The sequence below is a fragment of the Adiantum capillus-veneris genome, chromosome 13 (assembly GCF_014529385.1).
Source record: "Adiantum capillus-veneris isolate H3 chromosome 13, ASM1452938v2, whole genome shotgun sequence".
Classification (NCBI taxonomy): domain Eukaryota; kingdom Viridiplantae; phylum Streptophyta; class Polypodiopsida; order Polypodiales; family Pteridaceae; genus Adiantum; species Adiantum capillus-veneris.
Genome location: NC_140943.1, coordinates 74874214 through 75007859, shown reverse-complemented (window position 1 = coordinate 75007859; position 133646 = coordinate 74874214). Strand labels below are relative to the sequence as shown.

Sequence of the window (133646 nt, the reverse complement as noted above, 5' to 3'; positions counted from 1 at the left end):
ATGCCAATGCCTCACCGTACAACAACTTACAAACAGATGCTCCTGTCATTCTAGCAGCAACACACCTAGTCGCAATTGCAACCATGTGCCGAAGCATGAATGACTGGGAGCAACATAAAACATAGTCACCCTACGCTTTTGCAATGACACGCCTAGCCGCAATTGCAACCATGTGCCAGTGCATCCACGCACGGTGACTTCTTTCAAACAGATGCTCCTGTCATTCTAGCAGCAACACACCTAGTTGCAATTGCAACCATGTGCCGAAGCATGAATGACTGGGAGAAACATAAAACATAGTCACCCTACGCTTTTGCAATGACACACCTAACCGTAATTGCAACCATGTGCCAGTGCATCCCCGCACGGTGACTTCTTTCAAACAGATGCTCCTGTCATTCTAGCAGCAACACACCTAGTCACAATTGCAACCATGTGCCGAAGCATGAATGATTGGGAGCAACATAAAACATAGTCATCCTACGCTTTTGCAATGATACACCTAGTCGCAATTGCAACCATGTGCCAGTGCATCCACGCACGATGTCTTCTTTCAAGATTCAAGCATATGAAGCATTATGAAATTATTTGAGCACACATTCATGCATTAGATGCTACAGTCAATCTAGCAGCAACACACCTAGTCGCAATTGCAACCGTGTGCCGAAGCATGAATGACGGGAAGCAACATAAAACATAGTCATCTTGCGTTTTTGCAATGACACACCTAGCCGCAATTGCAACCATGTATCAGTGCATCCACGCACGGTGACTTCTTTCAAACAGATGCTCCTGTCATTCTAGCAGCAACACACCTAGTCGCATTTGCAACCATGTGCCGAAGCATGAATGATTGGGAGCAACATAAAACATAATCACCCTACGCTTTTGCAATGACACACCTAGCCACAATTGCAACCATGTGCCAGTGCATCCATACACGGTTACTTCTTTCAAACAAATGCTCCTGTCATTCTCGCAGCAACACACCTAGTCGCAATTGCAACCATGTGTCGAAGCATGAATGACTGGGAGCAATATAAAACATAATCATCGTACGCTTTTGCAATAACACACCTAGCCGCAATTGCAACCATATGCCAGTGCATCCACGTACGATGATTTGATAAAAGAAATTTTATACCTTTAAGTTTTAATGCAAAAAACTCAAAAAAACATCAATAAAATAAGGAAGGGATTAAAAAATTACTGCTACACTGCTTTGAGAATGTGGAAACCTGCCAGAAAGTTTGGTGAAGAATACTTTTCAATGTACCTCTTTTGTGAAAAAGACAAGCACCGGCGTCGCCTTTATATAGCCACGGCGGGCCCGGCGGGGAAACAGCTTTACCCAGCGGGCCTCGAGCCGGTCTCCAGGTCTCCTTGGAGGTCAAAAAAGATGAATGTCAATTAACATAATATTTGTTATTTTGCATTTCCATTGTTATTAACCTGAAATTATAGTGTGATCACGTCATTTTGAAATCCCTGCCCTTCATCAGCAGCTGTGCAATGTGATACGGATCTGCCATCGACTCAAACTTCAAACTGGCATAACTTCCTATCTATAGCTCCAATTGGCGAACCGCAAAGACAGGCATGTAGAGCACTTTAAATACTGCAATTCTAATCAATAAATTTTTAACTATAACCATTTCAATAATACTCTCTTTTAGCATCAGCAGTCAACTTTTAGCCCTTTAAAGCGCATTTAGCATTCTTTTAACTTAAAATTAGCTTGTTATCAAGCCCTGACCACTGATTACTAAATACATAGCCTTCAATGAAGCTTAATCTGCATCCCTCTACTCACTCTCTCTCCATGGAAGCGGAGCTGCACGACAGCGTCTCCTCGTGTTGACAACCATGCACGCACCTATTAATCTGCATTCAATTCCAAAGCCACAGTAATTGAAATTTTCACAGGCTGCAGTGCAAGACTTTGAGATGGAGAGACACAGAAAGAGATTTATATAGCCAAATTGCCCACCTTGTCCATGCTTGACTTGTGATTTCGATTGATGCTTGACTTGTCGTTTTTCTACTCCAGTGTCATCAACGACACAGCTGCATTTTTCTGCCTCCATGGAAAACACAGAGAGAAAGGGAAAGGAAAGAGCGTCCCTCTCTTGATGCCTAGGCACCTCCTGCCTAAGGTCTCTCTCTCTCTTCCACATCAGCCCCCTACTTCCTTACAATCTTGACACAATGTAATTGATCGCCACCAAAGAAAAATATCTCCTTTCCCCTCTCTCCTCTCCTCCACGTCCCCACCCCCCTTTTCCTTCTAAAAAAGAATCTAGATAAATTGCCAAAATGCCCTTCAAATTTTCCAGAACTCCCAAAATACCCCTCGTTGTGAGATTAAATTTCTCCAAAGATGAAAAAATTTGTAGCCTTTCGGAAGAAGACTGCTTGTCTATCAATAGAAGATGCTAAATCTAGAAATTGAGTTGGTTATGTAGGCTTTGGAGATGAACTGCTTGATTATCTTTAGACATAATTGCCTTTTTTGCGAGGTAATTTGTGACAAGTTACATGCTAAGCACACAAAAACGGATCTCAATTGTCGAAAAGGAATAAAAATGAGAAAATATTGAACAAATCCAACCAAAAATAGATACAATGATATTTTGGGAATTTTTGAAATTAGAGGGGTATTTTGGGAATTTCCACATATTAGAGGTTTTCTTTTGTCTAATCTTAGTTATGATCCAAACTTTTTCTTTTTCTTTTCCCAAAGAAAAATATCTTGTGAGATACCAATTAATGAAAACGGCGTGCTCCCTTAATTGCAAAGTCATCATGTACTAAGTTTATCTTGCTATTAACAATTTTCCACACTTATCTGAACAACCACCAAACCCCCCCCCTCCCGCGGGGTGAGAGAAAGAACTTAGGTTGGATACACACCAAATCACTGCCTGCCCATCGTTTTTTAGGATCATAGGGCAAGTATTTCACACAAAAAAGATCATAATTTTTTAAAAGCTATGTATTTTTCAGAAATTCTTCATAGCCTATTAGTTCAATGCCTATTTTGGCAAGTGTTGTCAACAGCTCAACCCCCAGTCGAGCTTGGGCAAAGGGGTCTCGATAGTTGGAGAGCTCGTTTGCTACCCATCTCACAGGACCATCCATTTTTTCCACACCCAATCTTGGGTAGTGATGTAAGCAGTGTTATTTCACGTGAAACACGTAATAAAGATGAAACCTATTTCTTTTCAAGGTAGACATAGACTACTAAAGAGACATCCATGGCAACCTTACAGGATTTTTGTGACATTGTATCCAATTTTGTATTGCCTTGAGGACAACCATGTTAATGTATCCTAAGTGTGTGCGTTTTTTTGGAGAAGGGGGGGGGGGGGGGGGGGGGGGGGGGGGGGGGGGGGATGGTAGTACATTGTAGGCACAATCCCAAGAGACCTCAAAGACTATTCAACAAGTTCCTAAGAGACCTTGAAGATCCATCCGACAATCTTGAATTCAAGACTTGATACTTCAAAGAGAGAGAGAGAGAGAGAGAGAGAGAGAGAGAGAGAGAGAGAGAGAGAGAGAGCCTTAGATTCATCTTTGCACATTACAGTCAGAATGACGCATCATTCTAGTATTTTTATACAAGGAATAGTAAAGTTCACAAAGTCTCATGGGTAAGGGCAACTAAGATCTTCGGTGTCAGACAACAACTAAGCCAAAATGCTCTTAAGTAAAGATAGAATTCTCACCTGCATCCATATAAACAAGAGAACACACTCGCTAGCCTTGAATATGTATTACAGGTGTCGAACATATCAGTTGATACCCTTGTCCTAATTAAAATTATTTTAACTTAAATTACCATCTAAAAAATATGTTTTATTGTTATGTGGATCAAAAGACCATCATATTTAAGTGGTATAACCAAAGTTATCTACAGTTTTCTTATAACTTTCAAATTTAATCATCTTGGTCACCTTTTAAAGTGTTATTTTTTTATAAACTTTTCATTATATTCTTAGAATATCTAGATAAGCTATGCACTTGTCTTAATGCTTTGTACAATACCAACTTTTGAATAATATGTAATGATTGAGAAGAAAAATTTGTGAGTCTAGGGTTAATTTACATCATCCTCTTAAAGCAGTATCTTACTTTGTCATGAAAAGAAACCATACTCCAAAAGTCGGTGTATAATAATCCGGATTTGGGTTATTTCAAAGCATAACATCGACTAAGGTTTACAAGATCTTTATCAAAGGATCAACCAAGTATTTATATGCCTTCAAAAAATATCATCAGTGCCTCACCAACATCAAAATCAAAGGTAAAAGCTTGATCCTAAAGACATATTTAAGAAAAAATTGAGAAAATTATCAAAAGTTAAAAAGCCAGCTTCCTTAGAAATGACTTCTAGAGTCCCTTGGTAAAGACAATGTACAACAATTTCCACATCACCGAGAACCCTCCTGCTTACAGTAAGTTTTATGACGGTATTTAGAATCATAGCCCAAATCACCAAGACAAATATCATCATTGCCTCGGCCATAATGATATCAGAAGTAAAAATGACCTTAAATCCCATTAACAATCTTTTTTTAATAAAAAATTTAGATATGAGTAATGTTGATAGGCCAGCCTCTACGAAATAAATTTCTGGTATTCCTTGGTAAAAACGCCATGTTTAAACCACATTCCAGATTACAAAAGCTTTCTGTTTACAGTAGGTTAAGCTTATGAAAAAAAATCAAGTTAGTAGAAGGCCTTTTCTTCTTTAATATATCACAACCCGGATTTATTTTTGGTGCTCTCACGTAAGCAACCAAGACCCATTTCTGAAAAAATATAGAGTTCAAACCAATTATGAGACCATTAGGTATTACAGAGTTTATCAAAAGTAAACGGGCAGCGGTTAAGCTTCAACAAAATTCACCTACACACGGCCAAAGAATTCCCTAACATTTATACAATGAATACTTCAATCATACCATTAAGTATTGATCAACGATCGCTGCCAATAAAAGCATCAACAGACTAAGCAACTTAATGAAAAAGGAGTTGGTTGCTCAATGATATCCATAGTGCACAACACATAGATCAGCGACATCACTCCACGACCCTTACTCTCTTTTTCAAGCAGCACACACCCACGTAAATGCAAGGCTAAGTGAGGGAGGTGAGAATCCCTCACCTCTAAATAAGCAAGGAGGCTCCACGGTGTAGCAATATTGGGTCCAATCCTAGCACATCTGCAATATCTCCACCAAATCTTGGCGTTTAGGAATCGGGGGTACAGAGCCAGCAATAGGATAGTCAGTAAGACATCTTGTCAGCACAAGGGAAAGAGAGAGGGGAGAGTATGTAGAAGGTAGTGAACACAACCCATGAGTGTTCCAATCAATGCCGCAGCAAAAGGATGGAGCCAAAAAACCAACGTGGGGAGAAGAGACCATCATAAAGGAGGGGTGCAGTAAAAATGTATGTTAACCCTCACGCACATTCCTATCACCTACGACGGATGCCATATTATTTATTTGGTAGAGTCAAGTACCGGGCTTGTCGGTCCAATAGGAAAAGGGTAAGAGTGATCGCCGATGAGAGGCGCACTCTAACTGGAACATTCAAGGAATTAGTTGGCTAAGCATAGGCGCCCAAGTGTGAATGGGGCGAGCTCATATAAAAGTCAACTAAACCTAAAATTCACTCATTCTCTCATGAAGAGTGCTCTTGCTCCATCTCCATCTTCTTCTTCATCATCTCCTTGTGTATGTGTATATGCGTGAGAGAGAGAGAGAGAGTGCGATCGAGCATTGTGACGATGGCACTTCGGCGGCGAAGCGATTGAGCGCGGCACAACGATAGCTCCTTCTTCTTCGCGACGAGGAATCCTCCACGACAGCAAGCGTAGAGCGATGAGTGACACACCATCGCCATCTTTGAGCTTACTAGTTTAGGCTAGTTGCATGCTTGGAGCCATTTGTGGCTCGCACATAGTGTATCGACAAGTTCCTTACATTGACACGTGCGACAGATGCGCACATTTTTGGCGCCGCTGTCGAGGAATGCCATACACTAAGCTTGAATGGCACTCTGTGCTTCTTTGTGGTGTAATTTCAATTGTAGGAAAGGAAGAGAAGGAAGGTGTGTGTGTTGAGAAGGAGTTTGTTTTGCTGCTGTGTATTATTTTTTTAATAAGGAATTGAAAGATACTGCATTTTCTTTGTTAATAAGGGTTTGAAAGGTACTGTGTTTTCTCTGTGATAAGGTGTTAGTATTAAGGTTGTAGATCCATAATGTTAGTTCTATGTAAAGTACAGTAAGTAGTTATGTTAGCTAGTGAGTTGTTGTAGTAGTGTGTTAGTGTGTAAGAGTAGCTGTATTAGTGGTAAATAGGTAGGTTAGGTGTGTGTGTGTGTGCTCGCGTGCACATCGTGACAGCGGCGACCTTATCCAAAAAAAAAAAAACATTAAAAATTTTAAAGGTAGGACCGGGATCGGGAATATCCCCCAGACCCAAGTCCAAGCTCACGCTCAGGCTCAGGCCTCAATCCTTAAAAATTACGTACCTCACACGTAGCTAAAAATCGACCTTTTTGAGGACCAACGGAGCTTCAGGTGACCGAACGTTGTGTTGTGAAGCACACCACAACCCTCTGAGTGATACGCTTGTTTCGAGCTATCACACACTTTAATAAAAAAACCGATCATTAAAAAGCATTAAAAACATCAAAAAACGAGTGAAAACGGACGTCTAAAAAAGTTAACGGTTAACCTTCGAGGTTATTCGCCGACGCTTGTAGGGTGCCAAAGGCACATGCATTTGCACTCTGGTCGTGTGCTAGAGACGGAGCAACTAGAAAGAATTTCAACTTACGTAAGTTCTCATTATCCACCTACCTTAGGTTCCGGGCCCTCGGCGGGGACCCAAGGTAGTACAAATCAAGACCCAAACATAGCGGCTAGTGACTCTTCCTCTGACTACGACGTCATGGAGAGTTTCTTAATGCCTAATCCCGATAGCTCAAGCCAAAACATGCATGCATGGGTCCGGGCCGAGCGTGCTTAGCCGCTTGAAGGAAACGTTTAGTAGAGCCACTCGCTCCGAACATGGAGCTAACGATGTAAATGAGGGAGGTGGGGAAGTAAATTCGCCATTCATGACCAACGTAGACCCTATGCCCTTAGAGAATGTGCATGTGAATACTCCATTCACTGCACCTCCTGACTCTTCAGAGCTAGTCCCCTCTGAGGTCATATTACCTGATGGTAGAAGCCTTGCCGAAGTGCAAGAGGTTGAGCGATATATCATTGCGGCTAGGGAAAAGGAAATCGAGAGCTTACGCAAGGCGGAGCAATGAAGAGAGTTAAAAGCGAAAGCTCCTATGCCAATATCTTTGCTAGGAGAGCAATCAAGTGCTCCAGAATTAGCGACCACTAAGGGTCAACCCATAGAGAGCCACATTGCATTTAGTTCAAAGGACACCCCTAGCACCTCAAGCTTAGATGGAGTGTTCCTAAATGAGAACTGGGAGTACGAACTACTAACGGAAACTCTAACTGACCTATACACAGGTCGCACCTATCACGTGGGTTGGTTAGATATCCTACAATCCACAATGGGTGCTACTAGTGTGGAGGATCAACAACAAAGAGTTTGTGAGGTCATCCATAAGGTCATTGAGTTAGAGAGACATAACAAGGGGATCACCATGCCTTCAACGGGTCTCATGAGATTTTTGGATACAGGAAAGGCTAAACAACTGACCTTATTGCAAATGGAGACTCCCTTGGTAAGTCCGATGGATCCTCCATATGTTGTTTCGCCAAGGGTCTCAGTGCAATCTAAGCCCACAAGTGATAGCTTTACCTTTCCAAGTCTAGCTCATCTTTCCCTTGATGACACCACGGCTACCATGCCTACCCCAATGATGGGCATGCCAAGAAACACGCCATGGACCTCATTTGTTAGTAAAGCACCGCTACATGGTAGCTCAATGCTTGCAACAGTACCTAAAAGTGTGTATCAATCGCATACACCCATGGGTCCTCGTACTCATGTAGTCCCTACCCCTCCCATTGTTTCAACAACCTATACTCCACAACCACAACACCCAAGTTCTTATTTCCATGGGAGTATACCGGCTAGCATTAGCATGTCACATTCGACGTCTACTATGCCTAGGGCCACACATATGAACTTTGGGCCACCACATGGCACAACGTCATACCCTACGTGGAACCCAAGGGCTTCCTATGCGCCAATCTCAATGCAAATACCTACTCCACATGTAGTCTCTGGAGCACCTTCACCCACGGTGCCTGCTCACTTAGGTGACTTGGCAACATTTGCTCAAGCTATTGGTCGATCTATTGCTGAGAATATGCGTAAGACGCCTGATAGAGAGCGTAGAAGTAAGGCAGTACAAATAGCCAAGCTCACACAAAAATTTAGTGGAGATGGGGATGTGAGAAAGCATATCGAAGTGTTTGAACAAATATGGGATTCTCTAGGAGAACACAATGACCTGCATAATAGTAATGCTTTAAGCCTAACCTTAAGTGGGAAGGCAGGGGATTGGTATAGAACCCTAAGGGTGGATGAAAAAACGATTTACCCTACTCTTAGGAGACTGTTCTTGAAAGAATACATACGAGATGGAGTGCTTTGGGGTGTAGCCTCTCAGCTCCAAAAAGCCCAACGAGAGAAAGGAGAGTCGGTGAGAGACTTTATTAATCGCTTGAAGCATTTGAATTCTTGTTGTAATCCAAATGAGCGCTTCAATAATAATCAATTGCTTGATGGATTCATTAGGAGATTACGACACGAGGATATCTACAATGGCCTAGTCATTAGAGGTATCATCACTTGGGAAGCAGTCACCAACAATGCGATCCAATTGGAGGATAATTTAATGATTCAAGGAGAAAGAGTGTCTGTGGAGCCTAAATCTATTAGCTCGCAAGCATCGGGGCACCAGCCAATGACCCTAAAGCCTATTGCTAAGGATCCAAACATATATGAGATGACGTTAGCAAATCTCACCAAGGCTATTCAAGAGAGTCTTAGAGACAATCGTACTCCGCAAAACAATCAAATGTATCCAAGAAGGGAGCAACAATGGTGCTGAGTATGCTATGGACCGCATAGTACCAGTGAATGCCCTACTTTTAGAGTAAAATTCAATGGAAACTGCAATGCATGTGGGAGGTATGGTCACCAAGCTAAGGATTGCATAGTATTTAAGCACGCGGGGGCCAATAGACCAACCTCAGCATGGACAAACACGCCTCAAGTGCCTGCATTGATGCCGGCCCCACCTCTTGAACAAACAACACAACACATGGTCCCTAGGGCCCAAAATATTGTTCAAACAACACCCTTACCACATCCAGTGCTAGGACCGCAACCACCACATGCGAGAATCACTTCTGTGAATCAAGTGGGTTGTGAGTCATCCATTGCTTGTTTGGAAGGCTGTGAGGAAGATATAGACGCTAATATTGTCTATGGGATGGATGTGCTTGAAGAAAGTCCACAATACTACATGGAGGACTATTGGGGACAAGTCAAACATGTCTATCAAGTAGCTACTCTTGCTGCAAGAGGCCAAAATATCAATTACACTGCTAAGAGACCACCTCTTCAAAGATATGTGTGGAGGTCCGCATCGTGTGGCCGAGTGTCCTATTAGGCTACAAAAGAACGCCACACTAATGTAAACCAATTAAACAATCACGTCTACAATGCCGATACTCATGTGTAATGGATGTGGCATAGATCATTTGATTGCCCAATGTCCAAATAACCCAAATGCACCGAAGATCACGCCATCAAACTTGATTGAGGTTACCGAGGAGCCATCACAAGGTACGCATGTGGTACCAATAAATATACTCACACGATCGATGCTCCAAAAACAAAATTATATTCTTGAGGAAAGAGACACGGCATCAATTGCCCAATCTCAGAAAAAGAAGAAAACTCGAAGGAAGAGATCGCAAAAAGCAGCGCAGACAGACCCCAGTTCAAAGACCAACATAGGGATTGGTGACCACCCTGTATATATGAACGACACTGAAGAGTATTTTGATTCAGGTGAAACCATGGAGACCAAAATGACCACTAAGATAGAAACCAAGAAGGAAAATCTTCATGAGCCACAATGGCCAGGATCCAAGAAGAAGATAGGAACTTATCCAAACCCTACAGAGGAGATTGAGCGAGTCAAGCAATTAAGTAGTTTGGTAGAAGATACCCAAAGGGATCTAGAACCAGCACCTAGGCAGATCCAGATTACAGACACAGTGTTCTCTGCGTAGCAGCAACCTCGCCAAGTCCATAGACCCTTAGGTATACCTAGTGTCATCCAAGAAGAAAGTGACTTAAAGTCATGGAAAAGTGGACGTACTCACTTCTTGATGGAAAGAATGTTTACAGAGGGACTACCTGATCCTATCGAAAAAATGGAGATCCCATCTTCCCCACGTCAAGGGACTGAAGCCCAAAAGGTGCCGTTAAACATTGCCAAATTGATGGATTTCATGTCTTCAAGAGTTAGAACCACATATAAAGGCCCTGAGCTAGTCTCAGCTCTTCGAGCCTTCCTCAATGGAGAACTGAAGTTTGGGCTACCACAATTTGCACAGATAGATGGAGTTGGGGAGATGCCAATAGAGGAGGAACACTTAGATCCACAACCTAACATAGATGAGAACCTTGTTATAGAAATACCTCTTAATAAGTTGGGACAATACTTTGAGGGTGATGAATCCAATGCGACCATACCAATTGCTACCAAGGGATTAACTGTGAAGGGAATCCTTGATCGTGGCGCTGAGGTTAGCATTGTGACTAATTGTTAGGAAACTATAGGAAGACCTCACCTTGCGACCACAACCATAGTAGTGAAGATGGCCAATGGGTCTATTGTTAAACCTATTGGGATGCTAGAAGATCTTAAGATCAAGGTCTTTGGACATAAAATAAGAATTACCTTCATTGTTTTGGATTTATCCAAGCACACTATGGCATCGGAGATGATCTTAGGACGTCCTTTCATGAGGGAAGCAAAAATGGTGCATGACTGGTCTAAAAACCATGTCTACTTGTAGCTCCAAGATTCTGTCATTCGAGTGGATCTTGTAACTGGTCGAGCACATCCTCTAGGAAACAAGTTTATAATTGATCATAGATCTGACACCACAGTTCACTCGGCCCTATTGCAGTATTGTTACACGTGTAAAGCGGACACCGATGTTGGGGAAGATTCTCCTTATATGGATGTACTACTTGGGATGGCTGAGTCAGACAATGTGGATTGGGTCCACCTAGCAGCAACCATAGACACTTGGGAAAACAGGGGGACGACCTGGGTAACACCTGAGGGGGATGAAATACCACCACTTGTACCCTTAAATATGCTAAAAGCAATGCATATATCTTCTGACAAGACTCATCCTAATATAACGAAGAAAACATACAAGTGGGTCCCTAAAGCTTCTTTAGCGACCATAGCCAGTGCTAAAAGACAGGAGCCTGATAAGAGATGTCCATTCGTCCCAAGAAATGTAAAGAAACGTTGCGTTGGATTCCTAAACGACTATTGGAAGCCCAAGACTACTATCAAAGAAATGATCAAATCTGGATGTCAAAACGTAGATTGTGTTCTTACTTGTCACCTGACCCATGTGAGCCCAATCATGTAGCTCCAAAATGAATCAACGATCGTGGAAAGAAAAAAATCATAGAATGCTACACACCCGCTCCAACGCTAGTTTTGGTATCGAAGAAAGAACAATTTGTTCCACCTAGCTCAGGAAGGGGGGAGTCCCATGAAGCTTCTAGCTCCTCATATAATGCATCCATAGAGATAAAAGCTTCTTCACAGCCTCCACCTACAATAGTGGACCTTCATAAAGCTACAAAGGAATCCACACCTCCTAGTGTTCAAGAATCACCTAATGAACCACTTCAAGCTCGATCCTGGGAGAGTACCTTACCACCCTTGCAACTCGACGAGGCACCTAAGGTAACAGAAAACTACTGGCAAAAATCCTCACCTATTACCAACTGGAACAATTGGTTTCAAAGGGTGACGAGCACATTTCAAACGGTATGATCTACCCAAGGAAGGGGGGAAGTCTTCATTCACGTCAGCCTATTGAATTATTTCCCTCTTACCCTTCTTTCCCTGACCTCTCAATCACCAATCTTAAGGAATATATATATAAAGCCTTATACTCACAAAAAAGAAAAAAAGTAAAGAGCAAGAGCAATTATCAAAAGAGCTGCACAATAAAAGTCAAAACATTGACCCATACCTACACATTCACATCCGGTACACTGAAACAAAAACCTGTGTCATCAAACACCTTTGATCATCATCACTCGTGATAGAGGGTAGGTAGGATTACTACGATAGGAATGTTTCAGTTTTAGAGCTTAGTGATTAACAAAATTCTTTCTTCCCGCTAATGTGCCTCCTAGAGGTATTCTTTGTGTTTCCTAGTGTGTACAGGAACGTGTTGCTGCTGTTAGGATTTGGACCTTCATGAAATCTTTCTCTCGTTCACACTTCAAATCAAGCGCGACCATCAACACTTCTTTAATTGTGATTGGTAGCATAATATTCAGCGCATTTTCTTAGTATCAAACATTAAATTCGATGTAGTTTTTTATCATAATCACTTGTTTATGTTTAAAAATCAAGCAGTCCGACTAAGTTAGTTTGACCAAGCTATGTGTTAGAGATCTTCTCTTAATACCATGGGGAATGCCTTCCTAATAATCAATGGTTCTTTAAGTTCTCAATCCGATTTAGGCAGCATTGTGTGAAATGTACTATGGCTTTCTAGTGAGCTTAGTCCCTATTGACCTTTAGCTTAAGTATTATAAAAGAAGTTTACTAATGTGATGAGCTTGGGAAGGGTATCAATGTTATATGACCCCCTAAAGTTATAAAATTAAAATGCTAAAAACGTACCAAAAAAAAAACAAAGTGCCACAATGTAAAATCTTAAGTTGAAAGAGAAATCTGAGCTTGATTTGGTACTTCACTCACATGTATCGCCTATGGCACTAGCCCTAGAGGTTCCCAGTGTGAGCGCTTTTCCTTGAAAAGCAAAAAACCCAAGGCATACAAAATAAACACACACATCAAAATTGAAACAATGTGAAAAGACTTTGTGGGATCAAAGAAAAGGAAATAAGTCAGGTGATGATTTCATGAGCAATTCCTTTTATCGTAGCTTAACTACAAAGTCTTCTAGGTATAGCCTCTAGTCAAACCTCGGACATGTGACTCTCGCGATAAACAACTTAATTGACCAGAGAAAATTGAAAAGCTTGCATATGGTATTAATAGTCAATCTTTAGTGTCTTTCGATCGTTAAATTAGCAACCCCAGACTTCTTTAATTTTTTACCTTTACAATTGTTTATGCGTTTGATTATATTGCAATTTAATGTTTATTGCTGACAAATGGTTTAAGATTCTATTACCAATCAAATTGTTTGTCTACTACTACATATATATTTTAACTATATATAGGAATGCAATTATTGTGCCAATTTTGTTTGATTTTGCAGTAAATGAAGAAAGCTAAGGACACTCGTTTCAAAGACTCTTCCACATCGACAAACGAGCTTCAACTCAACAACTTCCGAGGACGGAATCTACATCAGGAAGGGGGGCATGTTAACCCTCACGCACGCACCTACGACGGATACCGTATTATTTATTTGGTAGTGTCAGGTACCGGGGTTGTCAGTCCAATAGGAAAAGGGTAAGAGTGATCGCCGATGAGAGGTGCACTCTAACTAGAACATTCAAGGGATTAAGCATCGACGCACAAGTGTGAATGGGACAAGCTCATATAAAAGTCAATTAAACCTAAAATTTACTCATTCTCTCATTTGTGCAATTGAAGAGTGCTCATGCTCCATCTCCATCTTCTTTTTCTTCATCTCTTTGTGTATGTGTGTGTGTGTGTGTGAGAGAGAGAGAGAGAGAGAGAGAGCAATCGAGCATTGCAACGACGGCACGACGATGGCGAAGCGGTTGAGCGTAGCACAACGACGGCTCCTTTGCGGCGAGGAATCCTCCACGACAGCAAGCGTAAAGCGGTGAGTGACACACCATCGCCATCTTTGAGCTTACTAGTTTAAGCTAGTTACGTGCTCAGAGTCATTTGTGATTCGCACACAGTGTATCGACAAGTTCCTTGCATTGACATGTGCGACAGACGCACACAATGTACCCCTATTATAACTACATTGGGTAGTGAGGATGTTCCCACCCCACCTTAACAAATACCAAAAACACAATAACTTAGTAACTCAAATGGTTAATAAGAGCTAGGCGATTGACGAGTTTATTTATCCAAAGTAATTAACATTTTTAGTGTCTGCTTTTGGTTTCCAAGCCATTCCATTCAGGGAGTCATTGATAGGCAAGTGAGGGAGTTCACTTTTAGAGGGTCAAGGCTAAGAGGCAGCAAATGCAATAGGAGGAAATATCACAAGTGAGGTCCAAATTCCCACCGAGCGCTTCGGAGCAAAAAGGAAAGAATACCCAAAGTATAGATACTAGCATACTATTCAGATCTACTGGGAAATGCTCAAGTATTTTGAGATTTCAAAAGAGAATCAATAATAGATTATTAAGGGGGATCAGTGAGGGGTGTGTGTGTGTGTGTGTGTGTGAGAAAGAGAGAGAGAGAGAGAGAGAGAGAGATTCAGCTATAAGCCAGATAACATACACAACCCATACATGCTCTTGTATACGATGGGCAAAGTTTGAAATGGCTGAGCTGATTTGGAACCAACATAACTAATCTATATTCTTTGAATCAGAGAGATATCGCTCATCAGGGTCAGCAAATACAGCATTGCATAATCCAGCTCTTACATTACACAATCCTATCGTCTTGAATGTACCAATCGACTCACACAAAGCAAGTTCAAGCTCACCCAGTTTCTAAGGGCCAAAGAGCTCTTGAATGTGTTTACAACCATGTTTCAAGATAACCTGGCCTGCAATGTTGGGGTGTGGTCACAAAAAGAGCAATCACACTTAAAAAGAAGGAACATGAGGCTATGCTAGAGTTCTCAATCACAACACAAAAAGGATGCACTTGAGGGAGGCTATCAAACCTGCATATCATCAAGAGGCTGAAGAACCTTCACAACAATCCACTCATATATGTATGGTCAAGGATGTACGTCTCCAACAGGTCAGTTTTCCAAGCTAGAAATGTAAAACCCAGCTAAATATGTGCAGTAGCTTCTTAATGTGTCACTAAGCAGCTATAACACACCCTTACAAATGGACTTCTTTTACCTTGTGCCGATGCACATGCGGCAACATACTTTCTATTTTAATCTTTCACATCCCCTTGCTCATTGTCATGTGTTCCACTGTCCTCTGCAGCCGCATTCTTTCTTTGAATTTCCACCGCCTCTTCTTCTGCTTGCAGCGAGAGGTGCAACTTCTTCTTGTGACGTGCCGATGTGAAATGCTGGCGTTGTATGTTATGAATTGCTTTCCCTGATTTGTCTGGCCGTAAGAGCTTCTTGCAGACTCCGCACCAAACTCTCCAATTTCCATCCACTTGTTGAAGCTCAAGGTGCGATTCAGGATGCTGCTTCTGCACCACCTCAAAGAAGCCCCTGAGCTTTAAGAATGTTGCAATGCCATTCTCCATTATTTTAACCCGCTTTTCGCCGTCTGTAGAGCGATATTTATTTTCCTGCAAGACTTTCTCTCCAGGAACTATCACGGCATACTCATTCTCGTCTGTCATGCTTGACGAAGGCTTTGCTGGATCTTTAACATTCGTGGAAAAATCATCCTTCACGTCTTTAATTCCTGTTAGTAAGTCGTCCTTCTCTTTTTTAATCTTATTGTGGTCCAGATTTTCCATGATTATAGGTGCTATCACGCCTCTTAATCTTCTTCAGCAATTCCGCCTTATGCTTGAACAATTGTTGTGATACTTATGATACAAGCTTTTACCTCAACAAGCACAAGAGCTGGACATCAGTTCAATAATAGCACAGAGTATCTTGCACTTCAAAAAATTAAGCATGAAGCACGCACACAAGCAATCACATCTAGCAATTTCACCCTCAATCTGTGGCCATTGACACAAGATCATGTAAGAGCAAATGCAACAGGTCCTACTGTCAAAATCCGGTAGGAGGCTTGATAACAAGTTGCATATAGAAGAGCCAGCATGTTAATAGAAGATCCTGAAAGTGAAATTGAGAAGATGGGGAAGAGGTGGTTTTTTTTTTTTTTTTTTTGGGGGTGGGGGAGAAGGGGGGGTTTTGCATTTTTTACCGTCCTTTGCTCGTGCTCCAGCGTGCATAACACAGGCGTGCCCGCACACGATAGGAAAATTCCATGACTATTGTTAAAGAGCTTTTTGTCAGTAATTAAAGAAAAAGAAAAGGCACACAGATTTCAATATACATCAAGTTGGTGAGCTACCCGATGAATGGTAAAAAGGAGGCGGGAAGAAAACATAGCAAGCTGCTGCAAATTCGATCACTTATGCATCATAAGAGTATCTGGGAGTTCACTGTAATATGCCTTTGTGGCATGATGGCGGAGGCTTCTAAAATGGGGTCGAGGAACATTCCCAAGCAAAGAACCAAAGAGCGGAGTAGGAGCACAGCTAGGCAACAAGGGGTTATTTGGACTTGCGTGATATATGATCTCTATGTGAGGTTTATCCCCCATTAGTTTAGGTAAAAGATTATCCTCATTAATTATCTCACACAAAAAACATTGTCCAACACGATTAACTGGCATGCACACCTCAAATTTCAATGTATGCCAATTGGGCCAAACCCAAGCCATGCACAAAATCCATTGGCCTTGGCCCATTTCACACTCGCCATGTGTAACCAGCAAGCCACTCGCGAGGCGGTGAATCAGCAGCAAACACACAACTCAACTTGAAACTAATAACACTAGAGCGGAAGCAGCGGGCCCGCCGGATGAGCCAGAGTGTCAAGCCGCTGATGAGCTCCCAACACTCCTCTCTCTCACTGCACCACTCCTGTGGAGTAAGCTCTGTAGCAGGCTGGAGTGTAGGCCGACCCCCCTGCATCACTATCATCCTACTGGTGGAGGATAGCTCAAACTGAAGTGCCGGGCCTATGAGAGTAGACCAAGCAGCTGCCCCCCAAGTGTACCTGCTGAGCTGTGGAAAGAGTTGGCATCAGACAGAGAACACAAAGCCACACCTGCTGTGCCAGAGGACAGTCCCAAAGACAGTGACGCTGACTTTCCACAAGATGGTCACAAGCTGCACATGCGGCCGAGAGACCACTATGTACAAGCCAGCTCCCAACTGCTGTAGCTCGGTGTGCAACCAGCCATTGGAACAAAGTGACTCGCCTCGGCTGTCTGGAGTCCCACAATCTCCCAAAAAGCTGCCAAGAACTCAGCTGTGAGACCCTCCTCCTGCCAATGAGGTGCTGCAGCAGGACGAGCCTCTCTCTGCGCTGCCAGTATGTGACGTCCCAGTCGAACAGTGTACTGAAAGAAAGGGACACTTGGATGGTCTGCTGAGGAGAAAGGGTCCCTCCAAAGCCACTCTCCAAGATCCCATTGTACTCGTGCCAGTGGACAGCTCTCCCAAGCCCACAGTCTCCAGTGTCCAGTCTCAAGAGCTGCTGGGTCGGGATCGATGACACAAGTCCTCCCACAGATGCCCACCACTCAGATCCTCTGAAAACAACACTCTACCACCTGTGGGGCCTCTACTACAACTCGGTGTAAGCGTCCCTCACCCTGTAGCTCGAAAAACAGGGAGGGTATAGTCTCTGAGCAAGCCCGAACTGAGATGATAACCTCCAATCGCGTGAAAGCTCCCACCCATCTGGGCGTTGCTGACTCGAGAGGTGTGAGCCACTCAGCTGGTACTACCTCTGAGATGTCCTAACACATGCTCTGCACCCATCTCATGCCTTGTAGCTGAGTGCCCTGAAGCTCCTCTGACAAGCCTGAAAACTGTAGCCAGTCACCTAAAGAGCGTGCTGGACCCTCGGGACCCTAGGAAACATGAGGCCGACTACCAACCAAGTGGCCTCTCTGAGTGCTAACCATGGGGTTCCAAACAAGGGGCTGTCTCAGGCCCCCCCGTTGCAAGTAGGCTGACGCTGCTCCAGGCCTCTCCGCAGTTGCTCCCAAGATCGGAGCAGACTCACAGCGAAGCGGTCCTCCAGTCTCCTGCTCAAGCCAACTCTGCGCATCTCTGTGAAAATCCATCTAGTCAAGGGTCACCAGGGGCCTCCAGCCTGAGGCACCCTAGCACTAAGCCGCTGAAGCAAGAACTCCTTCCAGGGCTCCTCTCCTGGAAGAAGTCCTCTGACGATAAACTTCCCAATAACGGCTCTGCTCTGCTGTGCTGGATCTATGATCCCCAATCCTCCCTGAGAACAAGGAAGAGTAATGACCTGCCATGCCACTTTGGCCCGGGCTATCTGAGTGTCATGCCTTGACCAAAGGAAGTTCCTGATCACCCTCTCAACCTGGCTGATACAAGAACTCGAAAAGACCCAACAAAAAGTGATGTACCACATAGTAGCCAACAACACGTGGTTGGCCACTACAACTCTGCCTGCCAAAGAAAGTCGTGCAGAGCTCCAATGTAACAACTTCCTCCTAATAGACAGGAGGAGGGGAGCAATCTGCTGCTCGGGAGACAAGTCCAAACCAACCTGACAGCCCAAGTATCGAACTGCAGTCCCTGAGGGAATCCACCTGAAACCCTCAAGTGGCGTCCAATCAGGCGTAGAAGTACTACCAACCAAGAAAGCCACTGTATTTCTCCAGTTGATCAGTGCGCTTGATGCACAACAAAAAGTCTCCAAAGCTTGCTCACCCCTGTGAAGGTTGGCCTCCTGGCCATCCAAGTACAAGGCTGAGTCGTCTGCAAACTCAGCGTCCAGTAGCTCATCTCCCCGAATAGGGAGCGCTAAGCCACGTAAACCAACCTGCTGTGAAACCAAAAACCTACTCATCGCCTCAACATAGAACAGAAAGAGGAAGGGGGCAAGAGGGCAGCCTTGTCTGACCGAATGTGTGAGCATGAAACGATCACCTCTACCTCCTAACAAAAGTACCTAACTGTGTGCCCGTCAGTACAAAGCTGACACCCCTCTGATCCAAGCATCTGAGAAGCCCATCCTGCGTAGAGTGCCCTCCAAAAAGTCACAGTCAACTCTGTCATAGGCCTTCTCAAAATCGAGAAGAAGAATCACCAGATTCTAACCACGGAGCCACACGAGGGCAGAAGCCTCCCAAAAAGTAAAGATGTTGTCAAGGATACTACGCTCCTTGACAAAACATGTCTGTGTCCCATGTATAATGCTCTCTAGAAGTGGCTGAATCCCCAAACTCAGAGCCTGGCAAGAATTTTGTAGACTGAGTTGAGGATGGTGATGGGGCGCCACTATCGAATCTCATCCAAGGAGCCACCCTCCTTGGGAATGAGGTAAATCAGGCCCTCACTCATGCTATCACGCATCTCTCCGTGTGCAAGATGAACTGAAAAGCACTGCAGAGATCTGAGCCAAGCAAGTCCCAGTACTCCAAGAAAAAGTTGGGAGTCAAGCCATCCTCACCTACACAACTACCACGGGCGAGTGCTCTAAGAGCCGTGTGTAGCTCCTCTAGCTGAAGAGGCAGCTCAAGCCTCTGGCGCATCTCCTCAGTTACAACACAAGGCATCTGTGCCCACACCTGCTCTCTACATGTATCCTGACGCTCTGATTGAGGCTCTGCAGATAGTAGATCACGGTAGAAGTCAGTAGCAACTGCACGCGTGTCCTCTGGCTCTAAAGCAACTGACCCGTCGAGCCTCCTCAACTGGCTAACCTTGGCATACGTATGTCGGGGTCCCACTGCCGCAAAGAAAGCGCCTGTCACTCTGTCACCCACCTAGGTCCACTGAGATGCCTGTCAATGGAAAGCAAACTCATGGCGCCTCTCCTCTGTGTTGACGAGCTCCTGACGAGCCTACTGTAACTGCTCCTCCAACCAAGGACTGTCTGGATGCTGCTCCTGCATCCTCTGCAAGGAAGCAACACCCCGTTGGAGACACTGCTCCTCTCTCGCTGCAGCCAGGCGATCCGAAGACTCTTGAAGAAAGAGTCGACTAAGCTGAGCAAGTCCTGAGGCCACTCTGTCAGCAGGAGAATCCTGCATGTCTAAGCTCTCTGTCCAAAGAGCCTCCACTCGCTCTCTAAGCGCTGAGTCCAGCAAGACCCTCTCTGGGATACGTGGCATCGTGCTCCCCCTCCTCTCCCTATCAGTCACTGTAAGGATCACTAGTGCATGGTCCGAAAAGGAAGTCCCTGCCAAAATTCCAATTGTCCCATCCAAGTCACAGAAGTGGTCACTAGTGTAGAAGCGATCTATCCAAGACAGATTCACGCCTTCCACTCTGCGGTCTGAACGAGAGAAGGCCAGGCTGTCTGGGGGCCTCACAAAGCTAGAATGCTGCCACAAATCTGAAACCCGCAGTCATACAAACCTCTCCCAAGCTGCCAGCTCAACTCCATGAACAATAGTATGGCTACTACCAATCCTGTTAGAGGGTTCCTCCAACATGTTGAAGTCACCCCCTATGCACCATTGCTCTGCCTGCAGGGCAGAGACTCAACAATCTGAGACCAAAACTCTCCACGTGCACTCGCCACATTGGGTGCGTAGATGTTCAGGAAGCCCACGAGACAACCCTTAACCAACATAGTGATCCACTAAGCCCTGCCTGGCACAATAATTCCTCTGCCCACAATGGCCTGTTGCAAAGAATCCGCAATTGTTGCTAAATTGGCTTTATCTAACATAAAAATAATTCTAAATGAATTATTGGATTTATGCAACTATAACCTGCCAGGACATGCATGTCTTGCTAGAGGCTCTCAAGGGTGCCACGCTACGTCCTAAGCTATGCCTAACGCAAGACTGTAGCAGAAGCTTGTCCACGTGGCACATGCGCACGTGACATCCCCCCTTGTTAAAGGTGATGCACAACTACCCCACTTCTATCAATACCTATGATGCTGAATGCTTCTGATGCTTATGTATATATAAACCGATGTAAACTCCTCCAAACGGGTGGGTACTGCGGATGTAGGTACTGTTGCGATGTAAATAGAGACCAGCCGAGTTACTAAGTAGCCTTACTACTGTCACAGAATACCAACCTTCATGTTGACTCTGCTTTGCGAGCAAGTACTACCACTCAAATAGTCTTGTCGTGAAAACATTGCGGTAAAGTCGAAAGGTAAGGGTGCTCAGAGGTATTTCCAAGGGTTGCTTGTTGACGGAAGTGGATGCACGCTACATACAAATGCAAATGCAAAAGAGGGTGAGGGATCCTATCTCCAACTCCTTCAATATCCGCATAGGGTTGAACCGAGTTTCTGCTGCCTCTTCTGCCAAAAAGTGCTAGAGCTAGGGTTTCTTATATACTTGCCAAGTCAAATTGCCCTACCCAGTTCCCAACAAAAGTCACTTAAAAATAATAAGTGGAAAATGTTAAAAATAGGGAAAATAGGTCTATGCACTATAAAAATGCTCCTGATGGGTTCTGATGGAAATCTGATGATCATGATGTGTGCAACCAAAGGATATGCATCTAATCTAAGTGTCTGGACATGCACCGTCTGCGAACAGACTCACAAAAGTGTCAGCTCACTACCTAATCTAGGCTGATTGAACTGAACTGAACCCAACCCTTGCCATGAAGTAGCTTGTCCACGTACACAAAGGGTTAGATGTGCACGTGACATCCCCTCCTTTTCAAAGTGAGGTACTCGTATCGAACTGTATGGCGTCGAGGGAGTTCGCCAACAACATCCGGAATCCTCGAAAGGACTCTTCGCCGGTGCACTCTGATCTATGGGTCGTGCGATACTTGAACTTCATAAAGGTCTGCAACGCTTGCTTCTTTGGGCCGCGCCGAAAGCGACACAAAGTTTTTTGAGTCTCCTTCAATGCTTCTACTTCTTCTATGGACGTAGGTCCACCTTCTTCAACAATCTCCGAGGATGAAAATTCCTGAAATCACTTCCAACACAAAAACCCATTCCATGTAAAGTGACTGGAAAAATTCTAGTCTTCCTTAAAGACTGTGCATGCAATGTAGATAAACATAGAGACGGAGTACCAAACCGTTCATCAAACACACACAAACAATGGAGTCGAAACTTGTCTTTCTGATCTAAATCAATCAACTGTGACAAAACACGATGGAAAGGCCAATGCTTGATGCTCAATCCTTCTTGTGCTCTTTCTGAGATTGTGTCATACCAAGGAAGAGACATGGAATGTGAATTCCTTGGGTGCAAACATTTCATCTTTTCATGAATCATCCGCATACATCCGTGCTCATTCATGAGTGAATCATGCTCATTGTACAATATGTCATGCCTATGAAAAGGGATCACATAAGGACGGTGACTAAAATAAAGGAAAGCATCACAATGAAATACTCGAACAATGCCTATTGACTAATCATTCGAACACATAATACTTCCTGTGGGGGTTCTTTGGACCTCGACTCAAGAGCCAAGATCGGTTCTTCGTGATCGATCGAATCTTCCTGTGGGGGTTCTGTGGACCTCGATCCAAGAGCCAAGATCGGTTCTTCGTGATTGATCGAATCTGCAATGAGGTTAGCTTCACTAGAAAAAGTGTCAACTAAACTATCATCCTTGTGAACAATCACATCATCTTCCTACAAATCATCATACTTATGAGAAATCACATCTTGATCATGCAAATCATCATGCTCACCATTATGCTTATCATTATCATTCAAATCATCATGCAATTCTTCATGTGTGTCATGCTTTGAAGAAGAAGATACGGAGAGAGTCTCCTTCTCCTAATTCTGTTCAAACTGCGCCTGCACAATAGAAAAGAGTTACAAGAACTCTTTCATGTGTTGGTCGCTCTTTTCTTTTCTTGCTTTGTTCTCGTGATCAAATTCCGCTTGTCTTGCTTTGTTCTCGCGATCAAATTTGGCTTGTCTTTCTTTGGCTTCCAAGCGTGCTTGCTCATGCTCACGCTGTCGGGGGATTTTTATGTTCACGAGTTGAGCCGGGTCAGCACCGGGCTGTTCGCTGTGGGAAATGGTGAGAGAAAGAGCTCGCTGTGGGAAATGGTGAGAGAAAGATGCATATCTCAAGAGAATATAGCACAAAAGAACACCTTGAATTGAATTACTTAAATGAACTAAAATCTGAATACAAAGAAAATAACTTGATCGCAATAGGCAACAAGTGCTCTTGAACTCGCCGAGACTATGAGCAAAAGTACAAATGACAAATCTGTATGGCCTCCATGCCCTTCCCTTGCTCTTCCCGACCACCTTCACGTACACTCACTTTGCCGTCGCTTGCTTCGGTCTTCTTTTCACTCAAACAAACCTCTGAAAACTGCTAAAAACTACTTTTCCTTTGACATAGCTTTGTGAACTTCAACACCCCGTCTTTGCATTATGTTTGTAAATTGCCCTGTAACTCAGTTGACTTCACATCCCTTGCAGACTGCCTTGCGAGCTCCTTGCTAGCCTCGTTCTCGTTCTCCTTGCTCGACGGCTTTTTCTCATGCTCGTCAAACAGAGCCTTAGCAACCACAAGGCCTACAAATTTGAAGTAGGAACAGAAATCTGGATCTACAGCCTCAATATCATGATAAGTCACTTTCACTCCCAGTATGTGCTTATAGAAAGATCGAGTAAAATACACATCAAGAAGTTGCCCGACAAACAGAGCAGCTGAGGTAACCTTCTTCCTTCTTCACTGCACCGCGGCCATGCTTATCTTTGTTAGAAGCTCTATATTCTGCTGCTCGACAGCCAGGTGCTCGTAGCGCTCTTCTACAGTTGATGCTCCTTTTCTTGCTCGTAGCGCTCCTTGATGAGACGACCCCCGTACTGCAGCTCTCCCCTCGCTCTGATATGCTCGTCAACCTTCAAGGCTGCAATCGATGGCGGCTCTCCTCCCCTCAGGCCCGCCTCTGGTCGTCCTTGCCCGCTGTCTCTTCGCGTGCTTTTAGCCGCCCTCGTCCTCGTCGACTCCTACCTGCGGCTCCTCTCTTCGTCGCCTTCGCCAAAAGCGGCCCACCTTGGAACTGTTTGCAGCTTCAAAGCCCTTGCTCATCACCGTTAACTGCCGCTCGTCGGCTTCTCAGCATCGATCTGCAGCTTTCATGGGACGGAAAGAGGCCTGCTATTCTCCTCCTTGTCGCCCTCGCCACAAAAGCCACCTTCTCTCGCTACTCTCGGTCCTCTCTGTCTCATAAACCTGCACGGCTTTTTCTTCCCCTGTGCTGTCTGCTTTTAACCGCCAGTCTCTATTTTTGCTAGTCAATGATTCTCTTTAAAAAAAGCTTTCTTTTAAGCGGCCATTCACATTGGTCATGCACTCTTCCACTTCGAAGTCGAATGACACGCACGGCGAATCATTGCCAAGCTCTCCTTGTAAGCTTTCTCACTCCAAAGCCAAAAATTGTCCCAAAGTGCGTCTCGGGGAACCCTCACGGACGGCGTCATTGCCCCAAGCGTAAGGCCTTTTATGACAAACACTATGGTAGGTATACTGCGCACTACCATCACCTTTGTAGCCTCCTTGACTTCGTCGATGTCTAGTTTGCAAAGCACCACCATAGCCTTGATCTAGCTTAGCTCTTTAAGCACACGTTATTCGGCACAAATATCAACCAAAACTTCGCCAAGCACAACCTTATCGTTCATGAGTGCTTAAACTGCTCTTACATCGGCATGAGTGATACCGTCAGTCGAGGTCAAAGCCCATAGCATAATCTTCACTCCAGAAACTTCTGACGTTGACGACTTCAGATTCCAAGTTATGATATAAAAAACCATTCCGACACCACATGACGGCCATTGCAAGCTTTCCATCGTGCGGAAATGCTAGGCTCCTAACCATATTCCGAGCATTCATAAAAAACATTGAATATGTGACTCCTATATGAAATTCTCCATTTAGACGTACGACAACACGACAACGATCTATGGCTGCCACTCTTTCTTCGTATTCACGATCTATGGTTGCCCTTCTTTCTTCGGCTGCCAAGTGCGCTTACTCACGCTCACGCTCAATAGCTGCCTTTCTTTCTTTGCGTTCTAACTTCCTGTCCATAACCAACTGCTTCAACTCCTCCATAGGAATTAGTGCAATCCTTGTGGTAGATCGGGAAGGGGGAGGGTCGGAAAAACCTCCTAGTGGGGAAAACCCTTCTTCGCCACTCCCATGCTCACCACCTCCATGCGAAGTATCCATTCCGCTTCGGGTGATGACCATCCACTGAAGTCTTGGGTTCTTAAGTTCACGAGGAACTTGGGTTCTTGTGGCTCTTGGGTTCTTGAGGGACTTGAGGGTCTTGAGGTTCTTGAGGTTCTTCTTTAGCTTGCAATCTGTGTTAGAGAAGGATCTTCTCTTCACCCGAGTTCTGCTCTTTTTCGTGGGCGCACCCCTTGGCGGCCTTGCGCTCACACCAAGGTTGCTTTTTCCCACCTCACGTCGATTGGCCGGCCGCTAAGTGCACGGTACGCTCTCAATGAGTAAAAAGAGGCACAAGGGGAGGCCGGACAAGCCCTTCTTTCTTGGATTTCCTGTTACTCTTCAAAAACACGATTAGAAATCAGCACGTCCAAGAGGACTTAAAAAAAAATTATGTGGTTCTTGTGGTTCTTTCCTTGAGTGATACAGAACACTGCCAAAGCTCTGATACCAATGTAAGGTGCAGCGGATGTGAATGTTGAACTTTGCTCAAGATGAGTGCTCCGAACTGTGCTCAAGGTTCCTTTTACTTACAGAAGGGAGAGTCTTCCGTTCCTTTAGTGAGAGAGTGCAATGGACACAAACAAAGTGAATGACACTGTGAATGAAGGTGCATGAGACTGAGAGATAGAGAGAAGAATACAACATTAGAATGTTGTCAAACCCTCCTCAGAAGGCCCCACTCTCTATGGCGAGAGCAGTCTACTATTGATTGCACAAATCGAGGGGCCTAAACCCTAAGAAGAACAAGTAACAAAAGAAGAAGTCCTACCAACTTATGGGGACCCCATCCGATGGGGCCCCAAGTGACATAAAGATTAAAATAAAGCAGGACCCGCAACTGATACGTGGCAGTTTTTGAAAATTGCGCTGACATGATGACGTGGCAGGCTGTACGGATTTCGTAAATTACGCTGGCAGCTTTTTGGCATTGCTTTTGGACCAGGAGCTTTTGAGTTTGAAGGCTTTTCATGTAAACTGTTTTTCGTAGGCCAAGGGCCTTTAAATATGTGCTAAGGGCTCATTCTCTGGAATGCTTCCTGGCGAAGGTGCAGAGTCTGGAGTACCGGCTTGTACTGCGTTGATACAATAAAAAGAAATACCGAAAGGGGCACCAAGGTTTGGGGCCAATACTCTCTGGGGTGGAATTCCGCCACTCCGTGTCGCGTGTCGTCTCTCTCTCTCAGTACTATATTTGTTGAAGTGCTAAAAGTCTGTTCAATCTCCTCTTTTCTTTTGGCACGTGGTGCCTGTCTTGTGACAGACTATATCTGCACACTGCGTTGGATCTGACCGTGCGACGAGGATTTGCTGCGGGAAGGTGAGATCTGCGAGGTTCGGGAGTTCTACTGCGATGTCTGACTGCTGAAAACTGAAAACGCTGGTGCTTAATGAGGTTCCGTCGTGATACATCTGCAAAACGCTAGGCTTCCTTGCTAATCCAAAAACGCTAGGGCTGGTTTGTGTTCTGTTGCAAAAACGCTAGGCCTTTGCTGTGGTCTTGCTGTCGCCGGCTGAACTTCAATGCCAAAACGCCAGGGGGCTGATCTTGCTGAAGAAAAACGCTAGGTCTTCCTGCTCCAAAAAAGCTAGGCCTGCTGGGGGTCCTGCTGAGAAGGTGCCTGTTAAACCGAGTTCCTGCTGCCTCTTCTGCCAGAAAGTGCTAGCGCTAGGGTTTCTTATACACTTGCTAAGTCAAATTGCCCTACCCAATTCCCAACAAAAGTCACTTAAAAATAATAAGTGAAAAATGTCAAAAATAGGGAAAATAGGTCTATGCACTGTAAAAATGCTCCTGATGGGTTCTTATGGAAATCTGATGATCATGCTGTGTGCAACCAGAGGATATGCATCTAATCTAAGTGTCTGGACATACACGGTCTACGAACAGACTCACAAAAGTGCCAGATCACTTCCTAATCTAGGCTGACTGAACTGAATTGAACCCTTGCCATGAAGTAGCTTGTCCACGTACACATAGGGTAGATGTGCACGTGACACACACACACACACACACACACACACACACACAGAGTAGACAACACAAAAAGCTGTGTGTGGAAGAGGGGGCGATCAGCTCCTCATGACTACCAAAACAGAAGACCCTGACTATACGAAGTTTATGGACTAGAACTATAGTACTCAAGGAGCTCTACAGACCTGTCTTTATGGCTCGTCAATTGGAGCTACGGTGAGGAAGTTACGACAGTTTGAAGTTTGAGCAGTTTGCAAATCTGTACTGGATTGGGTAACTGCAGATAAGGGATCAAGGATGAAGTAAGTGCATGAGCCTGAAGTGCTCATCTTGTGAGTGTGTCGGTCTTTTCAGATTGGCAATCGCAACTCTGGTTGCCAAGATATTGCTAGTTGAAGTTTCACTGGGGACCAGTTCCGTACCAATTTGGTCGCCTCGGTCAGTGTGCCGTCTGGGAGTTTTTGGGCTTCAACTAGAAATTGGAATATGGTGCACTTAATAGAGCAATAAGTGCTCGAGGAGCATCTTGTACGGAATGTCATCTCATGCAGTGCATTGATAGCGGGGTATGCTGCCAGAGTTGTGCTCAGCACTACCATGGTCGAGATATAAACCTAATGTGGTGATTGGCAATGTTGATTGATATGCATACCAAGTATTGTACTTATCAGTGCTTTGGTAGATATTTATGATGAACGAGACATTTCAAGGAGCACAATAAGTGCTTGAGGAGGAGTGCGAGATATGTCCAAAATGGCAGTGGCAAGGCAGTTCAGGACCGACCTTGTGGTAGGCAATGCTTCGGTTGAAATGATGTGATAGGCAATGCTTTGGTTGATAAGCCACGCCTAGCAGTGCTTTGGTCGAGTATGTAAGCCAGGCTTCGGAGAAACATGATGTGGTTGGCGAGGCGATGCTTTAGTCGACATGTAAACCGAATGTGGTGTCCATTGAGGGCATGGCCGCCCATAAGCATCAAGGGCCGCATGTGCTTAAAGCCCAATGGCCGCCCAAAAAGGGAGTTGGCTGCCCATTGAGTTAAATAGGCATATGGGTGTGAAGGGAAGGAAGAAAAGAATGGAGGAGGGCATCGACCAACGAGCAGAGGGCACAAGGGAGAGAAAGCGTTCGTGGCGGCCGTTGCAGGGCTCGAATGCCATCGCCCATGAAGTGAAAATGCCTCAGCATTGCATGGCGCCCCTATTCGGTACTAATCTCGCCCGTTTTCGCACAGTTGTCATGCCAGCCTGCCACATCAGCAACCCTTGTTCCCACAATGACGGCGCCGTCGTCGTTAAATTAGGGAGGGATGCTATAAATAAAAAAAGGAGGGTTTTTCTTTAGAAAGGCATGAACGATGAAGGAAGAGAAGGAACGAAGAAAAGGCATGAGGAGGGGAAGAGAGCTCGTGGTGGAGAGAGTAGGGCAAGAAGAAGGCATGGGGGAACTCTCTTGATCTCTCTCTCTCGACTAAGCTCGCTCTCTCTCTCTCTCTCTCTCTCTCTCTCTCTCTCTCTCTCTCTCTCTCTCTCTCTCTCTCTCTCTCTCTCTCTCTCAACTCTCCTCGTCGGCTAGATCTTTAAGGTCTCTTGGGATAGTTTCCTACGACGTTAAAACTCTCTTCTTCTCGGGTGTGTGTGTGGGTGTGTGTGCGCTAATAAAAAGAGGAAAATGGTATAACCTTTCTATCACCCAAGTGTGGTAGACTGGTTATGCCATTTCCCTCTTGAATAACAGGTCTTGAGTTCAACTCTCCTCATCGGCTAGATCTTTAAGGTCTCTTGGGATAGTTTCCTGCGACTTTGAAACTCTCTTCTTCTTGGGTGTGTGTGTGGGTGTGTGTGTGCGCTAATAAAAAGAGGAAATTGGTATAACCTCTCTATCACCCAAGCGTGGTAGATTGGTTATGCCATTTCCCTCTTGAATAACAGGTCTTAAGTTCAACTCTCCTCGTCGGCTAGATCTTTAAGGTCTCTTGGGATAGTTTCCTATGACGTTAAAACTCTCTTCTTCTTCTTCTTCTTCTTCTTCTTCTTCTCTCTCTCTCTCTCTCTCTCTCTCTCTCTCTCTCTCTCTCTCTCTCTCTCTCTCTCTCTCTCTCTCTCTCTCTCTCTCTCTCTCTCCGTCGACTCAGTGAAAGCAAGAGAAGAGGAGGAAGGGAAACGTCAAGGGTATGAGAAGAAGAGTTTGAAGCTTCTTGTTGGAAATTGAGGCAGAAGAAAAGAGAGCATCTACGAAGGAGGAGAGCGACATGGAGGAGATCTCCATCACCGTTGTCACAAACTGGTGACGTGTCAAGCCACTGAAGAACGGAGCCACTCTGCAAATCACCGGCCGAAGGGCCTAAACCCTAAGAAGAACAAGCAACAGCAGAAGAAGAAGTCCTACCAACTTATGGGACCCCATCCGATGGGGCCCAGAGACATAAATAAAGCAGGACCCACACACACACACACACACACAAAGGCTTACGCAACCAGCTGATGACGTGGCAAAACTGTACGGATCTCCGCAATTTGCACTGACATGATGACGTGGCAGACTATACGGATTTCCATGTTTTGTGCTGACTACTGACGTGACAGCTGTGCGGATTTCTGTGATTTACATTGGCAGCTTTTGGGCCAATTGCTTTTGAGTTTGAAGCCTCACTGTAATTGCTTTTCAAGCCAAGGGCCTTTAAATATGAGGCTAGGGCTCATTCTTGGGCATGCTTCCTGAAGAAGGTGCAGAGTCTGGAGTACCGGGCTTGTATTGTGTTAATGCAATATAAAGAAATACCGAAAGGGGCGCCAAGGTTTGGGGCCAATACTCTCTGGGGTGGAATTCCGCCACTCCGTGTTGCGTGTGCTCTCTCTCTCTTTCAGTTCAGTTGTTATTAAAGTGCTAAAAGTATGTTCAGTCTGTTCTTTTCCATTGGCACCTGGTGCCCGTCTTGTTACAACCGTCATCAGCTTAAGCTTTGTTAATCATATTAATAAGTCATGGAGCCGTTCACAGCCCGCTTAATCTTTGTATAAGGAGCTTAAGCTCCTTAGTTTTCAGTTAATCCAGTGATGGTGTCGTTAACGGCCCGCCTTGGCTATTGATTAAGCTGTACTCCAGATTTATTTATGATTACGGTGATTGCAAGTGCTTTCTGTGTCTATTGTGCTCTCTCTCACACCTCTCATAGCCAGAGGGCCCGTGCCTTCCCGACCTTTCAAACACATATACCCCGACAACATGGTGCCCATCCCCGTTACAATAATTCCAAGTTCCTGTGCTTTGTGCTTTGTGCTTTGTGTCTTTGTGCCCGTAGGGCGGAAGACTTTAGCTTTCACCCGATCTTTACACTGTTAAACTTTACTTGAACTTCACAACACTAAGGAACTTCACGAACCATAAAACCGGCCCGTAGGGCAGAAGACTTTAGCTTTCACCCGATCTTTACACTGCTTGGCAGCTAGAGCACTTCCAACCAAACAGCGACACCCAATCGGCCCCAAAAACTGGCGCCCCTTTCGGTATTTCTTTATTCTTATAGCACTTGAGAAAAACCTGTAAACTTCTACAAGCTGTCCCACTTTTATCAGGCTGAAATTCCCCTACTCTAGCCCAATTTTGGTAACATAACCGCAGTAGATGTAACAAACTGTTGACGTGTCAAAGCCCTGAAGAATGGAGTCAACTTGCAGATGTCGGCCGAGGGGCCTAAACCCTAAGAAGAACAAGTAACAGAAGAAGAAGTCCTACCAACTTATAGAGGCCCCGTTCGATGGGGCCCCAAGTGACAAAGGATTAAAATAAAGCAAGACCTGCACACACACACAAACTAATGATGTGGCAGAATTCCAAAAATTGCACTGACATGATGATGTGGCAGGTTATACGGATTTCTGCGTTTTGCGTTGGCTGATGACGTGGCAGGCTATACGGATTTCCATGATTTACGCTGGCAGCTTTTTGACTTTGCTTTTGGGACCAGAAGCTTTTGAGTTTTGAACGCTTTTCACAGTAACTGCTTTTCAGGCCAAGGGCCTTTAAATATGAGGTTAGGGTTTATTCTCTAGCATGCTTCCTGGAGAAGGTGCAGAGTTTGGAGTACCGGCTTGTACTGTGTTGATGCAATATAAAGAAATACCGAAAGGGGCGCCAAGGTTTGGGGCCAATACTCTCTCGGGTGGAATTCCGCCACTCCGTGTCACGTGTCTTCTCTCTTTTAGTTCAGTTGTTATTGAAGTGCTAAAAGCCTGTTCGGTCTGTTCTTTTCTATTGGCACGTGGTGCCCGTCTTGTGACAATAGAAGTCTCCACGGACAAAATCCCAAGTAAACCAATGACTTTCCACGCACTTTAGAGCACTTTACAAAACCTGGCGAGAAATTACAGCACGTTGAAATCTCTGTTTTTGGCCTGCAATTTGCACCAAAACACCTGTTCGGTGATTCCCTAGCTTCCCCAAAGCTCCTGGGACTTGTAGGCATCAGAACTAGCCAAAACCCTAGACCTGTAAAAAATTACAGCAAGCTGTAATTCTTTATTTTGCACTCCAATTCGTGTGCCGATCACTCGAGTGGGTAGCCCTCGAGCTCCCGCACCTGTAGGGTCACTTGCCCTTCGAATTAGACGAGATAGCTCGCGGGAAATCTCTCTAAATTATCTTGTACAAGCACCCAAGGCTTTCCCAAGGCTCCCTTGGCATTACCTTGCAATTTAGGTGCAAAACCCTAAACCTCCAGAAAAACACAGCAGGCTGTAATTTTCTGTTTCGCATCATTTTGAGTGGAGCAAACCCATCTACGCGTGTCTCAGAAGCTCCCGCAGGCAATGGAACAGTTCCCTTTTGAATCAGATGAGTTTACTTGTGAGAAAACTCTCTGTTTTCTCATTCCTTCGCGATGGACCTGTGCGTACTTGTAGGGGATTAACAATTAGCTAATCCGGTTCCTGTACAAAAGGCTCTTGCCTTGGCAAACATGCATAAAACCCCCATAACTGTACATGGTCATCTGAGAAGCCCAACTAGTGGGGCATTACCATATGTGCAAAGGGGAGAGAGAGATGCGCGAGAGCAAATCATTGCGCTGCATGAGACAAGAGAGAAGGCAAGATATCCATTAAAGCTATGATCACCTGCACCCACTACTTACACACACACACACACACACACACACACACAATGTTCACTTAGCTAGCCCCTCTTCATTTTGGGCGCCCCCAACTGGGATGAGATATTTTGATGTGCGTTGACCTGTAGGTTTCCTACTGCCATGTGTCCAGTTGGTTTAATTCCTAATATCCACCAACTTATAAAGTCCTGCCGAGGGGCCTAAATGACTTTAATTGAGCCTAGCCACTTCTTTAACAGTCGGATTCCAGCGCCGATCGGCCCAACCATCTCGTGGCTGGTTAGCCTTAGCTCCTGCGGGTGAAACTCTCGGTTAACGGCCATTTCACACTGCCAAGCAATGTTCGGGCATTTATGATTTCAACAAGAGGGTCCCAAAAATTAAAAGAAAATCAAGGAAAAGAAACCAGCAAATATATATAATGATTGTCATAGTCTCGTGACTTGCAACTTTTTGAGTTTGCCCGATGGCTAGCTCAGCTTCAAGTTCTCCAACAAATTGATCGTACCCAAAATCCATCTGTTTGAGGAATTCAGGATTGATGAAATTTTATGTGGCTCCTAGGTCGAAGAAGATAAGTGCCTTGAAGCCATTTATATTTTCCGTGGGCTTTGCATAGTTTGTTGGAACCTTGCAGAGCGATGCCGTAGATGTCGAGGACAAGTCCCACCACAGTTTTGGCTCTCTTTGTAGGTGGTGGTTTTGGAGTTGTATCCCCTCTAGTAGGGCAATTGTTGTAGGTATGTCCCATCTAGAAACATTCAAAGCATCGGCCTTCTTGTAGTAGGGCTCTCGTTGACATTGAGTCAAACAAGGTCTGGCCACTTGAGTCGAGTTGTCACGAGAATCTTGAGAAGTGGTTCGTTGGGGTCGAGGCTTCTTTCCAATTTTCCTTTCATAAGTTTGTAACCAACCGCAGCATGGTCAATGAGTTCTTGCATAGTAGATACTTGTTTAGAGAGAGAATATTCTTGTAATGGTGACGGCAATCCAAATATATAGCACTCGCATTGGTCCTCCAACGGAATCAACTTGAAGAAAGACACCTGAAGGTAAACATCAAGAAACCTTGGTTGTAGTCTTCCATGGTTTCCGTGGCAAGCATCTTCAAGTTTCCCCATTCTGACAAGATTTGTACCTCAATCAGGGAAGTCATGTAGCTTTGTGCAAAAATATTCTTGAAAGCCTACCAAGTCCTTGGAGCAAGCGGCTGGGTAGCAATTGAACTCCACCACTGCATAGCATTATCTTTGAGGAATCCTGCGCCTCGTAAGATCTTTGTTTCTTCTGTGTAATTCCCCAAGGCATGGATGTTGTCAAACTCTTGCAGGAACTGCAAGGCTTTCTTCTTATCTTTCACTACATAAAAATTGAAAAATTTTACTGCAATTTCCCCATCCTTGAAATCTTTTGGTTGGTATGGTGCAACCCCAGGATGTGGATAATAATAGGGAAAACCATACGGACTCCAACCATTGTATCTAGGTGGAGGTAGGGGAGGTGGTGGCAATGGCGGTGGAGGAGGCGGTTGCATTGGTACACTTAGGAGATTGAACCATATTCTGAAAAATTCCCCCGATTGGAATCGAAGACTTGAGTAGATTGTCGATTAGAAGCCCTTGTGCTTTTTGGTGCCGGAGGAGGAACAACAACAATAGGCAACAGAGGCAGCAACATGTAATTTAAGTATTGTTGAAAGCTCTACAGAATTGGGAGATTCTGCTAAGGATGCTTTGGGAGAATGTCGTGAAGCTCGTCGACGAGAAATTGCAGATACTCCGTGGAATCCAAAAACACCATCTATTCTTGGCAGGATACGTATGCTTTCTAAAAGCCACACGATTGAAGCTCTAATACTTGTAACAGACTTGGACACTCCAAGTCAAGAATCTACCGCGACAACACAAATAACCACTTCAATACAATTTACAATTCACAATTGATTCGATACTGGCCCAGCGGAGTTCCGTGCCTAGAGATATTGGCCCCAAAGACTGGCGCCCCTTTCAGTATTTCTTTTTGTATTAATCTGTGTTCAAAGTACAAAAGTGCGGGCAGGCGCTCACACTCAAACTCTGCGTCCAGATGCTCTGAGTTGTGAGTGGACTACCCACTTATTTAAAGAGTACAAGGGATGCCAAAAGCAGAGCCCAAAAGCTGTTAAACTCAAAAGCTTGACTAGTTTTAAAAGCCTTTAAAAACTTAAAAGTAAAAATTCTCTCTCTCTGCCTTACGTAAAAAAAATAAAGCAGGTCTCCAAAAGCGTCAACGTAGCCTTTGCGTAGACTAAAGTTGGCCGTACAGCCCTACCATGTGGCTGCCTATTCCCATGCTACTGCCCCTTTCTGCCGTACGCTCAGCGCTGCCTCAGTCCAGATGCCCTGTAGAGTGTCCGTATGCAGCATTGCCCCGTCTGTTTGCCATGCCAGCGGAAACACAGCCAGCCAGCCACATGTGTGTACCAGGGGCAGCCAAGTGTCCAGATTGTGACATACCCCCCTCTTGAAAGCATTGTAATCGCCCTCGATTACGCCTGCAAAACAGACAGAGGCCAAAAACTGCCTTAGCAGACACTGATTGTTAGTACCTACGCACTAGGAACACACATCTAGCACATGTACCAATCGACAGTCACATCACAAGACATCACATGACATTCAACATTCATTCACATCTTAGACCATGATTTATCGGCAATGCAGGTAGCAATCACATCTAAATCCACTCAGGACCTCCTAGACGCCCGATTGACTAACCCCTATTGCAACCATGTCTATTCGAGATCAATTAGACCAAAATGCTGCAGTCATTTCGTCTATCAGTTCCTGCACTTAAAAACAAGTCAAGAATAAATCAATTTCGTATTCAAGAATTCCATTTCATAAAGTCATACAGCAGAATACTGTCAGCTCTCAGTATCCCTGAAGCTCAACGAGACATCAGTGACTCTAGTATTCTAAAATCAAGGCATCTGTTGACAGAGGAGTGGAGTAACTCTCCTCTTGTGCAAACCCACTGCACCAGATCTCCGGACAAGCTGAATTCTGGGTTCCATTTGGAATAGACTATGCTAAACCAAAAGCTTCAAGGTAAAGGTTCACAATCTGAGGAGTATCTGCTAGGTCCTCCTCCTCCATCCACTTCGCATCCAATGCCAGATAGTTCTTGAACTTAACCAAGAACCGCCTTCTTACTTTACTTTATTCTTTGTGTCCTTATGTGCCAAAATCTGTTCAAGAACAAGGATCTCCTCATTTTCTTCCACTTTGGGTTGCTGATCAAGCTCCCCGTATTCAGGCACATCACCTTTGAAAGGTTTCAAGAGACTCACATGAAATGCATTGTGAATCCTCCAAGTGTCAGATAGTTTTTGTCGGAAGGAGACATCATTGATCTTTTCAGAGATCTGGAAAGGTCCGTAGTATCTCATACTAAGCTTTGGAAAAAGCCTCTCCTTTCCCTTCTTCTTTCTCAAGCGTGCCTTCTCAAAATGTAAGAGCACCCAATCATCCTCCTTCAATTTCAAATCGTGACGATGGCGATCCGCTGCCTTTTTCTGTCTTTCCTGAGATTTCTGCAAAGCCTCACAGACCTTGGCAAAAACCGTGTCTAAGTCGTGCGTATACTCATCAGCTTCAAAAATCTTATCTTTCGTGCTTAGGAAGGGTGGAACCTTCGCAGCACCTTCAATAATCTCAAATGGCGCCTTCCCCATCGAAGAGTGTATCGTGTTGTTGTAGGCAAATTCCACCAAAGGTAGATACTTTTCCCATTGAGTCTTCTAATCCAAGATATAAGACTTCAATAAATCTAAAACCACTGAATTGGCAATCTCAGATTGCCTATCAGTCGGCGGGTGGAAAGATGACGAGAATTGCAACCGCGTGCCAATGTTCTCCCAAATTGCCTTCCAAAACAAACTCATAAATCTGGGGTCCCTGTCGAAAACAATCGTCTTAGGCATGCCATGTAATCTGAAAATCTGGGCCACAAACAGTCTCGCTAAGTGACCCGGCTTGACTGTTTTCTTCACCAGAATGAAATGAGCCTACTTGCTAAATCTGTCAATAACAGTCCAGATACCATCGTGACCACTCTGTGTTCTCGGGAGATCAAAAATGAAATCCATTGCAATACTTTCCCAGGGGTGGGTGGGTATGGGCAAAGGCTGTAACAATCCCTGTGCTTTATGCCTGTCAAACTTGACCTGCTGGCATGCCAAGCACCTGCGCACAAACTCGTCCACATTCTTCTTGAGTCTCAGCCAAAAGAAGTATCTCTCTACGCCTTTCGTGGTGGTAGCAATGCCGCGGTGACCGTTAAAAGGCGGACAGTGGCATTCGGTCATAACCTTTTCCTCAACTGCTGTGTAACGCACAACATGGTTTTCCTCATTAAGTAGCCATCCCGAATGGAATATCCCGCTATTGTCTCCCCATCCCGTATCCGTTGAAAACGTCTGCAAAATCCGGATCTATGGCATACTGGTCGACCATATCCTTGAAGCTCCTATGATGTATCGCGGAAATAGCCAGAACCAACCGCTTCCGAGACAAAGCATCTACCACCAAATTCTTATGTCCCTGAACATGGACAATCTGGAAGTGAAACTGTGACAAGATGTTCGCCCACCGCATCTGCTTTTCCAATAGCTGCTTCTGTGACAAGAAGTAGCGCAAACTCTGATGGTGTGTAAAGACAGTAAAATCCGCTCCGAGTAGGTAGTGCTGCCACTGAGTAAGAGCATGGATAACCGCGAAAAGCTCTTTCTCATAAATCTGTGTTGTCAATTCCGGCCTTGAGAACAATCGGTTCTTGTAAGCAATGACATGGCCTTCTTGCATTAAGACCGCACCCAGACTACGACCACAAGCATCACAATATACTTCAAATGACTTCTGCAAGTCCGGCAAAGTCAAAACTGGTCCCGTAGTCAATTTCTCTTTCAAAGTCTGAAAGGCAATTACCTCTATTGGGTCCCCACGAGAAAGGGACTTCTTTCTGTGTCAAGATATGCAAAGGGGAAGCAACCTCTGCAAACTTTCGAATAAACCGCCTGTAGTACGAACACAATCCCAAGAAGCTTCTAACTTCATGGACATTCTTCAAATCGGGCCAATCACGGATAGTCTCTATCTTGGCCGGATCCATCTGCACTCCTGCTGCTGACACAATGTGTCCCAAAAAGTGTATCTCTGGTAGGAAAAATTCACTTTTCTTCGTATTAATCACTAACTTGTGATCTCGTAATGCCTGAAAGACCTGAAGCAGATGATCTCTATGTTCTGCCTCATTCTCGGAGAAAACAATGATATCGTCAAAGAAAGTGCCAACAAATAGCCTGTACTCTCGAAAAATCTTGTCCATCATCCGGTTAAATGTCGCAGGAGCATTGGTTAGGCCAAAAGGCATCACCAAAAACTCAAATAACCCAAAAGTCGTTCGAAAGGCTGTCTTGTAGACGTCTCCCGGCGCGATTCGGATCTGATGATATCCACTCTTCAAATCAATCCTGCTAAAACACGAGGATCCCTGTAATTGGTCGAGTATATCATCGATCCTAGGAATCGGAAATCTGTTCTTGATGGTGATTTTGTTGAGAGCTCTATAATCGATGCACATTCTCCAAGATCCGTCTTTCTTCAAAACACAACAACACTGGAGAGCAATACGGTGAAGTACTAGGCTGGACAAGACCCTTTTCCAAGAGGTCTTTCACTTGGTTCATAATCTCTTTGTTCTGGGCTCGGCTCACACAGCAGGGTGGCCGGTTCATTGGTGTGCTTCTAGGAATCAGATCAATGGTATAATCTTCAGGACGAGCAGGTGGTAACTCGCCTGGCAGGCCCTCTGAGAAGCAATCGGCATGAGAGTGGAGAAAATTTTGGCGTTCTTTATCAAGTTCAGACAAATTGGTCTTATCTGCATCACTCGACTCTTTCAAAAAGATCAAGTAAACAAACAGACTGGATTTCATTAACTTTGAAATGGCTGAAGCCGATACAATAGGGACAGACTCGCTCTTAAGTTTAATATCAAGTACAATGGTTCTGCCCTTCTCTGTGGTCAAAGTTGCTTTCCTCGCCCGATAGTCGACCAACGGCGTTGTTCTTGTGGTACCAGGGAATTCTTAAGAGAACATCACAACCTTCCAAAGACATTATGTAAAAGTCCTCATGCCCCAAATACCCCTGACAATGCAACCGAAGTTTGCCAATGACAGGTGTAATGGCTACGTCCCTGCCAGGTGCCACTAGAACTGCGTCCGCAAGTGGTCCCATCCGATCGAGAGTGATCTCGAGCCGCGCCGCCAATTCTGGTGAAATGAAGTTGGCCTTGGCTCCTCCATCTAAGAAGATCAGGGCTTCTTGGTCTTTCACTTTGCCCCAAGCTCGGCAAAATTCTGTACTCTCGTCCAACGTGTTGGGATCCGTACTCACGCAATCTAGAACCAGTCTTGTTTTCATCTTGCCTTTTCTTCCACGTTCCTCAGCTGCTCTCGAACTCTCAGGCCTTTCGTCGTCCTTGTCGTTCTGTTCTTTCTGTGCCTTTTTAGGGCACTTTGCGGAGATATGTCCAGTTTCCCCGCATCCAAAGCACTTCCCTTCCCTGATGTAGCGAGCTCTCTCCTGAGGAGTGAGCTTGGGTCGTGAATCTTTCTTTTATGGGTTGCTCTTCCTCTTTCTACTTTCATTTGTCGAAGTTTGTTCGGCTCTTTGCGTCATGATCTCATCTGTGGGGTAGGTCAAACTGCCAGAGTGAATGGCAAAACCCCGTTTCGCATGACTCATCAACTCCTGAATGGAAGTTGACTTTTGTTCCAAGCAGTGGTCTCGGATCTCTGTAGGTAGACCCAAGGTGAACCACTCAATCTGTTCCGTGAATGAGATCTTCTTAAATAAAGAGACGGGTAGAAAAGAGCTCCAGAATCTCTCGCAATAAGCGTCCATTGTGTCCTTCTTGGTCATTGGAAGATGGTTCCAAGCAGTTCGTATATCACGTTCATACTCTCGAGTCAGCCAAGAAGAAAAAAAAAGGCTCTTGAATTTCAGCCATTTAACTAGCACAGTCTTGTTTAAAAGAAGCGTGGACCACCAAGTTCGAGCATTCCCTTTAAAGTAAGAGGCAGCTCTCCGAATCTTAGAGTGCTCTGAGTAACGCCCTTCTGCGAAAGCGATGTCAAACTGTTGTACAAAAGACAAAGCCTTCAAAGCATCTCTATAACCAAAAAAAGTGTCAAATTTAATTGATTGTCCACCTTCCTTAAACTCTCGGACTTTCTTGCTTTTATCTTCGAGAAAGTCATACTGGTTGGCTTTGTAAAAATTCTTCTTCTTTGCATAAAAGTTGTTGTCATCAGAGTCCGAACTGTCTGTAGACAAGTCCTTAGTAGAACTGTCAATCACGGGGCGAGATTTAGACTTCTTTGCTTTTTTCTTGCCCTTTCCGAAGCGTTGCTTTTTGCTTCGCTTTTTGCCTTTTCGGTCTTCTTCGCTCGAGTCAGATGAGCTAGAAGAACTGTCTGAAAGCGCGAAGCAGAAGGTACCGGTAGGTGCACGTCGATGTAGTGCAGGATTGGGGCAAGAAGCAAGAGGCGGAGTGCAGCAGAGAGGAAGTGTTAAGGATCGAAGCAAGGAGAGAGAGAGAGAGAGAGAGAGAGAGAGAGAGAGAGAGAGAGAGAGCTCACGTTAAAAAAATGTGTCCAGGTTCAATATATGCTCTGCATCACCCAAATCCTTCATAGCAAATAGTTGAATTTAGCTTACGTTTCAGAGCATCAAGACTAGTCTTATGTTTCCCGGCAAGCAACATGTCATCAACATAGAGAACAAGTATGATGGGACTACCATCTTCATCCCTTTTCGTATACAAACAATGATCTGCATGGCTGCGTTTAAAGCCTTGAGACAGCATAAAAGTGTCAAACTTCTTAGACCACTGTCGTGATGATTGTCTCAAACCATACAGAGCCCTTTTCAGTTTGCATACAAGTTCCTCGCGTGTAGGAACTACAAAACCTTCAGGTTGTTTCATGTATATGTCCTCTTCAATGTCACCATGCAAAAACGCTATCTTTACATCCATTTGATTCAATTCCAAATCAAGCACCGCAACGAGAGCAAAAAGGACATGTAAAGTTGTAAGCTTTACAACAAGAGAAAAGATTTCTTGAAAATCAATTCCTTCTTTCTGTGCATATCCTTTTATAACCAATCTTGCCTTGTACTTGGGTATTTCATCCACGATCTTAATCTTGTATACCCATTTGTTACGAAGAGCCTTTCTCCCTTTAGGCAATGGCACAAGATCCCAAGTATCATTTGCATACAAGGATTTCATTTCCTCTTGCATTGCAAGCTTCTACTTACTGCTTGACTCACATGATTTGGCCTTTTTATATGTAAGAGGTTCACCCTCATCTATCAACATTACATGATCCAAAGAGGGGTTAAATCTCTGCTGCTGCCTTCTCAAACGAGTTGACCTGCGTACCTAATGATCTACATTCTCAGGCAACGGTTCTACATCATAAGGCAACTCATTTTCAGCTTTATCATGCTGCTGAAAATCATTTTCAGCCAATTCAAGTGGCTGTCCATCCTCATTAGGAGCATCAAAATCATGTCCTATCTCTTCTGGCTCAAGGTTAACCGGTTGATTATCAATTTCAGCTTGTGGTAATGCATCATGAGGCTCTTTTTCAACATCAATGGGTGGCACGGAAGGCTGAAATCTGATTGATTTCTTGTTAGCATCAGATTTTGTAGCATTCTTGAGCAATTTTGCCTCATTGAACACGACATCTCGGCTGCGTATTACCTTTTTAAACTCTGGTAACCACACTCTATAGCCCATTTCACCTTCTTTCCCATAACCTAGGAAGACTCCTTTAATGGACTTCATATTAAGCTTTGTTCTCAAGTCATTGCGTACATGAACAAAAGCTTCGCAACCAAATACTCTCAAATGATCATAAGAGGCAAATTTGCCAGACCAAACCTCCTCTGAAATGTCATTTTTCAGCGTACCATTAGGAGAACGATTGCAAATATGAACTGCAGTTTTCAATGCCTCCCCCCAAAACTCTTGGGAAAGATTAGCGGTGGACAACATGCAACGCACTCTCTTGCATAAAGTACGATTATACCTCTCAGCCACACCATTAGAAGACGGATTATAAGGGGCTGTCAACTCCTTTTAATCCCATTTTCATCACAAAAACGTTGAAATTCAGTAGATACATACTCTCCTCCATTATCAGATCTGAGACATTTAAGCTTAGTACTCTTTTGCGTAGTGACAAAAGCATGAAACTTCTTAAAAGCATTAAAAGTCTCACTCTTACTTTTCAACGAATCCACCCATCCTTTCCTAGTACAGTCATCAATGAATGTAACAAAATACAATGCACCACCAAAAGACTTAACAGGCATAGTGCATACATCGGAGCGAATAAGATCAAGAGAATTAGCTTTGCGAGAGACACCAGAGTAATAAGAAGATTTCTTTTGCTTTCCATAAAGACAATCGTTACAAAAATCCAAGTTTTTGCCTTTTACATCAACCCTCTTCACAGAGGAAAGCACATCAATACCCTTTTGGCTCAAATGGCCAAGTCTCTTATGCCACAATTCCGTGTGTGAAGCAACTTCAGCAACAGCAAGAAACTTGTCAGGCAAAGCTTTGCATCGAAGATAGTACAAAGTACCTCTTTTAAACCCTTTTGCAACAAACATAGAGCCCTTAAGAAACTTCCATGAATCCCCAGCAAAGATGGTAGTATAACCATGTGCATCTAACTGGCCAACAGATAGCAAACTTTTCTTGATGCCTAGTACAAACCTGACATCATTCAACACAAGCTCTTGACCATTGTTAAGAGCCAAACGCATAGTACCCATTCCCTCGATATTGCAAGCAAAATTATCACCAAGGTACACCTTGCCATAATTGCCTGCAGCATATGTAGCAAAACACTAGAAAGATGGAGTCACATGGAATGAAGCACCAGAATCCACTAACCATGACTTGGATAGGCCATCATTAGCACTGAGCAATGCATCAATGACAACTTTCTTCGAGATAAGCATGTCTTGGGGATACATTTGCATTCTCAGCATCCCTGGAGGAATCACCTGCTGATTTTTCCCCTTTCTTCTCATCTTTCTTCTTCTTATCTTGCATTTCCTTCTTCCTTTCCTACTCTTTCTTGAGATACCTGCAAATCGGATTTCTTGTGACCCTTTCTGCCACATTGATAACAAGTGACATCCTTATCCTTTGTCATGCTCTTACTTCTATTTTGAGTCCTGTTGCCCGCATCACGCTTTTGATTTCTACCTCTTGTATTGTAGGCAGAACTGCCACCTTCCCCACTAGACTTGCGTCTAATCTCTTCATTGAGAATAGACCCTCTCACACCGTCATACGTGAGGGTGGGACTGTTGCTCAAAGAGACAACCAAGGTTTCCCAAGTATCTGACAATGTCATAAGCAAGAAAATAGCTTTCAGCTTATCATCGAATTGTTGAAGCCCATTGTCCTGCAACTCACTCAACACATCTGTAAAAGCACTCATGCTCAGAAGCTGACTTCGAGTCATCAAGCTGCATATTCACCAACTTTTGCATCAAATGCACCTGGTTCACAGGCTTGGTGTTTTCATAATTGGACTTTAGCTTTTGCCATATTGCATAAGCAGAGTCCAAACGCTTGATGTCTATCAAAATGTCATCATTGATAGCCATTTTGATGTAGACCATAGCCTTCTTATTCAACCTGGCCCACTCTTCGTCAGACAAACCTGGCGGCTTATTCTCTTCCAATGCATCTTCACAATCCTTTAAGAAAAGGATACCTTGCATGCGTTCTTGCCAGAGGTCAAAGCCTTGACCATCGAACCGTTTGATTTCCATCAAACTTTTATTGTGAGATGCGGAAGAGGAAGAAGCCATTTTAATTCAACCACAAGTGTGTATACAAGAGAGATGCAATAGGCTGAAAATTTCAGTAAATAGGAGCAACCACAAGACTTTGCATACGATAGACCACGATTTCTTTACATGAAACTGTCCAAATCTGAAATTTCAGCTGAAAAGTACAATTTCAAGCACCTGTACTCAGCTTTTCACTCAATTTGTCACGACAAACATCAATACATGTGATCCCACAACTTTGGTACACCTGCGTATTGCTGTTTTGACCTGTTATAACCTGTAAATCACCTATTTTGACCTAAAAACAACCTGTTTTGGACAGTTTTGGTAAACTTTTCGACTCCGGAAGCAATGGGCTTCACGATGGAAGCGAAATTGATCGCGGGAGAGCAATTTTAACTCGTTGTCCAGCAGACTGCGCAGGGCTGTTTTGAAACCCTAGGACTCTGATACCAGTTGAAAGCGCGAAGCAAAAGGTACGGGTAGGTGCGCGTCGCGATGTAGTGCAAGATTGGGGCAAGAAGCAGGAGGCGGAGTGCAACAGAGAGGAAACACTAGGGATTGAAGCAGGGAGAGAGAGAGAGAGAGAGAGCTCACGTTTTTTGGGAAAACTCAATAAGTGAGTTTTGGGTTTTCTCACTTCTATTATAAGTGACTTTAACAAACTGTGTCCAGGTTCATATTGAACCTGGACAAAGTATAAAAATGTACAAAAAGGGGTTATTTAGGCCTTTAACCCAACACTGTCAGAAGAAGAAGAAGAACTAGGTACTCCTTCAAATCGAACATGCTTCTTCTGTTTCTTTGCCTTTTCAAATGTCGACTGACGACCCAAATAACCCGGAAAGTCGGTGCCTTTCTTCTACTTTTTGTCGTGCTTTTTAGCTTTGTTTTGCGCGTCAAAAAGCTGAGCAATTCATGCATCAACCACCTCTTCTAATTCCTTCTTTGTATACTTCTTGGGAGTAGGAGGTTTCTTGAGAGCGGGTTTTCGGGGTGGTTTTGTGGTCTTATGCCACTGCCTATGCACCTCCTCGAAAGAAGTCTCGCTCATATATTTTGCAAATTTTTGCAAATTTTGGATCCTTCACAAAATTGAGCATCATCTTTGTTGCGTCGCCGATCAATTGTTGACACTTCATCTCTCGACGCTCCGCCTGAGTAGGCTGAGGCGGGCCATACTCCTTGCCTGAATCTTCGTTGTGATCCCTTCCCGCATCTCCGGATGCAAAGGGAGTCGACTGATCTTTGTCTGAAGCCATAGGTGCCGCGGAAAAAAAAAATAGGGATCGGATTTCCCGTAGAAGAGAAATCGGATGTGCTCTGATACCACTGTAACAGACTTGGACACTCCAAGTCAAGAATCTACCGCGACAACACAAATAACCACTTCAAAACAATTCACAGTTCACAATTGATTCGACACTGGCCCGGCGGAGTTCCGTACCTAAATATATTGGCCCCAGAGACTGGAGCCCCTTTCGGTATTTCTTTTTGTATTAATCTGTGTTCAAAGTACAAAAGTGCGGGCAGGTGCTCACACTCAGATTCTGCGTCCAGATGCTCTGAGTTTGAGTGGCCTACCCACTTATTTAAAGAGTAAAAGGGATGCCAATAGCAGAGCCCAAAAGCTGTTAAACTCAAAAGCTTGAGTAGTTTTAAAAGCCTTTAAAAACTTAAAGTAAAAATTCTCTCTCTCTGCCTTACGTAAAAAAAATAAAGTAGGTCCCCGAAAGCTTCAACGTAGCCTTTGCATAGCCTAAAGCTGGCCGTACAGCCCTGCCACGTGGCTGCCTATTCCCACGCTGCTGCCCCTTTCTACCGTACGCTCAGCGCTGCCTCTATCCACATGCCCTGCAGAGTGTCGGTACACAGCAATGCCACGTCTACCTGCCATGTCAGTCTACTACGTCAGCGGAAACGCAGCCAGCCAGCCACATGTGTGTGTACCAAGGCAGCCACGTGTCCAGATTGTGACAATACCACTGAAATGGGATGGGCACCACATGCCAACTAAAAAGGGTAGACTGAGACAGACATGTAGCACTTCAAACAATTGAACAGAAGGACAAAGAATCCACACGAGACACAAAGTGGCGGAGTTCCACTCCCAAACTGCAATGGCACCAAACGATGGCGTCTCTTTCAGTATTTTATTATATTACTTCAACAAGGTACAACTTTGTGGCTCTCCTTTGTTTTTCCACGCGGTAGAATGCCAGAGAGAGAGCCCACAATACATATTTTAAGGCCCTTGGCAATCCAAAAGCGGTTTATATACCTTCATAAGTTCAAAGTAGTCTGAACTCACGAACTATAAGAGGAGATAAATGAAACCGGCCCACAGGGCGGTAGGCTTTGGCTTTCACCTGAAACTTTACTTCACACTTTAGGACACAGAGAAACTTTGCAAATAAAACCTGTAACGGGAATTAGCACTTCAAATGAACACGGCCTGGAAGCTAGAGCGCTCCAAGCAGACGCCGACAACCTGTTGGCCCCAAAGACTGGCGCCCCTTTCGGTATTTCTTTATTCTTATCAAAAAGGGAATAAAACCTGCGATTTCCTACAAGCTGTCCCGCATAATCTGGGCTGAAAAAGACTTGTTCTGGCCCGATTTCGGTAGCATAACGTACTAGGAAACTTCACAGCCAGAATCCCCATGCATTGGATGACTTTCCCGGCGCATACAAGCACTTTCCCAAACCTGGCGAGAATCTGCAGCATGCTGAATTCTCTGTTTTCTGCCCCGTAAATGCACCAAATCGCATGTACAGCAATCCCCTCCCTTCCCCGGACCTCCTGGGGGTATTAGGGATCGATTAGGGTCAAAACCCTAAACCTACAAAACACAACAAACTGTAATTCACTGTTTTGGGCTCCATTTCGCGTGTCGGTCACATCCGTAGCAAGCCCTCGAGCTCCCGCACCTGTAGGGCTACTTGCCCTTTGAATCGGACGAGATTTCTCGCCTGAAATCTCTCCGAATTCACATCTACCTGTGGAGGATTAGAACCTAGCTAATCCAATACCTGTGCAAGAGGCTCTTGCCTCGGCAATCGCACATGAACCCACACAACTGTACATACAGATGAAAAGCCCTCGAGCGGGGCATCACGTTTCTGTATTCAAAAGGGGGAGAGAGATGCACGAGAGCGGAATCATCGCGCTACATAAGACAAGGGAGAAGGCAAGCTTATATTAAAGCTGTGAAACCTGCACCCACTACTCGCACCCACTACTCACCTATACTCTGTAGTCACTTAATGAGCAAAATTCAGCCTCCTCTCTCAAAATGGGCGCCCCCTCTTCATGTTGGACTTGGCAAATAGCTCACAGACCGCCATGTGTTCAGTTTGCCTCTTTTAATGTAAGGTGCAGCGTAATGAATGTTGTTCTTTCTCAAGATGAGTGCTCCATAATGTGCTCAAGGTTCCTTTTGTTCTTAGGGAAGGGAGAGCCTTCCGTTCTTAATGAGAGAGTGCAATGATCACTAACAAAGTGAATGGACACTGTGCGTGTAAGTGTATGAGACTGAGAGATAGAGAGAGAAGAGAATACGACACCAGAGACGTTGTAAATCCCTCCTCCGAAAGCCCCACTCTCGTTGGCGAGAGTGGTCTACTATTGATTGCACAAACTGGTACAAAGTGGATGCATGTGACTGATGCAAGTCTAGGCTAGGTCGATGTCGAGGACGGGGACGACGAGACCGACGCTATGGCTAAAATCTGATGCTCCTTATCTGCTGTCCAAAAACGCTAATAGGCTGAATTCTGCTGGGACCAAAAACGCTGGTTTGGGGCTGAATTCGGCTGGCTGAAATCGCTAAAAGTACTGCTCATAAAAACGCTGATCTGGTTGGTTCTTAATGGCTGAATCCCGAGGCTGTGGCGATGCTGAAAACGTTGGGGTCTGGGAGTCTAGGCGATGAGGGTCCTGCTGAAAAACGCCAAGGGAAGGTGAAGACTATGGCGATGATGCTGTGGATGGAAAAACGCCAGAGGCTGGGGAAGCTATGGCGATGGTCTGCTGAGAACGCAAGAGGATGGGGATGTCTTGCTTGGAGGAGAAACACCACCGAGGGGGGATCTTGCTGAGAAGTTGCCTTTTGAGCAAGGTGCTCCTGCTGCCTCTTCTGCCAATTAGTGCTAGCCTAGGTTTGCTTATATACAAACTTAACTCAATTTGCCCTACCTACTTTCCAACAAAAGTCACTTAGAAATAATAAGTGAAAAAAATGTCAAAAATAGGGAAAATAGGTAAAATGCACTGGAAAATTCCCCTGAAGGATTCTGATGGATTCTGATGGGAATGCTTATGATCATGTTGTGTGCAACCAGAGGATATGCATCTACACTAAGTGCCTGGGCATGCACGGTCTACGAACAGACTCACAAAAGTGCCAGAACACTTCTAATCTAAACTGACTAGACTGACGGAACCCTTGTCGTGTTGTAACTTGTCCACGGACACATAGGGTTAGATGTGTCACGTGACATTTAAGTTAATTTCCTAGTACCCACCAACTTATAAGTGTAGAGAAGGGCCTAAACGACTTGGAGCTGAGCCTAGACACCCTTTTACTGCTCGGATTCCAGTGCCGGTCGGCCCGACCAGCTCGTGGCGACAAGGCCTTCCCGTCTACAGGTGAAACTCTCTCGGCCATCAGCCATTTCACGCTGGCCACACAATGTCCGGCCACTTGTGACTTCAACAAGAGGGTCCCAAAAATTGAATAAAAATCATCGGAAATAAACCAACAACTAAGGTTAGCAGTTGCCACGTCCTCGTGACATACCCCCCTCTTGAAATCGCAAACGTCCTCGATTGCATGCCATATATACATGCCATTGATGTTAGCACGCTTTTATCATCGCATGTACCCCGAAGAAAGGTCATAACACATAGATACAAATGACTTAATGAGACCTTCATACTTTTGTAATTTCCATTTATGATAGAAGTGAGCATAATACCTTTAACACTTGAAGAGCGATGCACACTTCTATTGCACTGAATCTGTATGTACATTTGATGTGCTAGCTCCATCATTACCCCTCCTATGCACACGTTGGGTTGGGGCATACGTAGGCTGTAACCCAAAGGCCTCAAGGTAAAGCTGCAATACATTTGGTGACTGACAGTTCATGCTCTTCCATCCACTTTGCATCCATAGGTGGATAGTTCTTGAACTTCACCAAATAGCGTCTTGCAACCTGTCCCTTAACTTTTCTTTCTTTATGTGCCAAAATCTACTCAAATACCAAGATCTCATCAAGTTCATCGACTTCTAGCTAATCCTCCTGTGGCATATCTTATGGCACATCATCCAAAAGGGTTTTAGAAGACTCAAGTGAAACACATTATGAATCTTTTAAGTGTCACGCAATTTCAGCCTATAAGCAACATCGTTGATCTTATCAAGCACTTGAAAAGGCCCATAGTAACGCATGCTGAGCTTCGGAAACAACCTTTCCTTGCCCTGGATCTTCTTTAACCTTGCCTTTTCAAACCGTAAAAGTACCCAATCACCAGGTGAAAACAGCAATTCACGACGGTGATGATCAGCAGCCCTTTTCTGCTTTGCCTGAGTCTTCTCCAAGGCAACTTTGATTTTCTTATACATTTCATCCATGTTCTCCACATATAGATCTGCATCAAAAATCTTGTCCTTAGTATGCAAAATGGGAGTAACCTTTTTGCCACCTTCAACAATCTCAAAAGGTGACTTGCCTGTGGACGAATGCACAGTATTGTTGTACGCATACTCAAGCATAGGCAAATACTGTTCCCACTTGCTCTTATTATCTGACACATAACATTTCAACATATCCAAGACAGTAGAATTAGCTTCTTCTGACTGTCCATCAATTTGTGGATGAAACGAAGACGAGAATTTGAGCGTAGTGCCCATGTTCTCAAACAATCCTCTCCAAAACAAACTCATCATGCGAGAATCACAATCACTGACAATCGCCTATGGCATACCATGGTACTTAAACACATTGTACAAGAACAACTGTGGTGGGCCAACTTGCTGAACCTGCAAATAATGGTCCATATACCATCATTCTCTATCGGCATTCTTGGAAGATTAGAGATAAAATCCATAGCAATGCTTTTCCATGGCTTATCCGGAATCGGTAGCAGCTGTAATAACCCTGGTGCCTTTTGCCTGTCAAACTTGACCTTTTGGCAAATCACGCATACTCGCACAAAGGCATCCACATCTCTCCTCAAAATAGGCCAATAAAAGAATGTCTCGACCGCTTTCATTGTCGCATCTATACCACGATGCCCTACATACGGTGGGACATGGCTTTCTACCATAACCTTTTTCGCAATGGCTTAGTGACACAGTCTACCATGCATCATCATAGAACCCATGGCGTTGCCCATCTTGCAATTGTTCAAAGATCCTTGCAAAATCTTCATCAGTAGCATATTGTTCCTTCATGTCATCAAGCTCATGATAATAAGGAATTGACACAGCTGAAATTTGTGGCTTCCTTGATAACGCATCAGCCACCACATTCTTCTTGCCTTCCACATGCATAATCTGGAAGTGGAACATAGAAAGAATGTTTGCACATCGCATATGCTTTTGGGATAGCTTTGACTGTGTCAAGAAGTATCGCAAGGTCTGATAATCTGTCTAGACAACAAAATCAGCACCTAATAGGTAGTGCTTCCAACTAGAAAGCGCATGAATCACGGCCAAAAGCTCTCGTAGATTTGCATAGTCTTCTCTGGCCCTTGCAAAATTATGCTTTTATAAGCTACTACTCGTCCATCTTGCATTAGCACTGCTCCGATGCTATTGCCACACGCGTCACACCTGACCACAAATGACTTCCTAAGATCTGGTAAGACAATCACGGAATCTGAAGTCAACTTTTCCTTTAAGAGACTAAAAGCTGAAATTTCATTTGGGTCCATCTGAAAGTGACCTCTTTCTTTTGCAAAGCATGAAGAGGTGAAGCTATCTCTGCAAAATTTCTGATAAGCGTTCTATAGTATGAGCACAATCCCAAGAAGCTTCGAACATCGTGTACAGTCTTCAAGTCTGGCCATGTCTTAATAGCTTCAACCTTTGCGGGATCCATTCGGACACCATCCTTTGACACTATGTCGCCAAGAAAGTGGATCTCTTCCAAGAAGAATTGTCACGTGACACATCCAACCCTATGTGTCCGTGGACAAGCTACAGCATTACCAGGGTTTAGTTCAGTTCAGTCAACCTAGATTAGGAAGTGTTCTGGCACTTTTGTGAGTCTGTTCGCAGACCCGTGCATGTCCAGGCACTTAGGGTAGATGGCACTTAGGGTAGATGCATATCCTCTGGTTGCACACAGCATGACCATCAGATTTCCATCAGAACCCATCAGGAGCATTTTTACAGTGCATAGACCTATAGGCTATTTTCCCTATTTTTGACATTTTTCACTTATTATTTTTAAGTGACTTTTTGTTGGAAACTAGGTAGGGCAATTTTGCTAGGTTTGTATATATAGAAACCTAGCGCTAGCACTTTCTGGCAGAAGAGGCAGCAAGAGCACCTTGCTCAACAGGCAACTTCTCAGCAAGACCCACCCCAGCAAGGCCTAGCGTTTTTGCAACACAGCATCAACACAGGCGTTTTTGCACCATAGACCAACCCTAATGTTTTTGCACAACAGATCAGCCCCGGCGACCACAGCAGACAGCAGATCCACTAGCGTTAGCATATTCTACCGCACTTAGCAGATTTTCCACCGCAACAAAAGATTTTCAGCCCTAGCGTTTTTGCATCTGCAAGACACCTCAGCGTTTTTGTAGATCTTCGCGACAGAATGAGCCCTAGACTCAGTGTTTTCAGTTTTCAACAGTCAATACCCGCAGTAGAACCCCCGAACCTCGCAGATTTCACCTTCCCGCAGCAGATCCTCGCCACACGGTCAGATCCTGCGGAGTTTGTAGATTCAGCCCGGAAAACGCAGATTTCAGCATCTGCGTTTTCAGCGCGTCGTCGTCGCATCATCGCCATCGACATAGAGTCAAAATTCAGCAGATAAAGATTTGCAGATTTCAGCCCTTAGCATTTTCAGATTTCAATTGTCTCGTCGTCGTCCTCATCGTCATCAACATCGTCGGCAAGTCCAAGCATTGTAGAGATTTGTGCAATCAATAGTAGACCGCTCTTGCCATGGAGTGGGGCCTTCGGAGGAGGGTTTGACAACATTCTGGTGTCGTATTCTTCTCTCTCTATCTCTCAGTCTCAGACCTTCATTCACAGTGTTCATCCACTTTGTTTGTGATCACTTGCACTCTCTCATTAAAGAACGGAAGGCTCTCCCTTCCCTAAGTAAAAGGAACCTTGAGCACAGTTCGGAGCACTCATCTTGAGCAAAGTTCAACATTCACTTCCGCTGCACCTAGCATTGGTATCAGAGCTTTAACAGTGTTCTGTATCACTCAAGGAAAGAACCACAAGAACCACAAGAATTTTTTTTGCTTGTTGCAGTCGCACATAACCCAAGATTCTTGGGCATGTCGATTCCTAATCGTGTTTTTGAAGAGTGACAAGAAACCCAAGAAAGAAGGGCTTGTCCAACCTCCCCTTCTGCCTCTTTTCACTCATTGAGAGCGGACCGTGCAATTAGGGGCCGGTCAATCGATGTGAGGTGGGAAAAAGCAACCTTGGTGTGAGCGCAAGGCCGCCAAGGGGTGCGCCCGCGGAAGAGAGCAGAACTCGGGTGAAGAGAAGATCCTTCTCTAACACAGATTGCAAGCGAAAGAAGCACCGCAAGAACCTCAAGGACCTCAAGACCCTCAAGACCCTCAAGACCCTCAAGAACCCCAAGAACCTAAGTTCCTCGTGAACTTAAGAACCCAAGACCACAAGAACCCAAGACTTCAGTGGATGGTCATCACTCGAAGCGGAATGGATACTTCGCTTGGAGGTGGTGAGCATGGGAGTGGCGAAGAAGAGTTTTCCTCACCAGGAGGTTTTTCCGACCCTTCCCATCTACGCCAAAGATTGCACCAGATCCTATGGCAGCTTTCGACAAGATGATGATGGACAAGAAGTTAGAACAAGAAGCAAGAGAAGCAGAAAGAAAGGCAGAACACACAGAAAGAATGGCAGCCATAGCACGTGACCGCAAAGAGTTGTTGCGACTCTTTTCTAACGTGCAGGCACAAATTGCAAAGGATCATGAGAAGGAGACTCTTTCAGTCTCTTCTTTTCCAAAGCATGATCAGGATAAGCATGATGAATTGAATGATAATGATAAGCATGATGATTTGCATGATCAAGATGTGATTATTCACGAGCATGATGATTTGCATGATCAAGATGTGATTACTCACAAGCATGATGATTTGCAGGAAAAAGATGTGATTGTTCACAAGGATGATGTTTAGTTGATACTTTGTCTAGTGAAGCTAACCTCATTGCAGATTCGATCAATCACAATGAACCGATCTTGGCTCTCGAGTCAAGGTCCAAAGAACCCCCACAGGAAGTATTATGTCTTCGAATCATTAGTCAGCACGCATTGTATGAGTGTTTCATTCGTGATCGTTTCCTGTATTTAAGTCAGCGTCTTTATGTGATCCCTTTTCCTAGGCATGCCATATTGTATGTTGAGCACAATTCACTCATGAATGAGCACGGATGTATGCGGATGATTCATGAAAAGCTGAAATGTTTGCACCCAAGGAACTCACATTCTGTCTCTTCCTTGGCACGTCATAGTCGTAGAAAGAGGACAAGAAGGATTGAGCATCAAGCATCGGCATTTCCATTGTGATTTGCCACAGTTCATTGACTTAGATCAGAAAGTCATGATTCAACCCCATTGTTTGCGTGTGTTTGATGAACGGTTTGGCACTCCGTCTATATGTTCATTTGCATTGCATACACGGTTTTTTCGAAGGAATAGTATTTTTCCAGTCACTTTACATGGAATGGGTATGTTCATGTTTTTGTGTTGAAAGTGGTTTCAAGAACTTTTAGCCTCGGAAATTCTTGAAGAAGGTAGACGCATGACTATCGACGAAGTTCAAGCATTGAAAGAGCCACAGAAGACTTTGTCGCTTTCGGCGCGGCCCAAAGAAGCAAGCGTTGCAAACCTTTATGAAGTTTAAGTATCGCATGCCCCACGCATCAGAGTGGGCCGGCGAAGAGTCCTTTCCAGAAATCCGGATGTTATTGGCGATCTCCCTCGACGCCATACAGTTCGGTACCAGTACCTCACTTTGAAAAGGAGGGGATGTCACGTGACACATCCAACCCTATGTGTCCGTGACAAGCTACAACATGACCAGGGTTCAGTTTAGTTCAGTCAGCCTAGATTAGGTAGTGTTCTGGCACTTTTGTGAGTCTGTTCGCAGACCGTGCATGTCCAGGCACTTAGGGTAGATGCATATCCTCTGGTTGCACACAGCATGATTATCAGATTTCCATCACAACCCATCAGGAGCATTTTTACAGTGCATAGACCTATTTTCCTTATTTTTGACATTTTTCACTTATTAGTTTTAAGTGACTTTTGTTGGAAACTAGGTAGGGCAATTTTACTAAGTTTGTATATATAGAAACCTAGCGCTAGCACTTTCTGGCAGAAGAGGTAGCAGGAGCACCTTGCTCAACAAGCAACTTCTCAGCAAGAACCCCCCAACAAGGCCTAGCATTTTTGCAACACAACATCAACACTGGCGTTTTTGCACCATAGATCAACCCTGCACAACAGATCAGCCCCGGCGACCACAGCAGACAGCAGATCCACTGGCGTTAGCAGATTCTACAGCAGTTAGCAGATTTTCCACCGCAGCAGAAGATTTTCAGCCCTAGCGTTTTTGCATCTGCAAGACACCTCAGCATTTTGCAGTTCTTCGCGACGGAATCAGCCCTAGACTCAGCATTTTCAGTTTTCAAATCAATACCCGCAATAGAACCCCCGAACCTCGCAGATGTCACCTTCCCGCAGCAGATCCTCGCCGCACGGTCAGATCCCGCGGAGTTTGCAGATTCAGCCCGGAAAACGCAGATTTCAGCATCTGCGTTTTCAACGCATCATCGTCGCATCGTCGCCATCGACATCGTCATCGACCGAGAGTCAAAATTCAGCAGATAAAGATTTGCAGATTTCAGCCCTTAGCATTTTTAGATTTCAACCGTCTCGTCGTCATCCTCATCGTCGTCGACATCGTCGGCAAGTCCAAGCATTGTAGAGATTTGTGCAATCAACAGTAGACCGCTCTCGCCATAGAGAGTGGGGCCTTCGGAGGAGGGTTTGACAACATTCTGGTGTCGTATTCTTCTCTCTCTATCTCTCAGTCTCAGCACCTTCATTCACAGTGTTCATCCACTTTGTTTGTGATCACTTGCACTCTCTCATTAAAGAACGGAAGGCTCTCCCTTCCCTAAGTAAAAGGAACCTTGAGCACAGTTCGGAGCACTCATCTTGAGCAAAGTTCAACATTCACTTCCTCTGCACCTAACAAGAATTCACTTTTCTTAGGATTCATAAGTAACATGTGACTGTGTAACTCATCGAACACAACGGTCAAGTGACGCCTATGCTCCTCTTCATTTTTCAAATAGTCTATCATGTAAACAAAGAATGTGCCAACAAACTTTTGATGCGAGTGGAAAATCCAGCCCATCATCCTATTGAACGTAGCAAGAGCATTTGTAAGACTGGATGGCATAACTATCCAAGAAGCGTGATTGCTCGCATCGTAGAATCCCGATCAAACATTCCTACAAGCTTGAACCACATTTCGTTGGCAGTCTTCAAAGTTTGAATGGCTGGAGAAAGGTCCTTTGTAAGAGATTCTGCAATGGCCGACATTGCCTTCGCATCAGCTGCATCCCAATCGACACGATTTGAGATATTCATCATCTTGACGGCGGGTGTACCTGTTGTGGGGATCCCTCGTGGGACGAGGCTCCGAGCCGTCAACAACATTCCACAAGCCTTTCCGTGAGAACCAGAAACGCATGATCAAATTCCAATGAGCGTAGTTATTGCCGTTCAATTTGTCGCTAGAGCTCGAGCAAGGGGGGCCCATGTTGAAGTTGCAAAATCTAGTAATCTCGTACCTTCTCGCACTCCAAAAAAAATGGCCGCAAGATCTCCAAGCCACTACACTCGTCTGCTACTCCCAATCTGCTCCGCACCCTCTGCTATCCCTCTCTTCAATTGTAAAGTCGCTCGCCTCGTTGTCTCCCAAACTTCTCCACAATCCGCCTCTCACAAGCTACCAAATCAATTTGCCACCTTCTCCCTCTCTGGATCTCCAACGGTGCCCTCCACAAACCATAGCCCACAACGTTTTAAAAAGGGGGGGGGGGGGGTCAGGACAAGGTTTCAGAACACTCCGGACAGTAAGGCTTGGAGACGTCTCCAAGGGAGCCTGCTTGTGGACAATGGGTTTCAAAATGCAAGCAGGAAGAGTGTGCACAACGCCGCAGCACAGCAGCATTTCAAAACGCAAGCAGCAGAGATGGGCAGCGACAGAGGGTAAGAATGAATGCCAACGACCAATTGTGTGCTTCTCTTCTCCGCGGGACAGCTCCTCAACACCAAGGGCTTCAAGCACGAGACAGCTCTGATACCATGTCAAAGTCGACGATGCGGAAGCGCAGAGACCAAGGGGAGTGAGCACGAGAGAGAGAGAGAGAGAGAGAGAGAGAGAGAGAGAGAGAGAGTCTCCTAAACCAATCAACCTTGGCAATGAATAACTAAATGTGTATACAATGGAGGCAAGGGGTTGCTTGTATAGCAACCTCAATAAATTGCCCTACCCAGACTTTGACAAATAAGTAAAATAAATACCTAAAAGCCAAACTAAATAATGGGATCACATTGGGCAATTCACTTGAGATGCCAAAAAACTCTAACAGAAGAGGTTGAAAATAACCAAAGAAGATCCAAACTTGACAATATGTGACCTCAACTTCGCTGCTTGTCCAAACACGAAGAATAAGATCGTCACCTTTAGCATGCATAGCTTGGACAATAGCTATGACATCCCTACTCACATCGTCAGTGCCCAAGAGTAGGTGCAGGTTTGTACAGAGGTCATTCATGCTTTGAATATACTCTATAAAACCTACGAATTGAGTTTCTATCACCCTCGAGAGGTAATGGGCAGTTCACACGAAAAGCAATAGTTCTAAAAGCATCTAGTCCAAAATCAAGTGCCCAGTGGGTGTCCGTACAACATTGCCACGTCATCAACTTCTACGCAAATTTGGGTAGTTGTGTGTGTTTGCTTTATTTTTAAGGGTTTAGGTTCCTCGGTTGGATCCATAAGTGGTTGGGGGTAAGGATTTTTAATCCTCACCTAATTTATTATTTGGGCCACTTGGAGATGATCTGCAAGTTGGTAAATCCATCTTCACCTTCAACTTCTGCTAGGGTTTGGGCCCTTCGGCCGGGATCTGCAAGTTAGGCTTAGGGAATCCTAACCCTTTGGGTCTTCACTGGCTTGGCACGTCAACAGTTTGTGACAGCACTGCAGTTCTTTTTGAAGTTCAAGTATCGCGGAATCCACGCGTCGGTGTGGGTCAACAAAGATTTCTTCATAGATTTCCCGGAGTTGTTAGCAGACTACACAATAGCCATGCACCTCGATACCAATACCTCGCCTCGAAGAGGGAGGGATGTCAATGCACAGCCGATGTGGAGGATAGTATGTTGTTTGCTCATTAGAGTGGGCATTCATGATGAGTTTGTGACGTGGGGGACAGTTGCATGACTTTTATTTCTGGGGTTGCACTCTTTTTGAGGGCTCTCCTACTAATCCAATTTTCATGCTCACATCCTTGAGATATAAACGAGGGGCTCTCTAGATACTTCCACCAGTGTACATCAGTTTGACTTCCATCCACGGGATGGAGTTCTTACCACGATTTGTAGCATCACATTATGGACTATGTGGAAGGTTCATTGTGCTCACATTCTGGGGTCACAGCGTTCACCCACATCAACCACCTTGATAGCTATTTGAATTGAGTTGTTGCTGCTACATATCAGCATACTCTTCACAGCCAATGGGATACTTCAACGGGCTCCTTTGGGATAGAGGAGTCGTGTAGATACTCTTTCGTTCAAACATGGGTGAGGTCTTTAGTTCTTTTCAATATGGATCAAGGACACATCACCTGGCATTATGCACCTTCTTAGTGGTTTATTATGCACTTTTACTACATGCCACCTTGATGTTTACATAGCACTCAACTGTACTCCTCGTTTTGTACTTCATTTGGGTGACAGGCCATTGAGCATCCCAAGAGCTCTTTTCTACCACCCCAAGAGCTCTTTTCTACCACACACACACACACACACACACACACAGAGAGCAACAAAGACTCCAAAGTTGACAATGAGTGGATAATAAGTAAACACAAGAGGTAGAATGGAAGACCCGCATATCCTGCCCCCAATCAAATGCCCAACCATGAATACAAGAGGGGGGATCCCTGGTGGTCCCTCATATATCCTGCCCCAATCCGATGCTAGACCAACCTATAGGTCCCACGGCATGGTAAAATGGAAAAAATCCTCACAAATTGAGAATTACTCCCCACGGTACCTACGAACTAAGATCCTTGCCCACTTCTAGCCACCATGTAGCGCAATACATGGCAGCATAAACTGGTGTTGTATACCTCACTTAAGGGCGGCCAACCAACCAGCCCATTGCAGCAACACAGAAAAAGCCACTACCAAAGTGCACTCAAAAGATCTTTAGTCATCAGAGTTAACATTCTTAAGCCATTAGCAAATTACGAAAGTTAAGATAAATAAAAGAATAAAAGAGGGCCTCTGAATACCTTGTCATGGCTTTGATGGCTGAAATCATGGGGCCATACAGGAGCCAGCAGCTTTGGAGGCCAGGGGTGGAGAGAGGCAACGTTCTTAAAGTATAATAGCATCATGAAGAGAAGGATTTAGTGGATCGACCAATGGAAGTAACAATTGTGGACGGAGCCTCAACCTTTTACGAAGGATCAGATGAGGGTGGAGCCTTAATCTCCTTGCACAGGTGCAAATGAATTTCAAAAGCCTATAAAAAAAATGATGGGCTCATGTACCAAGCAAGGATAGTAGCAAAAGGATTTTCACAAGTTGAAGGATTCAATTCAAATCACACCTTTGTCCCAGGAGCTCACATGACCACTACTTTCTTTCACCCATGCCAAGATATGGGAATTTTTCCAAATGGATGTGAAATCAGCTTCTCCAAATGGACATCTCAAGCAAGGAGCTATATATAGAGCTAGTCACCAAGATAAAGTTGCCTCGTGCTGAAAATGATGTTTGCACGATCAAAAAAGCTTAGCGTGGCCTAAGACAGGCACCAAGAGCGTGGTACCACAAGACAAATATATTTTTCAAAAGGCTTGGTTGCTTTTGATGCAAATCTGTATGTGCCAAATAGAAACAAAAAACATGCCATTGTCATCTTGTATATGGGATGACTTGATCCTTATAGGTGATTGTGGAGAATGTATCAATGAACTTGAAACAAGTTCAGTTCTGAGTAGAAGATGACAGATTTAGCTATCTTACAAACATTGAAGTTTGGCACACTTCAAATGGCATCTTCATCTCTCATCAAAAGTATGTGGAAGAGATCCTAAAAGTATTTGAGATGTCACATTACAAGGCTACAAGCACTCCAATCAAGATGAAGATTGAGCTTTCAAAAACACAGTCTTCACTCTTAGTCGGTATCAAGAAGTAAAGAAAGCTTGTTGGAAGCTTGATTTCTTTTGTGCAGCAATTTAAACACTCCAGCTAAAGGTTGTCAGTATATCCCATGAAAATGTTGTGAATGCAGTTAAGCAAAAGACGAGATTTGTACAACCCACATGTAGACCCGATAACCAAACCCAACGACACAGTTTATAGTGAAAATTACAAGGCTTCAGGAGGTAAGCACAAAGTAGAAAGAAAATCAACAGTTTACTGATAAGAACGAAGGAAAAAAGTACCTATAAATCATCTAGTGATATGTGCTAGCTTCAGCGGTAGCCAATTTCTAGTAGGGCATAGCTGCTGACCATGAGAAAGCAAAGAAACCTGCAATTCAATGGATGCATTTAGGTGAGAATCGTTGTACAAGTGCTAAATGCCAATAAAGCTCTGCCAAGACCTCGAATGCAGTGTTTGAGCCTGGGAAGGACCACGCAAAAAGTGTTAAAACCACAAAGCCCAAAAGCTCAAGCGCTCTCTCTCTCTCTCTCTCTCTCGTGCACAGCAGAGCACTAAGACAATAGATCGTCAAGCTACAGCTTACCTCGTAGAGTAGCACTTCCCCATTAGTTTGTCCCATAGGATAAATGTAGACACTCTCATTAGATTATTCAAAGTGGTTGCGTTTTGGGCATGCCTTTCAAGGCTTACAAGAGAAGGTACATAGAAGTAAAAAAGAAGGGACATAGAAGTAAATTCTGTTTTTGGCTTAGTGGACATAGGTTGGTTTTAGAGGGGGCGGCAGCACAACAACGCACACGAGCATCTTCATGAGATGGCACGCAAGGATTGGATGAGACGAATCGAGAGTTCTCTGGCCCCACCAAGAAAATGGGCAACAAACCCCCCCCAACCCCAACCCCCTTCCCCCTCAAAAGATGAGGACTTTCGCTCACTTTTTCAATGGGAATGACTGAGACACAGCTTGAGCTTTGACAAGGCCCATCACAGCATATTGCACGCCTAGCAAGATATCTCTTAATTCACTCTGCATGTTGAGGTGATGCAGAGAGATACCACCTCTTGAGAACCAAGAGGGTGGAGGCACAAGAATTCGATGAGGACCCATAGATACTAGCTCAACTAAAAAGAAATACAATAGATGCAAAGATTCTTTGCAATCTTCAACAACTCTGACACCCACCTACACTCGCACAATCGTCCCCATCCCCTCTGCCATTAGACAACGAAAGAGATGTGTGTGTGTGTGTGTGTGTGTGTGTGTGTGTGTGAGAGAGAGAGAGAGAGAGAGAGAGAGAGGGAGAGCATCTCAATAGATTCTCATACAGGGTTTATTTTCCAAATCGTTGATACATAATGGAGAAGGGACAAAGAAGTACAAAGTCTCTTTGTGACTTTTTGGCTAGCAATAATAGCGTGTTGAGAAAGACAAATGCATCGAGGGAGGGCTTCTTGATCAGGTGATCTCATGTTTCACCTCCTTTTTGAAGCCAACAAAGTGGTCAAAACCTTCATCAAAACAAGGTAGTAGAAGATATGTGTGAGGCCAAGGGCAAGTGTGAAGCGGCTCGGGGGTTGCCTATAAGTAGGCATACGGCTCAGTGGAGAGCCATGGAGAGGAAGAAGGTGAGCTCTCGAGCAACGTAGTGTAGGCACCTAGGGGGCAGGTTCGTCGACCTGTAGCAAATCAAGAGCTCTCTTTTGCGGGTTCGCACCAGCCCAAGAATACTTTCATGTTATTGTAGGAGTCGGGTCTCTCTCTCTCTCTCTCTCTCTCTCTCTCTCTCTCTCTCTCTCTCTCTCTCTCTCTCTCTCTCTCTCTCTCTCTCTCTCTCTCTCTCTCTCTCTCTCTCTCTCTCTCAAGCGTTATTGGTCCTACTCAATAGGTGCCCAAGGGTAAAGCAATTTGGCCAAATAAACTAGTAAGGGTGCATGCACACCTTCGGGTTCTCCCCGTTTCTAGAGTATCGACTGGCAAGGTGGTCCATTAACTGCAACACCTGCAAATTCTTTGGCAAGTTTATTTGGAAGATTTGAAACACGTCCAGTGAAGGAATTTCCCAAAATTGAAGCGATTTCAAATTATTTGTCGGCTTCTCCTACTTATTCGGCAAGGCTCATTATTGGAGGACTTTTGCAGAGGTAATCGACATCGGATCCGATTTCAGCAAATTATTTTGAATATTGGTCTTCGATTTGGCACAGCCAAAAAACTAATATTTAACTCTCCCAAATGATTTTCTCATGTTAAACTAATCATTTAATATGGGGAGGTAACAGGGGAGTAAAAGCTAGAATATTGGTAAGGCTGCCAAACCGGTCTCAGCAGGGATCCAAAGGAGGGAAAATCGGGATAAAGGGGGATAGTCTGCAAAAGAGCAATGTGCATCAATGGAGCTTAAAAGACCTAAGGTTCAGCTCCATTAAGACTTCCATAGGCTAAGGTTCCAAAATTTAATTGAAAAGTCCAATGGCCAAAAGTGGGGAAAACTTGATGGTTATGGGAAGACTAAAAAGTCTTCCCACATCCCTAGGAAGGAGGGGGCGAGCCCTAAAGGTAGGGGAAGAGAGAGAAACACACACACATACTCCCAAGCTCTCCCTTTACACAAAGGGAATAATGGACACATGGCAAGCTCCTAGCCCAGTTGCCCCCAATCTCCCCTCAAATCCTATTGGATGGCCATAGAGGTGGACCAATGAGAATTAGGCTAGAGTAAAATTAGTCTAATCAATTTAAAAATTCTTGACAAAAGAACCAAAAGAAATAAAGCTCCCTAGAAGATTATTGGATAGTCTACCAAAGGGTCCAAAGCAGCCCAATGGCTTGCTTGATTCCTATTGGCCAGAAGACTAAAGGTCCAATGAGAATTTAAATAAATTATTTTAATTATCTAAAGCTCTCACAAAAGGGGAAAGGGGGACACTTTTCACAAGACTATTAACTATGCCTCTTAATTGCTATATGGCTAAGCTTTGCAGGAGCCAATGGGAAGCCATCAAGACCAAATGGGAAGAGGGGTCGACCAAGAAGAGAGAGAGTTGGCATTTTTAGTCTAACTCATTTTGCTACACAAACACACAACTCATGTATTGAGCAAGAACTCCATCTCCTTCTCCAAGCATTGAGAAGTAGAGGCCTACACCAACAACTCTTGGCTATGGAATGCAAATCCAACCAAGAGCCAAGCTTCAATGGCATGCTCATCTCCTCTACCATGCTAATTACTAAGCTAAGCTATGCTATAAGAGTGATTATGTGAGGAGAATACTTCTTTCTCATAAAATACATCTTCTTCCTCTTTATCTTTCCTCATTCCCTGCTAGCTCTCACCATCTTTGAAGGTGTGTGAGGTCTTGGGACTGAGGCTAGGTCCACTATGTGTGTTTTTCAAGCATAATTTGGTGCATGAAGCTTCCATCTTCATTGCACCAATGAGTTTTGTCAAGGAACACAAAGATTGTATTGTATAAAAGTCTCCCTTGATGGGAGAAGCTATAATACAAAGCCTTTTTGGAGGGGGGACCGGCTCCATATAAATCCAGTCCTCAACTGTTGTCAATTGTTCTATTTCTCTCTCTTTTCAAGTATTGTCTATGGCAAACTATCTGGGTGTAATTGCTATGTTGCTTTCTCCAACCAAGTACTCTCTCTATGCTCATTAGGAGCTTGTTCTTAATGAAATTCTCACCATGTTATCATTTTCCGCTACACACAAGTTACTAGTGCATTAAATGTTACACTTTGCATCAGGGAGGTCTTACGACCGACCACATTCATGCGTTGGGGCAGTATCTAATCCCATATAACATACTTATTGACGGTGTCATTGACAAAATATTCTAATAGACAATCATATACATGATGAGATGCATGTGGAGCTCGGCCAAAAGCATCATGTGACACATTATGTGGATGTTCATCGTCAAAAGACTCAAAGTGTGAACAAGCCCTTAAAGTCAAAAGATCACTTAATTAATTTATTTGTTTTTTGAAGAAATGTTTGCCCATAGAGTGTTTACTCGCAAGGAGCTTGAGATTGTGATAAGGGAAGTCACGCTCAGACAGGACATTTAGAAATTCCTACCCAACAGCTTCGTGACCCTACAATCAGCCCAATGCAAACTCTTGCCGATAAGACGTTCACTGTTGTGAGGGAATCTCGGCTGACGTATACTCCGAACAAGGCCAATAAAGCTGCAAAGCCTATGGCAAATCCCTTTCCGATAGCAGTTGTTGTGTTGTTGGCTACATCCAAGGCATTAGTTCACTCATAGATGGTGTGGCTCATTCTTGTCATTTCCACAATGCCACTCGCATTATGACTAATAGAGCCATATGCATCAATCGCAAGTCCCGTAGCTATTGTGATGAGCATTCCAAGTACAACAATGGGACAACAACAACAATTCCACGCATTTAATAGGTTTCTCTCAATACAGAAGCTTAGAAGTTGTGGAATGTGCAAGGGCCAGGATTCAACCTAATAGAAGGCCTAGCTTAGCACAGAAGAGCGCTTGTGGAGTAGAGGGCCTTGCCTTCACATAGGGTAGCCAAATTTTGAGAGAATGCGCTTGCGATAGCCATTGCTGCGCTCACCTTATGCCGTCTCTTGCACTTTATTTACAAGTTGTATGAACAACGAACTTGGCCATTTGTTGCTCCCAAAAATTGCTACCATACAACTCTGATACCAATTGTTAGGGAAGTCGACTGCTTCCCATATAGACATGGATGCAAGGGGGGGTGGGGGGAGAGAGAGAGAGAGAGAGAGAGAGAGAGAGAGAGAGAGAGAGAGAGAGAGAGAGAGAGAGAGAGAGAGAGAGAGAGAGAGAGAGAGAGAGAGAAGAAGAAGAAGAAGAAGAAGAAGAGGGCACGAACTGCACAAATGCAAAGAGGAATTTCAATTAGGTTTTAGTGAGCCTTATAAAGGCTCACTTTGTAAAGCCTTATAGAGGCTTTACAAAGAGATTCACACATAGGCGGTTGCCCAAGTTGGGCTAACCCCAATAGCTTTTGATTTTGAAACCCTTGCACCCATTCAACCTCAAGTTGCCTCATGGCCACCTCCTCTCATTGAGGGTCCTCGCACGACAGCTAGCCTGGACGACAACATAGAATTGCTTGATATGCAAGAAATTAGATCAGTATAAACATGCATGTATATTTGGAGTCAAATTTTGCAAAATTGAATGCGAATGTGAGCAAAATGTATGATCTGCTCGTGCAATTTATGCAACAGTCGGCCAAGCGCCCTGTTAATGAGTAGTTCTTTGGCCCTTGTGCTTGGAATGAACACAACACTTCTATAGGAACAAGGCTCCACTCCGGATATGTTGCCCCTTCTCTCTCAAAAAGAGGTGGATGATTTGTTGAAAAACACTAATCCACTGACCTTTTGAGGGGAGGGAAAGAGCGCAACAAAGATACGGTAAATAAATTCATACGAAAATGGGATGGAATTCACGATCTTAGACGAACTCCAGATGCAGTCAAGGCATTGCAAACTAGCCTAACACTAAGGGGTAAATCCTATAAATAGCAAATGTCACTCAAGGAGAAGGGCATCATATCACATACATGGGCGACCTTTGAGAATATGTTTAGAAAACAATTTTTGCCCATCAATCAAACGGACAAAAGCTGGAATACATGGAATAAGTGGTCTATGCATTAGCATAAGACGCTACTTAAGTATATTTCACACTATCGTGATGTGATCCTCACGCTAGAGGGTCTAGACACCTTCCAACAAGTGCATGGGTTCATTCGTGGGTTAACACCAGAGCTTAAGAAGCACGTTAAAACCCAGGATTCCAAGACGCTTGAGGAAGCTATAGTGCAGGCTCATATCCATGATGATCCAGATGAAAAAAAATTGCATAGGACACACCTGCTCGACACTTCAAATACACATGCATCTCATGGTCATAATAAGAGGAAATATGTTGTAGCTACATGTGATGCATCCAAAAATCCCAAGGAGCCATTTTTCTAGTGAGGAGTTTGAAAACGCAAAGAAGCATAATTTATGTTTTAACTGCTTAGAAAGTGGACACGGCAAAAAGTTTTGTCCCAAGGGAAATCTGATGCCAAAGGTAGGGAAAAAGTTATGCACAAGCCAGATATTGTCGATGTCGGGATAAGTGGATGCTAGGAAAGTGTGTGTGTGTGTGTGTGTGTGTGTGTGTGTGTACACCAGGCTAATTAGTGTGACAGATATGTGTTGGGGTACCATGGTAGCATAGCTCCAATGACCAACAATAATTGTCAATCCGGAGTGATAGGCTACCCGGCTAGGGCTTGGAAACACTCACCCAATTAGTGAGCTAGTCATGGCAACAGGAATGGTGACTCTATGAGGTGAACTTCTCGGCCTATGGAGGAGCTAAGCCACAAAGATTCACAATCTCCACATCCGCTTCTCTTCACCTCAAATCAACCCAATCACACACACTAACGATTGTAACAATGCACATATCACCAATCCCATCATGCAACACACTAATCACAAGTGCACAAACATAGATCTATTGAGCATCCACACTCCAATCAAACCTACATGCATGCACAAAGAATAAAGGCCAATCACACAAGATTAGAGAGGGATTAACCACTCATTAGTTATGATCTAAATAATCAAGAATCATTAACAATCACAAGAGAAAATGAGAGAGTCATAGTGAAAGAGAATTAAGCATGATTAGTGTTAATCAAGTCACATGAGCAAGGAGAAGCTCAAGGACTCCATAGCCACACACCTCATGAGCTTGTTGGGGTACCATCGTAGCATAGCTCCAATGACCAACAATAATTGTCGATTCGGAGGGATGAGCTACCCGGCTAGGACATGGAAACACCACGATGACTGGCAATCTCCACATCCACTTCTCTTCATCTCAAATCAACCCAATCACACACACTAACGATTGCAAAGACGCACACATCACTAATCCCATCATGCATCACACTAATCACAAGCACGCACACATAAATCTATTGAGCATCTTCACTTCAATAAAACCTACCTGCACATAGAGAGCAAGCACACAAGATTAGAGCAGGATTAATCGTTAATTAGTTACGATCTAGCTAATCAAAGCATCACTAGCAATCATAAGAAGTATGAGAGAGGCATAATGAAAGAGAATTAAGCCTTGATTAGTGTTAATCAAGTCACATGAGCAAGGAGAAGCTCAAGGCCTCCATATCCACACACCTCATGAGCTTTCACCAAAGATTGGTCTCAACAAATGAAGCTGAGAACCTTAATTTCATTTACACACTGTTTTATATACCTTGGGTAAAAATATGCAATGTCCGGGTGCCCAAGGCCTTTAGGGCTCCATAACTTACTGAATCTACCGCTAGGCACACTAACTGACCTATTCTTTACAGCTTGGAACTCCCATTGAGCCCGTAACACGTTATAAATATTACAATGGCTTGAAATAAATTGGAAAATTTACAATACATGGCCATTTTGGAAAAATATAAAAAATGTGTAACTCCAATATTCACAGCTTCTTGCATCTGTCTTTGTTATGGCTTCGCAAGGCTTCAATCTTTAGCAGCTCTTGTTAACTGACGTCAACATTCCCCCCTTTCGATTTTAGTGCTCGTCCTTGGACACTATTGAGAAGTGTCTGTGGAGGTTGGAAGATTGTTGACTGGTTGTCGATGTGGGCTATCTCCATTTGTCATTAAATTTATTGATGAGGTTCATTTCGTTGTAGCATCTTCATTGGTCCCAATTTGTCTCTGATGTGAGAGATGATGTTGCATTTGTCCGTAGTAGTAGCATATGTTGAGGCTTTTGTTTGTTTATTTACTAAGAGTATGTACAAGAGAAGTAGAATGATGAGGATCTAATTTAGGGTCTAATACCTGGATAACCAAAGGAAAAAACCCAGTGGAAAAAAAGTGCCTTTGGGATATGCTCATTATTAAATTACTTATTAGCATGAGAAATATTAATAAAGTATTGAAGAGATTATTCGTTGATGGATATGGAAATAAGAGGGTAGCATGATTGGGAAGTTGGTTTGCCTATTGTAGTCCACTCAAGGTGCATAGGTGGAAGCAAAAAAGAGTGTCGAATGCATATGTCCAATGATGGGACATCCTATATGCATTCACAAGAATGCATTGAAAAAAATAAGTTGTGCAAGAAACATTTTTGAGGTGTTTTTCAGAAAGAAGGTGTATCTATAAAAGCATATGTCAAGCTTTACAAGCTGGCACCCCTTTAAGAAAGGTTTTTGTTGTTGAGGATATGTGCTCTCATCTTACTATGCATTGTGCGTGAGTGTTGGACTCTACGTCACTCCACCATGATTAAGTTAATAGACTTTGACTCTTATGCTCATCACATCCAGCATGAGTGACAAAACTTATATGCTCGACTCTTACAGCTTGAGTGTAAGCCTAATAACTATGACTCATAGCAAAGAGTTTAGTATGACTTGAAGCTTTGGGACTAACGCTTTGCTCATTTTGTGGCTCAGTAGCCCAATTGTGACTATGCCAAAGAGTGTTTTTACCCTGGCAATTTGACTTTTTACATTCTTGAGCTTACTACAAACATTTCTTTAGGTAAAAGTAAGCTTGAATCCTCAAAAAGAGGATTATTAAAGGACCAAGTTGGCATTGAAGGTTTCTTTTGCCTTACATGTTTCAACTTTGAATCTGAAGCTTTGATGGTTGAATTGTCCTTCTTTGACTTTGAAGACTCCATTCGATGTTTGGTTTTCCAGTTAGGCCTGTTGTAAGGAGCTTTGATGTTGTTGTAGGCCTCTGTTCACCATCGGCATCTAGCTTTGACTAGGAGCATTGAAAGACTTAGGATTCCAAATCTCCCCATTACCTTTGTATCTTCCTTGATGCCTTTGTCTGACTTGAGGTCTTGTTGAACTCGAGATCTTCATGCAGGTGTGTCTCAATTGCAGTTGGTCTTTGGTTGACTAGTGGCCAAACATTTGTATAGCATGTGTAGAACCTTTGTGCAAGAGGAAGATTCTTTGAAGTCCACCTCTGCTTTGTATTTTCTCTTGGGTTGTTCTAGACTTTAGCAGTATTTGATGTTATTTTGTTGTAGACCTGCTTCTTAGGTAATTTGAGATGATGTTGAGATTTGTACCTAGTGGGCCTTCTTTCTTTGGAGGTCCTTGATTACATTTCATATGCCCTGACTTTTGGTTTTGGTACCCATATCTGCCTATTACCTCTATAGGACTCTTGTTCTTTTAAGCTCCATTGTGATGCTATCCATCCCGTGTGTTTGTTTTTCTGTATTGATCTTCTATCTTCAATCCACATTGGATCACTGACTTTTACTAAACTGCTCAGAACAAACACTTGCTTAACTTTCTTTTGCTTTCTTGAGTACTTGGGCTGATATACCTTTGTTTTTCTCGGTCGCTCCCTAGAGGTTTTGTTTGGGTCAGCAAGTGACTTGACATTTTGAAAGCCTGACTTGGTTGAAGAAGTTGATCCATGAGGGTTTCTTAATGTAGAGGCATATGTTGTCACACCTTTCGTGCTAGTCGGTGGAAGGTCCACTTTAGCTTTACCTTTGTCTGCAAGATTTGTCTTTAATTCTTGTGACTTTTGCAACTCTGAATCTAGCATTAATGGTACTTGTAATTGCTACTTGCTACCATTTGGAAAGTAGAGCAATAGAATTGTTTCTTCTTTGTATGCTTTGTGTTGGTCTAACCACTGATGTCCAATTATGCCACTGTGATGGCATGCTTGCTACCATTTGGAAAAGTAGAGTAATAGCATTGTTTCTTCTTTGTATGCTTTCTATTGGTCTAACCACTGATGTCCAAGGATGACATCTATAGGCATGTCTTTTGAAGACTTTACTTGAAACTTTACTTGCTCTTCATGCTTTTGGATGCTAAGAATAGCAACCATTTCTTCTTGACTCGCAACCATACCTTGCATTTCTATATTGTCTAGTCTGCTTGGAGTAATCTCAAGTATTCTTTGGATACTATCTAAAATCATATTGCATTTTGCTTCTTTATCTAGTAGAGCATTGCATCTAACACTTTCTCCATTTTGACTACTAAGAACTATAGCTATCCTAATTGGCGGTTCTATTTGTGTCCTCCTTTTGCCATGGTCTCATCTTGATCAAATTGTGTCTCTATGGAAGGTGACTTGAGACTTTGTTCTCTATTAGGACTTCTATGTGTTGATTCAACTGGCAATGTCTGGATCTTTGGACCTCTTATTGCTTTTTGGTTGTTCGCAACCTCGTTCTTCTTAACTTTTGGCTTTGGTGGAATTCTCTGCTCAATAAATTTCATGGTTGTTGTTTTCTCTATTTGCTATGCACTTGTTTTTGCTTGATCTGCTTTAAGTTCTTCTAAAGTTCTATTCGATGGAGATGAATCATCTTCAATAAACTTTACTTTGGCATCGGTCTCCATTCGAGTTTTACTTGAGGACTTTGTGCTGTCATCCGTGGGTGACCATTCCTGGTCTTCATTTTTTGTTGTCTCTGATGATTGCATATTGTTTGAACTTTCTTCTCTAGAACCTTCTGTGCCAATGGCATTCCCAATATGATGTTTTTGGTACATCTTTTGCTGTTATCACATGAAATTGAGCTATGATGATGTGTGAACCTACTTGAATGGCGATGGAAATGATTCTCTAGCATTCTGCTCGATTATTTCTAAATATGCTAATGAATTCAGGAGCATCTTCTAGTTGTGGTTGGCCACATTTTTTTCTAAGTGCGAAAAGACATGAGATTTTTGTCTATCTGAAAACCGAGCTTTACTCCACTTGTTGACAAATTTTCTTCATGTTCACCAGTGATGTTGCACTTGATCATCTCGGGATCTCTTTCCACATTGACTGATTTTGTTGTGGTGGTGTCCTTGGGTTGAACTTTTTTTGCATCTTCTTTGCTTTGAACACTTGATTCAATCGATGTTGGTTCATTTGGCTGTGCTACTTACCTTTTGATTGCAACTGTCAAGCATTGTCGGCCTGCATCTGAGTAACCTTTGATCTTAAAAGATCCACTGTACTTTTTGGAAGAATCTGGCTCTTTGGAGGAGATTTATGTGGTGACCTTTGTGTAGCTTTCTGAACTTTAGCTTCTGTTGACTTTGACCTATCTTTCACTTGTTCAGGCAACTTGAGGCTTTGCATCATCTTGAGATAATTGCTGGCTTCAGTTTGGCCATTTGTAGCGGTTTGTAAAAGGTCATGAACCTGTTGGAATTCATTGCCATCTGCATCTTGATATGCATATGTGAGGCGGGTCACATGCAATTGCTTGAACACTATGGTATTTGTCAGCTTTTGACTTTGACTTGTGGAGATCATCTGAAATGTTTATCCTTGATGATCTTCATAGAAGCATTTTTTTGCAGATTTTGAATTGGAATCTTCCAACAACCATATGATCCTTTAGTGGTTTTTGCTTTGAAGGGGTCTACTGGCTAGAGTCTCTAGGGATTCTAACTGCTGTTGTGTTTCTTGGTACATGAGCCGAGTTTGATGGGTTTGGGTGGTCACCTAATCTTTCTCCATTATGAAACTTCAAAAATATTTGGCTATGGTCTAATCTCACCTTTTGGGATTGTGAAGGCCTACTGTGTGTAGCACTATTGATGTTTGGCATCTGTAAAGCTTCTTCATATATAAACCTTCTTCATAGTTTCATATGTATCTTTGTGAAACATGAAAAATAATTCCCCAAGTCAAGTTGTAGATAGCATCATCTTCATCCTGATATTGTCTATCCCATGGGTCTCTTTTGATATGAGATTTTGTGGTTTCAAGACCCAAGGCATCATAGATTTTAGACTCTCGTCTATATCTACGGCTATTTTGGTCAAAGTATATGCTTGTTTAGTCACGACATCGAAGCTTGATTGCCGATGGGGGAGAGTTTGGCTCTGAACAGATTTCTGGGTTCACTCAAGTAATATCATTCAGCTCTAGAAAGGATGGGCTATAATAGATTCTTTCCTCTAAAATGAGCCATCCTTCCTGATCTATGACTGGGCACAATTCTATGAGCTGGTATGTGGGCCTCTCAAACATTGGTCGATCCTTTTTGTACAATTGACCTTCTTGGTCTACATAGTGTGCATATGAACTATGTGTGCCATACAATGCTAACAATATTCAATTTGATGTGTCCCTTAAACTCGTGAATGATTTCACACTAGTGGTAGTGGATGCATAATCATTTGAAAACCTAACATTCTTTCTGACTTTCAGTGATAACTCGACACTTTGACCAAATTCATGCACGAATTTGTTGTTCAGAGGGTCTATTTTATGCTTTTCATGTGCCCGTGCATCTTTATGCAAAAATTGACTTTCTCGTGCTTTTACTGGTGCTATTAATGGTAATGCATGAACATCTGATTGCACCAAAAATGACGAGATAGATGCAGTTACATTGGGATTCACATTTCCAATTTGCTATGTGTGTTGCTTTGTAGTTCCTATATCCCTTTTGTCTGGATTTCTTGGACAATCCTTTGGAAAATGTCCACCTTTTCTTCCACAATCTGAGCAATACACCATGAATGGTGGTATTTCACTTGGTTCATCCATCCCTAGTGTTGGAATTAGGGTTGCAGGAAAACACACACGGCTTGGAGAAGACGAAGGAAGCTCAAGGTACACAATAGAGAGTGTACAACTTAGTGTGCAATGGAAAGATAAGTTAGTCCTAGCGTGATGGGCATATATACAATGCACGAGGGGGAAAACCTCCTAGTGAGGGAAAAATGGCCCGACAGTCCTAAGTGCGTTCACACATATCACTTCCACATGTCTATGGTAACAAATCCCCCTTGGGAGTGATGCGGTGAACGAGAGTTGGCACTGACGGGAGCAAAGCGAACCCCGAACCCCGACGGCCTCTAAAACACCGGGGACCGAATGGCGCGCCTCGATCCTGTCATGGTAAAGCAAACAGGGGGCACCACCTAGCTTCAGCGGATAGGACGCAAACAACACACCACCATAACAAAGTTTTCATCCAAGAGAGATGGATGCTTGGGAGTAATGATGAAAAGGAAAGGGAATGAGATCAAGTGAGAGAGAGAGAGAGAGAGAGAGAGAGAGAGAGAGAGAGAGAGAGTGAGGGAGGGGGTATAGCGGCTTAGTACTTAGGCATCACAAAAGGATGGCGAATCCGCACACCCTTCACACATACACAAGCTCACTCCAAAACACAAGACTAGGTGGTGATTCCGCACACCTCACATGGGCAAAACATTGCAAGAAAACATACTCACAAAACCTCAAGCTTTATTTAGAGAATTAGGCGATGAAATGGGGAGCATAGGGTAGGGGAATGAGAAGGGAGAGAGTGGTAGAGCACATGGCGGATAGGTGGGAGTTGATGGCGAAGACTCGCACGAGGATTATGGCATCATCCTTCATTTAGTTGCCCTTCATCTTCCATAGCCAAGGGTGTAGAGGTCTCGTCATGCTCAAGACAAGCATGGTGATTGCGGTGATGGTGATGGTGTGGGGTGTGTGTGTGTGCACTAGGCACACACAGTGCATAGTGTGTTCTTTGGTGATGTTGTGTGTTTTTGTGTGATGGTGACCCCTCTTTATATAGGGGAGGGGGGGGGGGGGGAAATTCTAGAATTTAGAAATGAAGAAATCATTATCTACATAGGCCATGTGACTGTGGGCCCCACTTGTCTGGCTGTGTGTATATGTGCCAGAACAGCAGTCTCATGAGAGAGAGACTAAGAGAGAGAGATGGGTTGATGAAAAAAAGTGGGAGGTGACATGGAGAATAAAGTAATTACAAGAGGGGAGAGAGAGGATTGTGTTCAGAGGTGAATCCGTGTGCAGATGTGTGTGAACACAAGAAAAATCAGGTAACCCGGGTGGGGATGGGTCTGTGGGCACCTTTTTTAGTGAAACTAAGTGTGTGTGAGTGTGGGGGAGGTTATTTAGCTACAAGACAAGAGACATGGCGCCCTTTAGAGAGAGGGGGGGGTATTTGGGTCATGGGATATGATAGGAGAGAGAAAGGGGGGGTGGGGTATACTATTTTGGAAGATAGGGTAAGTTGCATGTGAGTTAGGGTGCATTATTGGTGAGTTAGATGCATTATTGGTGAGAGGTGGGGTAGCTTGAGGGGAGAGAGAAAGGAGAAAGGACAAGGGGAAGAGAGAGGGGGTTGACCTTTTGAGTGGAGGAGAGGAAAAGGGACACACGGCGGGGCAACAGTGAAGAAAAAGGAGGCAAGGTGGGGATGGGCTGCCCCGCAGGCATGAGGTGGCCTATTTTACCTTTCTCATATATTTACATAATCATACTTTATTTTTTTCTTACTTTTTCCAATGTCTTTTATCACTCCCTCCCTAAGAGGGGGTTTTCATGGGGTGGGGACGAGAGAAGAGGGGTACGGGAGCTTGGCTTGTGAAAAGCCCCCATCATTAGCCCTCCCCTTTTGGCTAGAGGCATTCATGTCTCTAGCTCATCTGTTTGATCATTATCGTCGGAGGTGGCGGCTGATGGTGTGTCCTCATCTGGAATGTCAATAGGTGGAGCCTGGTCAAATCGAAGAAAATAAGGTTTAAGTCGCCAACCATTTACCCTGTTTTTATGAAGTTTTCCATCAGCCTCCATAAGCTGGTAGCTTCCATTGGCATACTTTTTCCTGACGATGAAAGGACCTTCCCATCGGAGTAGGAGTTTCTTATCCTTGCGCGTGTCGAAGCGATTGTCGTAGCGGAGCACCAACATTCCTTTCTTCAATTCTTTTTTCCGGAGATGCTCGTTAAAGCAAAGCCGTCTATGCTCTACTTGTGCTGCATAATAATTTATTGCTTCTTCTCTGTCCAACTGTAGTCTTTCCAAGTTGATGATGTGATCTCTCAAATGCATGTTGGGCTGTTGAAGCTGGCTTGCCATTACTCTGAGACTTTGTAGTTGCACTTCAATGGGCAAGATTGCTTCCTTACCAAATACTAGATGATACAGTGTGAATCCCAAGGATGTACGAAATGAAGTTCTGTAGGCCCATAAAGCTGGTAGTAGATACTTATCCCAGTCTCCAGGATGATTGTTTACCTGCTTGGTAATAATTTTAGAAACCATTCCATTTACCTTTTCAACTAGGCCATTACATTGAGGGTAATATGGTGAAGAGTGCCTCCTTGTAATGCCCAGTTTCTGCATTAATTCTCCTACCAAGTCTGCTCTGAAACCTGGCCCTCTATCAGAGATGATCTCTAAAGGTGTGCCAAACCTACAGCATATGTGCTCGTAGATAATTTAGCTACCTCTACCGCTGTGATTCTAGTGGTGGCTGTAGCCTCTGCCCATCTAGTCATGTAGTCGACCCCCATGATAATGTAGAATTTTCCTGAGTTGGCCCTAGGTAATGGCCCAATGGCATCGATACCCCATTTTTCAAATGGGCCATATGAGAGAATAGGTGTCTGTGGTTCAGGCATAAGTGACCTAGTGCCGGCCTTTTGACACAACTTACATGTTTTGCACCAGTGGTGTACATCACGGTTGAGGCTAGGCCATATGAAGCCTGCCTGCAAGATTTTCCTACTTGTTATGTCTAGGGCAAAGTGACCACCACAAACCCCGTCGTGACAGCTAGCAATTACTCCCGTGATTTCCTGAGAGAGAGGGACCTTCCTGAGTATTTGGTCCTTACCCTTATAGTACAAATCGTCATTGATGAGTCGATACCTTGTGGCCTTCCACGTCAGCCATTGCTTCTGTCCCTTTGTTAAATCTGATGGGCATTCCCCTGTTTCCAAAAAATGCATGATGTCAGGCAAGGCATCACTTCCTTGAAATAGAGGGAGCTTTAGTTTTATTGCTCCAACCACCACTTCCTGTAGTCTTTCACTTGCTAGGCATCTGCTTCTTGGTTTTGAGCCTTGGGATATGGTGTATTTGAACTTCTTCAAACTTACCCAACAAGGTTTTTACACCACTTAAGTGAGTCCTTAAACTAGGATTCTTGCATGTCCATGCTCCATTTACTTGCCTTACCAGAAGTAGAGCATCCCCAAATACATTAAGGCGTTGTACACCTTGCGAGACGCACCATTGTAGACCCTTGGTTAGTGCTGCATACTCAGCTTCATTGTTAGAATGTGAATCTAACAATTGGCCCAACGAAAATACCTTTGTCCCTTTGTCATCAAAGACCACTATGCCTGCAGCTGCTTTGTCGGACGCTCGCTTGTAGGCTCCATCCAAGTAGAGAGAGTATGCTCCTTCTACCATCGGTGGTAGTGGAGGTAATCGGACTTCTCCTTCCTTAGATTGCTTCTCCTTCCTTTCAAAGACTTGGTAGGTCATGAGTCCCCCCAAACTTGCCCTTGTCGTGCTTTCTACCTGTACCGTGTAGTCAAACTCTTGCAGACGAACTAGCCATTTAGTAATTCTAGCAGACACATCCATGTGTTGTACAACATAGGGAAATATTTCATCCGTGGTTAGAATCACAAATTGCTTAGGCAGCAAATATGACCTAAACTTTGTAGTTGCAAATCTAAGAGCTAGGACTAAGTGTTCCACATGGGTGAAACCTTTCTCTCCTGTTGTCATCATTCGACTAGAGAAGTAGATTGGCCTCATGAAAGATGTCGTCGTATCCTTTTGGAGTAGCACACCCCCAATGAGTCATCACCAACACTTGAGGTGACATAGAATTTTTCATCCCACTTAGGTGGTGAGATAGTTGGCAGAGTGGCTAAGACCTCCTTTACCTTGTTGTAGTGATGTTCGCTTTCCTCGTCCCAAGTGAAAGTTGATCTTTGAGTGAGTTGTTGCAGTGGTAGAACAAGTTGTGATAGTAGATGTATGATCTACTTAAGTACCTCACCTTCTGTAGAAAAGAGACCAGTTGACGTGCGGTCGTTGGTGAAGGTAGGGCTATGAGTGCGGACACCTTACTTGGGTCGGCGTTGATACCTTTTGCTGAAATTTCATGGCCTAGTAGAATGACTTTACTCTCCCCAATGTGGCATTTATCCACATTTAATTGCCCACCTAGGCTCTGCAACCTGGCCAAACCTTCAGTTACCTTTTCTAAATGTGAAATACGGGAGCTATATATACAAAAATCATCAATGAACACTCTTATGGATGTTCCAAAGAACGGTTGAAAAACATATGTGACATATCTTTGGAATGTGGCAGGTGCATTTGTGAGACCAAATGGCATAACCCTGTATGCAAAACAACCCCATGGCGTGATAAAAGTGGTTTTTAGCTGATCTTCCAAGGCTATGCGTATTTGAAAGTATCCAGAATAACCATCACAGACGGTATAGCATTCAAAACCCGCTACTTCATACAGAATTTCATCCAAAAAAGGGAGAGGAAAGTGGTCTCTCTTTGTAGCTGCATTTAGTGGTTTTTAGTCAACACAGACCCTCCACTTACCATTCTTTTTAGGCGTCACCACTACGGGTGACACCCATTCTGAGTTTTCTACAGGATAGATGAATCCCGCCTCCAGCAGTTTCCTTACCTCGGCCAAGAGTGCCTTTTCTTGTATGACCCCCAATCGTCGTAGCTTTTGCACAACTGGTTTTACCCCTTCCTTCAGCTTAATATGATGTTCCACCACTGTAATGCCTGTGATTCTTTCATAGTTGTCAATGAACAGGTTAGGAAATCCCATCAACATTTGCAAAAAACTATCTTTCTCCTCAAGTGTTAATTCCATAGACAACATACCCTTCAACCTACTTCCTCCTAGGCCAGGTGATTTTCTCTCCTCTTCATTGGGTTTCCCTTTTGGTGATGGGTCACCAGTTGTGCTTACCCTTTGTGGATCCTTCATAATGATACCCATCACATCAATGGAACTGTCACTTTCGTCGGTGGATGTGGTCTCCTCCTCAGAACTGGAAGATTTGCTAGTGGTTTCATCTGCCGATGTTTCCAGATTCATTTGCTTCTGCTTGCCAATTCTCATGTCGTAGTAGATTGTCTCCCCTTTCTTACCGGTCATGCGTAGAAGGCCAGTACCCCAGTTCTGTTTTGCCTTCATGGCCATCAACCATGGCCTTCCCAAAATTAGTGGATAGCCCTCCCCCTTAGTAGGCATTACAAAAACATCTACCTCTACCTCAGTGTTGAAAGCTTTGATTTTCACGGCACTTACCACACCCACACACTTTACTTTTGCGTTGTTTGCCATCTTTGCCTTGCATGGAGAAGGTCTGTCAACCTCGAGCCCTAATCGAAGCATCATAGCTTCGCTCATTACACAGATTTGTGCACCTCCATCAATGTAGGTGTTTCCAACCCTCTTTCCTTTTATGTTTACGTCGACAATTGGAAGGATGTCATCCATGTTGCATCCCGAAATTGCTCCGGCTACCTTTGTTTTGGAGCGTCTTGTACTTACCATTTTAGACCATTGTCGCCTTACTTTGGTGCAAGATGTAGCAGCTGTGGCCATGTAATCTTCGGTCCTTGCTCTGCCACATCCAATGTTAGATCATAGGGCTTAGAACTTTCCCCTAGCTGGAAGTCGGTGATGCCCAATTTTCGTCGTGGCCTGGATGGCCTCTTGCTAGTTTCTCCTCTCATGCTTCTCTCATCATCTGATTGTGTAGCTTTCTCCCTCCTAGCTCTTTTCACAGTCATGGCTTCAAGTGGTTCTAAAAAGGTCACCTTCTCCTTACCCTTGTCCCTCTCCTTTGCTCTGGGTGGATCCACTACTATGGCTTTTCCTTTCTCTTCTAGCCTTATGATGTTTACAGGGCGATCAGGTGGTGGGGCTGGTGGAAGAGGTGGGATGGATGCTTGTAGTGGTTTTTGGGGTGGACGTAGAATTTGTGTTGGTGGGGGTGGTGCTCGGGGTGGGGGTGTTCTTTCTCTAGGGGGTGACAATTGGTTCCTCCTACCTCCTCTATTATAGTTTTGTCGTGGTTTGGGACAGTAGTACATACCGTGACCGTCTTCTCCGCAGTTGTAGCAATGATACTCCCTGTTTTGTCGTCGTGCTCTTCCAGGGTCTTGATCTCTTTCTTGACTCCTCCCTTGTTGTATTAAGTGGACAGACAAATTCTGCAGTTGGTCAGTAATATGGGCCAACGTATCTTGTTGGTCATCTCTTGCCCCAAGAGCCGGTGGTGGTGGTGGAATGGTGGTTGTCGTAGTTGCCGGTCGACGCGATGTTCCTGATTCTGTTGACTCGGTTTCTTTGGCTTTCATTCGCAGCTTCTTGTCTTTAAGGCGAGCAATCTCAACGGCTAACTCGTACGTAGCCGGGAATCTACCTTTCACCTTCTCCTTGAGAAGCGGCCATAAGCCATGCGTGAACCGATCTTTTTTTGGAAATCGGGTGCAGCTTCCCCCTAGCCAGTGACTCAACCCACCGTTCCCACAAATCCACAAATTTGGACTCATAGGTGGCATATTCTAAAAGACCCTCCTGCTTCAAGTCTCTCAACTTGTCCCACAACTTTTTTGAAGTGGTACCTCCCCAAAGCGCCTCTTAAAAGCGATTTTTAAGGGTTCCCAGTCATCCTTGGTTGCTTGTGGAAGTGCATTGTACCATGATCTAGCTTCTAGCTTCATGAGATGCTTAAAGATTCTAACCCGGGATTCATCCGTATCTTTGTTGCTCATACACATGCTACTTCAAAGTCATCTAGGAAGTCTGTTACCAAATCTCTCCTTCTTTTTTAAATGTTGGAAATGCTACACTTGCCATGATTACTGAGAGAGAGCTAGAAAGCACACTGCTTAACTTGCAAAAGTTTTTTCTTCTTTACAAGGAGGCGTGTATACCTCTTATACTAGGACATAGATTAAAACTTCAAACGGTACATTGCCTTGTACCAAAGGTAAGACAAATGGTTGATCTGATGCAGAACCTCCAAAAAACCGCTCCCCACCCGGCATGGTGTCAATGACGTGCTGGTAGTGAGCCTTCAAATCCAGTATTACCTTGATTGAGCGTACACGTGTTGGTATGTGTGATCTGTCTTGAGGTAGGTTGTACTGATTCATGTGAAGCTTAGAGGTGCTTAGTCACTGTCCAAGCTTGTGGGAGAGGGTGGTGTTCTTTCCTGAAACAAACTCAGTAGATCCCTAGTTTCTCTAGTGAGAGTGTGAGCCAATGCTTCCGTTATCTGTGCTGCAGCATCAGGTGCGACTTGAAAACTGACTGTGATAATTACCTCGGTGACTTGAGTTACCCGATTCTCAAAGTAGAATAGTGTTGATTCTCTATTGTGTAGAGCTCCTTCCATTTTGTTGTTGTGGGTTGGTTGTAGGTTGCGGACATGGTTTCGACCTTCTCCTTCTTCTTCTTGGCACTTGGCCTATGTATATCCACTGGGTTTGGCGTGTTGGTTGACTCTCCCACTGCAAATCGATTACCGTTACGCCTGGCACTCGAGCTTCGATGGAGATGCGGAGTTCGTCTAGTTGTGCTTGGAGCTCTTCTTCTTCTGTCGTCCAATTAGCAAATCCTGCTAGCCATTCATCCATTCACAATAGTTTAAGGGTTTCAGTCTTGTAAACTGAAGGGTTTCATGAAAAGATCCTCAGTGGGGGCACCAAATGACGGGAGCAAAGCGAACCCCGAACCCCGACGGCCTCTAAAACACCGGGGACCGAATGGCGCGCCTCGAGCCTGTCATGGTAAAGCAAACAGGGGGCACCACCTAGCTTCAGCGGCTAGGATGCAAACAACACACCACCATAACAAAGTTTTCATCCAAGAGAGATGGATGCTTGGGAGTAATGATGAAAAGGAAAGGGAATGAGATCAAGTGAGAGAGAGAGAGAGAGAGAGAGAGAGAGAGAGAGAGGGAGAGAGAGAGAGAGGGAGGGGGTATAGCGGCTTAGTACTTAGGCATCACAAAAGGATGGCGAATCCGCACACCCTTCACACATACACAAGCTCACTCCAAAACACAAGACTAGGTGGCGATTCCGCACACCTCACATGGGCAAAACATTGCAAGAAAACATACTCACAAAACCTCAAGCTTTATTTAGAGAATTAGGCGATGAAATGGGGAGCATAGGGTAGGGGAATGAGAAGGGAGAGAGTGGTAGAGCACATGGCGGATAGGTGGGAGTTGATGGCGAAGACTCGCACGAGGATTATGGACATCATCTTTCATTTAGTTGCCCTTCATCTTCCATAGCCAAGGGTGTAGAGGTCTCGTCATGCTCAAGACAAGCATGGTGATTGCGGTGATGGTGATGGTGTGGGTGTGTGTGTGTGCACTAGGCACACACAGTGCATAGTGTGTTCTTTGGTGATGTTGTGTATTTTTGTGTGATGGTGACCCCTCTTTATATAGGGGAGGAGGGGGGGGGGAGAAATTCTAGAATTTAGAAATGAAGAAATCATTATCTACATAGGCCATGTGACTGTGGGCCCCACTTGTCTGGCTGTGTGTATATGTGCCAGAACAGCAGTCTCATGAGAGAGAGACTAAGAGAGAGAGATGGGTTGATGAAAAAAAGTGAGAGGTGACATGGAGAATAAAGTAATTACAAGAGGGGAGAGAGAGGATTGTGTTCAGAGGTGAATCCGTGTGCAGATGTGTGTGAACACAAGAAAAATCAGGTAACCCCGGGTGGGGATGGGTTTGTGGGCACCTTTTTTAGTGAAACTAAGTGTGTGTGAGTGTGGGGGAGGTTATTTAGCTACAAGACAAGAGACATGGCGCCCTTTAGAGAGAGGGGGGGGTATTTGGGTCATGGGATATGATAGGAGAGAGAAAGGGGGGGTGGGGTATACTATTTTGGAAGATAGGGTAAGTTGCATGTGAGTTAGGGTGCATTATTGGTGAGTTAGAATGCATTATTGGTGAGAGGTGGGGTAGCTTTAGGGGAGAGAGAAAGGAGAAAGGACAAGGGGAAGAGAGAGGGGGTTGACCTTTTGAGTGGAGGAGAGGAAAAGGGACACACGGCGGGGCAACAGTGAAGAAAAAGGAGGCAAGGTGGGGATGGGCTGCCCCGCAGGCATGAGGTGGCCTATTTTACCTTTCTCATATATTTACATAATCATACTTTATTTTTTTCTTACTTTTTCCAATGTATTTTATCACTCCCTCCCTAAGAGGGGGTTTTCATGGGGTGGGGACGAGAGAAGAGGGGTATGGGAGCTTGGCTTGTGAAAAGCCCCCATCAGCACCTAGAGTAGAGGGAAGTGCCATGCCTTGTGAGGACATGAATAGTCCACAAAGGGGAGTAAGCCCAAAGCTTTGCGGAAATCTTCAAACTTCTCATGAGACAATGCCTTTGTGAAAAGATCTGCAAGGTTGTCTTGTGTCGGCACATAAGCCAAGCTGATCTCTCCTGCTAAGAGCCTCTCCGTGACATAGTGGTAATGCACCTTAATGTGGTACCAATGTGCTCTAATTGTCAGTGTAGATAGTGTTGGCAATGTCTTGTCCAACACCCAAATCAGACATAAAGCGTTTGAGCCAGACACACTCAACTGTAGCTGTGAAGATTGTCCTATATTTAGCCTCACAACTGGAAGTGGCCACAGTAGGTTGTTGCTGTTATGGAATTGATATTTATCCATTTATTGCAGTCGACAGTTGGCAAAATCATTAGCAGATAATGGATTATGCAGAAGGACATTATATTTTATGTATATTCAAGTGCTCTGTATGAGCTTTGGCCATTTATGACCAGCCGGCCAGTTTGTACTCACAATTGACCATTTAAGAAATCTATAAAACAAATACGTGCAAGAGGGAAATGGTCACTTTTGCACGGGGGGAGATTGCACCCAGTGTCTGTGTATTCTTCTCTCCTCTCTTCTCTTCTCTCTCGCCGTGCTGGCGTAGCATTCTGCTCTAGGAGGTGCACCTGCAGGCTTCTTTTATCTCTCTACCGCTCTATGTCTCTCTTTGTTCGAGTACGGCATTGCATACACGCTATGGGTTGTGCCAGGTATGCCGATTTGTGCTTTTCATGGATTGCAATGTGTTATTTACGTATTTTGTACGGCAACCACGACATCCGGCTGTAGCAGTGGTATCAGAGATGTGGCTATGCTCTTGGACTTGCAGCAATGATGGCTATGGAGATTATGGTGGTGAACAAAGATAAGGCATGCTTACTTAAACTTTTCTTGTTTAAAATTAGAGGTACGTGATTATTATGAACCTCCTCGCATCATAAGTATTTCAAATTGTTTCCAAGTATTGAGTTTTTTAATTTTTAATTTTTTTGTAGTGATTAATCGCATATCTATATAGGTAAGGATAATTGGTTGTACTATAAGTACAATCTAGAGCATAATATCCGTAATATAATGCATAGAATCAAACTCAAGAACTGAAAGCAAGCGATTTGGCTCTCATATTGTTTATGTATGTTAGACTTAGGATGGTCGAGTTATAAGTAATGGAGGTTTGATTAGTTTCTTCCGGGCTACGAGAAGAAGAAGTAGAAGAAGAATTTCATGTAGACTGTTGTCGAAATAAACCCAAGAGACCTTGGGGAGTGTCTGGGTGAAGAAGAAAAGGGGTGGAGACAAGGAATTTGATTGAGTGATCTACCATATCTCCGCTTATTGGGAATGAGACTCAAATTATTTTTGTGCAAATCACTGAAAGGTATAATAATATCTTATTTTAATTAAAGAACATAGTGGAAGTAGCCTCTACAGGGGGTGGCCCAAAAGATGGAGCCACAGGACACAACACTCCGCGCAAGCCACCAAAGGAGCATGGTAGTGCTGCCTTAGGAGAGCACTGCCCGACCATATGGAAAACAATCCCATTGCTCCTGTCCCTTTGTCCGCAAACCCCGTCTCATTCTTGCCAATAGATGCCCTCTGCATCAACCAATGCTATTCCAGTCAGTGGAATTACCTGCTATGTAGACTCCGGCTTTAGACCAACAACGGTGGCATGCCATGCGCCCAACATTCTCTCTTCTCTCTCTCTCTCTCTCTCTCTCTCTCTCTCTCTCTCTCTCTCTCTCTCTCTCTCTCTCTCTCTCTGCTCGTTCGCTTGTGACATGCACATCCCACCTAATCTCTCTATTCATCAGCTCGCGGCCACACTGAGTACAATCAAACTCTTTCTCTCTCACCCACCCACACACACACACAACCATCGTAATCTACAGATTTGCAATCTAATCTCTCTCTCTCTCTCTCTCTCTTTTCGTCTTCAACTATCCCATCCGCCAACCATCCACTCCCTCACTAAAAATAGTGACTGCAAATCACCGGACTCACAGCCTCCCAAGGCTCAGCGGCTGAGAAATTGCATGATTTTCTCTCTCTCAATCTCTCACTTTCTCTCTCTCTCTCTCTCTCTCTCTCTCTACACAACTGCCACAAGTCCCCTCCTATCAATCGTCTCCACTCACCCACCAACCACCTCTCCATGCAGCCACATTGCAATCTCTCTCTCTCTCTCTCTCTCTCTCTCTCTCTCTCTCTCTCTCTCTCTCTCTCTCTCTCTCTCTCTCTCTCTCTCTCTCTCTCTCTCTCTCTCTCTCTCTCTCTCTCACTGTCTGCCAGTCACCGCGAGTCTCAGCCACAAGAGAAAATGGCTCTCTCTCTCTCTCTCTCTCTCTCTCTCTCTCTCTCTCTCTCTCTCTCTCTCTCTCTCTCTCTCTCTCTCTCTCTCTCTCTCTCTCTCTCTCTCTCTCTCTCTCTCTCTCTCTCTCTCTCTCTTTCTCTCGTGCTGTCTACAGTTTAACTCTTCCTCTTTCTCGTCATCAACCACCCCCCCTCTCGTCGTCATTGGCGGCCAACGCCCGCAACCGACTCTTGGTTTGCTTTTGCATGCAACTGCTGTTGCTCACACCATGCATAACCTGCAGCAGCAGCCGACCTTGGCCACACAACCAACTCTCCTCACACTCCTCACGTTCGACTTTGCACGCAACTATTGGTAGGTCTGCAGTAGGCATGACACGTACCCCCACCATCCTACGACGAGTGGCCAACCAACTCCCACACCCATGCACCTCGGCATGTTCACTTCTGATGATGTTGATCACGTACGGCTGCAGCTCTCATCCATGAGCAGGCCACCATGAACTCAACTCCCCTCGTTTCCATACCTGCCTTACACCCATGCTAATCACCTTCATTGCGGCATCAGAGAAATTCGTCTTGACTTTCAAGCCAAGTGGCAAGCTGCACAAGCTCTCGCATCACAGGTTCCACCTCGTCTCAAGCCTCCATAGACCCTGCAGTACTTGACCTTTCTCGTTCTCTCACTCGCGCAACCAGCTAGTTGCCACCAGTACCACCAGTATGAGGGTTTTCTAGTAGGCATCGACAACAAACGAGCTGGGAGGGCTGTGCCAACAATAGCAACGGTAGCATCAAACAATGGATAGCAACAAGAAGTGATGGAGGATAGGGTGTTAGAGCGCTCGACGGTGGCGCTTGCAGGTTGTTGGCGGTGTCAACAACAGGAAGTGACGACAGGGCAACCGATGGCAGACGTTGCAGAAGCTCTTCCGCGGCCACTGCCATACTTTGACACACAATGGCTGCTACGGGTATCCACAGGACGACGATGATAATCATGAGTTTCAGTCTGACGATTTCAATCGTTTAGCTCTAGTCTTTTAATTTAATATTTTGCTTTATGTCATTTCATTTTGTACCCAGACATTTTAGTAGATCCATAAGGATTGTATCAATTTTGTCCCATAGGCCTTTGGAACACGAATAATATAACATTTCCTTTAATTTCGCTCTCTCTCTTCCCTCTCCTTATAGCAATGGACATAGACGAAGCTCTTCAGCGACCGATGCAATAGCTTTTCGTACAACACCTTCTGTCGGGCATTCACAATGATGATGTTGCATTTTCTTGTGATGATTTAAGACTTTTAGTTTTAGTCTTTCATTGTCATTCATTTTATTTTTGTACCCAGGTATTGGATTAGATCCACAAGGATTTTCTCACTTTATTTTCATAGGTAATTTTGGTATTTTACAGACAGTTACTATAACATTTCATTTCCTTTCTCTCTCTCCGCCACCCCCTCTACTGTTATGTTTTGATAATTGACGTCAATCATGTTATATTTTTCACAATTATGCAATTTATAATAATCCACAATTATATATATATATATATATATATATATATATATTAATAATAATTATTATTTTTAAACAAAAAATATATTAGAGAACACACATCTACCTGGTACTTGAACAATGCAACACGCACGACTCCTTTAAAATGTGGATGATAGTGTCATACACTAACCACCCTCAGAATTGCACCTTATCTTGAGAAATTTTGTTCATTCTAGTTGAACATTGTTAGTGAGTTGGAAAGTAGTTTTTCGATGAAACTTTCAACCACAATTAAGTGCTTTAAAATTGTCTGAGCACAAGTTGCCCTGCAACTACTCATAGACTCGATACGTTCTTGCTATTGTTATCACAATGTTCATAATTGTGTTCTATGTTTACCTACCATTCTTTTCAAATGACTTTACCTAAATTTTAAATACACACACTCTTTGTGCATTATATTTCCATTTTTAATGCCAATGGTAAATATATCACACATTCATGTCAACTTCTCCCTATTAACATGACATGCCCCCTGTATGTCTATCATGGTTCCCATTTTGCACAAACTCTCTCTCAAATTATCAGTTTTAAAATCAATAGACTCAAGATATTCCGCCTTTGGCCACGTAAATTTAGTGTATGATTCGCTTGTTGTTGAATTTAACACAAAGTCGTCTCTAGTGCTTTGTTTTTTTTAGAGTTTTGCAGATAAATCTAAATACAATGTTCTCATATCAAGCTCCACGTATGAAATTCCCATCTCTTCTCTTATCTTGGCCCCTCAAAATTTCCCCAGACTATTCACCACATATCCTTATGTACAAATCCTATAGTTTAATAGTGGTTTGAAAAATTAAATTTGATTTCTTTTATGTGAGATTTCTTTTTTATATTCTCCCACCCCTATAAACACCCAGGCACCATTGTAGCAGGCAAGAATTTTTTCTAGATATTTTAAGACGTCTGAACTTCTTTACTTGTTTACATTATGTTTCCAATATCCATTGTTTCTAATGTCATGACTTCTATTTTCTTTGATTGGACTCTTTCTTGAGATGACTTGTCATACCACTACTTACATGAGCTCAGTTGGTGTTCAATGATCAATAAGATTTGTTACATGCTTCCACATTCTACTCTATTCCAATTTCATATCAAACAGGTCATTTATTTTTCACTTTTATGCCTAGCTTAGTCCATTGGTCACAGACACACAGATTCGCCGATTTAGGCAGTGTGTAGATACTCATCTTGGTGCAGATTCGCCGATTTAGGCATCACATGAAAAAAAATCGCACATTCCTAATTTTAAAACAATATCAAATGCAGATTTGCCGATCTAGGCAGCATTAGTGCAGATTCACCGATTTAGGCAGCACGCTTTATTGGTGTAGACTTGCCGGATGAGGCAATACCAATCACGAAATCATGCTGCAGTGGGCTGGTCACCACTGTAACTGGTATGATTTTGTTACCCGGGTACATAACGAAGGTGATTTGGACCTACCTTGTGTCATTGGAATTGGATTGGTATTTGGTATAAGATGAATTTTTTTTGTCACGATAGTATTTGTGGAATGGACATTGAAATTGATGAGAATTGATTATTGATGATGAGTGTGACCAATGATATCTTGATTCATCAGGGTATGGCATATACTGCTTATTCTAGTGGTATGGGACACTAGAATAGGTAGTATGTGGATGACGACAGGCATAAGCAATGTTGTCTAGTTTTATGGATATTTTTACTTTTTGATACAGATTTTTAATCATTGTTTTTGACAAGTATTGTTTGCAGATTTTTATCTTCGCAACTGAGGACAGTTGCTTTCCAACGGAGCGGTATGTTATGGAATTGATATTTATCCATTTATTGCGGACAGGTGGCAAAAGCATTAGCAGATAATGGATTATGCAGAAGGACATTATATTTTATGTATATTCAAGTGCTCTGTATGAGCTTTGGCCATTTATGACCGGTCGGCCAGTTTGTACTCACAATTGACTATTTAAGAAATCTATAAAACAAATACGTGCAAGAGGGAAATGGTCACTCTTGCACGGGGGGAGATTGCACCCAGTGTCTGTGTATTCTTCTCTCCTCTCTTCTCTTCTCTCTCGCCGTGCCAGCGTAGCATTCTGCTCTAGGAGGTGCGCCTGCAGGCTTCTTTTATCTCTCTACCGCTCTATGTCTCTCTTTGTTCGAGTTCGGTGATGCATACGCGCTATGGGTTGGGCCAGGTATGCCGATTTGTGCTTTTCATGGATTGCAATGTGTTATTTACGTATTTTGTACGGAAACCACGACATCCGGTTGTAGCAGCCGCCAAGCATGAAACAAAAATCACTTATGGACACTCGTGTGTCAAAACAACCAGCCCAATTTGAGTCCGAAAAAGCATGTGAATCTGGCGGCAATGATCCCCCCTTGGGATAAAACACGCCAAGATGTAAAGTGCCACTCAAGTAGCAAAAAATCCTCTTGAGAATCTACCAATGCTTAGAGCGTGGGCTATGCATGAATCTGCTGACTTGTGAGACTGCAAACTCAATATCCGACCTTGTTTTGCATACATAAATAAGGCAGCCAAGAGTGACATCGGCATGATCACCAGCAGCATGAAGACTCAACTTCAAACCTGTTTCCATGGGAGTGGCAATAGGTTTGCAATCCTCAAGTCCAAACTTACATAGCAATGTCTCTATGTAACTTTTTTGACACAAGGTAATACCACCATCACAATGTTTAAACTGTATACCCAAGTAATGATGCAACATCCCCAAATATTTCATCTTGAAAGTAGCATTCAAATCAGCCTTAAATTCAACATATGTCTCTCATTTGGTCCATAGATCAGCAAATCATCTACATAGAGAACCACAATGAGAAGTACATCATCCTCACACTTTACATACAATGTGCTTTCTGTTGGACTGTTATGAAAGCCTCGTTTGACCAAATGAGTGTGAGCCTTCTCATACCAAGCACAAGGAGATTGCTTCAACCCATACAAAGCTTTCTTACATTTGCACACCTTGTTCTCTTGTCCTTTCTTGACAAAACCGTGAGGTTGCGTTACATAAACTTCCTCAAATATGTCAGCATTCAAGAAGAAGTAACAATGTCGGATTGATGTACATCCCAACCAAAATGAGCTGCCAATGCACATAGAAAACGCACGTAGTCATATGACAAGTAGGAGCAAAAGTCTCTTCTTAATCTATGAATTTTTGCTGTGCATAACCTTTTGCAACAATTCAAGCCTTATAGCATTCAGTCTCACCATCTGGCTTGCATTTCAACTTGCAAACCCACTTTGTACCAATGGCCTTTTTGCCAGGAGGCAAATCACATAAAGTCCATGTGTAATTTTCTATAAGTGCATCATATTTTGATTTCATGGTAGCCATCCAATTTTTTGAATTCTGTGCTTCATCAAAAGATAGAGGTTCCTCAACATCATGTAATCTAGACACAACCAAACCTCGATCGAAAGGAAAGGTGCCCATAGTACATTTTGAAACAATTTCAGCCATAGCTAGACATTGTTTGAAGCACATAAATACTTCAGACTTTGCTTTAAGCGGATATACCCATGCATGCCTGGAGTAATCATCAATGAAAGTCACAAAGTAAAGGTAATTGCCCAAGGACGGAGTTTGCATGGGCCCACAAACATCACTATGCACAAGCTGCAACCTGAATATGGCCCTAACTAAACCATCCTTTGAAAACTTTGAACGTTGCATCTTACCCAAAATACAACCTTCACAAACATGTTTGACATGTGCTTCAAGAGGCGGCAAAGAAGAAACCATACTAGATTTTTGCAAATGCAGCAAATTGGCAGTATTCAAATGTCCAAAATGTGCATGCCAAAGTTTTTCATATGAAATAGCCTTAGAATCCACAACTGCATTTGCAAAATTTTGCCCACACTTGTCATACAAAGTGAACTTATACAGCCCACGATATAGAATGCCAGATGCAACAATTCATCACCAAAATTGAGTTCATGTACTATACATCTATCATGTACTGTACATCTATCATCTACAAACTTGACTACAAGTCCAAGTCTCGCAAGTGCATATACATACAAAAGATTCTTCTTGATCCCAGGTACATAAAGTGCATCAACAAGTGTGAAACAACTGCCATTTGCAGTAGTAAGCACAATCTTTACAACTCCCTGAACCAGATAAGAGGCATTATTGGCACAAGTAACTGAATTCCCATGAGGGATAGACTCCATAGAGGTGATCAAATCACGATGTGAGGTAATGTGATTTGTAGCACCACTGTAACAATACCACACATGTGAATCTGCAGCAACTAACATGCATGCATCATGGACAACAAGATTATAGGTACACTCTGCAGTAAAAGCCCATTCTCCATCAACATCAGCATCATAGTCTCCTTTCATAGAAGACTCAACAATAGCTGCATTTGTAGTGGGTCCAGCATTAGTAGTGGAACTAGCCTCTTTCTTCTTAGCCTCTTTGGCCTTCAACTTAGGACACTGCTTGATCAAGTGATCATTAGCTTTACAGTAATGGCAACACATCGTCTTTTTGCCCTTATCACCAGAATTCCCAGACAAATTGCTGCCAATAGAAGCATTAGAAATAGGTGATTTTTCACTCGTAGAAGAACCATGAGAAGTGGTTGTATTACTGTTACCACCGTTTCTTTGAGCAACAATAAAAGCTTGTTCAACTGCACGCTGTCTAGTCCTGTTTTTTTTGGAAAGTGACTCTTGCGACAACAATGTGCACAATGCATCAAACTTGACAACTTTAGGATTTCCTTGGGTCATAAGTCTCCAAGTACTAGCAAAATTATGGTAAGAATCTGGCAAGGCATCAAGAACAATTTGCACAAGGGGACTGTCTGAAATGACTTCACCTGCAGAAATAAGTTGCTCATTGATATCCTTGAAACTAACAAGGGAAGTATCCATATCATCTTCCTCATGGATAATCTTCGACTCCAGCTCTTTACGCAACAATGCAAATTTTGCCTCCTTGCGCCTTGAATATAGACCAACCAAAATATCCCAAGCTTGTTTTGCAAATCTCACTGAACGAATGTGGGGAGTAATACTGTGCTTCACAGACAACACAATCAATGCACAAGCCTGTGCATCTTTTACATCCCAACGAGCTTGCTCAGTCGTAGGCAAAACAACTCTAACAACAACAATCCTTGCAGCAAGACCTGCAACATCCTCAACATCGCCTGTATCCTCAGAACCAAGACGTATAATGTTTCAAATGCCCTTTCACACAAGAACATGTTGCATCATATAAGCCCACATAAGGTAATTGTCCCCATCTAACCTGTCCTCAGCTACAAACATCTTGAACACATCTGTGTTGTTGTCAACCATGGTAAATGCTGCACCTGATGTGAAAATGCCCGAAAAGAGGAGAAAGAAAGTGGAAACAACACGTGCTATATAGCACAAACCCTAGAAGGCTGTAACGGACCTGATATGCATAAGATGGCACTAGTAAAATTTTGCACAAAAATGACAAAATAGCATGCACATTACTGCCTATAGTGGAAACGAAGGCTGAAATGAGCCTGAATAAAAAATCTGAGCATACTAAGCTCTTCGAACACCCCCAAAGTATTTGTTGACCTGTAAACGCTTGCCAAATCTCACAAAAAATGGAGAAAGTGAGCAGGCATATGCTGGAGCTGCTGGCAACTAAGCTCGGGAGGACACAACCTGCTCTCTGATACCAATTGTTGGTATTAGGGTTGCACGAGAACACACATAGCATGGAGAAGACAAAGGAAGCTCAAGGCACACAACATAGAGTGTATTACTTAGTGTGCAATGGAAAGATAAGTGAGCCCAGAGTGATGGGCGTATATACAATGCACAGGAGAAAAAAACTCCTAGTGAGGGAAAGAATGCCCCGACGGTCCTAAGTGTGTTCACACACATCACTACCACAAGTATATGGTAACACCTAGCTCTTGCTGAAGAGTTTTTGCCTTGGTCTTTGGCTAAGTTGTTAGCATCTTCTTTTAGAACACTGAGCATCAAGTTATAGATTGTCTGTCTTAATCTTTGTATCGTCTTTGACCTGGTTCTCCAATTAGACTGGCTTCTATTGGTTGATCTGTTGGATCTTTTTATTTTGGCTCTCAACTATAAATCCAACCACTGTAATCCATGTACAACAATCCTGATTGCATATGCACCAATTGTATGGTTTGCTTGCTTGTGCAAATGTATGGATAAACACTTGGGTCAATTTTTTGCAAATCTATCTGCACTTCATCTTTGAACTTGCAATACCTGGCTCCGTTGAAGTCTGCAAACATCTGGGAGTTCTCTAGATCTAGCTTCACTATGATCAATTGGATCTTGGCTCCTCTGCTGCTTTGTTGCTCATAAGATACCCATGGCCTTCTGAATATGCATACAAAACTTTGTCTGCATTGTAGCCATATAGCTGTAAAATTTTCTCTGTTGCATTTGTGCTTGTGTTGCCACTGCTACTGTTGGCTAGCTCTGATGTACTTGAACTCTCGGCTCGACTTGAATCCATACTGGCTTAGTCTATAAAATCTTTCTCTAGCAGATTTTTTATGTTGCACTGACAAATTTCTCTTGCTTGGGTTTGACAAGACTGCTTTTGCCAAAGCAATTTTGGCAATTGACTGCGCTTTAAACTCAAAAGAGTTGGCTAACTCTATCTCGAATGTGTCAGACTCGACTGCAGTCTTTGAAACGATGAAAATCTGGGCTTTGAGTACCCTGTTTTGCAATCCACTGTGAGTGGTGCCCTTGTTCGTCCGATCCTAAGCCAACTTGCAATGCAATTACTTGCACTCGCCGATTTGTAGCTTACACGATATATTTTAGTTAATGGATTGCATCGTGACAACACTATTCAGAATCGGCTAGAACAATGAGATTCTTGACCGAAATGATTAAGTCCCGGTTTCCAAGGGTTTTTTCTTGATTCTAGGTCAAATTCTAGGCTTTGATGAGACTTACGACTCAAATTTTTACCACTTTTTACCAAAGTCTGATAATCTCACCCCCGTTTTGCAATTTCGACACGTGAACAATGTCCTAACAGCCATATTTTACTCAGAACTCAGTTTTGAACTGAGCTTCTTGTGAATGTTTTCTAACCGGTCGGCTTTTGACACAACTTTGATTTCTCAATTCTGCGCAGTTTCGTTTTTTGTTTGTTCTTTTTGGCAATTTTTGAATGCTCACGGCTTGGCTTTGGCTCGCATTGATTCGATGGTTTTCTCACTTTTTCTTGTATTTGCTTCTGCAATTGCTTTTTTTTTTTGGGCGTTTTTGTTGCTGCTCTAATTTGCTTTGTCTTGGTTTCTCGCATTTTCTTTCTGTCTGACTTCTTCTGCTCATCTCGTCTGTTTTTGCTTGCAATGTGAATCTCTGGCGATGACATTTTTTCCCCTTTTTTGACTTCTTCCATTTTATTATTATTATTCTTTTGTGGAACTTTTAATTTTTCTAAATTTTTGGTATTTTTGTGATTTTTGTTTAAAAAAATTGGAATTTTTTTATTTTAAAGGATCTTTTTGTGAATTTTCTAAATTTTATGAGATTTTTTAGTTTTTGTTTTATGAATTTTCTATTTTCTATTTATCTCTGCTATTTTTTATTTTGTTATGAATTTGTTGTAAAGTTTTTGATTTTTTTGTGCATTATAAAACCTGTTTTTGAAATTTTATGGACTTTTTGACTTTTTTCTTGTTTTTGGTGATTTTTATGATTTTTGCGAATTTTTATTGGTTTATTTTTTTAACTTTTATTTTTTAAAAAAGTGGATTTTGGGGGTTTAATTAAATAGAACTATTAAACAAACAAACAAACAAATAAATAAATAAATAAAACATAACTCAAGTAAATTAAACCTAAACTAAAGCTAACCTAACTTACCTACGATGGCGGTCAAGGTGGTAACGAGAAGAGATTGCACCGATGATGGGGGCACTGATCGCGGACGTGCAATAGAGGGGCATCATTGAGGGCTATGGCGCGTAAGGCCTGTAGGTGACGAGAGAGAGAGAGAGAGAGAGAGAGAGAGAGAGAGAGAGAGAGAGAGAGAGAGAGAGAGAGAGAGAGAGAGAGAGAGAGAGAGAGAGAGAGAGAGAGAGAGAGAGAGAGAGAGAGAGAGAGAGAGAGAGAGAGAGAGATTGAATTATCAACCGCGGAGTTCAGATATGACCCATGGGACCGAAATCAAAACAATACAAAGGGAGTCTGCTAAATGGAAGGATCATGCGATACATCTCAGTGAAGGACTGAGGGTCCAAAGAGGTGTCAAAAGGAAGAGCTAAAATGAACAAAAATGAACAAAACTAGGAAGGGGAATGTGAGGAGGGAGCTGGCTTGGGAGTTCAAAATTCCTGGATAATGGCTTTACCTCCTAGATAGACTGCCCATTTCCCTGCTGTGCGTGCTTCTCGCATCTTTTGGAGTTATGCCTTTTTTTGTTTGAGTTGGGCAGGTGTGAGATCTTATGCAAACCAAATTTTAGTATCCTTGAGAAGCCTTGATTGCTCAAGGAGTTTGATTTGATCCGCCTTGGTCTTGAAAGTGAGAATTGCATGCTTGGTGTGATGCTCACTTGGGAGCCCGCCGATGCGGACGTTGAGGGAGATGTCCTCTTGTCGTTGCCGCTCGCGTAGCGTGGATGCCACACTGTCTTCTACTTTGCGAAGGATTACCTCCTGCACTTGAGTTTTGACCTCCTTTGTGAGTATGGTTTCCACTTTAGCCTTTGTTTTATTGAGCTTGACTTCTAGCTCTTCCATCTCTTCTTTCTTGCAATTTTCGATTGCGGCAAGCCGCGTCTCGATGCAGCAAGTCTTTGCTTCAGCTCCTCATTCTCTTTGTGAAGCTTTTTGACTTTATTTTGAAGGCCGACAATGCTATCTTGCTTCGGGGGTGTTGCTACAACCCCTGCGAAGGTGAGCTTGCCACGAGATGAAGCCTGAGTAGCCATGATTGTTGTTTAGAAGACCAAGGGGGTGGGAAAGGCCTCTTAGTGGTTTAATAAGTTGAGTGTGTAAGCTTGAGGGTACTGGACGAGGGCTGGGGACTGGTCGTGGCGAGAACGGGGCCGTGACGAGGGCTGGGGACTGGTTGTGGGGAGAGCCCGTGAGGGGATGCACAATCTGGAGCATGGTGGTGCGAGATTGTGGGGGCACGACGATAGTACTGGGGAAGGGCAGAGAGAGAGAGAGAGAGAGAGAGAGAGAGAGAGAGAGAGAGAGAGAGAGAGAGAGAGAGAGAGAGAGAGAGAGAGAGAGAGAGAGAGAGTGGGTCCACATGCGCTGATGAGAGAGTGTCAGAACCTAGCAGCGAAGAGAGAGAAGGCGAAAGATGATGAGGCACGAAGTGATGTGGCGGGGATGTCAGCGAGGTCTCTGGCGCCAAGGGCGAAAGGAGAGAGAGGATGTGCGCACACTGAGAGAGAGTGTCGTCTGTCTGTGTGTGTGTTAAGGTCAACATAAGTGATTGCGCACCGTTGCTGAGGTGTTTGGTGGGCTGCTAGCAAATGAGACAAAGAGAGAGAGTGCGAGTTGTTGGAGAGAGAGAGAGAGAGAGAGAGAGAGAGAGAGAGAGAGAGAGAGAGAGAGAGAGAGAGAGAGAGAGAGAGAGAGAGAGAGAGAGAGAGAGAGGAAGCCTCTTGTTGTTGGAAGTTGGAATCCTTTGACGGCATTAGCTTGGCATGCAGAAAGCTCCAAAGAGAGAAAGACAAAAGGGCCTTTTGTCAACGCTCAAGGCGTGAGAGAAGAGAGAGAGAGAGAGAGAGAGAGAGAGAGAGAGAGAGAGAGAGAGATGGCGAGTGTGTGTGTGTGTGTGTGGTGGGTCATGTCAACGACTAAAAAGAGAGAGAAAGAGAAAGAGAGACAACCACTCATCATCTTAGGCGTTGACAACATGTTCAACATTTGCAGACCAAGGGGGAAGAGAGAAAGAGTGGGGTGAAGATGAGAGGGAATGTCAAAGGGAGGAGAGAGAGCATCTTAAGAGCGCCTAAGATGGTTGGGGGAGGGGTCCTTTTTTTTTGGACTTATTTAACCTTTAATCATCGCAAGGGAGGATTCTCACCTACACACGTCGTCGAAGTCGATTTTTTGCCGAGGTCGAAATTTTACCGTCGTTCATCACGAATGCCGACGCCTTGCCACATTGCATATTCAAAGCTTGTAAAAATCCGTCAGCACTCACGTTGAAGCAAAACTTTCAAATGTTAATTTTGAAATGCTCAAAATACCAAAATTAGCCGAAAACGCTAAAAATCACCCTGAAATTCCAAAACTCACCCAAAAATCCAAAAAATTTCTATAAATCTTAAAAAATTATCGGCAATCACAATCGAACACTTTCGACACACACGAACACACCAAAAATAGCAGTTTTTGCCAAAATGCAAAATACGATAAAATCAATAACCTTGCCCTTGGAAATAATTAAATGAGGGCACAAAAGCGCTCAAAATGATGCTATAAATATGTACACAAAACAACTCTTCAAGATCGCAAGATATCAAATTTATACGGAATTAATACAAAAAATAATAAAAATTGTAAAAATTACCCAAAAAATATGCGAAACTTTTTTAAAAATTCTAAAAACATAGGGGATTAGTGCATCTAAATAAAAAATCAATAATCACATCGATTCAATTGCCAATTAATTTCGTCAATAAAAACCAAAACTAGGCAATTAAATCGACAAAATTAGGTCAAAAATTCACACAAATGGAGCGTGTAAGTCCCTATTTTGAGCTAAAAAAAGCAGCAATTAACCATTATAAACATCATATTTTCAAGCAAAAATTAAATTAATCATGCACATTAAGCACTTTTTAGGCGCGCGCGGGCACACAGACACACACACACAATTGACAGTTTTTATAATTTTTTAGGTGCACACACATTAGTGTTTATCACGTCAAATTTGTAAATTGAATTCATAAATCTCTAATTGGACATGACCACAACACAAATCAATCATCAAATCAGCAAAATATTTATGTACACTTTGATTTTTAGGTCCACATACAAGGGCAAAATAGTGCACAACACCTAAAATGAGGCATATAAACACTCAATTAGAATGCACATACACTTGATTTTAGTGCACACAATTGTAATTGACCATTCAAACATGCAATTAGGAAAATTCAGAATGCAAATTAGCACATGAAACCATTAATTTGCACATTCAATCCTAGGAAAATTTCGACATTACGACGGGATGCAAACGCACAAAATCAAAAGTTCCAAATCATCTAATTGACAACGACTAAGCATATTGCATAAGATTTGAATCCATAAGCACCATCCAACGACTGATTACACCATGTGTAGGCCACTTCCATCGATTCTCCAAAGCCCTACTCTTGCATTCCAAAATCATCAGATCATTAATCGATTAACACAAATCGGCATTGTTAGGATGCAATCCAAGCCTCTAATTAAGCAAATGTCAGAGCATAAGCACAAAATTTTAGTCCAATTAGTAGAAAATTAGTGTGTAAGTTAGCAAAATTAGTGAAATTAGCAAGGGGTTAGTGTGAAATTAGAGTGTGTAGGCACACAATTAGCAAGATATGGTATCAAATTAGGTGAAAGTGAACACATTGCTTCATGCGCACACATCCAAAATCCACAAAACCATAAACACACAAGGAGAATTGGTGAGGAAATTAGTAAGAAAACTGATCCAATTATGCCATAATTACACTAGCGTAGGCCATCGCTCCCAGACAACGACGCCAAATTTTGGGGCTACCATTGTAGCATAGCTTCAATGACCAACAATAAGTGTCAATCCGGAGGGATGAGCTACCCTACTAGGGCATGGAAACACTCACCGATTAGTGAGCTAATCGTGGCAACACGAATGGCAACTCTATGAAGTGGGCTTCTTGGCCCATGAAGAGCTAAGCCACGATGTTTGGCAATCTCTACATCTACTTCTCTTCACCTCAAATCAATCCAATCACACACACTAACAATTGCAAAGACGCACACATCACTAATCCCATCATGCAACATACTAATCACAAGCACACACACATAGATCTATTGAGCATCTTCACTCCAATCAAATCTATATACACACACAAGGAATAGAAGGCAATCACTCAAGATTAGAGCAGAATTGAGCACTAATTAGTTGCGATCTAGCTAATCAAAGCATCATTAGCAATCATAAGAAGTATGAAAGAGGCATAGTAAAAGAGAATTAAGCCTTGATTAGTGTTAATCAAGTCACATGAGCAAGGAGAAGCTCAAGGACTCCGTAACCACACCTCATGAGCTCTCACCAAAAAACCCTCTTACAAAATGGACGCAAATTTGGTAATGAAAACACACTAAGAACTTTTTTACGCAAGCTCTAATGATAGAACTTAAAAGACGCAAGTCACTTTGCATTTGCCAAAGAACTTTACACAAGTGGAAGGATGAAGAGCACCAAAACCTCAATTGTTGATAGTGGAAGAGCATGTACAATAGTGGTTTGAAATAGGGCACTCACACTCTCTTATTTTGCAATGTGTAGTATCAAAGCTTCTTTCACACCAAGTTTGAAGCTCACAAGGTGATGACTACACCTAAATCTCTCCTCGCGTATACAATGTTGGGGCGCTTTGTGAGATTTTGGAGATGATTTACAAGAAGGAGAGGGGCCAATTTATAGGTTGGAGATCTCTAATTAAGGTTATTGATAGCTTGATTTACAGCTCATCAAATCAAGACTATGATTTATTTTGAATATCAAAACATTGCAGGCCTTCTTGGTCTGCTTGAGTCATGGATGTGGGCTCAAGAGAAAGGAATTATTGATGGTAGAGAGGGTAAAATTAGAGAGTTAAGGAGAGAGAGAGAGAGAGAGAGAGAGAGAGAGAGAGAGAGAGAGAGAGAGATTTTATTATGTACTATCTTAAGGTGAGGTGTCTTCTAAAGTTAGGTCAATGGATATTTTGTGTTAGTAGGTTAGCGGTTAGATCTTTATCTATATAATAAAGAGTATGCACACTGGTAAGAAAAAAATGTGGTAATGTGAGTAGAACATACTTAGTCAAATAACGCATACCTATGTAGAAATACTTAAATAAATACCAAAATAATTATAATAAAAAATCCTTATATTGAGGCCTTGTATTTAATGAAATATTCACACAAAAATGGGCCATAATATACTTTTATTTTTATTTTTATTTATTTCTTGGCTCAACTAGCCGAATGACTAGCTCGTTGAGAGTTTTAAGGAGTTATGGGGAAAGTCCCCTAACTCACATACGCCTATGTATAGTAAAAGGGTGAGGATAGCCACATTGTTTGAGTAATTTTGATAGGGTGAGGTAGCTCACTATGGTAATTTTGAAGGTAGATCATGTGTGCTTAATAGGAGGGCATATTATACTTCCTAATAGTTAGAGATAACACTTACAATGGGGCTTTTTAATCTAATTTTCAAAAAAGGTTGTAAGTTTGTAAAGAACAAGGGATGGAATTTTATAAGCCTTGGATTGCATTTGATATTTTAAGATGTATCACCTGAGAATGAGGTAATGGACACAAGGACCATCACCAATGGTACTACAATTGGTGGAGCATGATTTTTGTGTCTAGAGAGTAGTAATGGACCAACAACATTTATGGATGGACTTTTGTACGCATAGGGCTGACACAAAAGAGCATTATTGATGATATCATTATTCACTACAAAACTCTTGATGAGCACAAAGATCACTCGAACACAAATTTTCAAGAATTGCATGAGCATAAGCTCTACATCAATGACAAGAACACTGAAATTGTTTTGCATGAGATGACCAAAGAATTTCCATGAGCTTTTTTGAGAACACATAACAAGATCTTAGCAGTGCTCTCACATTCAATGATGAAGAGTAGGTTTTGCTTATTTCCAAAGGCTTAATTGCAATACACAATGAGTGAGAAAATTTAACATAAAAATATCCACACAAAGCTAGCTTGTCTTTTTCATAGGCCGTTTCAAAATATCACTAATATATAGCATATAATATCAAGCGTCCATCCCATTGGAAGGTACATAATGCTTTTCATGTTGGCCTATGAAAGCCAATCTAAGGGTCTCATCCTACAAAACCAATTCATAAGACCCTCTCAAATTTGATAAGGTAGATAGAATACTCATTTTGCAACACAAGGGTAACCTCCTCTGTGGCAAAAATGTTTTGCATAAGTATTTATTTAAATTTCAGAACTACTTCTTTGCTCATTTGCAATGGATGATGGAACCTCAACTTAAACACTCTCTCTCTTTAATGGAAATCTATAATCACCCACATGGGTTGGAATGTGAACAAGATATCAATGTATACAAAAGATTATTGAAGTAAATATTTGTTCCATTCTCTATCTATTGCCTTCATCCTTGTAGAATATTATTAGTATGCACACAATGTTTACATGCTTGTGACAACTTTATACTTCTCAAGCACCGAATAGTCTAGCATGCTATTGTGGAATTATGTGGAGCTTTGATTTTATAACACTCTTGTGGCACAATAATTTTATCGTGCATTTGATAGTAGCCAATTGGCCCGTAGTGGTGTTTACTGTAATATGTGAATCTAATGCAATATGTGTACTTTGCATTACTATAGGTATTTTTATGCTTCCATTATCGTATCCTACCTAACAAGTTCAATAATTGATGGGGTTAATTCTCTTTTAACTTTTTTTAGTATGACAAAGCCATAAGATGCACCACGGTACACTGGTCATGTTGTAGCTAAGGAGCATGGCTCTGTACAGGGCTACTCATGAGCATAGCCTATGTAGGTATACTAAAGTGCTACAAATTTCATACCCTACAAAATTTATAACCTCAAGAAGTTAAGAACGATGGGCTAGCCATAAAATTTGTTGAAAAGCAAAGCTACGAGCTGAATTCAACACCAACTATCACACCATGAGGTGATTCCAGCAAGTTGAGTGTGGCAGTTAAATGAAATTTGATAGCTAAGCTTCCTGAGCTATCTCTTTCACTATCAAGCAATCTAAGGATTCTCCATACGACGTATAATTCAACAAGTTCAATTCTCTACGAAAGCTCAACAAGGTCGAATTTATTTTTACCATGATATCTATATATCAATAGGAGTATCCGTTGGCTCTATGAGCACAAAGGATCCATCATGTCTAATATATTTGAGATATATTTATGTGAAGCAAAGCTTCCATTTTAGGCATATTTCAGAGAGGCTTCCAAAGTTTGTAATATGATCTCAGCATATGAACTTGGAAGGGACTTTGCAACATGTGTGAATGCTTTTTCAGTAGAGGTCATTATGCACTAAGCCAAGAGAGAATATATGGTTTGTACGACAACACTCTACTTCTTAGTATACATGGCTATGAGCCAGATTCAAGCCCATATGACAAAATCAGATTGCACTTCATTCTCAAATGAGATTTTACTTTTGGATTTGAGAACAATTGGTCTCAAAGGGGCGTCGAGGTTAGCAAATTTCAAGTTTTTAATGTTTTTTTTGTGTTTTTGATTATTCAATTGGACAAGCTCTTCTGCTCTGCAGGCTAGATGAGAAGCACGACTTCTAACCCCATACCGGGTACTGATTATTGTCTTGGAAAAAAGAGAAACGACATATAGGCTTGCAACATTGGCAATCAGAGGCTATAAGTTCATAGTTTTCATTTGAAAACATCAAAATGTGATGTATCCATGTAGTACTGATTGTGCAAGGCAGTATGGTATCGACTCAAATTGTTGAGACCGTCATTAAAAACAATGGCTTATCACTCTATTTTTTTGATATGCATGCATGACATGCTAGTACAGTGGGATTTATTCCATTGAATTATTCTTTACGCTTCCTACAACACGACCTACTCTTTGACCTTTATTCAGCTCATAGTCATAGTGGATTCCACTGATTGTGATATCCACATGTACAAGACTTGCATACTTTTCAAGACGAGGTAAGACCTTATTTGTTTTAATGTTTTTTCTCAAAACTTATCTTGTTGATGTTGTTATAGGGTTTATCCAATTGAGGCTAGTAGATTTTCTTGTGATCATTGTATATGTCTACAATGGTGGGCATTTTACATATTTAGCTCTATGCACAAGGTGCAACCAATACCAACGATGCTTTCTATGGGTAACAAGTAGGCATGGACTCACTATCAAGGAACTAATTCATGGGACAACATGAATAGACCTAAGAGAGCCTCCAAGTAGGTAATATCTTATTCAAAACATCAAAGAAAAAGTAGTATGACTAACTTCTTTGGGGTTTTGGGAATAATTCTCTTCTTTCCATGGGGAGGGATGATTATTTCAAGATCTAGTTGTGAATAAGATTCCAACTTGAGAGGATGTAATGTTTAATTTATAGCATTGATTAAGATTCACTTGTGATTAAGATACCAACATGAGAGGATCTATAGTTTAATTTATAGCATTGATTGTGCCTATAGGAGTGGCATTTCTAGGGGTATGACCTAGCTAATGTCAAATCAGTCCATGAGTGTTGATGGTCATTGATTGATTTCTTCACAATTGACTTTCAAGGGAGGAAGTCCTCAATCTTCCAAGGGTAGTGGATAAGTTCATCATTGGAAACTATAGAAAACTATAGATGGTGCCATGGTCATCCTTAACTTCTAGTTTAAGTAGTTTCCATGCAGAGTTTGAGCAAGGACTTTGAAATTGCAGAATCTCACCAAAGGATTTGGATTGTTGAGGCAACACCCAAGGTTATGAGTTAAATATTCATTTGTCTTCACTAATATTTCATTTAGTGCATCACGAGTCCAAGATATACTAGGTCTTTAGAGGCTAGATTTTTGGTAATGTACCTTCTAGGTTGTACCTTTCAGGTTTGGATAATGCACTTGACTTTGTGTAAGTGGACGCTATTTTCAACCTCCAGGTAAGCATATGATTTGGTTAATTTTTTCTAAGTTGGATGTATAAGCTAGAATTCTTTCATCCATTTTGCCCTTTAGACACATGAAAAGTCATGTAGGAGCAAAGAATTTCACGTTAGTAGTGTACCAGATACATTTTTGCATCCTGCAATTACGGACCTACATGATAGCTTTTGTTTGGTTCATGTTTCCACAAGGGATATGTTGGCGGGTCACCATGACGAACATTTGTAGCATAGCTATTTGGCACTACCATAATGTCAATACTCAGGGAAGCGACTTAGATAGGGCACGAAGACTCTTTGGGGGTGTCAACCTTAAGAAGTGAACCTACAGAACGAAGCCATCTCTAGCATTGGCAAATGTATCACTCTCAAATTTGGCAAACTACCTATGTTCTATGTCATTGCTCTCGGTTGTTATGCCATTTTGGCATTCAAACAAAGCCCAAATGAAACAAAGCTTTAGGAGGAGGTCTAAGACACCTAGAGGAACTATCCTACCAAGTCTGGTCACAATCCAACAAGGTATCAAAATCGTGATCCATCATGATCAAGGTCCTAAAAATTGCAATATAACATACCAGAAAGGTCGCCCTATGGTCTAGGAACACCTCCTATGGTTGAAATGTAAAAAAAACCATTAAAGCATTCAAATCAGATGATTTAGCTCACTAACGTGTAGTCAAAAACCACAATAAAATTGACAACGATTTCACTTAAATTAAAGAGGAGTAGACAAGGAACACAATGCAAGCATCAAAATTAAATTCAGATTACCAGAGCTCAAGAAAAATGGATTACAGTACATGAGAGAGTAGCCGCTCTCGAGCCACGCTCACTTGTCCACTCTAAAATTTCAAAACTTTGATAATGATAATGTATCCTTTCCCACTTACAAAAAAGGCTTTATACCTAGGGCTTCTCTTGGCCAGTGGTCAACTTTACAATGCTCAAACTCAAAATCAGGCTTTACAACTCAGATTTTACATAGGCCGGTTCAGAGATCATTTGGCTACAATCAAAGACTCTTATATAATTACAAGGCTTTTCAAAAAAAAAAAATGATGAGACATAGAAAAATTGTGGCACATGATGAAGGGGTTGACTAGGAGGGCACCCATCTGGTCCATTTGTTCAACACTCCCCCCTTCCTAGTCTTTGCATGCCCTCGTGCAAGCTTTGTCTTTGGCAATAGCTAGTCTTCAGGTTGATGTGCTGGAGTCTTTGGTAGTTGAAAATCCTCTTTTCTAGTGTCTTCATGAGGCATTTGGATTTCTCTGCTCGAACCTCTATCTTTTCTTGGATTGCAAGATCCTTGAATGTATTGTTCATTATTACGATCTAATAGGCAATGTGTCGGGCATATCCTTCTTCATGGGGTTGAAGATGGTAGAATCCATCTCAAAAATACCTATCATGAATGCATCTTCAAAAATTTGCAGATATTGCAAGGGTAGAAACATGACTATGGCAAACAACTCCATGATGACATTTGTAGCTGGGATTTTTGTCTCCATATTCCCTCATAGGCCCTTTGTTCCCTCAAGAAACACTTGCCAAGGATGCTCTACTACCTCGGTGTCCTTGAATGTTGTGATGCATGTGATAATCATCTTTGCAATCTTTACCAGCATTTGACATGCTAGATCCAAGAAATCGCACATCTGTGTTATCACTTCCTGTAAGGTATGAACCATGTAGTGTTTTGAGGGTGGAAAATTGATGGTCGGCTTTGATATAACAAGGTATTTCATTACCGATGGCCTTCTACTTTGCCAATTGAAGTAGTTGTCTTAGGATCACCTTCTTGGAATGTGGGGTCAATCTTGACATGTTGTGGTGCATTCTTGTACATGGTCGCATCCTATGGTCATTTTTCATACCACTTCTTGCGCTAGAGGGATTGATTCTCTAAAATAGCTAGCACCTACTCTGCTGTCACAAATATGTCTTTGTAGTCCCCATTTGTGTTTGGCTCAAGAGCGGGCAATAGTTTCCTTTTCCACAAGATGGCCTCTTGCTTCATGAGTGGTAATGGAATCATGTCATGGCCAAAGTTCTGCACGACCTCGTCTGGCTTGATCATCAATAGGGTTGCTGATTCCAATACCTTCAGCTCATACTACATGTACTCCCTATGATAGGGATACTGGAGTTCTGAGATCCGTTTCTTGATCTCCTCTCTAGCACCTAGAGTCTCCTCTATCGCGTCAAAATTATGGAGGTCTCCCTCTATAGATGTGCTTTGCAGATCTACTGGGGGTAGGTCTACCCTTGTGAATTCTATTTTTGGTGTAGGTGTTTGTTGAACTGGCATAACTGCTTTGGCTTGGAGGACACTGAATGCCAACTCTTTCTGTTGGAGGGTTTCTAATCAACGAGCAAAGAAAACCGAGCAAAGCCAATTTTTGAGAGAATATGAGAAACACCCTTGACAAATCGACGTGAGTGCAAGGTGTATTGAAGAAATAATCATTCCATGTTGCATTCAACAACCTAGCACCTCAATGCAAAAGGATCATACATAAAAAACTGCCACAAAGTAGCATAGCCTTCAAAATCTCAACCCTCCTTACATGTTGAGGCCCTAACAAAATCCCAAGTCACAAAAGTACATATAAAGCGGTTAATTATGGATGCATCAAAAACACCAAAAAAGATTAGAACCAACAAACTTCTAGCAAGTCTATGAGGCCATTCGAGTACGTACCAAGGCTTGAAACAACTCTATCTTTGTGAGTGCAGAGTGATGCACAAACTCATGGGAAATGGAGTCAAAACCAAGGACACAAAAGAACATGAAGTAGATGTGTTTGCAAAGCACATATGTAGCATGCTTGCTATCCCCCCTTTGAAAATCCTTACAAGTGTAGCAAGGGAATTTGGCAAGGGTGACAACGTATGTAAACCCCTTTCTCCAATGACCCAGTTTTACTCACACAAAACATATGTGATGTGTTGGGGAACACGATTACCTCTCGCTCCAATGTGGCCTGCATGTTTTTCCCTGTGCAATTTTGTCTTGAAAATGTCTTGTTAACTTTGATATCTAGCTAACAAGCTTACCATCCTTGAACTTGGGGCAAAAGGCACTCAATATAGATCCACCAAATTTGAAATTACCACTGCACTCTATGCTTGCATCATTGTCTTTAAGAAGAGCCGAACCATAGCGACAAAAAAAAAGAGCACAATGAGCACTCTGACAATGCCAATCACTACCTAAAGCTTACTCCCCAAAAAGGAGGTCGTTTCTGATAGCTATCTATCTAGGAAGCTAATTTCCATGCTATTCATTGGGCGAAGAGAAGATTTCTTGTGAAGAGGGTGGAAGAAGAATGTATTGGGCAGCTGGAGATGGTGAGATCGAGCTGAGGCTTGAGCTACGAACGACATGGATGCTGCACTATGAAAGCGAGCTTCCATATAGTCATGGTCACCATTGTCATCATCATGCCCATCACCAACAAAATAGCTTGGACACAAAAGGAGCATATACTAGCTCACACCTTCCAGGGAAGAGGGTCAAAGAGAGTGAGCTAGCCAAAGCCGCAATAGAGTAACAATAGTAATAATCAATAATTGATTATTACAATAGTAATAATCAATAATTGACTGCAAAATCTTGAGAGATCATGTGATATAATAACCACTTCCATGTAATCCTCTGCTATGCAGCGTGGGCTACGGCCATGGCTGATGATGATGTACCCCCCTCCCTGCCACACTTTGTCTCTGCCCTTACGAAACCTGTTGAAACCAGTCCGTGCCAGCGTGGACTGGTTCCAACATGCATCCTCCCCGATTTCTCAAGGGCTACACCTAGATCAAAGGTTAGAGGCATGTATATAAGTTCTCGTCTCTCTCTCTCTCTCTCTCATGATCTCGTGTTCCTTGTAGTGGGTAGGTTCCATCTTTGCATTGCACCACTAATGATGCATCTAAGAGAGGGCATCCCCCTAACAACAGGAGCAGTTGTAGATCACCCCTCACCTTCGTACTGCTTGTTGGACCATTTGTTGGTTAGTGTTTCCATTGCCTTGCAGTAGGTAAAACATGTCAAGCTACACTGTAGCGGTTGCTTCAATCTCTACCTGGCTTTTGAGATCTTAGAGTTGCTGAGCTTGCACATGCGAGAAAGAGAGAGGACATATTGAATGCATGGATTATATGGCCGATCAGAGAGAGAGAGAGAGAGAGAGAGAGAGAGAGAGAGAGAGAGAGAGAGAGAGAGAGAGAGAGAGAGAGAGAGAGAGAGAGAGAGAGAGAGAGAGAGAGAGAGAGAGAGAGAGAGAGAGAGAGAGAGAGAAGAAGTGAATTTCAATGTTGTGTGTACACTTTTAAGAGACCTCAAATATATATAAGAGAGACAAAGATAGAGACATTGTTCTGAAGCATAGGTTCAACACGCTATACAAGCATACCTAATCAACTCATCATGCTTTTTATAAAATCATCTCTAGCAGACTATTTGAAGCTAGATAATCACCACACATGGCCTTGTTCTGTCCAAATCAATCCTCGTTGGTGTGGACCGGTTTTAGCATGATGGTATGCCACCACCAGAGGTAGCGGATCGAGAGCACGGTGCTGCTGTAGGATTGGGTGTTGCTATGGTAGTTTTTTTTACTTTTTTAAAAAAAATTGGCTACTTGGTTAAACTTGATCACATTTGTATGAAAAAAAGGCATCAAGCATGTTGGAGAAGCTGAAATAGCACCACGAACCTGTTTGACAGCAATTGTCGAGTTTCTCCAACATGGCGAGGGTTTTTTTTTCATGCAAATGTGATCCTGGTTAATACATTCATCGATTATTAATACATTCATAAAACTTGAATGTGTTCACGTTATTAACCAATTTAAAAAGTATGTCTTATACACATAAAAATTAAATATTGAAACAATGAGGGCATTTAATTATGTAGTCCAACAATTGGTTGTGGTTCCCAACGAGCTAAGCTTGTGTCTTGTCAGATTCATAATATTGTTGACACATGCTTAGTAAAGGAATGGTCTGATTATGCACTTAGTCTTCACTGGGGAGAAGAGAGTTGGGTGACACTTGAGAAATTGAATTTGATTGCAAATCATGATGCTACCATAGAAAAAGAAACTCCTATGGGTGTCTTTGTTGGAATCTAGCAAGATCACACGTGCTTCCTAGGGATTAGTGCGATGTGATCACAAGTTCCATGGGTGGGTGTCTCAAAGGCCGCTTGATTTCTTATAATTTTGTAAATGTGTACACTTCTAATTTGAATCATTTCTTGCTTTCAAAGTTGGCTAAAGAGGGAAGAATCCTTGCATAGAATGGTAGATAGATTTAGCTCCTTGTTGACTATGTTGATGTCTCTTGAGGGATTGATATCTTGCCTCATGGATATGTACTACAGAGAGATATTGTTGTAGGGTAGAAAATATATTTTTTGGCACTGGAAAATAAAACAAAGGATGTGGAGTTGCAAGCTATGAAGAAAATCAACTACTACCACATAGAATCTTGATGACTAGTTTACAGATGATCCTTAAGTCATCTCTATCTTTCACTTGAGATTTGTATATATTTGTACTTGTTTTGAGCATGCTATTATACATCCTATCGTTTGAGCATAAGCCACATTGCATCCATGCCTATGCTTGCACATTATTGGGGTCATGTCGAGATTGACAAGGGATTGCTTGTATCCATCAACCATGAATCACCTCTCACAATGGAAGCTTGAGCATTGTCCTTGGTGGATTGATATGGATAGAGTTCATGTTCTTGCTAGAGAGTGAGAGTTACATGATGCACAGTTTAGAGAGCGTCGTTCACAAACATCCCTTCATCCTTTCCTGTGGATGTTGTTGATCTAGCTCTCACACTCTTGCATCTAGCAAACCTACATAGGCTTGCAAGTTTTGTTCACCATTTAGAGGACAAGTAGTTGATCAATCTCTTCTAGTCTTTTTGACAGCTGTTTTGTTTTTGAAGCAAAAATCTCTTTGGACAAGATCAAATAGATAGCTGCAAAGCATGTGGTTGACACATCGGCCAACAAATGGTACAACAAGCAGTATGAAAATCTCTCTAATTCACAAATAACTTCATTGAGGGACTCACTCATTCTTTTCATCGCCCAAAAAAACTTGCTCACCATCTTGTAAGACTCTTTCTGTTGTAACTCTAAAGCACTTTTCTCAGCTTGGGCAATGAAGTTTGCCTGTGCCTTTGCTAGTTGTTCCTTTAGCTATAGGATCTCTTGATCCTTCCGAGCTTGTATAGCTCGATGACCTGCCATCAGGATATGTCTATCATATCTTTCTTGTGCTAGCTCATCTTTGACTACTTTTAGCTCTTATAGCACTGTAGCTGGAGCTTATGATGTGGAAGTCGTGGTGGATGTGTCTTGAATTGCTAGGAGCTTTGATAGGGTGTTCTTGACAACAAAATAGGACTCATTGAGCTTCAAGTTCTTTTGCTGCTCCTTTTCTAGCTCCTCTTCTAGCGTTTTGTTGATCTACCTATAGCTGACTATCTACTGCATTGTATTCTTTGACCTCTTTGAAGTAGTATGTCATGTTTTGCTTTTCTTTGGCTAGCTCTTCCTACAACTTGCTTTGACTTTCTTGTAGATCTTTAATCTGCTGTTGGAGCCTTTGGTTGGCATCTTTCAATGTCTGAGCTTCAGTTTTGCATCTCGCACATCCAATTCTTGTAGGTTGGATATGGCTCTTTGGCAATGAAACTGCAACTTGATGTGTTTGAGGTGCATGTCTAGGTTGAACTCTTGGATGAACTGATCACCATGTTCTATCACAACTTTAGAGCATGGAGATATTAGTCCCCTTTTAGATTGTGATACGTTGTTGGGAGGTACCAGATTTCGGCTCCCTCTTCTTTGGTAACTCCCTTTCTTCAACTTGCTCTTTCTCTTCAGGTGGAGTCTGATCTGTCTTTATAGGTTCTTTGTCCTCTTAATCTTCTTGTAGCTTGTCAGAATCTTTTTGTTCTAGAGGAGTCTGCTCTTGTGTGGTCTCATTCTTTGGGGACTCCTCTTGCTGTTTATCTTCAGGTAGTTTTTCAATCTTGCTATTGATAGCTTGCTTGTCCTCATCTTTGTCCATAAGATTCTGCTACTCCATAGGGGTTTTCCCTTGAATTGTGTCTGTCTTTTTAGGAGCACTTGTGGTCTTTGCAATACATGGTGGTTTGGTTGAATTAGGAGAGAGGGGTGGTACTATATCTGTATGGATCTTTAGAGGATCAATACCATTTCCTCTCTTGGCGGCTCTTCAAAATTTTTATCTTTTCCCTTGGGGGAGTCTTTAGGGGATTCTAGATCATCGGTCTTTTGCTTTTTTGAATCCTCTTGAGCACTCTGTTCAGCCTTTCTATTTAGGACATTATGGGATGTGCTGAGCATGGAGCCAACAAGCTCCACTGCATTCGCTAATGTCCTCCTCTTGTTTTGTTTGATCTTTTTGATCCTTTCTACTTTGCACTGTTTGAGAGGCTTGTCCAAATCTTCTTTGTCCTCATCGTCTGCATCCTCAGCATCCACCTTTTTCTTTTCCTCCACAACCTTCTTGTGTCTTTACTCCCTCAATCGTTGGGCTTTTTCCATTGACCTTTGTGTCTGGAAGATAGGTATTAGTTGTTTGGGCATACGCTTGACTCATGTTACAGGAACCGTAATATCTTCCTCTTCATCTGCAATTGTTTGGAAGTCAGATGGTGTGTCTGTATGTTTGGGCTTTATCTCCCTGCTCAACTGTATATATGATTTGGTGGCTTCACTGTTAGATACTTCCCTTTTGCAGCTCTTTCCTCTTGTCATTCTTGTGCCAAATGTAGATGAGGGAACTCCTACCGCTTGGACCGCTTGTTTAGATTTGTGCAGAAGGTCAATCGATGGTAGTTTATCGATCATCCCTAGGGCTTGGTATGATATTCTTGTGAGCACAGGCCCTGCATTCATGTTGGTCTTGTTCCTCTCGCTGCTCTTAAGATTGGCCTTGACAAGGTTTTCTAGAATGTAATTGCTCAAATTGTAGTGAATAACCCTTTGTTCAACAAGCCCCATTGCCATGATGACAAAAATGTGCAGGTTGGGCTCAATATACCTTGGTGGCTTCTATTCTTTTAGGTCCTATGAAATTAGTTGGAATGGCAGCTCCGCCTTTGAGTAGACCAAGTCTTTGTATGTGAACTTGTGCCCCTGTTGCTTGACAAAAGCCTTCTCATTGTCAATTGCTTTAGTCTTTAGCTTAATGTCTCCCCATCTTTGTCCGTGAAGGTAGCCTCTCCATTGTACTAGATAGAGCTTATTAGCTCATGAGCTCTCTAGAAACCAGCGCCCCATGGAGTGAGTTTGAAGAATGTATCCATCTTCAAGCATATGGACCCCTCAAGTGTTAGGAAATAGGACGTAGCTAAGTAGATATTTGAGTAGCTTACTTCATGGAAAGAGACAAATCATCACACACGAGAGATTATAGAGTAGAGAGAGAGAGAGAGAGAGAGAGAGAGAGAGAGAGAGAGAGAGAGAGAGAGAGAGAGAGAGAGAGAGAGAGAGAGAGAGCACACGATATACGTGGTTCACCCAATGTGGGCTACATTCATGGGAAAGGAGACACTCAATGGATTTAGTACTTCAAACAAGAAGTAGGTTACAAAGGGATTATACCCTTAATAGAGCTCCTGCCTTGCTTCACTCTCACCACCTCACACCCACCTTGTTGCATCAACTTCACACTCTAAAATGTGTGTAGAAATGTCCTCCTTTTATAGGCCAAAAGGGCTTCCCTCTCTCATGAGAGGCAGCCGTGTGTAGCCGCCCTTGTGTAGACAAGTCCAAATGGACTCTTCAATCCGCCCATGTGTGGCTGCCCTTGAGAAGACAAGTCCGCCTTTGAAATCGGCCACCGGCCATTAAATTCAGCCCACCAGCCACACCGGCGAGACTTTCAACCACCAACCAATGGCCATTGAGTACCAACCACCGGCCATTGACTATCGACCACCGGCCAATCGGCCAAATGATCGATCGTTTTTCAACCCCCGTCCGGTCATAATATTCCGGTGAAGCCATCTCGAGCTTTTCTTGAGACTGGCCATGAAAATTTTGGTTTCTGGCGAGTGATTTTTCTTCACACATGATGACTTCTCCTCATAATGAGGGCCTTACAAATGTGTGTTTTTAATACAAAAAATTACAAGGGGTAAATCAGGCTCCATAGTTAACAATCTCCCACTTGGAGATTGATCTCCAAACCAAACTTGTGAGTGCTTTCCATCTTGGCTTCTTATCCTTGAATGCCAAATGAAGATGAGAAGAAGCTCAACTTCTCTTTGTTGACCACCTTTGTAAACATGTCTGCAGGATTTTCACATGTATGCACCTTTCCTAGCTTTAGCTGACCCTCTTCCAAAAGTGTGCGTATGAAGTGATATCTCACCTCAGTGTGCTTTGTCCTTGAATGAAAGGCTGAGTTGTTTGCAAGATGGATAGTGCTTTGGCTATCAGTGTACAAAAAAAAATTGTCCTGTTTGAATCCAAGCTCTTCTAAGAATCTGTGAAGCCACATGATTTCTTTGCTTGCCTTTGTCATTGCTACATACTCTGCTTCCTTGGTAGAAAGTGAGACCACTTTTTGCAGTTTTGAAGCTCACCTTATTGCTGTGCCTTCAACCGTGAAGACATAGCCAATAGTGCTCCTTTGAGTATCTTTGTCACCTGCCATATCTGCATCAGCATACCCTTGAAGAAAAATATAAGTTCCTCCAAAATACAAAGCATTTGCTGTTGTCCCTTTCAGATACCTAAGTATCCACTTCACAACTTGCTAGTGCTCTTTACCTCGGTTGTCCATGAACCTACTTACAACTCCCACTGCATGTGAAATGTCTGGCCTTGTCCAAACCATAGCATACATAAGAGAACCTACAATTGCAACATATGGAACTTTAGACATATAGGCTATCTCCTCTTGTGTATTTGGACACATATCCTTGCTTAGCTTAAAATGACCAGCCAAAGGTGTAGAAATTCTTTTTGTTTCTTGAATTACAAACCTTTCTAGTACCTTCTTGATGTAATCCTCTTGAGATATAGTCGCATCGTCTATGAATGTTACAGAGTACAATGAGCCACCAAGTGATCGTGTACTTGCAAGACTCCAAACATCAGAATGAATCAACTCAAGTTTTTTAGTTTTTCTTTGATTTCTTGATTTTTGAAATTTTACCCTCTTTTATTTACCATAAACACAATCTTCACAGAACTCTAAGTCCACTTCTTTCAAACCTGGTAGAAGATTGTTTGATTGAAGGATTTGCATTCCTTTGACACTCATATGCCAAGCCGATAGTGCCACACCGCACTATCGACTTTTGTACACTACAAGAGGTTATGTGCACTTGTGACGTTTTTAGCGACGGAAATACATTGGGTTTTTATACTTCCCGGTGTTGCTAAGACCGTCACTAACAGCGTCTCTACGGGAACATCGATATGAGCGTCGCTATAACCATCGCTATATGCGTCGCTGTACGTGTCAGTTTCTAGAATAGAGTAAACCTAAATGAATCCAAGATAAGCCCAGATTCACCTTTGAAAAAAAGTGCAAGGTATAGACCCAAAGTAGTCACCCACAAGACAATATAACCATTAACTCCATCATGCATAGTATTGTTTGCAGAATAAAGATACAAAACTGACAAAAGTAATTAGACAAAAGTAAATTGACGAAAGTAAATCAATGACAATTATACACATCATAGGCAAAATCACTTGATTGTTAAGCTTTGCAAATGTAATAGTTACAACACAGTTGTCATTATTGAGAAAACACATGGTTTTCCAATAGTTACAAAAAGACATATACACGTCATCTCATTATACATGCTATGAAAAAAGGAAACTAATGCTATTTGGCTACGGCTAGACTGACGTCTACTCAAACGTCTCATCGCATCCAAGTGGCGTATCTGGCGGATTCTGCAAAAAAAAACAATAAGATGTACATTTTGTAAGTATAAACATATAATTACAAAACAATCTTTTTCTTAACTTATCATTAAAATATAACAAATGTAAAAGAGTAAAGTGAAATACTAACCATGCCGCCGCGAGAACTCAGAATGTCCATCAGGGAGTTTAAGCCCTTTCTGCCTGCGTACTCGCGCTCGTACGTTGTGGGGTCACGTCCTGTCATCGACCACTGTTCAAAACATACAAAGAATCCATTATGTTAGAATTTAAAAGTACAAATAGATGTAACTACCAAACCTAAATATCAATGCAAAAACACTTACAAAATCGGCCTCAAATGATGCCCACCCGCCGCTCCCCAAGTGGTGCGAGCTCCTTGCCTCTACTCGCACTTTGGCTGCCTCCTTTTGTTGCTTCCGCTTGTTAGGATTCTCGCGTGCTGCTCTTTTTGCATTCTTCCAATCTTCTTTGGCCAGCCAATCTGGTCTGTTCCACCCATGTTTTACTGCCTTTTATATTTCAGAATGCTTGTGCTTGCAGTATTCGCACATTCGAACCTTGATCAGGTCTTCATTGAAGTGTTATCCCGACTTGACACGGGAAACTCATTATGCAGCATGCTGATGACTTTGTCTTTTAATTCATTTGGCACTGCACTCCAGGTATTTAGCATGTAGTATCTAAACACTAAGAGCAAAGACTGCGCATGCACAAGATCACCTTCTTGCCTTCGTCATCCATGATGATGCCGCCGCTGATGTCGATCGAGTACGGCAAGCCCTCTTGCCTGTGACGCATGAACCTGGGTGTCTTAGCAGGGGTCTCTAGCGGCGTCTTGATGGGGGTACGGACGTAGGTGTCTCCACTGGAGTCTGGGCCCCGAAGCGAGGAGTGTCGACTGGGGTGACTGTTTAAGCTTCATGAAGGATTCTTCACACTCATCAGTCCATACAAAGAGTGTAATCATTCAATACATGGGTTTTGCAATTCTAGCATACATATAAATGAATTGTCTATAATATCCACAATGTCCCATGAAAGCCTGAACCCCTTTGACTGTTGTCGGTCTAAGCAATTTAGCAATAACATGAAATTTATCCATATTGATTGCTATAACATTTTAGACACTATATGTCCAAGAATTTTTTGTTGTCTGCCCATAAATGTGCACTTTTCAAGATTTAAGAAAATCCTATAAAGTATATATTTTTTGAAGACCTTTTTGAGATGTTCAAAGTGATCTGATTGGATCAATGAATGTACACATAAATAATCCATATATACTTCCAAGAAATTCCTAAGATATTCTTTGAAAGCATGGCTCATCAATCTTTGAAAGTGGCAGGAGCATTAGTTAGCCCAAAAGGCATAACCCTATAGGCAAAAATACCCCATTCAGTTGCAAAGGCACTTTTATGCTGATCTATTGGATCAATCAAAAGTTGATTTTATCCCAAAAAGTTGTCTAAAAAGTTGTAGCTTCTTTTCTTACAACTTGTTCTAAAACATGTTTGGTGACTGGAAGAGGGTAGTTATCTCTTATGGTGGTTGCATTCACTTTTTTGGAGATTGACACATACTCTTAATTTTCCATTTTGGGTACCACCACAATTGGAGACACCCAATCTGTGTGTTCAATTTCATAAATGAATTCGGCTTCCTTGATCTTTATCTCTATCTCTTGTTTGATCTTTTTGGCAAATGTTTCATTATAAGTATATGGCCATTGTCTACTTGGTTTTGCATTATCTCTCATAGGTATGGTATGTTGACAAATTTCTAGATCAACACCCTTGAGATCTTTATAAAACCAAGCAAAGATATCTCAATATTGTTTTAGTAAGCTTATCAAAAGATCTTCTTCTTCAATTGTTCGCAATGTAGGCAGGTTTGGGCTCTTCTCCTGGTTCAACTAAATCTATTTTATTTGCATTTTCAGGTCCTTCATATGACTCACCCTGCTTTCTTAGTTCCCTTACAAGTTGTTCCACTATGATATTTCGGTTTTGAAGAGTATATTCCTTGTAATGGGATGGAACACTCATTACATCTTTATTCTCTTTCTCGGTTGTTTCCATTTCAGTGGTATACACCTCCTTTAGAGTTTTCTTCAACTCTTGATATTTTTTCTTTTGTTCAATCCGTGTCATGGATGATTCATCATCCTGGTGCTTAGGTTTTGATTGAGTTTCCTTTCTCATTTTCGTTGATGTTTTTGATGTTCCTTGATTGTTGTTTGAGAGATATCTAACCGCGATTTTATCTTTGACACAATCATGTGCATCTATCTGCATCAGAAACTGCGTTCTGCTAGAAACTAATGGCATACGTCTAGAATTTCAAGTTTTTTGTTTCCCTTTTCCTTCTATACCATTTTTGCCTTCTTGGTTTTTGGTTTGGAAAGTCAAAAAACTTTTCCTCTCCTCCTTTTAGCAGTAGTTGGGCTCTCATATGTTCTTTTTCTGATCTACAATCATCGGATGTACCTGAATGTTCTTCAAGCTCATCAGTAGCATCATAATAGAGGTTTGAAAAGACTTGTTAAGCTTTCAGTAAGTCCTTGGGTTCTTGAACTTCATTTTCAATTTGAAGGGTTGAGATCATTTGTATGGGGATTATGTCATAACCATCCTCATTGCAAAATTCAGTAGGCATATACGTATCACACACATCCATTGTTGCCAAAATTTGAGTCCATTCAAATGGCTCAAACAAATGCTCCAGAAAGGGTTCAGGTATATATGCTTCATCTGTGCAATCCCTTTCTAAGATACATTCTTCTTGTTTTAACTCCCATTTTTTGAGGCTCCACACATCCAAATAGGTGTGTCTTTGTTTAACCAAGATGGAAGCTTTGATTCAGCTGAAGAGACTAAGTCAAATTCTCAAATGGCTGTTTTCATTACATCTCTATAAGTGCGATCTTTTAAATTAAGCCTTGTGATTGATCCCACTTGCTTCACGTACAGGTAATTGTTTCCCCAATCTTGAATGAGTTCTACTTGCCGCATGAATGGCCTTCCCGAGATGATTTCATAATTAAGTTTTTTTGCAAAGTCCACTATCGCAAAAGTATGTTGATAATCAATTCCACAGGAACTAACTATCACTTTTTCAAGCAGTCCTAGGGGTTTTTCTATGTGTCCATCTGCTAATTGTAATTTCATTTGAGTTTGCTCTGATGGCTGGTTTTTCCCATGATTCCCATACTTCTTTTGTGGCTATGGCTATGCCAGCCCCATTGTCTAGTATTGCCATGGTTTCTACATCATTATATCTAAACGGAAGGGTTGTGTTTCCTTCTTCCCCTTCATAGTATTCTTCGACTTTGTTCATAGGGACAAATCTAATCTCCTTGTTTTCCAATTCATGTTTCAATTTACCCAAATTTTTTGTGAATAGCCTTGTTATCCCCACCTTCTCTAGAGTTTTTTGTAAATCATTCCATAAATATGGTCTAATTTTTAACTTTTCTTCCAAGGTAAGAGTACATTGAATGGGTGTTGACATGATTGAATGGATGTTCTCTACATCTAGGGTCTGTTCCGCTCTTTTCACCTGAGTGATTTTGCACACTATGGACTCATCTTCGTTGTCTCCTAAGTAAGAGGATAGTGTTTTTAGAGTCAATGTTTTAGAAATTCCTGATGCTTCAAAGTCGCAATCCCCATACAAGGATTGTATACCAATGTCCATATCAAGAGGTAAATTGTCTAACCAGACTTCCTCTATAGAAGTTGATTTCAAAGTTATGCTCCCATCATTAATCTCTCTCACTTTTTTCCATAAATGTCCTGGCCAATCTTCCTCCACAAATGGAATTCTATCTGAAGCATCTTATCTGTCAGGCACTATGAGTTTTATCTCTTTAGTTTCAAGGTGGGGGTTCTACCACCACTTTGGATTTCTTTTTATTGGTTTCTACCACAAGCTCCTTAGGTTTTGCTATACTCTCAAGCTTGGGTTTTTGTTTTTCCAGCATTTCTTGCGTAATTCCTACCAAATTTTGATAAGCTTCAAGCTTAACTGTTGCTTACATATCTGGAGAAGGATAGTTTTTCCATTTGTTTTCCATATTTTGGCCTACTTTAAGTCTTTCTTGGAAAGCTTCCAAGGCTGCATTGATTGGCTCAAAAAATTTGTCTACCAAAATTGATCCTCCAGATTTTATTGTGTTTCCTTAATTTCACTCTCAGTTTCTTCCACTTTTTCCTAGAATAGTTTTTTGGTTTTTTCCTCAATTTCTTCCTTTTGTTTTTGTTTTCTCATCTCATATCTTTGATGTCTTCTTTTCTTGGTCGTTTACGAGGAATTTTTAGTATTCTTGGATTCATCACAGGAGTTATGTTTCTTTTTCTTAGTTTGGGCTCTAGTGATCACGTTGATTGGAACAATAGGTTCACTTTTCAAAGAGCTACTAGGTATCACTTGGACTACATTCACCACTGCTTTTTCTTTGTTTAATGGATTTTTTGGACAGTCTATAGGAAAGTGTCCACCCTTCCTGCAACATTGTGTACAAAAAGCTTCAACTGGCTTAATGTTCTTGTCAGGTTCTGGGCATTCATTTTTTCCAATGAGCATCTACACCATAATTATGGTAGTTTCTAGTCTTTGGCTTAATCATGGGTCTTACCATTGGATGTCTAACACCTTGATGAGCTACAAAGTACAACAGTGTAAACTCTGGTGTAGCATAAGTCGCAGGCTGTTCCATTGATGGTGGATGTGAATTATACCACTCTCCATCTACCATAACGGTAGATGGACTAGGCTCAACATAAGGTGTAACAGACACTAGTGCTTGTTCATCTACGACTCCTTCTGAATGCATGTACATTACATGCAGTGCATTATGTCCAGGAAATGGAGGTTGTTGACCCAACACTGGTTGTGGTCTTTTCATGCCCATCGGTGGTCTTTGTGCTAGGGCCATATTAGACTGATATGTGTACATGGGTTGTCCTTATGGTCTGCTTTTTTAGTGCATCTATTATTTTCTTTGACCTTTCAATAAACAGGTCAAAAAGTAACAATAAATAGCAAATGAGCTTAGATAGAGGAACAAAAAATACGCTGATGATTAGGAGGACAAGACGGATAGGTACAATTTTTTCGGATCAAAACGACAAATGGAAGCGGGAGGGCTAAATTACACTGCCAAGGCCTGTTTTTGCAAATTCTTGCAGAATGAGCTAACGGAGTCCGAGTGAGGAAATTTTTGAGTTTAACGTAGATTTCACGGCCTGTTAGGACTAACATGGGAATCTAGGGAAAAGTAGTTTGGGAAGTCCGAATATAGATATCTTAGGTAGCCCAAAATCACCTCATTTCTACTAGTCACTCTTGGAGAAGAGAGCTCTCGACCTTTTCGCGCACAGTTTTTGGAGTCCATAGTCAACCAATTTTAGTGCCATTTCACACAAGACATGAGGGGCCCAATGTAAGCTGCCGAGAAAGAAAATAAGAAAAAGACCCAAAAAAAAAGCTGTAAGAGCTACCACCATATTAGTTGGAGCCCGGTTTTGTGAAAATGGCCAAAGTAACCTATCTCTCAAAAGAACAACTTGAGGAGCATAACACCACAGTCTTCACCGGAAAATTCAAAAGTGAAGATGGAAGTCATGTGGAGTTGCAAATGCTACCGAAGGAACTCTATGATGTAACTGCTAAGCCAGCCTACAAAAGAAGCCAACAGGAGGTTGGGACTTTGAGCATTTTATGACCAAGAACCATGTGGAGTAGACTTCTAAGGGGCTTACAAACTACTGGCGACGATTAGAGAGGATGGATCTGCCCAAATCATACATAAGCAAGGACGGAAAGTAACAAAGACATAGTGGTTGAAGCACTAAAGCTACCGACTGAAGGTATGACAATGAGAGCCAGAGATAGGAAATTAGCTGGAACATTCACAAAGAGTACAACTGTTGCCACCTTCTCTGATCTTATGCTAAAGCAAGTAGAGGATCCCACCTGCCTATACCACGAGCACCTCCACTTTCTTGCCAAGAAACCACCAAGGTAAACCACCCCAAATCATGTTGTTGCAACCACCTTCACGCAGGTATTGAAGTCATCAAGTAGATAATCAAAAGATCATGCTTAGTATGTGCTTACAACACTCAAGAGCACAAAGAAGGAGGGAAAAGTCACATACTGAGGAGCTCCAAAAGTCTTGACCTGAATTACATACCATGCCATTGAGATGGCCGATAACTTGCCACCAACCCCAGATCAGAACACATGGATAATCACAGAGAAAGCTCAGCCCTCTCCATGAGCCAGAAGATCAAAAGAAGAAAGGGATTTACAAGTCAGATGAAAATTCAGCAAAAATCTCATGTGAAGTCCATAGTAGTGAAGAAAGTTTGGATAATGAAGAAAAAAGGGCAAGAAGGGAAGAGTTGAAAAGAAAGGCAGTGGCCGCCCATCAAGAAGAACCTCCACAAAAGAAGGCGAGGTTCAAAAGAGTAAAGGAATCTTATGAATGAAGTCAAAAAGCTGCAAGATAGACTTCAGATCTATGGAATCCAAGGGAAGTCAAGGGTCCTAGAACCAAAAACCCAAAGAAGAATATCCAAGAAGATCCTAAGGACATGCTAGAAAGGATGTATGCAAAAGCTAAAGCCCTGCAGATACGAGAGGCATTAGCTGAAACTCAAAGAAAAGCCAGAGAAGAGTCAACTGATCAACAACCACATCAAGCAAAAGGTGGGGAACCAACTGAAACATAGTAGGAATGGGAGGTGATGTCTCCAAGACTATCCTCACCTGATACCGAACAAGGGGATCAGCCTCTTCCTAGTCCAAACTCTTCATCAACTAACCAATCAGATGAAGACAGGGAAATAAAAGGAGATGGGTTAAAGAAAGAGAAGGAAGCCAATCAAGAACAACCAAAAGAAACAACCAAAGATGAGGTTGGACCTTCCAAAGAGCCTCAAGAAAAATCCGAAGAGTGGGAAACAACGGATGAAGTTATCACCCAAGTCAACAAATATGCAAAGCAAATGCAGGTGGATGACTGAGAAAATGCAAACAACAGCTCTTAGCCGCCGCAGTGCTAAAGCTCGAGAACTTGAACATGTGATTGATGCACTCCAAGGCGAGCTTGAAGACAGAATGAGTATCATTGAAAATCTTCAAGGCCAAATCAAAGAGCTCAATGAAGCAGAACAACACCAAAATGTCAAGGAAAAGCAATAAAAGGAGATGGAAGAGCTAGGGAAACTCCTCACAAAGCTATCAGATGCCTGTAAAAGCAAGGAGCAGTAGCTAACTGAAGTAACAAATGAACTTATGAGCACTACTTAGTCGATACAAAAGCTTCAGGTACAACTGAATGTAGCAAATGCTTCTTTGCAATACTCAGAGCAGAGAATCAATGACCAAGCAACATTTCTAAAGCAAATAAGGAAAAACCCAGCAGTAGCTTCACATAAGGGGACTGATGAAGTCTACAAAACTTCAGAAAGAAAAAACAAAGAACTGAAACTTGAGTTGAAGCTGGAACAAGAACAAAGAAGGGACCTCACGCTAATGCACATGCAAAGGGAAGAGCAGTTGATTAAAGAGATATAAGAATTAAAAAAAGCCAATCAGCTGTTGAGAGAAGGGAATGTGGAAACTCAGGAGGAGGCAAGTACATTTGAATAGCCAAATCTAGAGATACCATCAATCTCCTTTGCAAAAATAGAAACACAACCAACTGAAGGTAGACAAAAAGTTTTCAATTCCAGGTACCAATAATAGACAAGGAACAAGTGCCAATGGTTCAACTCTCTAAAGCTGAAGAAGATGCACTTAAAGAGTAGATTGTTGAAGAAGTGGATGTTGAATGGAAAGCGGCTATGAATTGGGAGTTGAGGGTCCTTCACTTTGCCAATGTAACTCATCTCATTCCCAATCAAATTAATCCTCAATGGCATCAACATTCGCTACCATATCCTTTGATAAAGGTGGAGCTGTTGCAAGTAAAAGAAAGACTCTACAAGGATATGCAAGAAGAGGGGTCAGATGCTCTCCACCCCACATAGATGAAAAATTGGCTCAACAAAAACTCAAGGTATCTCATATTGTTTACAAGGACACTTTCAACAATTAAAAAGGACCCAACATTCTGTCCTGTACCACAGGTAAGGACATGGCAAGCACATGAAGCACTAAAAAAGAAAAGGACGACTTGGCTTAACTACCCGAAAGTGCCAGCTCCAGAGCAAGGATCTGCAAAAACTGAGAAATACATGGTGAAAATCCTAACAGGAGCCATGAATTTCTTCAAGAGCCTGCCTGACCCCTTGTGTGCAATGATTTTTAAAATATGTAGAAGACTGCTCACATGTATCCAAGTTTTTCATGGGCATGAACAAGTAGGAGCCCCATGGATGTCCTTTTTAGAAGGTAACCAGGGCTTATGCTATGATTTAAGTGGGCAACCTTGAGAAAAATTTCTTTATGGCTTCTATGCCAGATGCATGTTCTTGCCATCGAACAATATGTTGGCATTGAATAAGCTTTTTACACCGGATTCTTCACTTGGCGTACAAAGATTTTTGAACCAATGATCAACAATTTAATAGCAAGGTTCTTTGGATATTCATCCATAAAGCTAAAGAATAAAGTTACTATTCAATTTTTGCAAGTTCGTGAGAAAGAACGGTGCATATGATATCAAAAAGCTCTTCAAGCACTTAAAGACCGCCTCGCTAACCGTCAACCCGAAGACTACTTCAGTCCATGAAACGATGTCAAGGGATGACACAGTCAAGGAGGGGGGGAATGTCAGCAGCAAGCTAACCCATGTAACATTTTTTGGGAGCTTCATTGCAAAAACAATTATTCTTTTGATAAATCGGGAATATTGTAACTCCTATTTGACGAGTGGATATTGTAATCTATAAGCTGGAGTTATAAGCTTCTAGATTGTATCCGTTAATCCTTGGTTAAATCTCCTTAATGATAAGTGTTTGACCTAAGAAACCTTGGCTAAGGTATAAAAGCCAATTTTTATAAAGTTATTATTAAGTTTTTGGATAAGAAATACACAACGTGAGCTTATAATGCTCTCTTCTCTCCTTCTCTTGCTTGTATCTCCTTTGTCGGTTGTCACATTGTAGTGCCGTCTAATGCGCTGCAACCACATGTAAGAGCTCTACGCATTGACGTAAACATATCATGATAAATTGTAGCATTTGACATCATGGACCCATGGCCTAATTTTATCATAAGTAGGAATTTAAGCTAGGAAATCACAAAGTAAGTATAGGCGGGGTATTGGGGCATCATTGCTAAGCATTTAGATGCATTCGGAGTAAAAAATGACTAGGTCAAAATCTCACTACTGTTAATAATCTCATTTTTTTGCCACTCATTAAAAGTGAGTTTTGAGAGCATAAGCATGTGTGCTTAGGTCTTACATACTTGTCCAAGAAGTTTCATAGCATTCGGATGTCGTTTGATGCCGCAACAATCATGGTTTGCTTGCCAATTAGAGATTAGCTTTTGATGACTTAGGTCATTTGAGTGTAGCTTGAGTTAGATGCGAGTTCTTTGTTGTTTACCAAGAGATTGACACCCTCTTGTAGCCTCCATGCACTAGTTGAATCAGCTTCATTCCATGGATTGACAATTATGTTCATGGTTCTTGCTATGTTTGCAATAAGATAAGAGTGAGGTTAGGAAACCTATCCACAATAAATGAGGTTTACTTTGCTCTATTTTCTTATATGTGCCTGGCTCACTATTATCCCTGATAAGAGAAAAATTTTGCTAAAAGGCAACAGAAAAGCAAAAATTTAAGCAGCAAAACCCAATTTATACAATATACACATGGTTTTTCCTCATCTTGCAACTTAAGATCTTGAAATATGCCTCTTCACCTACGATTACTCCCACCTTCCCATTCTGAGTCATCCCGGATGAAGGTTTGGGCAATGTGCATGGGCACAAACAACATGTCTATGTAAGGCCATATGAAATGTGTCCTTATCATGCTTATGGAAGAGATGCATTGGCTAACACGATGCTGTGTAAAAGGTGGGGACTGACTGAACCGATTGTTCAATGGTTTTTGTTGTCGAGGTTTCATCTAAACTATGTTTTCCAAACAAAAGTCTTTGAAGACGAATCTCTTTGAAGGTTGGTTTAGTGAGTACGATGGGTCGGTTGATGATTTAGCTTGGCTTGGCTTTTCTTACCCACTTGAAGATTGTTTTTAGAGACTTAGGAGATTTTTGGTGATTGGTTGGTTTAGGTCACCATTGCCATGATGATTCTTTGGCTATTGTGGTTTTTATGTACATGAACTTGGGATGCATTTATACTTTGGTAAACACAATGAAGCATTGATTTGATTTTTGGATTTGCTCCATCATTTATGCTTGTTTGGAGTGGTTTTGGATCCTTGGAATCTTGGCTTGGTCGATTCAAAAAGTTGATTGGAAAGTACTGCTTTGAGTATCCATATCTATTGCGGCTTGGTTTCCATGGTGGGTCTTCTTAACCCAAACTTGCTTAAGCTTTCTCCCATTGATTCTTGTAGTCCGGTGCGGTCGGATTGCTGGTGGTAGTTCTTCTAGATCTAACTGTTCTAAATGTAAATTGTTTGTGCCAAGGGTGTAACATAAGTTGTGCTCTAGAGAGCATATTTTAAAGTGTCATCTTGTGAGTCTAGTACTGCTTTGTAAGTGCGCATCCATAAAAATACCAAGACGATTTCTCCATTGAGATCCATATCTGCCATGATGTGGGCAGTGGTTACTATCAATGTTGATTGAGACATTGGCTTGTCCCAAACTAGCCATTGTTCCTCTGTTAACTGCCCGTACCCAAAGATTTCACTGACGTGATTACGATCGTTTGATCATGTTAATAACACAAGTATTTACACATAAAAATGACGTGATCATGTTAATTGTTAACATGATCTTGATGGTGACCTGCAAAAGCCAATAGAGTCGGTAGGCCCGCCGGGTTTTTTTGTTTTCTTGGCGGGGCCCTCCGGGCTATAGGGCTCGCCGGGAAAATAAAAAAGCCCGGTGGGCCCGATTGTATATAGTAAACCTCTTCTTACTTTGGCATTTTAACTAGGCAAATGGACCATGAGGAGTGTATCCAAGTGTTGGGTATAGTCATCTCTTGTGAACTGACCTAAGGTTCCAGAGTCACAGGTCCTTTTTTGGGCCAAACGTGATTCTTAATTCGGTAACCACTTCTAAAAATATTTAAACCCTTCACCGAACATAAAGGTACAAAACCGGAATAATTGAGAATTTGGAGAGTCATGCTCATTGTGACGAAGCCATCAGTCCATAAAAGGGCCGAAGTTGGTTTTAGAAGATGAGCATATATAAATAACGAGTTGATAGTCAAGGGCCGGATGCCTTGTACTAGTGTATTGGGTATATGAAGATCCTTGAAGTCTTGCATTTTTCACCATCATAGATTTGAATTGATATACATGTCACTGCACAATATGAGAGCTATAATCCTTAACTGGGTGAAATTTGCTTTTATATATTAAATTGGATGCATAAGGGGGCTACAATCCTTGATTGGGTACAAGTAGTCCTCAATGTGTAATTGTATTGAAGATTTCATTGCCTTGTTTTATCAATTGGTTTATATAGGGAGTGCATTATGTATTATAAAAGATTGTTAGTGCATGTGATGGTCAATCATCGACATTATTTCTTTCATGTGTGTTTTGCAAATAATTATATATCATCATTTCAATGTAAGTGTTGATGATTCTTTGTAGCATATGAAAATAGTTGTGTCTTATTGTTTTCAAATCGCAGAGAATGTATAACTAGTCATTATATTTATAATTGCATTGACAATTTCATATTATTTTTGTATCCATAATGCCATGTAGAGGGTGCATTGAATGTGTATGTTCGCTTAGAACAAATGTGGTCGATATGTGGAATCGACTAGAGTGCATTGCAAATCTCATATTGTGTCATACAATCTAATATCTAGCTAACCCAAATGACTTTCTCATATTAAAATGTTCATTTAATGTGGGAGAATAAACGGTAACAAGAGCTAGAATAGAGACATATGTTTTTAGAACTATCTCAACAGGGGACCAAAAGGAGAAAATGGTTACATCTCAATAGGGGTCCAAAAGGAGATGGTCTACCAAAGAGCGATGTGTAATAAGTTCTTTTAGACATATTTCAATAGGGGACCAAAAGGAGAAATGGTTGCATCTCAATAGGGGTCCAAAAGGAGACGGTCTACTAAAGAGCAATGTGCAATAAGTGCTTCTAGACTTATCTCAACAGGGGACCAAGAGGAGAGATGGTTACATCTCAAGAAGGGTTCAAAAGGAGGTAGTCTATCAAAGAGCAACGTGCATCTAATGGAGCTTAAAAGACCTTAGGGTTAGCTTCATTTAAGACCTCCAAAGGTTAGTGTTAAAAATCCTTTGACCTTAGGCAAGCTAGGGCTGAGCTTGAGGTGGGAACACGGCCTAAGCTTGAGGTGCTTGTTGTGCTTGTTGTTGACTAAGGTGCTTGTCGTGCTTGATGACTAAGGTGCTTGAGGTGCTTGTCATGCTTGATGAAGAAGGTGCTTGAGAAGTTTCCCATGTATGGGGGGTAAGGTGATTGAGTAAAAAAGAGACCCTACAAAGGAGGGGGAAAGCCCCAAAGTTAGGAGAATCTTTGACTTAACCTCCCACTCACCCAAAGGGCACCCCCTTTTCTCAAGGGGCACATGGACACATGTCAAACTCTCTCTATGCTTAGCCACATGGTGTGCTTGAATGCTATTGGCTGGGCTAAAGAGGGGTCCGATGCATTTCCATTTTATATTGTGTAGATTTGATTGCTTTCTTAGAGATTTTTTTTCTAATATATATTGATTGTTTTTTTAAATTTTAAAAATTGAACATCTAGTTCTTATGTCTTCAGTATTAAATTGAAAGCAATGGAGAAAAATGTCGGCACAAGTGATACGAAGAAGGCAAAGAATTAAAAAGCCCCTAGCAAACATAAGTTTTGAATCTCAAATCAAAAAATTATCCCCTAGATTCGACCTAAAAGATAGACTTAATATAGGAGTATAACTTGGCTTAAACAAGTTGAAGGTTTAGCAAGACAATTTCTACAAAATCCTTACAAAGTTGTCATTGGTTCATAAGCTCTGAAAGCAAATCATTCAATTCTATAGATTGTAGAAGTTGTTTTTGAGGATGAGAAATACTGAAAATTGGCAAATTTATTGAAGCAAATGATGATGGATGGAAGTAAAGTGATCATATTTATGGAAACAAAAAGTTGTTGTGATCAAGTTACTAGAAAACTTTGAATGGATGAATTTGCAGCTTTATCTATCCATGATGATAAGAGTCAAGCTGAACAAGATTGGCTTCTTTCTGAATTTAGATATGGCAATAGCCCTATAATGACAACAACAGATGTTGCAGTTTGAGGTTTGGATGTGAAAGACATAAAGCACAAGAAATCAAAACAACAACAAAGATGGCACCAACATTGACAATGAGGTCATATTAGGGACAAAATGAATTCGGAGGGGGGGAGTGTTGACCCATGGGTCAACAAAATGACATAACTCAATTTCCATACGAAAGTATTATTTTTTGATAGTTAGGAAATGATGTGGATTATTGTTAAAAACATCATTTATATTGAATAGTTATTCTAGTTGTAGAAGCCGGGGTGCAATGTCACTTCTAGATTGTAAATACAAAGCCATTAGACCCCTTGAACTCTATTTTAATTTAACCTATGGTAGCCTTAGTATATAAGGTACCTATGTCATGTTATAAAGAGAACTTAATCATAATCAAAGTTTTAAGCTGTCATTGACCGTGTGTGAGAGAGAAAGAGAGAGAGTGTGAGCTTCATCTTGATGCTACTTCTTGATCACTCATCGCATTAGAGATTCAACTTCCTTATCATGATTGGCTCTAAGAGAGCTACACAACAATGCCAAGCATTCCTTGCAAACCGGAGCACGTGTGTAACGCATCTACGAGCTATTTGTGGTTGTAAGTGTATCAAATGATGTCTGTTTTTTGCATGCAAGTAGTCATTATAATTGTGGCGACATTAGGTACCTCCCACAACAAAGGTAGTCATTGATATCTCTCTCTCTCTCTCTCTCTCTCTCTCTCTCTCTCTCTCTCTCTCTCTCTCTGTGTGTGTGTGTGTGTGTGTGTGTGTGTGTGTGTGTGTCTGTCTATGTGTGTGTGTGTGTGTCTCAACAAAAAACACCTAGCGGGCCCAATTAGGGCCCTCTATATATTAAGCTGCAACCCACCGGGCTTTAGGGTTTTCCCGACGGGCCCATAGCGGTGGGCCCGTAGGGAAAACACAAAAGCCCGGCGGGCTTTTTGTGGGTTCCAAGTTGCTATGAACTGGCTTGTTTGTGATCATGTCAATTGTGATTATGTAAATATGTCAACAAGACCTTGTGATCACACAATTTTTTTTGGTAATTACGTAAATATTAAATCCTTGCATGTACCTCAATCTTTGTGGGTTCTATTATGAAGTTTGATATTTTGAGGTATGTAGAATACCACATGGCATTAACGTGCGCTCAAATACCTAGAAGTGCTCTTTCTATTATTCCATGGACAAGCTAGATATTGATATGTACATCCATACCTCCAAGCCAATTGTGCTCAATCTGTACTAGTTCAATATGAGGAGATGGTGTTTCTACTTGTTAAAGTCTCGAGGAGTCAACCTTTCAAAAATACCTATAGCACATGCATTCAAGAGGTATTTTTAAAACCCCTCTACACACACACTTCGTCACAAATTAAAAGGCTCTTCTTCCTTCATAAACCTGTAACTTTTTTTCAAATTTTCATTTTTAAACCCCTCTTGTACATGTAATTGTGTAACTCTTTGGTATATAAAAACCCCTCTGGGTGAACTCACGTGCTACACTTACATATTTTGAGGTGGACCCCCTGGGTTGATGTTGTCATTCGTTGCGCTTTAAAATTTGGAACTTGGCGTCCTCCTTTGCTTGTTCTTGAATTGCACAAGCCTTTTGCTTCCTTTTCTTTTCTTTGTGAATCTTCTCTAACATTTTCGCAGTGAGAGGTTGATGATATTTATTTAGTCTGCAACCATTAATCCAATTAGGCAACTCTTCTCTAATGTCGTAAGTTGTACGACACCACTTGGTGATATATCATTGATCACAATGGACCGTTACCTCGATTTTTTAGTTTCTTGGAGTATTGCTTCAAGGTGTAGACTAATACATAGTCTCCTTTTTTAAACTCCTTGTTGATCACGTGTTGGCTTTCACTTGTTGTTTCTGCGCATATAGAGCTACAACAGCCTTGAATCGTGTCTCATCTAACTTGGTTATCTATTCAAGTCTTCCAGAAAACTTGTGTCCAGCCCATCCTAATTCTTGTGCAATGCATACTGTAGGAATCAAGAATTCCACGAGCAAGATGACATTTATCCCAAACACCAAATTGAAGGGTGTCGTATTCAGTGGTGTTTTGTATGCAACCCTATATGCCCATAGAGCTGAGTGTAGTTTCTGATCCCAATCGGGTCTTTATTTTTTTACAAGTTTTGTGAGCAACATGCATAGAATTTTTTTTGTTCTCTCCGCTTGCTTATTTGCTTGTGGATGATATGGTGCCAATTTTGAATGAAGCACCATAAATTCTTGCAATAGGTAGCAAACCATATCATTGATGAAATGAGTTTCCCGATCACTCAATATCTCATTTGGAAGCTCATATCTAGTGAAATTGTGCTCATACAAGAATTGCACTGTCATTCTAGCATCATTATTTTGTGCCTCTTTGGCTTCTACCCATTTGGTCAAATAATCTGTTGCCACTCTGATATATTGAGCATGTGTTCGAGATGCCAGTGGTGAGATAGATCCAACAAAATCTATCCCCCATTTGGCAAAAGCCCTTGCACCCATCATTGGTCTTGATTAAAATTTCATCAGGGCGCATCAATACTTTTGTTTGTTGGAAATCGTCACATCGTTTAGCATATTGCTCTGCATCCATGTACATAGTAGGCCACTGTTGACGGCTACAGCTAAAACACTGGAAGAGCCCAATTTTTGTAATACTTATAATGACAAACTCAGTAATTATTTTAGGAGTCGATTGAGTTTCCAAATTGTAATTTAGTAAGTATGCGGAATCTCTAACCCCACAGTAGATGGTAGGAGGTAGTCTTGGTGAGTTAGAACCTCCAAGGCTGAGGTATAAAAGCCAATTTTTGTAAACCTAATACAAATTTTGAATGAATCAAATTTTGAGATCCACTAAGTATACGTGACTACGTGTTGTGTATTGAGAGAGAGAGAGAGAGTGAGATCTTCTTCTTCTCCCTACATGCTTTGGGGTGGCTACATTGCGAAGGCGACATCACCATTTTGTTATAAATGGTGAGAGCTACACTTCAACGCCAAGCTTGCGCGGTTTTGGTCTCTTTGCGATGAGCTCTTCCATGAGCTTTGAGGTGAGTTTTCTCTCCAACCGTGCATCCGTCTAGTGATTGCTATATGTCATTGCGACCATGACGGGATAAGCTACACCTTAGACCTAAGAACATCGAGAATTGGTGACTTGTAAATTTTGGCCTCGTTCTTTATACGTGATTTCTACATCGGGTGTTTATGGGTAGTAAGTTGGGTTAGAGACCATAGGATGGTGTCCTCTAGGTATGTAGAGGTTAGACCTTGAGTTTTGTGACAATTCAACAACATTAGCTTAAGTTTTGGTGAGCTTGGATTCATAAGAAAGGTAGTGGTTGCATTTTCTTAGTGTGTTTCTGTAGAAGGCAAGGACAATTCGAGCAGGCGGGAACTGCCCCTTAGAGACCAAAGAGTGGGATCAATCACACTAGCAGTAATTACCACCGGTAGTTACTCTATGTCTCTTGTTTGAGTATAATATTCCAGTTCAATTATCTATTTCAGTCTAGTCAGTTCTTTGTTCCAGTCTCACTAACTGAATTGATGACATAACCAATAGCTTTAAATTCTAACACTAGAATCAGCTTTCTAAAGAGACTAGCTCTAGTTCCATTTTGGCAATCATGGTGGTTAGAGCTGGTCGCTCTTCGACTAGAAAACTCTTATCTCCTAGTTAGAATTTTCAGCTGTACTGATGGCATCCAGAGTCAATCGTGGTCGCAAACCGTCAACCCAGTTAGGCACTGATTTTGAACGTGTCAGAAAGAGAGTCTTATTCTAAGAAGGACCCGGAGAGCAAGACCAAGGCTCAGGAGGAGCACAGTCATGATGAAGAGGCCAAGGACTCTCAACAATCCAGTTATTCCAGGAGGAGAAGGGCTGAGTGGAAGAACGCAAAACCACGAGTTCTCGGTCCACACACAGGGACGTTGGGACCAAGGGCAGCAAGGGTAGTTGTCACAGTTCCAACAGAAAAGCCAGAGAAGAGACAGAAACTGAAACTGAAGAAGAAGTTGACTGGGATGTTGACATAGACCACTATAGAAAGTCTTGAAGACGAAGTCAGACTCCCAAGGACAGAAGAAGCAGAGATGATGTCGATCAACATGATTATAGTTCTTCATTTAAAATCTCTTTCCTAGTGTTCAAAGAAGGAAAGAAAGATGATCGAGATGTTCATATTCAAACTTTTGAATAGTATGCTGAGTTGAAGAATATTGATGAAGATGACTGGCGAGAATATTTTCCTCAAACACTAAAAGATGCAGAAAAGAAATGGTACTACCATTACCTAGCTTGCCAACTCACATCATACAGAAAATTGCTCAAGGATTTTAGACTAGAATATTTAGACAACAGGGGTGATGAGGACATCCTCTGCGAGCTAGATAAGATTAAACAAGGAAAATTGTCAGTTAGAAGTTATGTTGAGAAGATCAAGGAGTTAACCAGGCACTTGTAGGAGCCACCATCAGAAAAGAGGTTACGTGCATGGTTTTCAAATGGGTTCCGCAGTAAGAATCTCAAAGAACAGAAGGTGCCTGCACCAACAAAGAGATTTAATGATTTGGTGTAGCGAGCTCTGAAGCTTGAACAACAGGCTAAGAAGGAGAGAAGTCACAAGAAGAGGAGTTCTAACAATAGCAGTTCTTCCACTGAGAATTCTGATTCCAGTGAGACCTCTAGTAGCTCTGATAGCAGCTTAGATGAAAAGAGCAAAGACAAGGCTAAGAAGGGGTCTTGGTTCAGAAAGATTGATGAAATGGCCCGGCAGATTGCTGAAATCAGCTAGACCAGACAACCAGTTAGGAGAATGGAAACTTGGTTTTCAAGGTGCAAATCTAAAGATCATGTTTCCAATGAATGTCCACAGTGTACCTATTGCAAAGCATATGGTCATTTATGAAACAATTGTGGCATTCAAATTCATCACTTCAAAAAGGGAAAGGATTTGTCTAAAGTGGCATTTACCAATGCTGAACCTGCCAGAGTAGAGACAACCAGTGTACCCCAAGAGGAGAAATCAAATACTAGTGGTACTGGTATTGGGCGCGGCAGATATCAGGGAGGTACTGGCCGAGGCCGGGATCATGGTAACTTTCAAAATCAAAGCCTTAACTGTTATACTTGTGGCAAGTATAACAGTTAAGATATCAAGGAGGTACTGGCCGAGGCCGGGATCATGGTAACTTTCAAAATCAAAGCCTTAAATGCCCATACTTGTGGCAAGTATGGGCATTTTGCGGCTCAGTGTCCAGAAGCACCTAGCACTGCGGCTACTGAGGCGAAAGCCCCAGAGCCAGTTCCAGTACGAGCAATTACATGCAGTAAAGGGGTAGTCATTGAGGAAATCCCAGATGAGCCAGCAAAATTAGTCAGTTCGAAAACTAGCAAATGGGCTCTATAGAGAGAGGTATGGAAGACAAAGGGCAAAGAGAAGGTAGTCGATGAACGGCAGGAGCAGAGAGAACTGGCGGCTAAGATCATAGAAGATCTGGCCAAGAAGCTACCAGAGCAGCCAAAAAGTTCAGAAAACACAACCAAATCAGTCAAGGTCTGGGATTCCTGAGACTATGCTGGCTGCAGTTCAGGGATTGCTGGAAGATTTAGGGAACGTTAAATCAGATCTAACTGCAATGGGAAACAACGAAGGGGCAACAACAAGTACTAGGACAAAGGAGTGGCACTGTGTAAATAGTCCCAATTCTTCAAGTTTTGACAATAACTCTGATTAAGAGAGAGAAGAAATTCATGTTACGATCTATGAAAGAATTCATCACCGACAAAAGAAAAGAAGGTTCCAAGGGTTAAAACACAAAAATGGGCATCTTTGAGCAAGGAACCTAACATGGAAATGGTTTGGAAGAAAAAGGATCACTTATCTTCTCCACAAACTGAAAAACTAATCAAGCAATGGCGAGTTAAGTCTCTAAAGACTCCACCACACCATACAACACCAAGCAGACCAAGCTACCAATGGCGAGAAAAAGCTAGACAACAGTCAAAAGTGCTACCAACAGCTCAAGCAATCAGTGTGCTAAAGCATCCTAATGGTACAATCAAACAGTCAAAAGTGCTACCAACAGCTCAAGCAATCAGTGTGCTAAAGCATCCTAATGGTACAATCAAACAGAGAGCACACAAGCTACAAGATTTGCTCTTTGGAAGACATCAACAACAAACCTCGACATCGGAAACCCTTGAGTTAATTACTCCAGGCCCAACTCTTGCACATTATATTGGTTTGAATTTCATTGATCTTCATAACATGGTAGAGCTAACCATGACTATGCATAGACACAATTGTTCAACCCATGCACACAGTCGTTCCGAAGTACGCCATCTAGGAGGGGTGGAAGGGCACTAAGTACTAAGTAATTAAGGGCAATGTTTGAAGAGGGAGGAAAACGTTTGATGTTAACGTGTGATTTTTTGAAAAATTACCTAATAATGCCCTTATAATTCATCATCAAGGGAAAATTCATTGATAATATCTTTCCGATAAGTGTACATAGTGTATATACTATCAGAAAATCATAAAAAATAGTCCCTTTTTGGGTATTTTTCATCATTTTTATTGATGATGAGGCTTAAAAATAGAAAAATCCAACAAAAAACAATAAAGCTGTATTCTTCAATGGATTCTCTTATAATTGGATTTTCACTTTACTTTTTTATAGCATTTGCTATTTTTTGATTTTTTCAAATAAACAGGTCAAAAATTAATAATAAATAGCAGGAAAGCTCAGATGGAAAAACGAAAGACACTATGGTGATCAGAAAGACAAGGCAGACAAGCACAAAATTTTTCAATGAAATCAGGAGATGGAAGCGAGAAGCCTAAATTAGGCGGCCAAGCCTACTTTTGCAAAATTCTTGCAGAATGAGCTACAGAAATCCGATTAGGGAAATTTTTGAGTCTAACGTAGATTTCATGGCCTGGTAGGGCTAACGGGGGAATCTGGGGAAAATTGGTTCGGGAAGTCCGGGTATAGATATCCAAGGTAAGCTAAAACCACCTCATTTCCACTTGCAGCCTTTGCAGAGAGATTTTGGCCTCTTTCACGCGATTGTTTTGGAGCCCACAGTTTAATATTTTCAGCGCCGAGACATGAGGGGTAAGTTTTTTACT

The 133646-nt window shown here is 42.4% G+C and overlaps 1 protein-coding gene across 11 annotated transcripts; it reads right to left on the bottom strand.

Annotated features, from left to right (window-relative positions):
* Positions 1–14852: 14852 nt before the first annotated feature.
* Positions 14853–59768, bottom strand: LOC147444267 (uncharacterized). 11 transcript variants are annotated; one of them, XM_086526944.1, is made up of 5 exons: positions 59637–59768; positions 59332–59512; positions 58488–58641; positions 58168–58400; positions 14853–15994 (listed from the first exon to the last, which is right to left on the bottom strand). In XM_086526944.1, the coding sequence occupies exon 5, from the start codon at positions 15900–15902 to the stop codon at positions 15357–15359; it is 546 nt and encodes a 181-aa protein (XP_086383070.1). In that variant the 5' UTR covers positions 15903–15994; positions 58168–58400; positions 58488–58641; positions 59332–59512; positions 59637–59768; the 3' UTR covers positions 14853–15356. The 11 variants fall into 11 exon arrangements, with proteins under 11 accessions (XP_086383070.1, XP_086383069.1, XP_086383072.1 ...); XM_086526943.1 differs by having other exon boundaries at positions 14853–15987; XM_086526946.1 differs by lacking the exon at positions 59637–59768 and having other exon boundaries at positions 14853–15987; positions 59332–59419; positions 59493–59624.
* Positions 59769–133646: the final 73878 nt, after the last annotated feature.

Excerpts from the sequence above, each read along its gene's own strand:
- LOC147444267 (XM_086526944.1), bottom strand. The coding sequence starts at position 15,902 with ATGGAAAATCTGGACCACAATAAGATTAAAAAAGAGAAGGACGACTTA.